At 42.1% G+C, this 144,179-nt stretch overlaps 2 protein-coding genes and 1 non-coding gene across 4 annotated transcripts; 2 read left to right on the top strand and 1 right to left on the bottom strand.

Moving 5' to 3' along the window:
- Positions 1–26,349: 26,349 nt before the first annotated feature.
- On the bottom strand, positions 26,350–29,945 carry LOC148790456 (uncharacterized). Its single transcript, XM_088892302.1, has 4 exons — positions 29,289–29,945; positions 27,155–27,268; positions 26,902–27,040; positions 26,350–26,813 (listed from the first exon to the last, which is right to left on the bottom strand). Exons 1-4 carry the CDS (start codon positions 29,943–29,945, stop codon positions 26,350–26,352), a joined length of 1,374 nt encoding a protein of 457 aa, XP_088748428.1.
- On the top strand, positions 29,461–29,567 carry LOC148790457 (small nucleolar RNA R71). Its single transcript, XR_016078958.1, has one exon. It is a non-coding gene; the product is annotated as a small nucleolar RNA R71 (small nucleolar RNA).
- Positions 29,946–38,298: 8,353 nt separating the features above from the next.
- Positions 38,299–131,198, top strand: CYP59 (cyclophilin 59). 2 transcript variants are annotated; one of them, XM_010275805.3, is made up of 15 exons: positions 38,299–38,437; positions 38,532–38,870; positions 44,312–44,416; positions 45,006–45,123; positions 62,496–62,546; positions 62,648–62,739; positions 62,895–62,994; positions 110,382–110,504; positions 110,602–110,679; positions 110,872–110,918; positions 111,031–111,086; positions 118,384–118,424; positions 120,207–120,312; positions 129,984–130,119; positions 130,210–131,198. In XM_010275805.3, the coding sequence occupies exons 2-15, from the start codon at positions 38,773–38,775 to the stop codon at positions 130,856–130,858; spliced, it is 1,800 nt and encodes a 599-aa protein (XP_010274107.1). In that variant the 5' UTR covers positions 38,299–38,437; positions 38,532–38,772; the 3' UTR covers positions 130,859–131,198. The 2 variants fall into 2 exon arrangements, with proteins under 2 accessions (XP_010274107.1, XP_010274108.1); XM_010275806.3 differs by having other exon boundaries at positions 38,316–38,437; positions 38,625–38,870.
- Positions 131,199–144,179: the final 12,981 nt, after the last annotated feature.

The following is a 144,179-nucleotide window of genomic DNA, read 5'->3' as shown; positions in this document are numbered from 1 at the left end:
TGATTGGACCTAAGTGCAAGTGGGAGCTGTTAGACAGTTTTGTATGCCCTTAGCTTCAATCAGAATGATGTATTTTATGAGTTTATTGTAAATGAATAAAAGTGCATATTTGATTCATGTTCCCTTGGTATGTTTCTGTGTAATACCCTTAAACTGGACACTTAATAAGACTCGTGTTAGTTTAGAATGTTCACAGCTAGTAGGTCGGTCTGGGGAGACCTATCCTGATAAGGCTGACACTGTGGTGCCACCAAGTGTCTTCGTATCAGGTATAATCCTCTCCTACTCCTTTTGGTTCAGATCTGGTTCAGTTTATGGTTCAAGAATGATCATTGAAAATATGATTTTCTAATTAGAGAATGCGATTCCCAGTTGAAGGAAGAGAAAAATTTTTGAAATTCGCCCCTTTATTTCGCAAGATTTGGGCATCCATACGATGGATCTCTCTCCCATTAGTGTTGAATCGGGTTCCAATCAAATCAGTTCCGAAGACTCCTTATGAGCTTTGGACCGGAAAGAAACCAAGTGTACGAAGACACTTAAAGATTTGGGGTTGTCCGACACACGTTAAAAGAACGAGTCCGGACAAATTGGAATCCAAGACCAGCCGTTGCCTATTTGTAGTCTACCCAAAAGGCTCTGTGGGTTACCTATTCTATGACCCAAGTGAGCAGAAGGTGTTTTGCAGTCGAAATGCACAATTCTTGGAAAATGATTGCATCCTGAACAATCATCGTCAGGAAATTGTTCTTGATGAAGAGAGCTCGGATGTAGTGGGAGGTGTCCCACAAGTTCCAGGCAGTGACCAACCTAGAAGATCTACCCGGGTATCCAGGCCACCAATTCGTTTTGGTTATGACCAGGATAGTTACCTGGTGGAAGCCTTGACTAGTGAGGAGGATCCCGTGACTTATGCGGAAGCTATGTTGGACAAAGACTCCCTTAAGTGGGTAGGTGCCATGAGAGTTGAGATGGACTCAATGGAGACCAATGGAGTCTGGACTCTAGTAGATCCGCCCCGGGGGTAAAAGCAATTGGTTGCAAATGGATCTATAAGAGGAAGAAAGGCCCCGATGGCAGGGTTGAGACCTACAAAGCTCGTCTGGTGGCGAAAGGGTATACTTAGAAAAAGGGCATTGATTATGAGGAAACATTTTTGCCTGTGGCCATGCTTAAATCCATTAGGATCCTGCTAGTTGTAGCAGCATACCATGACTACGAAATTTGGCAAATGGATGTCAAAACTGTGTTTCTGAATGAAGATCTTACTGAAGATATCTATATGCAGTAGCCACAAGGCTTCATAGCTGCGGGTCAGGAACACATGGTATGTAAACTAAATAGATCCATATATGGACTTAAGCAAGCTTCTAGGAATTGGAACATGCGATTTGACTCTACTGTCAAAACGTTTGACTTTGAGCAGAATCCGGATGAGCTTTGTGTTTACAAGAAGACCAGTAGGGACAAAGTTACATTCTACTCATTGAGAATGATGTAGGAATGTTGACTACGGTGAAAATATGGCTTTCACAGCAATTCTCCATGAAAGATCTTGGAGAAGCCTCCTATATACTGGGTCTTTGACTCTATAGAGATAGATCAAAGCGGAAAACAGGATTATCCCAATCTGCTTACATTGACAAAATTGTCAAGAGATACAACATGGAGAACTCCAAGAAGGGAAATGTTCCTTTCAGTCACGGAATCACTCTCACCAAGAAGATGTCTCCCAAGACCTCTGAGGAGATTGAGGGCATGAAGGACGTTCCCTATGCCTCGGCCGTAGGGAGCATCATGTATGCCATGTTGTGCACTCGTCCTGACATTGCTCAGGCAGTGAGTGTGGTAAACAGATTTCAGGCCAACCCAGGGCAAAAGCACTGGACTGCTGTGAAAAACATACTTAAGTACCTTCGAAGAACAAAAGAGTTTTGTTTGGTATTCGATGGTAGCTCACTACAGATCCAGGGGTATACTGATGCTGATTTCCAGTCGGATCCAGAGGATAGAAAGTCTACATCTGGGTATGTTTTCATGATAGGATCATGTGTTGTTTCCTGAATGTCAGCAAACAAGGGTCCTAAGTTGCAAAAATAGCAGTCCACAACCAAAGCCGAACACATTGTCGTAAGTGACACTGCCTTATGAATGAAGGTGTTCATTCCTGAATTTGGAATTCAGCACATCACCCATTCCACTATTGTGTGATAACACTGGACCTTCGGAAGGTTGATGTTAAGAGGTAGCATCAGCACAGAATGTGGCAGACCCATTGACTAAGCCACTGACACAGAAAGTGTTTTTGAGACACGTGGAAAGTCTGGGACTCCAGCTTGTACCAGATTTGACCTAAGTGCAACCGGGAGCTGTAAGACAATTGTATGCCCTTAGCTCCAATCAGAATTATGTGCATTATGAATTTATTGTAAATGATTAAAGTACATATTTGATTAGTGTTCCTGTGGTGTGTTTCTGTGTAATACCCTTAAACTGGACATTTATGAGACTCGTGTTAGTTTAGAATGTTCACAGTCGTTGGATAAGTCTGGGGAGATTTATCCTACCAAGGCTGACACTAGTGTGCTACCAAATGTTGGGGTGGCCTGTCTCAGCCGCCAAGGTGAGACCCAAGGCACATGCAGAGTAAGATTAATTGAATCTTTGAACCGGACCAGATTTTCAGTATTGCCTTGGACCTTGGAGATTGATGGGCAAAACTGGAAAGTTATACCTGACCCCTAGACTCGATTATGATACTGCACTAGGTGTCAGAATGTGAGGCACCCTAGGGTTAGGGTTAGGGATGTGGCATAGGATCGGCATGACATGGTAGGGGATCATCCAACAATGACCGGTGTCAAATGGTGGCCTGATCGGTGTTACGGTTCGGACCAACGGAGTAAAACATAGGTACTAGGGACAACTCCGTTTCGCTCTATCGACCAAGCCTATCAGCAATCAGGTGTCCCGTATGGGCCCGATGTGAACAATTGAGTTTCTAGATTTCCCCATCCCGGTTTGGTGGCCATCGCAACCCTCCTGAGGGCTACTTGCCACTCTGGGGGCAGGTTGATGAATTTGGCCATGAGGTGCCCTACGGTTAAGGTTAGGGATGTGGCATAGGAACGGCATGATGTGGTAAGGGATCATCCCACAATGACTGGTGTCAAATGGTGTTCCGGTCGAATTTACGGTTCGGACCGACAGAGAGAAACGAAGGTATTGGAGACAACTCCATTTCATGGCAATCTTGTATCCCGTATGGGCCCGATGTGAACGATTGAAATTCTGGTTTGCCCCATCCCGGTCTGGCGGCCATCACACCCCTCTTGGAGGATACCTTCCACTTAGGGGCAAGTTGATGAATCTGGCAATGTTAGCTGCCTTATGTTTAGGGTTAGGGTTACGGATATGGTATAGGACCGACATGACATGGTGGCGGATCATCCCACAACGACCGATGTCAAATGGCAGCCTGATCGAAGTTACGGTTTGGCTTGACAGAGCGAAACGAAGGAATTGGGGACAACTCCGTATTGCTGCATCGGCCAAGCCTGTCGGCAATCATGCATACCATTTAGGCTCGATGTGAACAATTGAACATTCAGTATTGCCCCGTCCTTGTCTGGCAACCATTGCACCCCTCCTGGGGCTACCTGCCACTTAGGGAGCAACTTGATGAATTTGGCCATGTGAGGCACCCTAGGGTTAGGGTTAGGGATGTGGCACAGGATGAGCATGACGAGGTACGAGATCACCGCAGAAAGACCTGTGTCAAATGGCGGCCCGATCGGAGTTACAATTCGGATTAACGAAGTGAAACGGATATATTGGGGACAACTCCGCTTCACTCCTTTGGCCAAGCCTGTCAGCAATAAAGCTACTCGTATGGGCCCGATGTGAGCAATTGAATATTCCGGATTGCCCCATCCGAGTTTGGCGGCCATTGCACCCCTTCTTGAGGTAACTTGCAACTTAGGAACAACTTGATAAATTTGGCCATGTGAAGCACCCTAGGGTTAGGGTTATGGATGTGTCATAGGACCGGCATGGTGTAGTAGGAGGAGCTAACTGTGATACTATCCCATTGTCCTTTAAGTAGTCCCTGAATTCATCAGAGAGATACTCGCCACCTCGATTTGATCGAAGGTCTTTAATTTCTCTCCCTAACTGTTTCTCGACCTCTTGTCTGAACTCTTTGAACTTTTCAAAGGATTCAGACTTGTGTCTCATTAGGTACACGTAACCATATCGTGAAAAATCATCTGTGAAGGTGATGAAATACACGTGTTGATTCCGTGTCCTAACACTCAGGGGACCACATACATCAGTATGTATTAGGTTAAGTGTGCTTGTACATCTTTCAGGCTTACCGTTAAATGGCCGTTTCGTCATCATGCCTTGTAGGCAAGGCTCACAGGTAGGAAGAACTTCTACAGTTAGAAAATCCAAAGGACCACCCTTTACCAACCTTGCGATTCGGTCAACACCGATGTGGCTAAGTCGGTAATGCCACAGACACGTGGGATTAACTGTATCACTGGCTCTCTTCTTGGGGATTTTAGCCGACGTAGTTTCGTTTATGTTAGTTTCTAGAGAAGGATATAGAACATAGAGACCGTACTCCAGTTCGCCGTATGCGATGAATCTGTTATTTCTTTTAATAGTAATCGTATTACTAAAGAAGACAGAATAACCATCTGCACACAGTTTTGATACAGAAATCAAATTTCTTCTTAAATTTTGTACATAAAGACAATCTTTCAGTACAATTGTTCCTGCTCTAAAAAGTAACTCCACGGTTCCAATGGCCGTGGCTACAACAGTTGCAGTAGTCCCAAAGTAGAGTGTGACTTCTCCTTCACTCAGCCTTTTGCTTACCTTGAACCCCTGCAGTGAGTTAGTTACACGCATGAGTTGAAGCCCCAGAGTCAATACACAAGGATGCAGAAGCTACCAATAAATTGGTTTCTATAACACAAGTTTCGAAATTACCTTTCTTGGATTCCAGGTAGGCAGGACAGTTCCTTTTCCAATGACCGGTCTTTTTGCAAAAATGACAGGCATCTGATGCCTTGTCCTTCCTCTGTTTCTTGGGTTTGGCAGCCTTCTTCTGGGGCTTTCTCTTTGCCTTCCTTTTCTTGCCCGATTTGCTAGTTTCAACAAGCATGGCAATGGGCTCATCCTTTTTAATCAATTCTTCGGCCCTCTGCAACATATTGCTGAGTTCCTGCAAGTTGACGTTCAACTTGTTCATGTTGTAGTTCATGATCAATGGATTAAAGGATGGAGGCAGAGAGTTGAGAATAGCATCGATCTGTGTTACCAAATCCAGCCCAGATCCAAGAGCCTCCAGTTCATTGATATAGCCCATCATCCGAAGACAATGGTCGGGAACTTGTTGTTCCTTGGACATCTGCACGGTCATGAACTGTTTCAAGTCCTTCGGCCAAGTAGAATGATTCTGCTCTTCATACATTGTCTTCAGACTGTCAAATACGTCCTTAGCAAGCCCGATCTGATCGAACTGCCTCTAAATTGGATTGTCTAAAGAGGCAATGATATAGCATTGGGCAAGGAAGTTTTTCTCCTCCCATTCTTGGTATTCTCTTCTACGGGCCTCGGAAGCCCAATTTCCCGGACGATCCGGGGCAGGATTCTTGGGTACCTTATCCAACTTTTCAGAGGTTAAGACCAACATAAGGTTCATGTACCAGTCGGCATAGTTTGGGCCCTTCAACTTGTTGTCATCAAGCAATTTTGCAAATGATCCGTTTGCCATTTTCTGATAAAAGAGCAAACATCAGTCCACAACCATATTTGATTCATGTTCATTTCATAGATATAGATTTTAATCTACATTCCATTTCCATTTATTCATCTCTGAGATTTCCCTACTTTCTCAGTGACGGAGACTATGGGTTGTCTCTGGAAATGTGGGAAATCACATAGGGTGCATGGAGCCAACTGTTTCAGCTGCATAACCCCACCACCTTTCTGTGAAGGATCATATCCACTCATCATATGAGTTTTCCCTTTGGCCTCTGTCAAACAAGGTTCAGAGCCGTTTTCAGGTAAACCTTTCTGTCCAGTGAGTGCTTACCCATCATATTCGTGAACGCCAAAATATCGTGAGAGAGTTCCCATTTTCTAGTGAAGCAAATCCCACATCGGTCTACGACGCCTCTATCATCTTATGAAACACTCAGACAAACCCAACAGCAAATGGATAGCCCATTTTCTAGTGCGTTTCCTCATTACTGAAGGACCCGTCCTCATGTTAATGATGGAAGGCCTTTAGAGAGTTCATCATATGAATCTCCCTATCACAAGCACTCATATTAGCTGGAGGGACTGTTAATTATGCCCTAATTTGATTTAGGTCAAACCAAAGTGGCTCCCACTGACTTTCATAAAGTCAGATTTCGGTGGGCCTAAATCGGCTAGGGTTCCGCACGTAACCTCTGAAACCCATCAGCCACCTTCCTTATATGGCGTGGGACCCAAGCATTGATCTACACATCAGCCACATGGGTTCGGCCCAGCCTTTGTTACAAGGCCTGGCCGAATACACTGTTATGGACAGAGCACCCCCTGAAACCCATCAAATGGGCTCTATGGACCCAACACTTACCCTAAGTGGTCCCTGGGCCAAGCCACCTTTTAACACCCAAGGACTCTGGGCAGATGCAAGATTAGCCCATTAGGCATTATCCTCAATGGTCTTACACTTAACCTCTCAGCCCATAATGATCATACACTGCCCGACAAGAGAGGACCTCTCCCTCGGCTACAAGGAACAATGTTGCACTCTCTACTTATATGGATCCCGGGAATTAAAACCTTTTTGCAAACATTTTACAAACCATAATATATATACTTTTATATCTCATATAAAATATACTTTGCAAAACAAATCTCAACGATTGAAATCAGTTGCCGGCAGTCTTGGTTTCCATCAGTGGGAGTGCATCCCCGATCATTACCTTTGTCCGACAAAGGGACTGATCCTGTCACTATGATCACCCACTCAGATGAATTCTCAGACTGTCCCAACATACCCAGGTTTTGACCCCCGCTAAGGATCTCACTGATTGGTACATCGAATACAGCCCAATCCGACACCTAGCGCAGTATCATAATCGAGTCTAGGGGTCGGGTGTAATTTTCCAGTTTTGCCCATCAATCTCCAAGGTCCAGGGCAATACTGGAAATCTGGTCCAGTTCAAATATTCAATCAATCCTACACTGTATGTGCCTAGGGTCTCACCCAGGTAGCTGAGACAGGCCACCCCAACCGACTTGGTGGCACCACAGTGTAAACCTTATCAGGATAAGTCTCCCCAGACTAACCCACTGGCTGTGAACATTCTAAACTAACACGAGTCTCATTAAGTGTCTAGTTTAAGGGTATTACACAGAAACATACCAAGGGAACATGAATCAAATATGCACTTTTATTCATTTACAATAAACTCATAAAGTACATCATACAAATTGAAGCTAAGGGCATACAAAACTGTCTAACACGTCCTACAATGACTGATGTCAAATGGCGGCCCGATCAGAGTTACAGTTCAGATTGACTAAGCGAAGAAGAGGTATTGGGGACAACTCCATTTTGCTCCGTCGGATAAGCCTGTCGGCAATTACGCATCCAATTTTCGCTCGATGTGAACAATTGAACATTCTAGATCAACTCGTCCTGGTCTGGTGATCATTGCACCCCTCTTGGGGGATACCTACCACTTAGGGGGCAACTTGATGAATTTGGCCTTATGAGGCACCCTATGGCCAAGATTACGGATGTGGCATAGGAATGGCATGATGTAGTAGGGGATCGTCCCACAATGACTGGGGTCAAATGACAACCCAATCGGAGTTACGGTTCGGATTGATGGAGCAAAACAAAGGTATTGGGGACAACTCCGTTTCGCTCGACCGGCCATTCCTATCAGAAATCAGGCGTCCCGTATGGCCCGATATGAACAATTGAATTTCCGGATTGCCCCATCCTAGTCTAGCGGCCATCACACCCCTCCTAGAGTCTACCTTCCTCTCAGGGGCAGGTTGATTAATCTTGCCATGTAAGGCGCCCTAGGGTTAGGATTAGGGTTAGGGATGTGGGCATAGGACCGACATGATGAGGTATGGGATCGTCCCACAATGACCGATGTCAAATGGCGGCTCGTTCGGAGTTACGATTCGTCCCGACGGAGAGAAATGGAGGTATTGGCGACAACTCTGTTTCACTCTGCCGGCCAAGCCTATCGGCAGTCATGCGTACCATTTAGGCTCAATGTGAACAATTGAACATTCCGGATTGCCCCATCCTGTTCTGGTAGCCATCGCACCCCTCCTGGGGGCTACCTGCCACTTAGGCGGCAACTTGATTAATTTGGCCATGTGAGGCACCCTAGGGTTAGGTTTAGGGATGTGGCATAGGACCGGTGTGACATGGTATGGGATCGTCCCACAATGACCAGTGTCAAATGGCGGCCCGATCAGAGTTACGGTTCGGGCCGGTAGAGTGAAATGGAGGTATTATGGGCAATTGCATTTCGCTCATTCAGCCAAGATTGCCGACAATCAGGCTACCCGTATGGGCCAATTGTGAACTTTCGATTATTTCGGATTGCCCCATCCCTTTCTAGCGGCCATCGCACCCCTCCTAGAGGCTTACTGCCACTCAGGGGGCAACTTGATAAATTTGGCCATGTGAGTCACCCTAGGATTAGGGTTAGGGATGTGGCATTGGACTTGTATGACATGGTAGGGTATCACCCCACAATGACCAGTATCAAATGGCGGCCAGATCAGAGTTACGGTTCGGACCGACTGAGTGAAACAATGGTATTGGGGACAACTTTGTTTCACTCTATCGACAATCAGGCATCTCGTATGGGCCCAATGTGAACAATTAAATAATTTGGATTGCTTTGTCCCGGTCTGGTGGCCATTGCTCCCCTCCTGAGGGCTACTAGCCACATAGGGGGCAAGTCGACAAATTTAGCCATGTGAGGCGCCCTAGGGTTTGGGTTAGGGATGTGGCATAGGACCAGCATGATGTGGTAGGGGATCATTCCACAATGACCAGTGCCAAATGGCGTTCCGATCGGAGTTACGGTTCAGACTGATGTAGCAAAATGGAGGTATTGTGGACAACTCCATTTTGCTTCATCGGGCAAGCTTGTTCGCAATCAGGCATTCCGTATGGCCCGATTTGAAGAATTGAACATTTTGGATTGCCCCAATCCAATCTGGCGGCCATCGCACCCCTCTTGGAGGCTACCTTCCACTAAGGGGTAAAGTTGTTGAATTTGGCCATGTAAGGCACCCTAGGGTTAGGGTTAGGGTTAGGGTTAGGGATGTGGCATAGGACTGACTTGACGAGTTAGGTATCGTCCCACAATGACCAATGTCAAAACAGAGGTATTGGGGTCAACTCCGTTTCACTCCTTTGGCCAAGCTTGTCGGCAATATGGCTACCCATATGGGCCCGATGTGAACAATTGAATATTCTAGATTGCCCCGTCCCAATCTGCAGACCATCGCACCCCTCCTAGAGGCAATTTGCCACTTAGGGGGCAACTTCATAAATTTGGCCATGAGAGGTGCCATAGGGTTAGGGTTGGGGATGTGGCAAAGGACCGTCATGACGTGGTAGGGGATCATCCCACAATGACCAGTGTCAAATGGTGGCCCAATCGGAGTTACGGTTCAGATCAATTGAGCGAAATGGAGGTATTGGGGACAACTCCATTTCGCTCCGTCGGCCAAACCTATCGGCAATCAGGCATCCTGTATGGCCCGATGTGAACGACTGAATATTCTGGATTGCTCTGTCTCGGTCTGGCAGTCATCGCATCCCTCCTGGGGCTACCTGCCACTCCGGGGGCAAGTTGATGAATTTGGCCATGTGAGGCGCCCTAGGGTTAGGGTTAGGGTTAGGGATGTGGCATAGGACCGGCATAGTGTGGTAGGGGGTCGTCCCACAATTAACGGTTTGAAATGGCAGCTCGATCAGAGTTACAGTTCAGACTGACGGAGCAAAATGGAGGTATTCACGACAACTCCATTTCGCTTCGTCAGCCAAGCTTGTTAGAAATTAGGCATCACGTAAGGGCCCGATGGGAACAATTAAACATTCTGGATTGTCCCGTCCCAGTCTAGTGGCATCGCACCCCTACTGGGGGCTACCTGTTACTCAAGGGCAAGTTGATGAATTTGGCCATGTGATGCACCCTAGGGTTAGGGTTAGGCATGTGGCATAAGACCAGCATGACGTGGTAGGTGATCGTCCCACAATGACCTGGTGTCAAATGGCGGCCCGATTGGAGTTATGGTTCGGCCTGACGAAGTGAAATAGAGGTATTTGGGACAAGTCCTTTCGCTCCATTGGCAAGCCTATCGGCAATCTTGCAACCCATTTGGACCTGATGTGAACAATTGAACATTCCAGATTGCCCCGTCCCGGTCTGGTGGCCATCACACCAACCCAAGGGGCTCACCACTGGCTACTTTGGTCTGCTCGATGCATCGGATCCCGTATAACAAGTGAGCTTTTTACCAAAAAGTTCACGTGGGCGCAAAATGCTATCATACTCAATTGTTATGTAGCAATAGAAGCCTACTAATGCTGCTTCGGCGATGCTTTTTAGCCATCTCTTCACACATTTATGTAGTCCCAATCTATTAGATAGCTCAACCAGAGTGGTATACAAGATGGTATACCTATCCAATGACTTCCGAATCTCTTGCGTTAGCATTTGGACATGGCGGCCAGCTTCTTTCTATCTCATCATCCTATCAACCTCTCTGAGCTCCTAAGCCTTCTTCTTCAAGAAAAGCTCTCTCACCTTAACTAGTGTCGGAGCACAACCTACAAAACTAGTGTCGTGAACAGCACCCTCCACCAGGCTTCTATTGCTACATAACAGTTGAGCATGATAGCATTTTGCGCCCACGTGAACTTTTTGGTAAAAAGCTCGCTTGTTATACGGGGTCTGACGCATCGAGCAGACCAACGTAGCCAGTGGTGAGGCCCTTCTTCTTCAAGAAAAGCTCTCTCACCTTAACTTTAAGAAGCAGAGGGATGAGAGTTACAAGGGTGATTGAAGTTGAAAAAAAAAAGCATAATAAGAAATGAAGAGAACAGTAGGAGAATATGATATTTTTTGGTCCAGCTGCTCTGCTATGAACTATAGAAAGAACCCAACACCCAAAACCGCTTTTATCCTCCTCTTCTACTGGGTTTCAGTGGCCTACATGGCGCAACAAGGCCGATTTTTTGTTTGGAGAACCAGGCTGGTGGAGGGTGGGGTTCACGACAATAGTTTTGTAGGTTGTGCTCCGACACTAGGTTTGGTTTTCTTGGAGGAAGGAGGTTGAGGAGGATTGGGAGGGGTCATGAGTCTTCTTATTGTTGTTGTCTCCATTTGCCACGGGAGTGTGTGTTTTTTAGGTACTTCTTTTAGTTTCATTGCATTTCTGGTGCTAGTATCCGGGCTTTTAAAGGTCAGTATCAGTGGTCCTTCGCATTCTTTTATTAGTGATTCTTGTTTATGGTGTCATGAGTTGTAGAGATCCCATGCTCTTCAACTCTGCTATCATACGCAAACACTAAAGATGGAAAAAAAATATATATCTTGCAAGAAAAAGGTAGATAAAAAGAATTTAACAAAAGAGGAAAAACAGAGGAAGCAAAAATTTTCAATTTTGGTCTTTGGAGGCTTTGGGATTCTAGGTATTTTAGATCTTGAGACCTGGCAAATGTGTTTCTTTTAACTTTGGTTTTTTACTTTCTTTTATCATTTTCAGGGTTTCATTTATTTCTGTTGCCTCATGGATTATCTAGGGGCAACGAGGTAAATTCACTCTCCAAGTTCCGAGGATAGGCTGAAGACTTCGAGGCCTCGGAAGAGGTAAGCGGAGGCCAAAGACCTTGGGTTGAGGCAAGGTATTCTTCCAAGGACAGTAGAAGCCGAGGACTATATGTTGTCATTCCGGTGGTGAGGTTCCTAGAGATCCGAGGTACTACAAAACAGGGAGTGTCAGAGGCCTCGGGTAGAGACCCGAGGCGGAGACTCCGACACTCAAGTCAATACGAGGTGTAAAGTAGGAGGGGGTGCAGATGAGGTCTTGGTGATAGTCCTCGGATGCTTTGGGTCTCCAAGAGTAAATGCTAAGGAAACAAGGTAGGTGCTGGAAGTAAACAAGGTAGGTGATAGTCCTCAGAATTCCAAGTTCTGACTCCCCATTAAGGGGGAGTTACCTCTTATTTATACTTGAGCGGACTGGAGGTAGGTGAAGATGAAGATGAGGGTCGAAAGAGGTCAGGCGGCAGGCCATGGCGAGTACATCTGACCGTTCTGCGGTTGGCTAAGTATGAAGGAAGTAGACCTTCCCCCCTACTGTGGCTGATGCTATCAGACATTAGTGGGTTGGGCCTCCCAACCCGTAATGGGCTGGTCCTAGCTAACCCACATCATTTGCCCCCCACTCCCGAGGCCGAGGCGAGGCCCAGGCTTCGGCTGGTAATGAGGGTAACAGTAGAGGTAAGGCTTCGGCTTCGATCATTGGGAGTAGTGGCCACTATGCCTTCGGATTCGTCAGCCAAGGGGTGTCCTATAGTGGCGTCGTTTTCACTATGTGCGTCGTCCCTCTTCAGTTCGGAAGCGTGTGTGGAGCGGATGCATTGGTTAGGGAGAGGTGTCCCGTATTACGCACGGTCCTGTCACGTTAGGGGGCTACGGTGCAGGGAACGGTCACTCCAGTAGGCGTGTGTTTGCCAGGTTTAGCGGTTCACTTGGTGGTTCGCGATGGGAGAGCCCTGTAGTTCGCTCAGTGGGCTGCCACGGGCGAGCCTCGCAGTCCACCCAGTGTCGCTTCATCTTCTGAAGGCATGCGCTAAAAGGTGCGGTAGAGCTGGTTCGTAGAAGCGGAGGGCTCCCGTGACCGTCGGATCCGTGTTGATCTGAATGATTGCTTGAGTGTCGTTTCGCCTTCCGAGGATGAGCATCGGGTACCGCATTGTAGTTGGATGGTGGAAGCGGAGATGTCTCAACCGTCGGATTTAGAGAGATCCAGCCACCCATTTTCCTTTAAATAGGGGCCCTGGTGGTGACTTTCCCCTTCATTTGAACTTAGATGCCCTTGCTATCGAGTGAACTCAGCTCCCCAACTCTCAATCTTCCAGGACTTTCCCAATTCCTCCACTCTTCAAGACATTTCTTCTTCACTTAGGTAATCGACTATGTTGTTTTAAAACTCCGGCCCTGAATGCCATGAACTCCCAAACTTCTTGGAAGGGAGCTCCCAGCAACCCCTTCCCCCCTATCTTCCCTAGGATCCTTAGCCATAGCCCCCCTTCGGTGGGAGGTGGTCGTATTGAGGGAAAGGTTAGCCTTAGTGGGTGCCGAGGGCAGCCACCGGAGCAATAACTCTCCCTATGTAAGAGCCGCATCGGTGTCGCCAAGGGAGCCCGAACGGTCTCCTCTCTCTAAGGAGGATGTCATGGAAGCTATTGCCTGAAGGGTGGCTGACGCTAGTGTTCCGTGTTCAGAGTTTGACTGCTCCTTGGACGTGGGCCAGGTCAAATCCCTGGCGAGGAGGTTCCACATACCCTGGTCTTATGACCCGAGGGTCCCTGATGTGGGTAGTCGGCCGTGGACCATCACTATCAACCAGCTCATACCCAACGCCCTTAGGACCATCACAACGATGATAGTGTGGGCTCGGCTCAGGGGTGTGGAGTTGACGTTAAGGATGTTCCGTGTCATGTTTCCACCGAGGAAGCACGCTTTCCAAGGCCAACATGTATTACTTCCACCCGAGGAGGGCAAAGCCTATGCATAACCCCTCGTCCGTCCACGGGTGGAAGGACAAATTCTTTTACGTCTTCTGTCCCGAGGGCTAGCGGTTCAGGTCTGACTGAGGGAGGCCTGCGTCATCATCGAGTGATGTCCCCCACTGATCTAAAACAAAGAGGTTGCAGTTGTAGCTCACCTGCTTGTGATGGGGACATTCCAGGCGAAGCCGTTGGTGGAGGAGGAGGTCCCCCTAGTCTTCGCTGGGATTAGCCCAGCCACCCTCGGTAGGAGAGGTTCTGCGGTTACTTTGTACGTCTTCCACATTTTTCACTTTAATGTACTAACTATTTTCTTTTGTTGTTTCATAGAAGTGCCCATGGACGCCAAGCAACGTTTGCTGGCAAAGGCCCGGTGATGAAGTTGCCCCAGCCCCAACAAAGGGGAGAAATTCGCAAGTCCCCGCTAAGGGGAAGCAGCCAGTGGTGGCACCCCAAGAAGTCACTAGTGGGTTGAAGAGGCCCTCGAAGGGGGCCAAAAAGATGATAGAGGCGCCGAAGAAGCCCACAGATGGGCCTGAGGCGGGTAAGAAGAGGCCCGTAGTAGACACATTGAGGGAGGAGCCACCGCGGAAGGTGGCCAATACAGACAGACAGGCCGAGGAGGTGGTACGAAGGTCTGCGCCCATCTGGGCCTTCATCAGCCCCTCCATCAGTACAGGGGCTCCCCAAGAGAGCTGAGGGGGCCAGAAAGATCTTCCGCCCACAATGGCAGCTCCGGGAAGGGGACTCCATTCAGGATGAGGGGGTCAGCCAAGAGTTGGTGAGCAGGGCCATCCTGTCAAGGGACCGCTACCGCTTACTGCAGAGCGATCCCAAGGCCATCTACGGCAAGGGCTTGTACCACTTGGCTGAGGTACGATACTTTTCGGCTTTACGTCTCCTTCTCTCCCTACCCTTTCGTTTGCTAACAAGTTTTGTAGCAGGCCTATTTCTTTTTGTCGGTTTGGGGGATCGAACGAGGCTGGCCATGTCTCGCATTGAAAAGGCGGAGAAGGAGAAGAATTCCGTCAAGGAGAAGCTCTAGAAGGAACAAAAGAAGTTATAGAAGGCAGCTGCCGCCACCAAGGACAAGTACTAGAAGTTCCAAAAGGCGTTCCTAGATGAGCAATCAGTTTGGCAGCGCCTTGAGATTCAGCTGAAAGAGGCGTGGCAAGGACTCTCCAAGGAGCAGATGGAGCAGGTCCGACTGGAGAGCATCGTTACTAAAGCGGAAAAATGGGCAGTCGAGGCCAAAAAGAAGGTTGTCGAAGCCATGGCCTCGGTAGAGCAATCAAAGAAAGCAGTAGCCGAGGCAGTGGAGGTGTACAAGAAGTCCTCCGATTACCTGGACGCACTAGCAGAGTATGCTTCGTCTTCCTGCCTCAACGGCATCGAAGATATGAAGAAGGCGCTCCTACTGGTGATGTCGGATTTTCACGTTGAGGGGTTGTAGGTGATCCCCGGCGCTCCTAGCGAGGCCTAGCCTGCCGATGACTCTGTTCCCCCTCCTGCCAATGGCGAGGCATAGGTGTAGATTCCCCCCTCTTTTTTATTCAGCTACTATAGTATTTTGTTGTTTGTTTTACTTTCTCCCTTTTTTTGTGAATGTATATATGCTTGGCCTACGAGGCCTTAACAAACTTTTTGTAAAGGCAATAGAAAACAAGAATTAAACAATGAATGAAGTCATTTTTTGTATTCACTGTGCTTTGTGTATGTTGTCTTTCTTCTCTCTCTTTTTTCTTCATTTTCTTCTTCCTTCTTCGAGAGGTCCCTGCCCCTCTGAACAATTAGGGCCATGGCACACAAAGCACACACAATTCACTCAAACTGTACACTTATTTGCACACTCGCTTCAAGTAATTGGTGGTTAGGGAGCTAGGGCGAGGCCACACGTCTGTAGTGAGGCTCACCCAGCTCCCGAATTCCTTAAGTGTCAACTTAGGCAAGGCCGATGGGACCTGTCACCATGGCCGAGGTCGTGGGCCGAGGCATGTCGCTGAGGTACTTGGGGAAACAAAGAACCGACGTGGAGCAGCACCATCGAGGTGCAGTTCACCTGACTTGTTTTCTCACCAAGTGTTTCCTCGGGGGAGGCTGAAGCGTCCCACCAACAAAGCCTAGGGCTGAGTCTCACTTTTTTCGTTGCGCTAAGTATAGGTAGCCGAGGGGGTCACCACACTCCGAGGTGACAAGGCGTGTAAAGGCCTCTTTCGCCCTAGCATGCCGAGGGGGCCACTGTCCACCGAGGAGGTGACAAGGCGTAAAAGGCCTCTCTCGCCCTGGCATGTATGCTCTTAGCGAGGTGCGTGTCCTAGGGTTGTCATTGTTTTCCGCAATGGCCCGTGCCGAGGGCTCATCCCTCGGAGGAGGGCTTCACGCATCGACAGGTCCCAAGGATACGGGTTTTTAGGATTTAGAACACATTCATTCAATCATCTAAGGTGAAGAGGAACTTTTTGCTTCATTAATTTCATCATTTAGCCATAGGTAACTACATTTATTGGAAATACATTCAGAGGTTCTCTGAGTTTCATGTCTGGGGGACGAGTCTTCTATCAAAATGTTCCAAGTGGAAAGTACCAGGGCCGAGGACTCGCTTGATCCGGTAGGGGCCTTCCCAGTTGGGCACAGCTTTCCTACTCCGGGTTCGGGGACCGTGACTTTTCTAAGGACGAGGTCCCCTTATCGAAAGCATCTTTCTTTTACTTTTGAGTTGTAGTAGCGGGCCACACGTTGTTGGTAGGCAGCTAACCTGACCTACGCCAACTCCCGGGCTTCCTCCAGCAGATCTAGGTTGGCTCTAAGAGATTCATTGTTTTCCGCTTTGCTATAGGCCTTGACTCGGAGCGTCGGTTGGCCGATCTTTGCATGTATTACTGCTTCAGTGCCGTAGGTCAGGCTGAAGGGAGTTTCTCCCGTTGCCATCCGAGGTGTGGTTCGGTATGTCCAGAGTACACTATTCAGTTCATCGGCCGATAAGCCTTTAGCTCAGTCTAGCCTTGTCTTTAGTCTGTCTAGGATGGTTCTATTGGTGACCTCGGGTAGGTCATTTGTTTGGGGGTAGCCCACTGAGGTGTACTGTTGTTCGATGCCGAGGGAGGCACACCATTCTCGGAATTTGGCATCATCAAACTGCTTCCCAGTGTCAGTGGCTAGAATGTGGGGGTGGCTGAAATGACAGATGATATTTTTCCATAAGAAGTTCTGGATTGCCCGAAACGTGGTAGTGGCTAAGGGCTCGTCTTCGACCCACTTCGTGAAGTAGTCCACTGCAAAGACGAGGTACTTCCTGCCCCCCGTCGCTTGTGGAATGGGCCAAGGAGGTCCACTCCCCACTTAGTGAAGGGCCAAGGGATACCGAGGGCAGAGAGAGTTGTCACGGGCTGATGGCATATGTTGGCGTGCCTTTCACATTGATCACATATTCGCACAAATTTAGCTACGTCTTTGTGAAGTGTTGGCCAAAAATATCCCTGTCTCAACGTCTTCTAGGCGAGGGCCCTACCGCCAAGGTGGTTTCCGCAGATGCCTTAATGAATTTCTTGGAGCACGTACTCCCCCTCTTCAGGGTGAAGGCATCGAAGGTAGGGTAGGGTGAAGGATATTTTATACAACTTTCCTTCGAGCAACATATAGTGGGCTACCTAACGTCAGAGTCGTCTAGCCTCGTTCCTGTCGTCGAGTAGCTATTCTATAAGAAGGAAGTTGATGATAAGGTCCATACATGATGTCTTGGCACCTATTGGTAGTACTTGAGTTTCTTCAATGGTCGGCCTAGATAGTTTCTCTACATGAACGGTACAGCCGAGGACCGAGCCAGAGGTACTCACCAACTTGGACAGGGCATCGACCCTCGCATTTTCCGCTTGTGGGACTTGCTAAGGTTAAAGTGTTGGAAGTTACGGGCTAGTTCTTGGACTTTGGCTACGTACTTAGACATGTTTTGTTCTCTGGCTTAGTAATTGTCGTTCACCTGGTTGACCACCAGTTGGGAGTCGTTGAAGGCTTGGACACATGACAAGCCGAGGTCCTTGACCACCAGTGAGGAGGGTGATGCATATGGATTATGTTGGTTCGGTTGTCTTCCAGCAAACAGATTACACTAGCAAGTGCATTAGCCGATCAAGTAATACAATGATGAGTAGAGTATCATTCCCACGAGGATTGATCCAACAACTACTAGTATTGAATCAGCCTTTTGTTATCTGATAAACCGAAATATTAAACAAATAAAAACCCTAAGCTATTCAATTGATGTGGAATTCAGTCATGGGTTGGCGAAACCCTAATGGTATGAGCAGCCTCTCTCGATCACAGCCCACTCTATCTATGGGTGACAATTCCTATATCTCTATCAAGAATTTAATAACCAAAGATGCATTAAGAACAAAGAATTCGAAGGGAATCAATTCAGGTATGAATGAATACCAAATGAACCATGCATATTATCTCTAAGATGCATTAGATCAATTTTCTTAATCAGTTGATCTGGTTACCTAAACTCTTTCTGAAGCAATTCAAATAATCTAAGAAATAAGAACAATTCGGCCAAGATTATTCTATCAATTGAAAACCCTAATCAGGAAATCCCAAGAATAAACCCAATCAATCGAATAACATAAAGGAATTAATTACAGATTTGAATCAACACCCAACATACGATTGGGCAGAACCCAATATTCAATGACAAAAATCCATTAAACCCTAACTGAATCTAGGTTACCAAATGCGCAGAACCAAAGAAGAAGACAACCTATGATCCTTGCATCAATCTTCGATCTCCTTGATGTGATTCTTCTTCAATTCGCATTCAGCAGCTTCCTTCCTCATCTAGCACTTCTCTTCTTCAATTTGCTTTCAGGGGTTCGAACCCTAATTTCTTCTTTTTCTTTTTTTTTATACTCTTCCCCTCATCCTCCTTTCTTTTCTCTAAAGGCAGCTACCTTTTCGAGCCTCCCTTAGGGTTGTGGTTGGGCTGCAGTTCTTAGTGGGCCGAACTGCAGTTGGGCTATTCTCTTTGATGGGCCGAAGTGATGTTCTCCCATAGAGGTTTTCGGCTGGGCTCTCTCCTTGGTGGGCCGAATTGCCCTCCTATTGATTTTCAGCTGGATCTTTCTTCTAGGTGGGCCGAAATATGATTTCTTCACCCTAGATTGTCCCAAACTCCTAGTTTCCTGAAATTCTGCTCGATTCGGGTAAAAATCATGAAAATCATCATCAAAACCATGTAAACAGCAATAAAAATGATGTGTAGCATTGCACGCATCAAACTCCCCCACATTTAAGCTTTTGCTTGTCCTCAAGCAAAGACATTACCCATAAACTGATCATTCCCCAGATTATTTCCATCTATCAAATGATTTTTAGGATGAGAATGCGTTAAGTGATCGGAAATACTGCATAAGCACTCCGATTCATCCCCATGATTAGCCACTCTTACCACATACATAAGAACAAAGGAAGGGAGAACATGAGATTCTTCATGCTCCAGCACTTAATTCCGTTCAATATGTATAGCAACTCCTTGACCGCCATAATTAACCATCACCTCGAGCTTGGTCTCAAATCTGTCAATGCATTAAATTGAATTTCCAACTATGTTTTTGTCCCCTTGAACCTCAGTCGTCACCGAATTCTTTTCTTTCTTCTTTTTTCTTTTTTTTTTTTAGTGTGAATGCATTTTATGCTCCATCTCACACGGGTCACAGCCTAGAGGCAGATGATAATACTCATATTCCAAGTTGCTAGTTTTACTATTCAGCTTGGAATAGCGGAGTTGGGACTGAACTCATATCATAAACCGCTAATTTTACTATTCAGTTCATGACAGCGGAGTCATTTGGACTTTGTCCCTTTTTCTTCTTCTCTTTTCTCTATTTTTTTCTTTTTTTTTAATCAATTGTTAGAGTTCATGCATTAGCAGTTTAGATGTGTATTAATGGCTCGAAAGATCATTAGGATTTCAACCAAGCACACTATACACATGAGTAGATTTGGTGTTGGTCATGATGAAAGTCCTATTCGACTTCTTCATCCTCATGTATTTTGATAAAATTAGATAATTCACAGGAGTAAATTCTAGCACTTACAATGATTTCCTTTAACTTCACTGTATTCCCTCTTGGAGTTCACCTTATAGACAGCAATAAATATCAGGGGAATTCCAGTTTATTCGGCCTATCGATGCAAGTAAGTATTGGGGGATTGAGGTGCAAAACTACAGCCTCCCCCACACTTATCATGAACATTGCCCTCAATGTTCATATAATTTGAAGATGAATTCAGCAATGAGAGCAGTGGGACTTCAAGCAATAAAAGGGGTTTAGAGAACTTCCCTGAAGAGCGTGCTAAATTTTGAATTGGCTCTTCCGTTTGGTCCTTCTAGCTGCTGAGAATCAAAAGAAACTAGGGGGAGAGAATGTGATACAGTAGGGGTGATCATCAATCTACAATATTCAAGTCCTAAAAAAAACTCAAATGATACTAAAAAAGAAAAACAGATAAACAACTAAAAATAAGAACTACTTATCAGCATTGGATTGCCTTCCAATAATAGCTTGTTTTCTGTCTGAAGCTCAACAGTCTAGTGGCATCAACGATCATCTAGGTATATACTTGATGGGGCAAGTAGTGTCCCATCCACTATATTTGGCTTTAGGTGCTGACCATTAACCTTGAATGTGCCTTGCGTCGGGTGTGTTACCTCTACAGCTCCATGAGGGAAAACTTGTGAGATGGTGAAGTGTCTAGGCCACCTCGATTTTAGCTTGCCTGGGAACAACTGGAGGCATGAATTATACAATAGCACTTGCTGTCCCACCAGAAAGTCACACCTCAACAAATTCTTATAATGCCATCATTTGGTTATTTCCTTATAAATCTTGGCATTCTCATAAGCTGCAAGTCGGAATTCATCCATCTCATTCAGCTGCATTCGTCTCTGTGCTCCTGCTGCCTGCAAATAAAAATTTAATAACTTTAGGGCCCAATATGCCTTATGCTCAAGTTCAATAGGTAAATGACATGATTTTCCAAAAACCAACCTATATGGGGACATGTCGATGGGTGTTTTGTATGCAGTCCTATATGCCCACAATGCATCATCTAACTTGATTGACCAGTCCTTCCTAGAAGAGTCTACCGTCTTCTCCAAAATTCTTTTGAGTTCCCTATTAGCTAACTCAACTTGGCCACTGGTTTGAGGGTGATATGGGGTAGCTAATTTATGCATGACACCTTATTTTCACATCAGCCGCTCAAATTGGGTGTTGTAGAAATGAGTTCCCCTATCACTAATTATGGCGCGAGGTGTGTCGAATCGAGTGAATAGATTTTTGAGGAAGTGTACTACCCTCCTAGAGTCATTTGTGGGTAAAGCGATGGCTTCCACCCATTTGTTCACATAGTCATCAGCAACTAGGATATATTTATTCCCAAAAGAATTTGGGAATGGCCCCATGAAGTCTATACCCCATACATCAAAAATTTCACAGATTAATATATTAGTAAGTGGCATTTCATTCTGTCGAGAGATATTACCTATCCTCTGGCACTGGTCACATGCAGACACATACCTGTGAGCATCCTTGAACAAGGTTGGCCAATAGAAACCAGATTACAATACCTTGGTTGTAGTGCGGTTGGCTCCGAAATGGCCTCCCGCTTCCCAATCATGGCAGTATCGAAGTACCGACTCCATCTCCTCCTCGGGGACACACCTCCTAATGATCTGATCTGCACAAAGTATATACAAAAAGGGATCCTCCCACAAATAGTGTTTCACATTAGAGAAGAATTTCGTCCTTTGTTGATATGAAAGGTTAGGGGGAAGGACATTGCCAGCAAGATAATTTGCAAAATCAGCATACCAAGGAGATGTATCTACCTGAATGGAATAGAGCTGCTCGTCCGAAAACTCATCTTGGAGGGTGCTGGTTATCTTCCCTTCCGAATATGCATTCTCTAACCGGGAAAGATGATCAGCAGCTAGGTTCTCGGTACCCTTCTTGTCACGGATCTCAACATCAAACTCTTGCAGCAACAGAATCCATCTTATCAGCCTTGGTTTGGCATCCTTCTTTGCGAGTAGGTGTCTTAATGCCGAGTGATCTTTATACACAACAAACTTGGACAAGAATAGATATGAAAGAAACTTATCAAAAGCAAAAATTACCGCTAGTAGTTCCTTTTCTGTTGTGGTGTAATTCTGTTGAGCTCCATTCAAAGTCCTGCTAGCATAATAAATCGGCTGAAAGTGTTTGTTCATTCTTTGTCCTAAAACAGCCCCCATTGCTGAATCACTCGCATCACACATCAACTCGAAAGGAAGAGTCCAATCCAATGCTATTATGAGTGGGCATTGATCAGCTTGTCCTTCAGGATGTTGAACGCTTGTAGGCATTCCTTTGTGAAATCGAAGGGCACATCTTTCTGAAGCAAATTGGACAACGGCTTAACTATCTTGGAGAAATCTTTGATGAACCTTCTATAGAATCCTGCATGTCCCAAGAAGCTTCTCACGGACCGGATGGATGTTGGTGGTGGCAACTTCTCAATTGTCTCCACCTTGGCTCTATCAACCTCAATCCCTCTCTATGAAACCTTATGTCCAAGCACAATGCCTTCTTACACCATGAAATGACATTTCTCCTAGTTCAGCACTAGATGAGTTTCCTTGCACCGCTTGAGTACCTTCTCCAAGTTATTTAAACATGACTCGAAGGAAGAGCCAAAGACTGAAAAATCGTCCATGAAGATCTCTATAAACTTCTCAACCATATCAAAAAATATAGCCATCATGCACCTCTGAAAAGTTGTTGGAGCATTACATAACCCAAATGGCATCCTCCTATAGGCAAAGGTACCAGATGTAACTGTTTCTGGTCATGTACCAATTTTTCTATTTTTTAGCTAAGTACCTCGTCATTTAACCTGCTCCTAGGTGACCTGTGACTCAGAGGAGGGTGATGCTCCCTGGTGGCGAACTGCCTGGGGGAGAGCTATGTCGAGCTCCCGGATGGCGAACTGCCTGGGGGAGAGCTATGTCGAGCTCCCGGATGGCGAACTGCCTGGGGGAGAGCTATGTCGAGCTCCCTGATGGCGAACTGCTTGGGGGAGAGCTATGTCGAGCTCCCTGGGCACGAACTGCCTAGGGGAGAGCTATGCCGAGCTCCCTGATGGCGAACTGCTTAGGGGAGAGCTATGCCGAGCTCCCTGATGGTGAACTGCCTGGGGGAGAGCTATGCCGAGCTCCCTGATGGCGAACTGCCTGGGGGAGAGCTATGCCAAGCTGCCTGGTGGCGAACGGCTTGGGGAAGAGCTATGTCGAGCTCCCTGATGGCGAACTGCCTAGGGGGGAGTTGTGTCGAGCTCCCTAGTGGTGAGCTACCTTGGTGGACTCGTCATTTGACCTGCTCCTAGGTGGCCTATGACTCAGAGAATGGTGGAGCTCCCTAGTATAGTGCAACCCGACTGCCCTCTGCATGAGGTGATCTTCTCCCCTTTGTAGAAGGCGGGAGCTGAGGGACCTACGAGAACTTCATCTTTTCCTCCTCTTTGTAGGTGACGGGAGCTGAGGGACCTGTGAGAACTGAATCAGGGGACTCGGGGATATTTACCCGATGGGGACTCTCCGATGCTTAAATTAGCACTCTGATTGTAGAGAGCTTGAAGATGATATTAGAGAAATGAGAGAGCTAGAGAGCAGGGATTACCTCCATTTTTCCCCCTTTGTCTTTGGGGGTCGGAGTCCTTATATAGCGGTGTCTAGTCAAATCAAGTGTAACCGCCTCTGTCAAGTCAGGCATAACCGCCTCTATCTCTCTGCCACAGCCGTTACTGCCAGAGCTGAGGTGGCGGGTGTAGGCAGCTGTTGCAGAGTACGGCTCTGCCAGGCAAGGGACACCTCTCAGGGCTGGCAGGCACGGCGATGCCTGGCGAGAGACGTGAGCGTAGGTCTCCGAATTGCTCTTCCCCGAGCTACCCTGTACTGAGCTACCCTGCAAGTAGCGAGCTGCCTATGGCGAGCTGCCTGTGGCGAGCTGTGGCAAGCTCTGCCGAGCTCTGCCGAGCTGTCTATAAGTGGTAAGTTGCCTGTGGCAAGCTCTACCGGGCTGCCCAGTTGTCAAGAGGCTGCACTTGGTTGGCATGAGGTGCTAGGTGTCACAATTTCACTAGAGGGCCAAATCCGCCCTCATCAGTACCGTAGGGACATGTAAAGGTGGTCTTCTCCTGATCTTCCGATGAAATCGGAATTTGATTGTAGCCCGAATACCAATCAAAGAAACAATTGTACTCACGTCTGGCTAACCTCTCTAGCATCTGATCGATGAAGGGTAGAGGGAAGTGGTCCTTGCGTGTGGCTTCATTTAATTTTCTGTAATCAATGCACACTCGCCACCCGGTAACGGTCCTAGTTGGTATGAGTTCATTCTTAGCGTTCGGTACCACAGTCATGCCACCTTTCTTCGGCACTACTTGCACGGGACTCACCCACGGTCAGATAGATAATGCCTACATCTAACAGCTTGACTACTTCGGCCTTCACTACATCCTTCATGTTTGGGTTCAAGCGTATCTGGGGCTGAACCGAGGGCTTGCTTCCATCTTCCATCAGAATTTTGTGAGTGCATATGGATGGGTTGATGCCCTTGATGTCAGCTATCTTCCAAGCCAGAGCTATCTTATGTTCTCTTAACACCCGTAACAGTTTTTCCTTCTGCAAAGGGGACAAGGCTGCTGATATGATCACTGGTAGGGCTAAAGGTGCTTCTAAGAAAGCAGACTCCAAATGCGGTGGAAGTTGCTTCAGCTCAAGAGTGGGCGGCTTTTCAATTGAAGGCTTGCTTTCTAGCATCGAAGGTCTGTCCAAGCTCTCCAACTTGATGAACCCCTTCCTTTGAAACTGCGGATTGGCATTCAGGTATGTGATGTGAGGCTCATTGTGACACTAGAAAGTGCACTAGCCGTTCAAGTAGTAAAGTAATGAGTGAAGTATCGTTCCCACGAGGATTTAGGAAACAACTACCAATACTAAATTGAGCATTTCTTATCTGATCAACAATAAATCAAAACTTTATTCAAAAAGTTAAAAATTCTAAATTAAAATCTATCTAAATTATTGGCCCAATTGCCTTCAATTCAAGTTAGAAGAGTAAGCAGTTAATGTCAATCTCAGAATTCAGAAATCAATCAAAGTGAACCATTCGAATAGATCATGATTGAGCCTTGGTTTGGTGAAACCCCAAGGTCATGAACAGCCTCTCTCAAGCGCATGTTCATCATATGCATGAGTGACGGTTCTTTTATCTCTAACAACAATCTAATGCCCATGCATGCATTTCTTCAAACACTTCTAAGGCATCAATTCAAATCTAAATTGATCACCAACTGAATTGTGCAAATTATCTCTAACCTTGCACTCAATTCAGTTCTTGAATAGTAGATCTGAATTCCTAGAATCTTTCTCAAGCATTCTAAGAATTCCAAGCTTTAGATCAATTCGGTCAATTTGAAATTTGCAGATCTGAATTCTCTTTCAAGCAATTCAGATCTTGCAATCTCAGATCTGAGAATTCAGATCTGAGTTTTGAAGGTTAGTTGGCCGAATTAATCTACAATAACACCTTATTCAAGAAACTTCAAGTACGATTCATAACCATTTGAATGAATAAAAAAGAATTAGATTGCTGAACTGAAATTTTACAAGCTGAAATACATCAAGGAAAATGGAAGGAGAAAGAAGAAAGAAAATATAATAAAGAAACTAAATTCAAATCAAAGGAGAATGAAACTACAATTGATTTATTACAAAAGATCTCTGAATCACAAACCCCCAATTTCGAACTCACCTTCCCTTCTTGCTTGCTTGACTTGAACTCCTTCAGCCCTTTTTCTTCTTCTTCCTTGTGCCTAGCCTTCTTCTCTTCTCTTCTCTCAAGGTGGCCGAACCTCTAAAAGTGGGAGAACCTTCCTCTCAACCAATTGAACACCTCTCCCCCCGCCTAGAGGCCTCCTTATATAGTTTTTCAAGGGGGTTCTTGCCCCTTCTTGAAACCTTTAGAATGGGGTGTATTACACCCCTTTCTTGAACTTTCTAGAGCTCTCTTAAAAGCCTCCTAAGGGTTGCTATTTGGGTTGCACTTAGGCTCTCTCTTAGAACATGATATCTATACTTTGAGTTGCTCTTTTGGGTTGAGAATGGGTCTTCTTTGCTGGGCCAAATTCTACTCTTAGTTAGGCTTTCTTTTCTTGGGTTTTCTCAAGAAATCCACTTGCTCTTCTTGGGCCGAAATGCTCTCTCTTGCTTCAATAACCGGGCTGGGCTGAATTTGGTCTTTTTGAACCTTCTTTCCTTGCCTTTTTCCTTCCTTTTATTGGATTAATTACCCCTGAAACTTATTCTTAGCATTAAGCTAAATTAAGGCAAAAATTAATAAAATTGGCATAAAATCCATGCTAAAGCCCTCAAAAATTATAGATAAATTGTAGGTTCATCAATATCCTGCCATGCTTTGAATCTCTTCATTTTCTTCCACTATGGCTTCTCCATCTTGTATGCATAGCTCAAAGGGATCAGCCAATCTGTTAACCTGAAAACAGTCACCAACAACATAATCAATGACATCAATCATATAGTAGGAATCATCACTAGAAGGTGCATGTTTCATAGCATCAAACATTTTAAAAATTACTTCCTCATCTTGAATCCTAAGGCTAAGTTGCCCTTGTTGGACATCTATCATTGCCTTTCCTATAGCTAGGAAAGGTTGCCCTAGGATAAGTGGGACATCAACGTCCTTTTGCATGTCTAAAACTATGAAAGCCACGGGAAAAATGAATTTGTCAACTTTAACAAATACATCTTCTATGATTCCCTTAGGATGCTTGATGGACCTATCAGCTAATTGCAGTGCAACTCTAGTGGGTTGGGGTTCACCCAACCCCAATTTCTTAAAAACTGAATATGGCATCAAATTTATACAAGCTCCTAAATCACATAATGCCTTTAATTTTCAAACTGTCTATAGTGCAAGGAATAGTGAAACTCCCTGGATCTTTCAGTTTCTGAGGCAGCTTATTGAGGAGGATTGCTGAGCAATCTTCATTTAGTGCAACTATAGCCACGTCTCCCAGTTTCCTTTTGTTTGCCAATATCTCCTTCAAGAACTGTGCATAGTGTGGCATCTAAGCTAAAGCATCTGCAAAATGAATGTTAATATGTAAACTCTTAAAAATTTCAAGAAACTTACCGAATTCCTTTTCCAATTTGTGTTGCTTTAGCCTATTCGGAAATGGTACTTGCGGTTGTTGACTTTTCTCTTTCTTTGAATCAGATTGCTCTTCCTCCTTTTCGGTTTCTAGGGTTGCGCTCACCTTGCCTTCTTCCTTTGCTTTCTTTTCCACCTCTTGCAGCTGATGAACATACAATTTGTCTATAATTTATGAGGTCTTTACAAGAATTCTTATGCCGGTTTTATTCAATTTTGCCCTAATTTAGCTTAATGCCAAAAAGATTTCAGGGGCAATCAATTCAAGAAAAAGAAGGCAAAAGATAAGAAAAGAATGCCAAAAATTACCAAATTCAGCCCAGCTCAGCCATGGAAGCAAGAGAGCATAATTCGGCCCAAGTAGTGCAAGTTAATTCCTTGGGAAAACCTAAGGAAAGAAGCCAAGCAAGGAGAAAATTTAGGCCCAACAAGTGGAGGCCCATTCTCAGCCCAAAGAATAGCCTAGATTGTAGCTAACATGTGCAAAGAATGAGCTTAATTGCAGCCCAAAAGAGCTACGGGCGGCAACCCTTAGAAGGTTCTTGAGAGAAAACTCTAGAAGGTTCAAAGGGGGTGTAATACACCCCATTCTAGAGACTTCAAGAAGGGGCAAAGCTCCCTTGAAAATCTATATAAAGAGGCCTCTAGAGGGGGGAGAGGTGTTCAATTGCTTGAGATCAAGGCTCTCCCATCCCTTGGGGTTCGAACACCTTGAAGAGAAGAAGAGAGAAGAAGATCTAGGTGCAAGAAGGAGAAGGAGAATGGCTGAAAGAGTTCAAGCTAGCAAGAAGAGAAGAAGGTGAGTTTGAATTTGGGGAATTTTGATTCAAAGATCTTATGTAATAATTCCTTTTATTTCCATCTTTCTTTGGTTCGAATTCAGCTTCTTTTGATGTAAATTTTTCTTGAATAGAGGGTGATTCTAGATCAAATTAGCCAATTTATCTTTCAAAACTCATATCTGAAATCTCAGATCTGAAATTTGTAAGATCTGAATTGCTTGAAAGATAATTTAGATCCTCAATTTTCAGGTTAGCAAATTTGATCTAATGCTTGGAATCCTTAGAGTACTTGATAAAGACTCTAGTAATTCAGATCTACTATTCAAGAACTAAATTGGATGCAAGGTTAGAGATAACTTGCACTCAATTGGTGATCAACTCAGATTTGAATTGATGCCTTAGATGTGTTTGAAGAAATGCATGCATGAATGATTAGATTCTTACTAGAGATAGAAGAACCATCACTCATGCATAGGATGAACATGCGCTTGAGAGAGGTTGTTCATGACCTTGGGGTTTTACCAAACCAAGGCTTAATCATGGCCTATTCGAATGACTCGAGTTGATTGATTGCTGAATCTTGAAATTGGGTTTTATTGCTCACTCTTCTAACTTGAATTGAAGGCATTTGAGCCAATGTTTTAGATAGATTTTAGCTTAGGATTTTAATTTTTGAATAAAGTTATACTGTGTTGTTAATCAGATAAGAATTGACCAAATTAGTATTAGTAATTGTTTCCTAAATTCTCGTGGGAATGATACTCTATTCACTACTTTACTACTTGAACGGATAGTGCACTTGCTAATGCCACAATGATCCGGTCAGCAGCTCCTTACCACTCCTTAAGGTAATGGCTTGCACCTGCTCTCTTGGATTTGCTTCGGTATTGCTGGGTAAAGTGCCTTGGACTCTAGAAGATATCATCTGTGCCAACTATCCCACTTGAGTTTCCAAGTTCTTGACCGATGCCTCTTGGTTCTGAAATCTCATTTTTGCACTTGCTATGAACTTGGTCATCAGCTCCTCTAGATTGGATTTCTTCTCTAGCTGATTGAAATTCTGGGGAAAGGGTTTCACCGCATTTTGATTTTTCCAAGAAAGATTGGGGTGATTCCTCCAACCGGGGTTAAATGCACGAGGGTACTGATTGCCTTGCTACCTTTGCAAATTACCAACAAAATCTACCTGCTCGGGGGACTGCACGAACTGATTTCCGACTTGACATTCAGTGATGATATGACCTCCACACACCATTCACAGACTACGGTTTGGACATGCATGGCTGCCAACTGCATTTCATCTATCTTCTTGCCGAGGGCACCGATTTGTGCAGACAGTGCTGTATAGGTGTCTACATTATGAAGTTCAAGCTATCTCCTAACTTGGGCTCTCTCGGAATGCCATTGGTAGTTGTTTGCAGCCATCTCCTCAAGGAGTGCATGGGAAACTTCAGGGGTCTTATTATTAATGGATCCCCCAGCTGCAACATCCATAATGGTCTTATTGGCTTCGGTCAACCCATTATAAAATGTCTGAACTTGCAGCCATATGGGAAGTCCATGATGTGGGACTTTCCTCAATAGTTCCTTGTAATGCTCCCATGACTCATACAAGGACTCCCCGTCCTGTTGAAAGAAGGTGGTGATATCATTCCTCATCTTTGTTGTCTTGGATGGAGGGAAATATTTGGATAAGAAGCAGCTGGCCATTTCATTCCAAGTAGCAATCGATCTAGCTGGTAGAGAGTTCAGCCAAGTCTTAGCCTTGTCCTTCAATGAGAGCGGAAACAATCTGCGCCTCACCGCATCATCACTAACTCCATTGTGCTTGAATGTGTCACATATTTCCAAGAAGTTGGCGATGTGAGTGTTCGGATCTTCATGAGCCAAACCGCAAAACTGAACTGTATTTTGTATCATCTGAATGATAGCTAGTTTGATTTCGAAATTATTAGCAGTTATTGCTGGTCTCACAATGCTCACGGCTGCCCCGATGAGGGTTGGTTTGGCATAATCCATCATGGTCCTTTGTTCGGCCATCTCTACACTTTTAGCTCTCCCTTGCTTAGAAGTTCTAAGGCAGCGACGGAGAGTTCTTTCAATCTCAGGATCGTAGGTGATGCTCTCCTTTCACTTTTATGTGTCATAAACTATACAAGTCAAAGTCATAAAGAGACTAATACACAAATATCATAAACATAATGTACAGAATTAAAATCAGATTAACATCAGTTGATAGTTCCTAATATTGTTGTGATAATCCCCAACAACGGTGCCAAAAACTTGATGCATATGGATTATACTAGCAAGTGCACTAGCCGATCAAGTAATACAATGATGAGTAGAGTATCGTTCCCACGAGGATTGATCCAACAACTACTAGTACTGAATCAACCTTTTGTTATCTGATAAACCGAAATATTAAACAAATAAAAACCCTAATTCCTAATTAGAAAACTACCCTAAACAGTTTCGGATCAAACCACCTTCAACAATGAGAAGAAAAGTTGTATGTAAACATTAGCAGAATCAGTTCAGCAATTAAACCATTAAGCTATTCAATTGATGTGGAATTCAGTCATGGGTTGGCGAAACCCTAATGGTATGAGCAGCCTCTCTCGAGCACAGCCCACTCTATCTATGGGTGATAATTCCTATATCTCTATCGAGAATTTAATCACCAAATATGCATTAAGAACAAAGAATTCGAAGGGCATCAATTCAGGATTGAATGAAGACCAAACGAACCATGCATATTATCTCTAAGATGCATTAGATCCATTTTCTTGATCAGTTGATCTGATTACTAAACTCTTTCTCAAGCAATTCAAGCAATCCAAGAAATAAGAACAATTCGGCAAGATTATTCTATCAATTGAAAACCCTAATCAAGAAATCCCAATAATGAATCTAATCAGTCGAATAACATAAAGGAATTAATTACAGATTTGAATCAACACCCAACATGGTTCGAATATTAGCAAGAAAGAAAGATTCAATGACAAAAATCCATTAAACCCTAGTTGAATCTAGGTTACCAAATGCGCAGAACCAAAGAAGAAGACAACCTATGATCCTTGCATCAATCTTCGATCTCCTTGATGTGATTCTTCTTCAATTCGCATTCAGCAGTTTCCTTCCTCCTCTAGCACTTCTCTTCTTCAATTTGCTTTCAGGGGTTCGAACCCTAATTTCTTCTTTTTCTTTTCTTTTATACTCTTCCCTTCAGCCTCCTTTCTCTTTTCTAAAGGCAGTCATCTTTTTGAACCTCTCTTAGGGCTGCGGTTGGGCTGCAGTTCTTAGTGGGCCGAACTACAGTTAGATTGTTCTCTTTGATGGGCCGAAGTGATGTTCTCCCATAGAGGGTTTTGGCTGGGCTCTCTCCTTGGTGGGCCGAAGTGCTCTCCTTTTGATTTTCAGCTGGGTCTTTTTTCTAGATGGGCCGAAGTATTCTTTCTTCACCCTAGATTGTCCCAAACTCTTAGTTTCCTGAAATTCTGCTCAATTAGGGTAAAAATCATGAAAATCATCTTGAAAACCATGTAAACAGCACTAAAAATGATGTGTAGCATGCACACACATCAGAGAAACTCATACTTGACTTCGTTGTTGGATGCCGAAAAGTCAAACGTCAGTGCATATTCGATGGTTGAGTCATCCGGGGTGAGAAGAATATGGCCAGCGCCACTTCCTTTGGTATTGGACGACTCATCCACAAAAAGCTTCCAGGCAGGAGGAGTGTCTCCGACGAGGCACCCATTTCTTGATTCATCTTCCGGGTCCCGAGGGAGAGCTCGGTTGAAGGTGCACTCCATCATGAAATTTGTGAGGGCTTGTGCTTTGATGGCGGGCCTCGGCAGGTATCATACGTCATATTCGGAAAGCTCTATGGCTGATTGGATTAGGCGTCCTGAGGTCTCAGGCTTGGTGAGGACAGCTCTGAGGGGCTGGTTTTTTAACACCATAATGGAGTGAGCTTGGAAGTAAGGCCTAAGCTTTCAGGCTGAAACCATGAGAGCAAAGGCCAGCTTCTTTACTTCGGGATATCTGGTTTCGGTGCCGCACAGTAATTTGTTGACATAGTATATTGGTTTCTATGCTCCGTCTTCTCTGATCAGGACCGAGCTAACCACTTCTTCCCCAGCTGACAGGTAAAGGTATAGAGTTTCTCCTGGTACCGGGCGGGCCAGGAGGGGAGGCGAGGTGAAGTACTCCTTGAGTTCGTTGAAAGATCTCTAACATTCTCCGGTCCACTAGAAGTCCTTCAATTTCTTGATGACTCGAAAGAAGGGAAGACAACTGTCAGCTGACTTTGACATAAAGCGGTTGAGTGCTGCCACACAGCCGGTGAGCTTCTGGGTTTCCTTCATCGACCGAGGAGGTGCCATGTCCAGTATGGCCTCAATAGCTCGTTGAGTGACGATGAAGCCTAAAAGCTTGCCCGAAGTGATGCCGAAGGCACACTTGTTGGGGTTCATCTTCATATTAAACCTCCGTAGTGTCAAAGGTCTCGACCAAGTCTGAGGTGTGGGCCTTGACTTTCAGGCTCTTCACCACCATATCATCTACATAGGCCTCAACATTCCTCCCCATCTGATCCCTGAACACTTTGTTCACAAGGCACTGGTAAGTAGCTCCTACGTTTTTAAGCCCGAAGGGCATCACCTTGTAGCAGTATGTTCCATGTCCAGTGATGAATGAGGCCCTCTCTTCATCTTTGGGGTGCATCTTTATCTGGTTGTAAGAAGGCATCCATAAAACTAAGCATTTCATATCCTGTAGTGACATCGACAAGGTGGTCTATCCTTGGTAAGGGAAAACTGTCCTTGGGACAGGCTCGGTTAAGGTTTGTGAAGTCAATTTAGATTCACCATTTCCCATTAGTTTTCTTAACCAAAACCACATTTGACAACCAGTTAGGATAGTATACCTCTTGGATGAATCTGGTGTCGAGTAGCTTGTCAACCTCCTCTCCTATGGCCTTCCATCGCTCCGGTGCAAAGTTCCTCTTCTTTTGCCAAACCAGCCTAGATCTCGAGTCCACGCTCAGCCTGTGAGTAATGACCAAACGATCAATTTCGGGAATGTCAATGGCGGACCATGAGATGACATTGGCGTTAGTTTTGAGGAAACTTACTAGTTCGGATAGGCTCTTTGGGAGAAGGTTGGACCCGACACGGATAGTCTTCTCGGGCTCATCCTCGTCCAGGGGAACTGAGACGAGGTCCTCTGCCAACTGGCCTTGGCTTGCTGGTTCTTCCTTGAGGTCAAGGCCCTCTAGTGGCAAGGCTTCATTGTTCTTACCTTTCAGCGCTGCAACGTAGCACTGGCGGGTGACATACTAATCCCCCCGAACGACTTCGATGTCGTGCTTGGTTGGGAATTTGAGGGCTAGGTGGTAGGAGGACATGGAAGCTCACAATATATGAAGTATCGGCCTCCCCATGATTGCATTGTAGGGGGAGCCAATCCTCACGACAAGGAACTCCGTCATCCTTGTCACATATTGAGGCTCGGTTCCTAACATGACTAGTAGGGTGATCTTTCCTTTCAACTTAACAATATTGCCGGAGAAGCCGACAAGTGGGACGTCGGTAGGCTGAAGGCACTCTGGCTCTATCTTTATCTTTGAAGGATGAGAGATCCATCATATGGATTTTCGAACCCTGCAGTAAGGTTGGGCGAAATTTCAAAAATTTCTCTCTCTCCTAAGTGGGAATTGCATTCCCTATTTTAGAAAACTGCATTTTCAATGGTCAATTTTGAAGCCAAACCAGACCAGATATGAAGCCAAAGGAAGGAGAGGGACATACCTAATACGGAGTAATGGTACACCCCCAATGTAGGTGTTCACGCTCAAGGAGAAATCCAAAGATTGCTTCCACCGAAGATGACAGGGGCGGCAAGAGCAAAAGACAGGAGCAGTCAAACTGCAGATTTTTCTCTCTGTGATTTGTGAACTGAGAACTCTTGTTCTGTTGTCTGGTGTCTAGAGGTTGGCCCTGCTCCTCTATTTATAGCCTTTAAAGAGAGGATCTCCTAATCTTATTAGGAGTTTCCTAATCAAAATCTTGTATTTGGATCTGGACTCTCTTTAAGAGATAACGATAATTCCTTATTTTATCTATAGATAGAGATCAACCTTCCTAATCAAATTAGGAGTTTCCTAATCCAAATCTTTTTTTGGATTTGGACTCTATGAGTGGATAAGGATAATCCATTATCCTATCTGTTGATCCAAATCTTAGATTCGCCTCTTTTTAATTAATCTTATTAAGCCAATTCGAATTGGGCTTTAGGCCCATTAAGTCCATGTGCTCACTTAACCTCCTAATTTATTGCCTAGTTGGCTTTCCTTGTATGGCATGGGTTCAGTCCAACATCTGTATCAAGGCCTGGCCGAATTCACTGTTAGAAATAGTGAACCCTTAGTTCATCACCATGGGCTCTTAATGAGCCCAACATTTACACTAAATGGTCATTGGGTCAAGCCACCTTATAAAAACCCAAGGACTGCGGGCAGATGCAAGATTAGCCCATCAGACATTACCCTCAATGGTCTTACACTTAACCTCTCAGCCCATAATGATCAAACACTACCCGACAAGAGAGGAAATCTCCCTCGGCTGCAAGGAACAGTGTTGCACTCTCTACTCACATGGATCCTGGGAATTAAAACCTTTTGCAAACATTTTGAAACCATAATATATATGTATATCTCTATATAAATATATTTTGCAAAACAAATTTCAATGGTTGAAATCGACTGTCGACAGTTTAGGTTTCCATCAGAGAGAGTGCATCCCCGATCATTCACTTTGTCTAACAAAAGGGCTGGTCCTTTCACTATGATCACCCACTCAGATGAATTCCCGGACTGTCCCAACATACCCAGGTTTTGACCCCCTTTAAGGATCTCACTGATTGGCATATCAAAGACAGCTCAATTCGACACCTAGTGCAGTATCACAATCGAGTCTAGGGGTCAGGTGTAGCATTCCAGTCTTGCCCATCTATCTCCAAGGTCTAGGGCAATACTGGAATTCTAGTATGGTTCAAGGTTTCAAGAAAACCCACACTACATGTACCTTAGGTCTCACCCTGGCAGCTGAGACAGGCCACCCCAACCAACTTGGTGGCATATCAGTGTCAGCCTTAGCAAGATAAATCTCCCAGATCTATCCAACGGCTGTGAAGATTCTAAACTAACACGAGTCTCATATGTGTCCAGTTTAAGGGTATTACACAGAAACACACCATAATAATATGAATCAAATATGTACTTTATTCATTTACAATAAATGTCATAATATACATCATTCTGATTGGAGCTAAGGGCATACACTGTCTAATAATGTTTTCAAAAGCTTCATAGAAGAGGATGTGTATCGAGGAGCCACTATCGACGAAAATCTTCTTAACTAGGAAGTTTGCCACTATAGCCTAAATTACCAACGCATCATCATGGGGGACCGTGATCCCATTTAGGTCCTCGTCTGTGAAGGAGAGGTCCTCGTGCTACTTTGGCCTCTTGGGGGCTGGCCCTCGGATGTTCAACTGCTTGGCGTGGGCCTTGCGGGCTGAGGCCAAGGCTCCCCCTAAGGCGAGCCCCTGACGATGACGTCGATGACTCTGGCGACTTGTTGGTGTTGGTGTTGTTGTTGTTGCTGTTGTGGGAGGATAAAGCACTGGCTTCGCCTCCGATGTACTGCTTCAGGTGTACACGGCGGATAAGGGACTCTATCTTGTTCTTTAACTCGTAACAGTCCTCGGTATCGTGGACCATGCCACAGTGAAACTTGCAGTACTTCTTAGGGTTCCCCCTCTTGGGGCTTCTCTTCATCTTTTCTGGCCACTTTACAAACTTCTCCTCGCCTATTTGCATCAGGATTTGGGTCCAGGTGAAGTTGAGTGGCGTATATTGGTTGTAGGCCATGGCTGAGGCTGACGACTTCCTGTTATCTATGCTGCCATCAGCACGGCGATCCTCGTTCTTCCTTTTCTTTCCAGAGGGCCCACCGTTATGTTCGATTTCCTTGTCCTGATGGTCCCTGGCAGAAGCCTCCTCGGCCACAATATACTTTTGGGCCTTTTTCAGGAATTCTAGCTTCGTCTTCGGTGTGGTCTTGACGACCGAACACTTGAGGGCAGAGCTAGCTCAGAGTCCGTTGATGGTGGCATGCATTGACACCATGGAGTCGAGGTCCCTGACCTCGAGCTCTTCTTTATTAAAGCGGTCGATGTAAGGCAGCAGGCTTTCGCCTGGCTTATGTTTGATGGACATGAGTGAGCCGACGCTCTTTTGGCATTGCCTGCTGAGAAACATATTCGCGAATTACTCCCAAGAACTAATCGACCTCGGGGGAGGCTGGAGAACCAGCACCGTGTTGCCCCTTGAAGGTGGCTTGGAAAGTGTTGCACGTCAAGGCATCGGAATACCCATAGAGTATCATGAGCGCTCAGAAACTTTCCAGGTGGTCATCCGGGTCTGAGGAGCCATTGTACATTTCCAAAGTAGGAGCCTTGAAGTGTGGGGGGAGAGGCTCCGAAATGATTTTCGGGATGAATGTGTCCATGCGGCCAGCGGAGTTGCTGTGACTGGTTGAGGCGTCGGCTTGGCTCCCCTTAACCTAGTGGAGCTCGCCCTTGACGGCCCCGATCTTCAGCTCACAACTTGACAAGCCTTGGGTCAGCATGGGCATGGGCCCCACTTCTATCTTCACGAACTCGATGGGTGTCAGCTCGGACTCCCGAGTACTCCGAGACTAGGTCGCGTGCTCCTCTACGGGCACGACAATCATTTAGTACATCCTGGAGATTCGAGATGGGAGGTGGAGTGGCATGGCATCAGCTCTCACCTTGGGAGCAAATTCCAAGGCGATCGAGATGCCCGCCATCATCCCGAGGGACCTCCCTTCGACAGTGGTGGTGTTACTCCGAAGGCTGGTGACTGTCTTTAGATTGAGCGGACACATTTTCCTTTTGGCTAGGAGGACAGATGTTCCTTTGTGGTGAATTGGGGGGATGGTTGTTGCTCGACTCCGATGGCTCGGCCAATGAATTGTTGCCCTAGCTGAGGACTGGTGGCTCGACATGCTTGTGTCGACCCTGATCCTCTGACACCCCAGCGGGGTGGTCGCCTCGAGAGGGACCTCCTGCTCGGGGGTAGACTTCTTCCATACGTTGAGTAAGGCGGTCTAAACGATCGAGGACCTTCTGAAATTGTTCATAGGTGACCAGGTTTTGATTATTCCTAGTACTTTGCACCATTGCTTTCAAGCTTAGGAGGGCTTGGAGTAAAAGTATGTTCTTTATCCTAAAAGGGGGGGGGGTCATCTTAGCAACGTTTCCCACAAATGGCGCCAATTGTTGTCGCATGGAGTAGTCGGGGGCAACGAGGTAAATTCACTCTCCAAGTTTCGAGGATAGGTTGAAGACTTCGAGGCCTCATAAGAGGTAAGCCGAGGCGAGGTATTCCTTCCGAGGACAGTAGAAGCCGGGGATTGTATGTCATCACTCCGGTGGCGAGGTTCCTGGAGATCCGAGGTACTGCAAAATAATGAGTGTCAAAGGCTTCGGGTGGAGACGAGGTCTTGGTGATAGTCCTCGGGTGCACCGGGTCTCCAAGAGTAAATGCTAAGGAAACAAGGTAGGTGCGGGAAGTAAATAAGGGAGCTGTGTTAGAATTCATGTTCCAACCCCCATTAAGGGGGAGCTACCTCTTATTTATACTTGAGCAGTCTAGAGGTAGGTGAAGATGAACGCACCAGATGAGGACCGTACAAAGTCAGGCGGCTGGCTGTGGCGGGTATGTTTGACCATCCTGCAATTGGCTCCGTATGACGGCAACAGGGCTTCCCCCCTAGTGTGGCTGACGCTATCACCCGTTAGTGGGCTAGGCCTCCCAGCCCATAATGGGCTGGGCCTGGCTAACCCACATTATTTTCCTTATCGCTGTAGCCTATTTTTCAATTCCTATTGATCTCCTTTACTTTGTAAGCTACTCCAACGTCCCATTCAAAAGGGTGTTGGTTCAGTTCATCGCCTTTATAGTCCTTTGTGGGATTCGTACCCAGAAAAAGAGATATTATTTTTTATTTTTTCTTTTTTATTTGTCGTAAATAAGCGTTTTTCTTATTTCTGTCATGGCTCAGTGAAATAATTGATAATTTTGAAAAGTGCATTCAAATTGCTCATTTTGAAAGCACAAGTTTTGGGATTCATTTGATAAAGAAAATTAAAATAAAATTTAAGGGGAATTTGTCTATTTTTCCATGATACTTAACAGTAACTTAACGTCAGCTATTTAGATTGTCACAAAACAAAATGAAAGTTCGGATGCATTTTAAAGTTCGAGTAAGGGCACTATCGAGAATTTTCCCTATATTTAATAATTAACCCTTGTTAGAATTGAGTTCGGGTTGACCCGACCTAAGTTCCACTCCAGTAAAACAACTCGGCTTCCGCGGTTAAGCGTGTCTGATTCTGAGACCGGAGGAGGGCAGTTCAGTTGCAGAGGCAAAGTCGATTAGGTCAGTCTTCTTTAAGTCTGTAGAAGGATTAAACAAACAAGGAGGCTTCTATTAAAATTTCCTTCTTATTCCAATGTTTTAAATGAACCAACAGCCGGCAATCGATTCGGTAGAGAGAGGAATTGCGGGTTGAGGCTTTTCCACTATTTCACGTGTTTGAGTGATTAATGGATCGTGATATTTACAGTGTTGCAGACTTGCAGCAACACTGAGACTAGCATAATCAACCTTAAAGGGAAAGGAGGAGTTCACGAGCTGTAAGCTTCAAGGTGTCCCTCCCATTTCCATATCGATTCTCGAATTTCGACCACTGCGTTAGAAAAACTGGTTGGAAAATGTCAGTTCTCATTGTGACGAGCTTGGGGGATATCGTTGTGGATCTGCACACGGACCGGTGCCCCTTAACCACCAAAAGCTTTTTGAAGCTCTGCAAGTAAATAGTCCTGTCCTCTTGCGCCTTTTCTTTTGTTTTTTTCTCTTTTGCGATTTCTCCATTTTGTCTAAACGTTGATATCTAGCTACTGCTATTTGAAACTTTTTTGAGAAAATAGTTGGGTCTGGTTCAATGTTGTTGCTGAGGAAAAAGCTAGATGTTGAGGATTTTTGTTATTTACTGTTGTTTTAAGTATGTCTTAAATTTGTCTTTTAATTTAGTATCCTGATATGTAGGTCGAAGCTCATTAAAGTTAGCTTCCAGTCTTCTAAATCATGGGATTTGTATGCATTGTGATATTTTTCTATGATGAGCTGTTCTTGGACCAGGGATCTTTTTTCTCTTCACTTTAAATAATCATAACATGGCTTATTAACAAGCTAATGGCTTATGTTTGTTTTGGGGAGGGTTGGGGCATTTGTTAAATCTATTGAAGCGTTTTTTTGGTTAAGCAATCTGTGCAAAGTATGCATTTAATAATAATTTGACACTTCGGTTGGATGAGAAGTATTTGGGGGTCGAGGAATAAGGATTGGGTTTTCACCCTTTCTGTTGGCACTTTGATAGTTTGGGAGCGAGTCAGGTAGAGTTTTTTGAGGAAAAGAGGGTATTTTTATGTTGACATTGAAATTTAGAGTAAAAAATGATGGTTTTGAATGGTGGCTGACTAATGTTTATGGCCCTACATCTTATAGAGAGAGAGAGGGAAGGATAGTAGGAGGAACTTTATGGTGTAAGTATACTATGTGAGGGTGCATGATGTCTAGCTGGGGATTTCAATATGATATGCTTTTGTTCTGAAAAGGATCGGGAACTTCCGAAGTTACTAGAAGTATGAAAAATTTCAATGATTTCATTTTGGATAGCTTGCTAAGGGATCTTCCCTTGCAAAATTCACAATGTACTTGGCCCAATATGCAAGCAGACATTATATGTTGTAAGCTGGATAGGTTCCTAGTCACATCAAATTGGGAGGGCATTTCAGGTAGAGCTGTCAAGTCGGGTTTGGTTCAGGAGCCAGGACAGGATGGAACCATTCTGAACCATGTGTAAGAGGGTGGTATTATATAATTGCTAAGGGATCTTCCCTTGCAAAATTCACAATGTACTTGGCCCAATATGCAAGCAGACATTATATGTTGTAAGCTGGATAGGTTCCTAGTCACATCAAATTGGGAGGGCATTTCAGGTAGAGCTGTCAAGTCGGGTTTGGTTCAGGAGCCAGGACAGGATGGAACCATTCTGAACCATAAGTGTAAGAGGGTGGTATTATATAAGTATGCAGATCCAGCTGGACCCAAGCCAGACCAAACCATTTTTAAAACCAAATTAGTCAGCCACTACAAGCTGTAATTTGCCTTCTTCTCCATATTAATAGGCTGTAATTTACTGTTTTTTGAGGCTGCACCTCGTGCTTCTCAATGTTGGGTTACCTGTACTGCTATATCTTTTGATTAATGAATTAACTTTTCATCTATAAAAAAAAAGTATTCTAGAAGGTTTCAACAAACTAAAGCATTCTAGAAAGTTGGTATAATCACATGTTTTAATAGGATAAAGGAACATTCCAGAATGAAAGGTAAAATTGGATAAGATGGGAATAGCTCTCTATCTCCATCTGATCTCATCTTTAACTGCTAACCTGTCAAAATTAGTTTTTGCTTGGATTCTTTTAGCCTTAGGTCCTCCGAAATGGGCCCAAGCTCTTCTGCTCTATCAATCTCATCAATCACACTTAGGCATGATTTTTTCTCAGTTTCTGCAGACAAACTATTCTCTAGTTTCCAAATTTTAACCTTTTCTTTGATTGCACTCTTTTTTTGCAAGGATGTATTAGTTGGAACCAATCACTTGAATATCCAACCAAACCGAATTCAACATTAGGGATAAAGCCATCTTCTTCAAACCATGCATCTTGAAAGGAACCTTGTTTCTTTCTTTCATTCCACAAACCAACTGAATAGGACTATGATCAGAAGCAGGTCTAGGAAGGGCCAGTTGTTTAAAAGCAGGGAAAAGCCCATCCTAATTAGAAGACAATAGGAACCTGTCCAGCCTTACCAGTGAAGGGGACTCCTGATTGTTTGTCCAAGGGAACTGAGCACCCACGAAAGGAAGGTCCAAAAGATCAAAATTGTTAATAAAGTCAGCATATATGCTCATCGCCCTAGTCCTTCGCCCTCTTGTGTTCTTTCCATATGTAGATATTGTCACATTAAAGTCTCCCCCTAAAGCCTAGGGACAGTCAAACGAACCACTAACCATTGCTAGTTCCTCCCAGAAAGCACTTCTCAGGCTAGCATCCATTGGACCATACACATTTGTAATTTGACACACTTACCCAACAGCCAAATCCAAAATCACAGAAATTGAGAACAATCTGATCCTGTGTAAAATAATTTTACACCATGTCAGGTCCCACATGTTCACCAAACCACCTGCACTGCAGACTATTGGTTTAGAAAGCCATTTGACTTGCCCTCCCCCTAGATACTTTGGATTGTAGCATCCTACATTATTTCCAACTTGGTTTCTTGCAATAAAATGATTTGGGATTTAGACCACTTTAGGACATCACACACCAAGATCATTCTCCTTCCTGACCCTAATCCCCTGACATTCCAAGAGAGAAATTTTAGCTCCATTTGACAAACCAAAGCAAAAAAACAGAACCAAAAACTTACCTCCTTAAGATCCCTCACTACTCCTAGCCTTATCATTTAATCCCTAAGTTAGTCTCATTTTTTCCCAACTTTTTTTGAAGATGCCCCTCTTTCTCGTTGCTAGCTTCGCTCTCTCTAGGAGGATTCTTTGTATGACCCCCTCCAGATAGTTGATTGTCTCCTCTTCCAGGCCTTCCATGACAACCCCAAAAATTTACCCAACCCCAGAAGCTTAGAGGTCACCCAAGAAGAGGAAGAACTGGGTTTTTTTCTTGACTTACCTCCATGGGCCACCACTGTTTTTTTTTTTTGATCAATAACTTTGAAACTTTTATTGATTAAAATACTTTAGGATACACCAATAAGTTACAAAAGAAATCAGCATAGTAAGCTGACCCAGTACAGAATTACAAATGTGCCCCAAACATATATGTTCTTTGAACCCCTTGCTTTGCTAAGCTATATGCCAAACTATTGGCAGATCTCCTTACCCATCCCACCTGAATTGACATGTTCCTTGACATCCATTTAAATCTTCTGAAATCATTTTTCAACTTCCATGTCACCCTTCCCCTTTCTGCAACCATTTTATCACAGTTTTTGAATCTCCCTCGATGATCAATCTATTGATCCCCAGCTCTTTAGCCTTCTCAACCCCATATACTGCAGCTAGAAACTCTGCCCGTGTAACATCACCTACCTCCACAGGACCAGAGTACAGGGCAATGATGGAACCATTTTCGTCTCTAATGGCCCCCCCCCCCCCCCCAATACCTGAAGGGCCTGGGTTATCCACACAACTCCCATCAAAGTTTAACTTCTTCCAACCATCTGTTGGAGGGGACCAAGTCTCAACAAACTGTCGTCTCATAGATGATGAAGCAGCAATAAGTCCCCAAACCCTGAAGAAATCTTCGGCCTTAAAGGCTGAAAACAGCTTCAAACTTTTTACCCAATGGGCCACCACTGTTGCCAACTTCCCTTTACTGTTCAAGGTGGAAGTAGATTAACTAGCAACTGTCACACTCCTAGTATTTTGCAACAAGTCACAACACATGAGAAGATAGAGAAAGGGGACGTAGGTAATGGTTATTGGAGCTTGGTTGTCGCCTGTCTGAATAACGAGTAGTTAAGAATGAAGGTATTCATGGGCAGATTGAGTTGACGATTTAAAAATGGCATGCCATTGGAGAAGTGAGTTGACGATTGAGAAGAAGAATTTTGTCTTAGAAGAAGGTAAAAGTCGAAATCAATCGATTTTAAAGCTCAGGGAAGAAGGGAGAGCTACTATCTTTCTATTAGGGGAAGCCATTCAGTGGCTGAAAGGTTTCACCGGTGGAGCTATTCTCACTATTAAGATCGAGGGGTGGAAAAGCTATTTGGATCTACCAAATAGAAGGTACCAGGTGACTCTAAAATGCAACTGAAAAGGGTGGTTTCTGGAGGTCATAGGATTCTTTGGAAGAAATAGACATCAGCGCATCTGTATCCCAGAAGGAAGAAGAGGTTGGGGTTGGAGATTGGTGTCACAGAAGCTTCAAAATTTTTTGGTCCGGAAGGCAGGTGCTTCGGCCATTCATAGATTCCCGGTCTTCAATGTAGGCGAACCTTCTGAGCTCTTATTCGAGAGTTCTTGGTGTGAAGGAGAGTCTGAGTGCAATGAGCTTGAGAAATTCCTGCAACACTTCTAGGTGGCTAATAAGCGAGAGGAAATGCAACAACAATTATCGGTAGTCAGCCTAGGAAAGTTTCATAGGTTAGTACTGGAAAAAGATAGCAGAGGATGGGAAAGAAGATTGATTCTAAAGGCTGAGAAGAAGGTTCCTGATTGGAAGCTAGTCGTGGAGGCTATTATGGAGAAGCTATGTGCACCCTCTGGAGTATCGGTCTTTCCTTTTGATGACAGAAGAGCTATTTTGGATGCAGGGTTGATAACAATTAATTTCAGGTTGGTGGAGACTGTTTTTGGGGTGGTGGAATTAGAAAACTCGATAACAATCCATTTTCTTCTTCTTCTTCTTGTTAGGAGGCTGTGTTCCCTTGAATAACACCTGTGTTAGGCAGAATCCTAACAAAATCAATTTTCAATGGGTGAAAAGGATTGCTAATTCCTTTGCTGATATGTTAGCAAAGTAGGGGGTGGGAAGGTATAATTTATTTTAGGCTGTATTGTAATTGTATTGTCTGTACTTAGGAGAGCTAAGAGAGTTTATCTCTCCCTTTTCCCCTTTGTACACTTTATTAATTTAATAAATCAGCTTCTGTTATTCATGAAAAAACAAAAGACTTCTGAAATCTGAACAGTTTGACGGTTTTTCTGATATTTGAAGCGTTTTTCTGCATTGGTGAACCTTTTATAATCATTTGGATCCTTGCATCTCTCATTGATCCTTTCTGACTCCTAGACTGCATTAATCTCAGTAGTCTGGTCTGCAACCACTTCTCTGCATTTTTTGTCAATATCCTTACAACTCCAACTGACCACCTTCCATCTTGTGCATCTTCAGCCCATAACTTAAGACCATCCTCTTCTAAATTCACTTTTTCTTTTTCCTGATCCTTCTCCAATTCTTTAAATGCCTTCCTAGCAAACTCTTCATCCCCAAGAAAAGCAATCCCAACATTTTAGTCACCTTCACTTCTTTGAGCTCTATGGGTTCTTTGGGCTTGGTGGGTCTTCCAGGCTTCTTTTTATTCTTCTTCTAGACTTGCATTATGTTGCTTCTGTATACATGCTCATGTTAACCATCATTGTCTTATTGGTTGTTTTACTTGCAGGATTAAGTACTTCAATGGTTGTCTGTTTCATACAGTTCAGAAGGATTTTACTGCACAAACTGGTGATCCGACAGGAAAGGGCACAGGTGGTGATTCCATATACAAGTAAGAAATTTCACATATGATGTTTCAATGGTAGAATTACATTTTTGATTGGATTGTTGTTATTATTCTTAAGTGGAAAACATGCAAACATATACATATAAAATTGGAGGCACCATTGGCCCGTTGCTTGGTGCAATAGTAAAATGTAAAATCTTGGACTTACAAGCATTAAAATGTGGATTAGGGCCTGAGAGTGGTCATTATGTGCAAAGAATGCTGGAGGTTGATATTGGTAATGACCCTTTTTTATGGAGAAATAGATTATAATATTTCATTATTACATAGCTGAAATTCTTGCATTCATAAGAGCCTGAGGTTGCCTACTAAAGGCCATAACCCAATGTTGGTCCTAGCTATCTGGGGTCTTGGAAAGGGTACACTGGGTATGGTCCTAACCTTTGACTTTAACCTTTGTTCTCATGCTTGCCAACCTGAAATTTTACCAATACACCAAGTAATGACCCCTTCGACATTGCCTACTAATGTTGGTATACAAAACCTGTCAAAAACTTGAAATGCAACAGATTTCTGATCAGGCTCACTTATGAGATTACATAAACATATTTATCCTGCATCATTTTTCTTTCAGGTTTCTTTATGGTGATCAAGCTCGCTTCTTTGGTGATGAGATCCATCAAGATTTAAAGCACTCTAAAACTGGGACTGTTGCTATGGCTAGTGCTGGAGAGAATCTTAATGCTTCCCAGGTATAATATTATCTTTCCTATCAAAAATAAAATATCTTTCCTCTCAAGATAGAATTGTGATAATTCCATACATGGAACATAGAGTTTCATCTTACCAATTAAATAATATATATATATATATATATATTATTTAATATAGCATTAAATTGTTTAATGTGATGGTTTTGGAAAAGGATGAGGTGGGAAATGAAGTTATTGCAGGTTCCCAAGAGAAGGAAAAGGAAGACTGTCGTTTGGATGAGGGAGAAGAAGGCTGTAGAGAGATACCCAAAGTAAAAGGAGCGGAACAAAAAGAAGCCAAAAGGAAGTTTGCCAAAGGAAAGGTCTATCTTAGAAAGGGGGTAGAAGATGATAAAAAAAAGAAAGAGAAGAATGATTGAGGTGGAAAGGCTAGCCTGTGGTGTGTCCTATGAGAAGATTGTAAATAGGAAAAGGGAGAAGAAAAGAGGAGAATAGGATTTGGGATTGAATTAGGGTCGGGGAAAAAAGAGTGAAATGAAAGTGCTTTGCCGGAATGTAAGAGGTTTAGGAAGTGCAAAGAAAAGGAGAATCATCAGGAATGTGATAAGAAAGGAGAGACCGGTTATAGTCATGTTACAGGAGACAAAGCTTTCGGACTTGGACAGAAGGTGGATAAGAAGTATCTGGAGTTGTAGGGGTCTAAGTTGGTCTTTTGCCCTGTCGTGGTGTGCCTTGTGTGGAATCCTTACAATGTGGAAGAATGAGGAGGTTGACTGTCAGGAGGAACTAACAGGTTAGTACTCAGTATCAATAAAAGCCAAGAGGATGAGTGATGGAAGGGAGTGGGTATTGACTAATGTGTATGGGCCGAATTCATATAGAGAGAGGAACTCATTCTGTGAAGAGCTAGCTGTAGTCAGAGGCATATGGGAGGGTCTGTGGTGTTTGGGTGGGAATTTCAATGTAATAAGATATACAAATGAGACAATCAACCGCAACCAACCCTTAACATCTAGCATGAAACACTTCAATTCCCTGATTGAGTCCCTAGAAATAAAAGAGCCTACCTTGTTACAAGCCACTTTCACTTGGTCAAATCTCCAAGAAAATCAAGTGTGCTCAAAACTGGATAGATTCCTGTTCTCCATTGATTGGGAAGAGCTGTGGGGCACTTTGACACTAAAAGCCCTACCTAGAGTGACTTCTGATCATTGCCCTTTAAGCCTTTACCAAGAAAATCTTATTGGTGGCCCCACACCTTTTAGATTTGAATACATGTGGCTAGAAGTTCCAAACTTTTTGCAAAGGGTAAAAGAATGGTGGTCAGAAGATGGGATTAGGGCTAGAAATAAAGTGGTGAGATTCTCTAAGAAACTGAAAAGATTGAAGGAAAAGGTCAAGGAGTGGAACAAAGTGGAATTTGGAAAACTTGTGGTCATAAATGAGGAATTGGCCAGGAAAATAGAGGAACTGGACCAAAAGGAGGCCAAGAAAGAGTGTGGGGTGGAGGATAGAATAGAAAGATGGAACTTAAAAGTGCAATTGGAAGAGATTCTAAGAAAAGAAGAGATTTCTTCGAGGCAAAAATCTAGATGCAAATGGCTTTTGGAAGGGGATGGAAATACCAGTTTTTTCCACTCTCTAGCAAACGGGAGAAGACGGAAAAACCAAATTTCCAGTGTAGAGGTGGATGGAAGAGTGATCACTGCAAAAGAGGAAATTGAAAGATGCTTTGTGGATCACTTTAAGTCAATCCTAGCATCCTTTGATGAAAATGTGGCAGAATTGGGAGATTTACAGTGGGACAGAGTGCCAGAATCCGAAGTTGACCTCCTAGAAAGAGCCTTCACTATTGAGGAGATACATGAAGCAATATTCTCGATGGATAGATCTAAAGCACCGGGGCTGGATGGATTTTCAATGGCTTTCTATTAGGATTGTTAGGAAATTTTGAATGATGAATTAATGGATGTATTTGTAGAGTTCTGTCAAGAAGGAAAATTATTGCTTGGAGCAAATGCAACTTTTGTTGCTTTAGTGCCAAAAAAGGAGTCAAAACCCCTAAGGACTACAGACCGATAAGTCTTGTGGGTAGCTTGTATAAAATCATTGCTAAAGTCCTGGCTGGTAGGTTGAAGACTGTATTGCCCTATATTATCTCTTAGAACCAAGGAGCTTTTGTAGAGGGGAGACAAATTGTGGATCAAATTTTAGTGGCAAATGAGTGTGTGGCAGCTAAGAGAAAACAAGGTGACAAAGGTTTGATTTGTAAATTGGACCTTGAAAAAGCTTATGATATGGTGGATTGGTCCTTCATGTTGAATTTAATGGAAAAGATGGGGCTAGGTGAAAGATGGAGGATGTGCATTAAAGAATGTATTAGCTTAGCACATTTTTCTATTCTGATGAATGGGGTAGAAAAGGATTTCTTCTAGGCTAAAAGAGGACTAAGACAGGGTGACCCCTTATCTCCATTCTTATTCACCTTTGTGGCTGAGGTTTTTAGTAGACAAATCACCAAAGCTAATCAAGAAAACCAGTTTAAAGGTTGGAGGATGGGTAGATCAGAAGTGATGGTGTCTCATTTGCAATTTGTTGATGACATAATGAAAGCTGTGATGAAGGCAGTTTAAGGAATCTGAAAAGATTGGTGGATGAATTTCAGCAGGCCTCCAAATTGAAAGTCAATTGGGGAAAAAGCTGTGTAGTCGGAATCAACATTGAAAGGAGGGATATCCAAGCCATGGCAAATCTGCTAGGTTGTGAAGTGAAAAATTGGCCTCTGGAATACTTAGGAATGCCCTTGGGTGGGAATCCGAAAGCTGAAAGTTTCTGGAAACCGGTGGTAGAGAGGTTCATGAAGAAGTTGGCAATGTGGAAGAGAAATTATATTTCCTTGGGGGGAAGAATCACCTTGATAAAATCAACCCTTGCAAACCTTCCCATTTATTTCCTTTCCACCTTTAAGATCCCGGCGAAAGTAGCTAGGAAATTGGAGAAGATTATGAGGGACTTTTTGTGGAAGCCAGGTGAAGAAAAGAAAGATCATTTAGTGAAATGGGAGCAAGTTTGTTACCCTAAGGACCAGGGTGGATTAGGAATAGGGAACCTAATAATGAGAAACAAGGCCCTCCTAGGAAAATGGCTATGGAGATTCCCTTGTGAGGAAGAAAGGTTGTGGCACAGGGTCATTAAAAGCTTACATGGTGATGCAGATAATGGCTGGGATGCAAAATTAGCCCCCAATGCAGCTCCATCCTCTCCTTGGAAGGCAATCTTTGAGGTATATCCAACTTTTCTTCAATTTATCAGGTTTGGTGTTGGTTGTGTCAACAAAGTTTTATTCTGGGAAGACCTTTGGGTTGGGTATGTGCCTCTTATGTTCAATTTCTTAGACCTCTACTCTTTATCAAACTATAAAAACAAACCTGTTGCTAGGTTTGGTGTGCTTTCAAAATCAGGGACTCTTGGGATTTTTTCTTTAGAAGAGGGTTGAGGGAAAATGAGTGTGAGTCTCTAGTGCTGTTGATTTCAACACTTGAGAGGGTCTACTTGGACCTGTAGCTGATTGTAGAGTGTGGTCTCCAACTTCTGATGGTTTATTTTCTTGTGCATCTTTCTTTGGTTTTTTTTTTTGATGAATAATAATAAGTTTATTGATTCAGAAGAAAATTAGAGTGAGTTCATACATCATCCCAACGAGAGGCGCGAGCTGCATCTCCTCCTTGAAACTTACAAGTAAACTAGGAAAGAAAAACAAGAATCACAACTGAGCCCAAAATTATTCTTCCCTATTTACCCCTTGCTTAGCTAACACATCTGACAAGGTATTTGCTGATCTCCCCACCCACTGTACAGTGACCAACATATTCCTTGTCAACCAACTAAATTTCTTCATTTCATTCTTGTATCGCCACATAGCCTCTTCAGAATTTTTCAACCAACCCACCACCACTTTGGAATCCCCCTCGATTATTAGGTGTTGTACCCCCAACTGGTTTGCAAATTGGACCCCTTGTACAACAGCTAAAAGTTCTGCCCTGATGAAATTCCCAATTCCCAAAGGACCTGAGTAGAGCAACAAAATCTCTCCCTTCTCATTTCTCAAAGCACCCCCCACTCCGGATGATCCTAGATTACCCATGCTGCTTCCATCAAAGTTCCACTTAATTGAGCCTTCGGGTGGAGGAGACCAGCTTGTAATTGATTTGGCCTTTAAAGATGAACACCTTGCTATTGCTGACCAATTTCTCCAAATGTCATTAAAGGAGAATTGATGAAAGATTTTCAAGGTCTTCAGCCAATGTATTGCCTTGTTTAATACACAGTCTTTCAAATCTTGGCTGTTCCTTTCCTAATCTTGAAAAATTCTGAGATTCCTTTCTTCCCAAAGAGTCCAAGTCAAGGCAGCACGAGCACATCTCCACATAATTCTCTCTATTTTTGTAGGCCAATAAAAGGTAGAATGGTTGAAGAGCATGTGAACTTCTGCTGGTAGACTCCAACTACCCCCAAACAACGAAAGTAGCCAAGCCCAAAGGTCTATAGAAAAGGGACAAGATACTAATAGATGGTAACAATCCTCACCGTGAGCTCTACAGAGGATACACCAATTAGGAGAAATACAGAGAAAAGGTCTTCTCTTTTGTAGGTTGTCTAAAGTGTTTACTTTCCCATGGAAAACTTCCCAACAAAAAGCCATAATTTTTGGGGGAACTGGCCTACACCAAATTTCTTTTGACGGAAAGGGTTGGTGAGTAGAAAGTTGAGAGATGGACTTGAAAAAAGAAGCACAAGTGAAGGTTCCATTGTGTCTAGGAGTCCAAACCCTCTTATCTGGCTTGGAGGGATCCAAACAAACCTGATTAAGACACCCAAGCAAAACAGAAAGAGACTCAATTTCAGCATCCCTAAGTCCTCTACGAAACCCAAAATCCCAAGTAGGATCTAAGGGTGTTCCCAAAGGTGAGACAAATTTTGAGACCACCTCTTTTTTGTACAAAGAAATAGAAAAAAGCGAAGGGAACAAATCCTTTAATAGTGAGTCTTTTACCCAAATATCCTCCCAAAAAAGGATAGAGTTGCCAGAACAAACATCATACCTGATAAAATTGAGGAATTGAGGAAGGGTGTTGTGAATAGCCTTCCAAGGTGCTGCTAGGTTAGCTTGCCTCGATACACCAGCATCCCATCCATTCTCTGACCTCCCATGAATGCTTCCCACCACCTCATGCCACAATCTCTCTCTTTCCAAAGGCCATCTCCACAACCATTTCCCTAACAGAGCTTGATTCTTTCTAGTTACCCTCCCAATTCCCAAACCCCCCTCTTCTTTACTTCTGCACATAATTTCCCAATTAACCAAGTGATCCTTTTTCTCTTGTCCCGGCTCCCATAAGAAGTCTCTCATCAACTTCTCCAGCTTCCTAGCTTCCCTAACTGGTATCCTAAAGACAGAAAAATAATAGGTAGGTAAGTTAGCCAAGGTAGCTCTTATTAGGGTAATTCTTCCTCCTAAAGAGATATAGTTCCTCTTCCATGAGACTAATCTCTTCTCAAACTTTTCTAACATTGGGGTCCAAAATCTACTCTCCCTAGGATTTGCCCCTAAAGGAAGCCCTAAATATGACATAGGCCAAGCAGAGGTGGAACACTCAAGACACTCCGCAATAGCCTCGACCTCCCCTACCTCCAAATTTATACCTGCTATGCAACTCTTTTCTAGATTTATTCTCAAATTAGACACTTTCAAATCCTTTTATTAGCTCCTTTAGGTTTGCTACCTTTTCACCAAGACCTCCTTCACAAAAAATCATTAGGTCATCTGCAAACTGAAGGTGGGTGACGGGGACTTGGTGTCTCCCTATTCTCCAACCCCAAATGGCATCTTCGCTGTCAGCCTTAGTAATGATCCTACTATCACATCAGCTACTAAGGTAAAAAGGAAGGGTGAAAGTGGATCCCCTTGCTTGACACCCCTGCAAGCTGGAAAAAAGTCCCTCACCGTACCATTTACCAGAATAGAGTAGTGACAAGTACTGATACACTCAAAGATCCAACTACACCACTTGTCCCCAAATCCACCATTTCGCATAACCTCTAATAGAAACTCCCAGTCCACCAAATCATAGGCCTTTTCAAGATCCAATTTACAAATGAATCCTTTCCTACTAGACCTTTTCATTTCCTCCACACACTCATTCGCAATTAAGATCTGATCTGTTATTTGTCGCCCTTGAATGAAAGCCCCCTGAGTTTCACTAATGATGGTAGGGAGGACTATTTTGATCCTCAATGAGAGCACTTTAGCCAGAATTTTATAGATGCTTGTCACTAGACTAATAGGCCTATAATCTTTTGGGTGGTTGGCATCATTCTTCTTAGGTATCAAGGCCAAAAAGGTGGCATTAATTCTAGGGCTTATAGTGTGATTGTCTGCAAATTCCTTAAAGACTTTAGCTAGATCCTCTTTCAACACCTCCCAACAGTCTTGATAAAAACCCATTGTAAAGCCATCTGGACCTGGAGCCTTGGATCTATCCATTAGGGAGACAACTTTCTTAATCTCTTCTTCCTCGAAATCCCTTTCTAGCTACCTTGCCACTTCTTCATCAATTCTTGGCCAATCCACCCTTTCCATGACTGTTCTCTCACTCAAAGGCCTTCTATAAATCGATTTGAAGTGGTCCACAAATTTTTCGGCTATGTCATCCTGGTTGGTAATCACCTCCTTTCCTATCTCTAGCTTGGTCACAAAATTCTTTTTTCGTCTCCCATTTGCCAAATTATGGAAGAATCTAGTGTTCCCATCGCCTTCCTTAATCCACTTGTGTCTAGATTTTTGTCTCCAACTGATTTCTTCCCTCAATAACACTTCTTCCAACTCCTTTTTTAATTGTCTTCTTAACACTCTGTCTTCCTCGGTCAGCCCATTGTGAGATTCCTTTACATCCAAATTCTCTATTCGAGAGATTAGGCCCAATTTTTGCTCCTCAATTCTACCAAACGGATCTCTATTCCACTCTTTTATTTTGGCTCTCATCCTTTTTAATTTCTTATGGAACTTGATCCCCTTCCATCTTACCCCCTCTCCTCCTCACCCCACCACTCCTTCACTTTTTTCACAAAATCTGGATGGGTAAGCCACATATTTTCGAATCTAAAAGGTTTGGGTCCTATAGGAAAAGACTCAGTTCCTATTTGGATAGGACAGTGATCAGAGGTGACCTGGGTAATGCCCTAGCAACCAAGTTTTCCAAACTATTCTCCCAGGCAAGGTTAAAAAGGAATCTATCCAACTTCGAGCACAAAGGGGTTTCCTGAAGGTTGGACCAAGTGTAACTGGCTTGCAACAGAGGTATTTCCTTCAGTTCACAATCTTCAATAAAACCATTAAATTTCCTCATGCTTGTTGAGATTACCTGTTGGGGATTACTGGTTTCATCAGAGAATCTAATGACGTTAAAATCCCCACCCAGGCACCAAGGACCATCCCATAGCCCCTTGATTGCATATAGTTCCTCCCACATCTCATTCCTCTCTCTATAGGAATTAGGGCCATAAACATTGGTTAAGACCCATACACACCCATTTTCTACATTCTTGCACTTAATGGAAACTGAGAATCTGCCTATCAATTCTTCCACTACTTCCACCGCATCCTCCCTCCACAGTTTTACAATCCCCTCCGAGGCTCTCCAAGAAGGAGACGAGCTCCAACCTAAACCTCTAGCTCTCCAAAAACTCCTCACCCATCTCCCATCTAATTCCATCAGTTTGGATTCTTGTAACAACACAATATCAGGTTTTTCCCTTCGGAGTAGGTCTTTGATTGCCCTTCTCTTCCTTGCACTCCCTAACCCTCTTACATTCCAGCTAATAGTTTTCATCGATACAAAATAGCAAAGGAACCCAATAAGAGGCCATATTCTCCTCATTTTAGGCCCTTCCTCCTTTCCCCTCTACCACTGAATTCTAAATCCCCCTCAATGTCTGAAATTAGCCTTTCCACTTCAGATCTTTTTTTCTTATTTGTTCCTCTTTTCCCCCCTTTCCCATTTTCTCCATCCTTTCCAGCCAATGTTTGAGAAAGAGTTTTACCCTTCTCACACTTATTTTGGCTACAACATCTTTCTACGAGTCCTTCCTTTTTATTTTCTTCCTCCATTATTGTACAGATCAACTCCCAAATTCTATCTACCTTCCCCTTACTACTTCCTTCCAACACCCTCTCTCCTCCTTCCACTATCACCCTCTCTCTTGCATCAGAAACTCCTGGATGGGAAGCTGGGATATCTGTTATAGGCATAGCAAACAAGTCAGTACCTAAAACAGAATTGACACCCATACCTGATAGAACGGGGGTAGGACTAGAATCACTGGAAATGACTTGCTGACAGGCGGCAAATGGTTTTAAAGCCTTTCCCCTTTTTGGACAAGGTTGTGAAGTAAACATGGTGAAAGAATCACTTCCTGACGACCTACCCACTTGGAAAACCTTTCTCTGTGTTTTCAACACTGGAATACCCGCATCCATCCTCACGGCCGATTCTTGTCCCTCTCCACCAACATCCTGTAATTCATTAGACTCAGGGTCAGCTCCCTCGACGAAGGGAGGAGTTTTCACAGCTTTAGAACCAATTTCTTCACCATTCCTAGTCTTCCCGCAACCTGCCTCTTCAGTCTCTTCCTCTAAAAACAACAACTCTGTATGCAAACTTTCTGTTTCAAGAAGATCATTGTTTCTTTTCGGAGACAAACTTCCCAGACTTGGTGTTTCGTCTCTATCAGAATCGTCATTGCTGTTTTGTTCACTTAACCAATCTTCAAGCCCTGTTCTGTTCTCATCACTAGGCTTCAGGTATCTCGGGTTGCGCCTATCTGGTGAGAGACGGTTCGCCAGGTTGGATGGGACCCACTGTAGAGAGCCTCGAGACTGCGAGTCTTGAAACTTTTTTGCGCCTGATCTGTTCGGTCGAGAGGAAGGGTTCGGGGTTGAAGAAGATAGACGCTTTATCTCGTCTATCAGCTCATCCCTCCTCCCAGTCACATGCTTACTTAACGTGTCCCTCGGCCCATCTGTCTTATAATGGGCCTTGGGCTCAAGACTATAGGAGCCCAACTTTAAGTCCTTTACTTGAGAAGCCTTCTCCAGCCCACCATAAAAGGGATCCACTCGATTGGGCCCTTCTTTTCGTCCCACATGACCACTTAAAGAGTCACGCCCCCCTGTTTTAATGGTTGAACCAGCAACCTTCCCTGTCTGAAATTGCTGGTTCAGCCTTCTCCCTTTCGACACTAGAAGTTTTTTGTCTTTTTCCCCTGACACCACCTGCGCAAAGGATCTGCCATTTTTCATAACCTCTTCTTGCTTTCTCCAGGTTTGACCTTCCAACTGCCCCAAAGCTTTTTGGCTTCCCAGAATTTGTTGGCCCTTTTTAGTGAAACATCCCTTCCCATTTGAATTACCCAATCTCACAAGTCCACGTAGTGCTTCTTCTTCCTCCTTCTCCCTTCCTACCAAATGAGCCTCCTTCCACAGCCCTGCTTCAATGGAGGAAGCTAACCACACAGAGACAAAGCTCCCCTCTGTTCGTACCTCTACCTTTCGTGGAATTTCTTCTGGCTTCACACCACTTAGCAGGATTGCTACTGAATAGAGATCGCCCCAGAAAGCACCTTTCAAGATTCCTCCACACAACACAGCTATAGACTCTGCTATTTCTTGTTTCCATAGATGGACTGGCAAGCCTATTACACGCACCACCACACCATCTTCAACAAAAAAATCCTTGGAGTTGGATGTTGGATTCCATTTGAAGACTGTGAATGATCCAAACTCAGCCTGAACATTGATAGCTAATATTTCCAAATCATTCTCTAATGGATCTAGGATGGCTTTACAGTTATTGAAGGGGGTTACTATGAAAACACTCTTCAACTTCAACCTGGTTGCCAGTAAGTCAGCTACCCTCCTCCAATCATTAACCTTTTCCTTGGCTTGTATCACAAACTTACTATCCCACTCCTCTCTCTCTAGACCTCCCACCATTCTGCAATGGCCTTTTGTTTTTGCCATGACCACTGGCCCTTGTTGTACCCTGCTGTTACTGAGATAAGCCTTCTCCTCCCTTATGGGGGCTTTTTTCTCATTTGCTACTCTTTGAGCTAAGAACTCTTTGAGCAACCCGTCAACTTCCCCCCAGCCTTGGTTCTGTTTTCCTGCTGGTAGACACACCAGTTGCCTTTGTCCCTTACCAAAAAATTCAGCCAAAGCTATTAAGAACCCCTTTCTATTCCTCTTACATTCAACAACATATCTTCTCCCTTCTAGTGTACTAAAATCCTGCCAGTTTATCTGCTTACCTTTTGAACAGGCTCCAGCTATGAACTTTCTTAGCCACGCGATCACTTTTAATCCTTCCAGCAATATTGTACCCTTTTTCGCTTCCCTTACCTTCAGGCTTACCTTCCCCTTGATTCTCATCTCTTTGAACAGGAGATTTTTTTGCTTCTATCTTCAAGGATCTCCTCCACTGACCTGCCTGCACGAACTCCATCCCCTCCATTTTCCCTCAGTTCCTCAGTTCAGGAACGACAAAGGTCTTCCCTGTTTGCCCCTGCTTGGCTTACCAAAGTTTGTCCTTTTCATCACCTTCTGACTTCCTATTCAAATTAGTTTTCTTTACCCCACTGATACCACCCTTAGCCACCAGAGCAACCTGTTCCCCTCTGGAGGATTTATAGCATTCCTCCTACTCTCTTCAGATTGCACAAGTGCATGAGCCTCATAGAGTTGTCCTTCAAAAATCCATGGACTGTCATAGTCTGAAGCATGTCCAACATGGACACTTCATCCATTCAGAGAGCCCATGCAAAATTGTCTCCCTACCAATTGGAGGTGGTTTGCTCATTCATATTAACCCTATGGGGGTGAACTTCCCAGTGAGAGAAATTTGGACTAAGCCGATCCCTCCAAAAGTACAAGCTTTTTGTTGGGAAGTGTTCCTGGGAAAGGTAAACACTTGTGATGTGCTACAGAAAAGGAGGCCAAACAATTGCCTCTCTCCTCATGTGTGTGTCCTTTGTTTGGGATGTGGTGAAACTCTAACCCACTTACTATTATCCTGCTCTTTTACTTCTGGTATTTGGAATGTTGTTGTTTGTTCTCTCTTTGGATGCAGATGGGCTCCCCCATAGGATGTGGTAAGTCTATTCAGCCCCTCTTTCCTGTGTCAATGGAAGAAAAGGGGAAAATGTATATGGAAGGCAGTGAGAGCAGCTACAATATGGACTATTTGGGAGGAAAGAAACCTAAGAATCTTTTCAGGAAAAAGAAAAACAGTGGAGGAAGTTATTGAAGCCATAAAAATCAGAACTGCACATTCGTAGTCACCGCTCTGTTCAGATCCTTCTACCTTTATGTGGCCAAGAAAAAGGGGAAGATTGATGTGGAGATGCACTAGGGCTGCTGTCTTATGGTCGATTTGGGAAGAAAGAAATCTCAGAATTTTTAAAGATGAAGAGAAAAGTGCTGAGATTGTGCTTGAATATGTGCTGATGAAAGTGGTGCTCTGGGTAAAAACGGTGAATTTGTTCTCTGAATTTGCTGTTGATGATCTACTCAGAAACTGGAGGATGATTGCAGGGGCCTCCTCATCCAAGAAGAAACTGGTGAAGCAGTGGGATCCTCAAACACCTGAATTCTTCAAGTTGAGTGTTGACGGGAGCAGTATTAAGCAATCCAGGCCCTTCCGGAATAGGAGGGATGCTAAGAAATAATAGGGGAGAAATATTGGGCCTGTTCTTGGGATCAATTGGGGAAGGAAACTCCACAAGAGCTGAGCTGGAGGCAATTCTGTATGGGTTACAAAAAGCAAGGGAGTTAAGAATTCAGAAATTAATAATTGAAGGGGACTCTAAAGTGATCCTAAGCTGGCTGAGAGGAGAGGAAAAGAGCCCTTGGTGGTTCAGAAATGAAATTAAAAAATTCAGAAGGCTGTCAAAAGATATGCAAACTCTAATCTGGTGGGTTCCAAGATCGGCAAACAGTTTAGCATATCAATTTGCAAAGCAAGGGGTTAGAAGAGATCAGATTTTCTGGGCTTGGTTGTAATACTAATAGGTTTTTTCTGGGGTTGTCTCTTTGGTACTCTCCATTTTTCAAATGGCAGCCGAGGCTGCTCTCCATTGTAAAAGAAGAAGAAGAAGAAGAAGAAGAAGAAGATAGCAATGTTTGTGTTGATTAAACCCTAACAAATAAGAAAATAATAAAAAGAAATTAGTTTATAAACACAAAAAATGAATATTTTTCTTTAATAATGTCTTTTTTATAATTATAATCTCAAAAAAAATAACATTATAAAAGTATTTATTACACAATATGCAAAATTGCTTGGCGACTAGGTGAGGCGAGCCTCCAAGGGCACCTTGTTGCCTAGGCGTCGCCTTGACAACTAAAGAGGCCAATGAAACCCAAGGGTTTGCTCGAAAAGAAGAAAAAGAAACCTACCTTAGAGAAGCCTTTAGGAGTTAAGGTGTACTCAAGGAAAGGAAAAGGTAAGGATAAAGGCAGGAAAAGGAAAATGAGTGAAGTGGAGAAGTTATTTAGTGAGATAGATTATGATAGGAAAGGGAACAAAAGGAGGGGTAGAAGAGTGGAAGGCTGTTAGCTAAGGTATTAAAGATAGGGCTCAAAGTTTGACAATGGTATGAAGATCTTAAGCTGGAAAGCGAGAGGCCTAGGTAGTGTGAAGAAGAGAAGGATGGTAAGAGAAGTTCTTAGAAAGGAGAAGTCGGATGTGTTGTTGTTGCAAGAGACAAAACTTCAGGCTGGGTCTTTGCACCATCTTGGGGAGCATCTAAAGGTATTGTCATGGTTTGGAAGAGCGAGGAGGTGGAGGAACTAATAGGGTAGTTCTCGATATCAATCAAATTCAGAGGTTTGACTGATGGTAAGATGTGGGCTTTGACAAATTCCATGGCCCAAATTCCTATAGAGATAGGATTCACTTATGGGAAGAACTAAGTGCAGTTAAGGGTTTGTGGGAGGGACCTTGGTGCTTGGGTGGTGATTTCAATGTAATATGATTTTTGACAGAGTCTAATAATCCAAGTTAGAGAATCACTACAAGCATGAGCAGGTTTAATGAGTTTGTAGACTCATTTGAATTGAAGGAGCTCCTACTACTACAAGCTGAATTTACTTGGTCGAATTTTCATGAATCCCTGATCTTCTTTAAGCTAGACATTTCTCTTTTTTGTGTATTGGGAAGTTTTGTGAGAGGACTTAACATCTCAAGCCTTGACAAGAATTACCTCGGATCATTGTCCTATTTGCTAGCTCAAGGAACTTTAATTGGTGGCCCCTCTCCATCATAGTTCATGGTCACCCAGGCGCCTAGTTAATCTGTAGATTTCTATACTTCGACCTAAACTATTTTATAAGTTTAGGAACTAGGAAGGGAGTAGGTTTGGCTGTTAAAAATAATAAGTGGCTGAGTTGCTGTAACTGCTCAAAAAAATGGGGCAGAGCCCCTGTTTTCTCAACCGCACTGCTGCAGAAATATATATACCTGATATCTGTAGCCCCTATTTTTTCGAAGAATCGCCCCTGTTTTTTTCGAAGAAAAAAAGAATTGAAGCTGGGAAGAAGAAGAAGGGAGGAGAATAGGGGCAAAGCCCCTGTTTTTTCGAAAAAAAAAGCATTGAATCTGGACTGGAGGAGTATAGGGGCGGAGCCCCTGTTTTTTAGAAAAAGAAAAGCACTGAAGCTGGATTTAGGTGCCTGCCTAAGTCTTTGGGTGGTCGCCTAGAATACAAAACTATAGGCATTTGGGCGAGGCAAAACTGGAAAACAGCCTAGTCGCCTAGGCGTTGCCTTGACAACTATGCTCTCCATTTAGATCCGAAAACATGTGGTTGGAAGGTCCCACCTTTGTGGAGAAGGTAAATTGTTGGTGGCAAGAAGTAGGTTGTAGAGGTTTGAAGAAAGGGGTTAGCTTCTTGAGGTGACTAAAGGGTTTAAAGGAGAAAATAAAAGCTTGGAACAAGGATCTTTTTGGCAAAGCGGAGGAGGTTAAGGAGAAAGTTACTTTAAGGATTGAGGAGTTGAATAAGAGTGGAGAGGAAAGAGAGGAAAGGTGGAGGTTGAAGCGTGATTTGGAAGAATTGCTTAGGAAGGAAGAGATATCTTGGAGGCAGAAACCCAGATGTAAGCGGCTCTTAGAAGGGAAGGCCATGAGGTAACCGGGGAGGAGGAAATCGTTAAGATTTTTGTAGAAACATTTTTAAGAGCATCTTTTTATGTCAAGGAGAGAGGAGTCTTGTTTTTCCAGACATTCAGTGGGAGAGAGTTCCAGAAGCTATAGTGACAACTTTGGACAATGTCTTTACCCTTGAAGAAATTAGAGAGGTTGTCTTTTCAATGGAAAGATCTAAAGCCCCAGGACCGGATGGATTTTCCTTAGCCTTTTATCAGGAGTGTTGGATCAAAGGGGATTTGTTGGAAGTCTTCAATGAGTTCTATTTGGAAGGGGAAATCTCTCAAGGAATCATTGTCCTAATCCCCAAGGAGGAGGCAAAAGCACCAAAAGATTTTAGACCAATAAGCCTAGTGGGAAGTCTTTATAAAATCATAGCAAAAGTTTAAGCAAAGAGGCTGAAGAAAGTCTTACCACTGGTAATCTCACAACATGAAGGAGCCTTTGTCAAAGGGAGACAGATTATAGACCATATTTTGGTGGCAAATGAATGTGTAGTAGAGAAGAGGAGGAGAGGGGAGGGTTGATGTGCAAATTGGATTTGGAGAAGGCCTATGATTTTGTGGATTGGTCTTTTCTCTTAGATATAATGGAGAAAGTTGGCTCGGGGGAGCAATGGAGGATGTGGATGAAGGGCTGGTTAAGTCAGTTCAATATTCAATATTAATTAATGGTGTGGCTAGAGATTATTTCCCGGCAAAAGAGGCCTGAGACAAGGGGACCCTCTATCTCCCTTCCTATTCACCCTAATTGTTGATGTTTTAAGTAGGATGATTTTGAAGGCTGATCGAAGTAATCTATTTAGAGGTTGGAGGGTAGGAAGACTGGAGGTGGCAGTCACATGCTTGCAATTTGCAGATGACATCATTTTATTTTGCAAGGGACACAATCAAGAGAATATGGGAAGCTACGAGAACTGATTAGTTCCTTTGAATTTGTCTCCAATTTGAAGATAACTAGGGAAAGAGTTGTATAATAGGGATAAATTTTGATGAAGTATGAGATAGATAGCTGAGATTTTGGGGTGTGAGGTTAAACACTGGTCGTTGGAGTATTTAAGGCTACCATTGGGAGGTAACCCAAAACTTGATGCCTTTTGAAAGCCAGTAGTAGAAAGGTTCACAAAGAAGCTGGTGCTTGTGGAAGAGGAACTACCTTTCTCTAGGTGGGAGAATAACACTGATTAGAGTTACCTTAGCCAACCTACTAGTCTACTTTCCACCTTTAGAATTCTAGCTAGGCTAGTAAGACAACTAGAGAAATTTATGAGGGATTTTCTTTGAGAGCCAGGGGATGAAAAAAGGGATCATCTAGTAAAGTGGGAACAAGTTAGCAAAACAAAGGAGAAAGGAGGTCTAGGGCTAGGGAATCTAATGTACAAGAACACTTCTCTGTAGGAAAGTGGCTTTGGAGTTTGGAGGTTTCCTTTGGAAGAAGACAAGTTGTGGCACAAAGTTATTGAAAGCATTCATAGGCTAATGAACAATGGCTGGGAGGCAAAGGTCGTTTCTCCCTTAAATTTGAGCTCTCCATGGAAAGCAATTCATGAAGTATACTCAACCTTTATTAATTTCATTAGGTTTGATGTAGATCCGGGTCTAGGGTACTCTTTTGGTAGACCTTTGGTTGGCTGAAACTCCTTTTTGTTCTCTCTTCCCTGATCTTTACTTAGTGTTTGATTACAAGTCACAACCTATCTCAAACTTTGTCACTTTTTCTCATTCTGGTTTGAGTTGGGACTTTGGTTTTAGAAGGGGGTTGAGGGATATTGAGTGCGGGACACTTGTACATTTTGTATAGGTGACATGCGTGTTATCATTCTTAGGTCCTAGAGGACGATGTGCCAACAATGAGTTGCTAACTTCCTTATGTTGAGAAGTGATAAAAAAGCTGCAATGACTTTGTCCAATATTCCACTCTCACCATATAGTCTCAATTAGCGCAGCCCTAGTGCATCTTCATAAAAATTTTCCCTTTTCTTAGATGGTGAAAAGGGTAGAAGAAGCCTTTGCCTAGTTGGTGGTGCATGATAGTATTCTCACTTATGATCACCTGAAGTCTAGGGGATTGCATCTGGTCAGGAGGAAGAAACAGTCCTTCACTTGTTCTTCTCATGTAGTGTAGCAAGCTTCATTTGGAAGTTCTCCTTTCTATTTGGAGTGAGTGTCTTCCAACCAATGTTTCCAGCAGAGATCTCCAAATGGCTAAAACTCCAGATGCAGCAAGAAAGCTAGGATTCTCTGGAGCTGTGTGCCTTTTGCAGTTTGTTGGTATCTGGAAGAAGAGAAACAGAAGGGTTTTTGAGAACAGGTCAAAAAGCATTGAATGTCTGGTAGCAGCAGTGAGAAATCTGATTTCAGACTGGGTCCTTAGACTTCCAGAATTTGATCAAGTATTCAAAGCTGATTTGTTGGAAAGATTCTGGAATACCCTTGATTTACAGCCTTGTAATGAAGACTCTTTTTCAGTTTGATTTCTAGTGTATATTTGGTGTGTCAACTTGACAACCAATGGTGTTGAGATGTAATTCCTTTTTTCAATTTAATGAAATTTCTTTTTGATCCTTCAAAAAAAAAGGCAACCCAAGTCTAATGGAAGATTTCAGCTGCACCCAAACATTGAGAACGAAAAATACCTAATACCACACAATTTAATAGAATTGGTAAATGAACTGTAGTTTCACAACTAGCTTTGCAAATATTGCACATTTGTGGAGAAAGATACCAATTAGCCCCCCCCACCAGATGCTTTGAAGTATTAATTTTCACATGAAAACCTCCCACAAATTGTCCTGATCTTTGGTGTGATTGGCTCTATAGCTAGGGCTCATCAATTTTCTTATCAATAAGAGCTGTTATGATTCTTGTTGAAAAAAAATTGTCATATTGGGTACATATCATTGGTTGATGCTGATACACTAGACATGTAAGGTATTTGTGTTTCATGGTTGGGGTGAGGTTATCTTCATGCTGTAATTTTCTTGTAAAACCACAGTTAAGTCAATCTTTTTTCATGAATTCCATCATTTGTGGTGGTTTTTTGGACACATCTATCTGTTAATTTTTCTCAGTTCTACCTGAACAAGTCTATGTGAGATTTTGCAAATCAGATCTACTCTACATTAACCATATATTTCTTGTTGAATTTCAGTTTTATTTCACATTGCGTGATGATCTTGACTATCTCGATGGTAAACACACTGTGAGTTTTGTTCCTATGATGTTTGCTTTATAGGCTTTGGATTCATATTTCTTCCTGATCAACAAAATATGGAAGGAAAACATTTATTTCCATTGGCATAGGTATTTGGAGAGGTTGCTGAAGGATTGGAAACCTTGACAAGGATAAATGAAGCATATGTGGATGAGAAGGGACGACCATATAAAAATATCCGGTCATTCTTTACAGATAGCTTATTTTGTTTCACTTGTATACTTCCATTCTTCTGATGCATCTATCCATGATTAGAGAAGATCATCATCATTGTTGTTGTTGTTACTGTTATTATTACAATCAACTTAATGACTCATGGTTCCTTTAATGTAATAGAATAAAACATACCTATATACTGGATGATCCTTTTGATGATCCTCCCCAACTAGCAGAGTTGATTCCTGAGGCTTCTCCAGAAGGAAAACCACGGGATGAGGTAATTTCTATTCCTAGCTTTTTTTTTTCATTGTGATCAATGGCCAAATTTTGAATGTGTTGCTTATTTTTTTTGATGAATGATAATAAATTTATTAATTCAGAAGCAGATTTATAGTGAGATCATACAATATCCCAGGGAGAGGCGCGAGTTGCAGCCCCTCCTTGAATCTTACAAGTAAACTAGGAAAGAAAAGCAAGAATCACAACTGAGCCCAAAACAATTCTTCCCTATTTATCCCTTGCTTAGCTAACACATCTGACAAAGTATTTGCTGATCTCCCCACCCACTGTACAGTGACCAACATATTCCTTGTTAACCAACTAAATTTCTTCATTTCATTCTTGTAACGCCACATAGCCTCTTCAGGATTTTTCAACCAACCCACCACCACTTTGGAATCCCCCTCGATTATTAGGTGTTGTACCCCCAACTGGTTTGCAAATTGGACCCCTTGTACAACAGCTAAAAGTTCTGCCCTGATGGAGTCCCCAATTCCCAAGGGACCTGAGTAGAGCAACAAAATCTCTCCCTTCTCATTTCTCAAAGCACCTCCATTTCGGATAATCTTGGATTACCCATGGTACTTCCATCAAAGTTCAACTTCAGTGAGCCTTCGGATGGAGGAGACCAGCTTGTAATTGATTTGTCATTTAGGGATGAACACACTCGCTACTACTGATCAATTTCTCCAAAGGTCATTAAAGGAGAATTGATGAAAGATTTCCAAGGTCTTCAACCAAGGTATTGTCCTATTTAACACATAGTCTTTCAATTCCTGACTGCTCCTTTCTTTTTCTTGAAAAATTCTAATATTCCTTTCATCCCTAAGTCCTCTACGAAACCCAAAATCCCAAGTACGATCTAAGGGTGTTCCCAAAGGTGAGACAAATTTTGAGACCACCTCTTTTTTGTACAAAGAAACATAAAATAGCAAAGGGAATGAATCCTTTAAAGGTGTGTCTCCTACCCAAATATCCTCCCAAAAATGAACAGTGTTGCCAGAACAAACTTCATACCTGATAAAATTGAGAAATTGAGGAAGGGTGTTGTGAATGGCCTTCCAAGGTGCTGCTAGGTTAGCTTGCCTTGATACACCAGCATCCCATCCATTCTCCGACCTCCCATGAATGCTTCCCACCACCTCATGCCACAATCTCTCTCTTTCCAATGGCCATCGCCACAACCATTTCCCTAATAGAGCTTGATTTTTTCTAGTTACCCTCCTAAGTCCCAAACCCCCCTCTTCTTTACTTCTGCACACAATTTCCCAATTAACCAAGTGATCTTTTTTTTCTTGTCCCGGCTCCCATAAGAAATCTCTCATTAACTTCTCCAGTTTCCTAGCTTCCCTAATTGGTATCCTAAATACAGACAAAAAATAGGTAGGTAAGTTAGCCAAGGTAGCTCTTATTAGGGTAATTCTCCCTCCTAAAGAGACATAGTTCCTCTTCCATGAGGCTAATCTCTTCTCAAACTTTTCTATCACTGGGGTCCAAAATCTACTCTCCCTAGGATTTGCCCCTAAAGGAAGCCCTAAATATGACATAGGCCAAGCAGAGGTGGAACACTCAAGACACTCTGCAATATCCTCGACCTCCCCTACCTCCAAATTTATACCCGCTATGCAACTCTTTTCCAAATTTATTCTCAAATTAGAAATACTTTCAAATCCTTTGATTAGCTCCTTTAGGTTTGCTACCTTTTCGCTAAAGCCTCCTTCACAAAAGATCATTAGGTCATCTGCAAACTGAAGGTGGGTGACGGGGACTTGGTGTCTCCTTATTCTCCAACCCCTAATGGCATCTTCACTGTCAGCCTTAGTAATGATCCTACTAATCACATCAGCTACTAAGGTAAAAAGGAAGGGTGAAAGTGGATCCCCTTGCCTGACACCCCTGCAAACTGGAAAAAAGCCCCTCACCGTACCATTTACCAGAATAGAGTAGTGACAAGTACTGATACTCCCAAAGATCCAACTACACCACTTGTCCCCAAATCTACCATTTCGCATAACCTCTAATAGAAACTCCCAGTCCACCAAATCATAGGCCTTTTCAAGATCCAATTTACAAATGAATCCTTTCCTACTAGACCTTTTCATTTCCTCCACACACTCATTCGCAATTAAGATCTGATCTGTTATTTGTCGCCCTTGAATGAAAGCCCCCTGAGTTTCACTAATGATAGAAGGGAGGACTGTTTTGATCCTCAACGAGAGCACTTTAGCCAGAATTTTATAGATGCTTGTCACCAGACTAATAGGCCTATAATCTTTTGGGTGGATGGCATCATTCTTCTTAGGTATCAAGGCCAAAAAGGTGGCATTAATTCTAGGGCTTATAATGTGATTGTCTGCAAATTCCTTAAGGACTTCAAATAAGTCCTCTTTCAACACCTCCCAACAGTCTTGATAAAAACCCATTGTAAAGCCATCTGGACCTGGAACCTTGGATCTATCCATTAGAAAGACATCTTTCTTAATCTCTTCTTCCTCGAAATCCCTTTCTAGCCACCTTGCCACTCCGTCATCAATTCTTGGCCATTCCACCTCTTCCATGACTGCTCTCTCATTCAAAGGTGTTCTATAAATCGATTTGAAGTGGTCCACAAATATTTTGGCTATATCATCCTGGTTGGTAATCACCTCCTCTCCTATCTCTAGCTTGGTCACAAGATTCTTTCTTCGTCTCCCATTTGCCAAATCATGGAAAAATCTAGTGTTCCCATCGCCTTCCTTAATCCACTTGTGTCGAGATTTTTGTCTCCAACTGATTTCTTCCCTCAGTAAGACCTCTTCCAAATCCTTTTTCAATTGTCTCCTTAACACTCTGTCCTCCTCGGTCAACCCATTTTGAGATCCCTTTACATCCAAGTTCTCTATTTGAGAGATTAGGCACAATTTTTGCTCCTCAATTCTACCAAAATGATCTCTATTCCACTCTTTTATTTTGGCTCTCAACCTTTTTAATTTCTTATGAAACTTGATCCCCTTCCATCTTACCCCCCTCTCCTCCTCACCCCACCATTCCTTCACTTTTTTCACAAAATATGGATGGGTAAGTCACATATTTTCGAATCTAAAAGGTTTGGGTCCTATAGTAAAAAACTCAGTTCCTATTTGGATAGGACAGTGATCGGAGGTGACCCTAGGTAACGCTCTAGCAAGCAAGTTTTCCAAACTATTCTCTCAGGCAAGGTTAAATAAGAACCTGTCCAACTTCGAACACAAAGGGGTTTTTTGAAGGTTGGACCAAGTGTAACTGGCTTGTAGTAGAGGTATTTCCTTCAATTCACATTCTTTAATAAAACCATTAAATTTCCTCATGCTTGTTGTAATTACTTGTTGGGGATTACTGGTTTCATCAGAGAATCTAATGACATTAAAATTCCCGCCCAGGCACCAAGGGCCATCCCATAGCCCCTTGATTGCATATAGTTCCTCCCACATCTCATTCCTCTCTCTATAGGAAATAGGGCCATAAACATTGGTTAAGACCCATACACACCCATCCTCTACATTCTTACACTTAATGGAAACTGAGAATCTGCCTATCAATTCTTCCACTACTTCCACCACATCCTCCCTCCACAGTGTTACGATCCCCCCCGAGGCTCCCCAAGAAGGAGACGAGCTCCAACCTAAACCTCTAGACCTCCAAAAACTCCTCACCCATCTCCCATCTAATTCCATCATTTTGGATTCTTGTAACAACACAATATCGGGTTTTTTCCATCGGAGTAGGTCTTTGATCACCCTTCTCTTTCTTGCACTCCCTAACCCTCTTACATTCCAGCTAATAATTTTCATCGAGACAAAATAGCAAAAAACCCATGAAAAGGCCATAATCTCCTCATTTTAGGCCCTTCCTCCTATCCCCTCTTCCACTAAATTCTAAATCTCCCTCAATGTCTAAGATTAGCCTTTCCACTTCAGATCTTTTTTTCTTCTTTGTTCCTTTTTTCTCCCCCTTCCAAATACAACAATCATCCTCTTTCTTTTCTCCATCCTTTCCAGCCAATGTCTGAGGAAGATTTTACCCTGCTCACACTTATTTTGGCTACAACAACTCTCTAAGAATCCTTCCTTTTTTTTTAGTTCCTCTATCATTGTACAGATCAACTCCCAAATTTCGTCTGCCTCCCCCTTACTACTTCCTTCCATCACCCTCTCTCTTCCTTCCACTATCACCCTCTCTCTTGCATCAGAACCTCTTGGATGGGAAGCTGGAATATCTGTTACCGGCATGGCACACAAGTCAGTACCTAAAAAAGAATTGACACCCATACCTGGTAGGACCGGGGTAGGGCTAAAATCACTGGAATTGAGTTGTTGACAGGCGACAAATGGTTTAAGGCATTTCCCATTTTTGGACAAAGTTGTGAAGTAGACATAGTGAAAGAATCACTTCCTGACGACCTACCCACTTGGAAATCCTTTCTGTGTGTTTTCGACACTGGAATACCCACATCCATCCTCACGGCCGAATCTTGCCCCTCTCCACCAACATTCTGTAATTCATTAGACTCGGGGTCAGCTCCCTCGACGAAGGGAAGAGGAGTTTTCACAGCTTTAGGACCATTTTCTTTGCCATTTCTAGTGTTCCCGCCACCTGCCTCTTCAATCTCTTTCTCTAAAAACAAGAACTCTGTATGCAAACTTTCTATTTCAAGTAAATCATTGTTGCTTTTCGGAGACAGACTTCCCAAACTTAAAGTTTCGTCTCTATCAGAATCGTCACTGCTGTTTTGTTCACTCAACCAATCTTCAAACCCTGTTTTGTTCAAATCACTAGGCTTCAGGTATCTCAGGTTGCACCTATCTGTTGAGAGACGGTTCGCCAGGTTGGATGGGACCCACTGTAGAGAGCCTCGAGACTGAGAGTCTTGAGATTTTGCGCCTGAACTATTCGACCGAAAGGAGGGATTCGGTGTAGAAGAAGATAGACGCTTAATCTCCTCTATCAGCTCATCCCTCCTCCCAGTCACGTTCTACTTAAAGGGTCCCTTGGCCCATTTGTCTTGTAACGGGCCTTGGGCTCAAAACTTGTAATATAAGAACCCAACTTTAAAGCCTTTACTTGAGTTGCCTTCTCCGACCCACCAAAAAAGGGATCCACTCGACTAGGCCCATTTTCTAAGTCTTTTCCTCCCACGTGACCTCTTAACAAATCACGCCTCTCTGTTTTAATGGTCGAACCAGCAACCCTCCCTGTTTGAGGTTGCTGGTTCAGCCCTCTCCCTTTAGACACTGGTATATTTTTGTCTATTTCCCCTGACACCACCTGCGCAAAAGATCTGCCATTTGTCATAGCCTTTTCTTGCTTTCTACAGGTTTGACCTTCCATCTGCCCCAAAGCTTTTTGGCTTCCCAGAATTTGTTGGCCCTTTTTAGTGAAACATTCCTTCCCATTTGAATTAACCAATTTCACAAGTCCACGTAATGCTTCTTCTTCCTCCTTCTCCCCTCCTACCATACAAGCCTCCTTCCACAGCCCTGCTTCAATGGAGGATGCTAGCCACACAGAGACAAAACTCCCCTCTGTTCGTACCTCTACCTTTCGTGGAATGTCTTCTGGCTTCACACCACTTAGTAGGATTGCTACTGAATAAAGATCACCCCAGAAAGCTCCTTTCAAGATTCCTCCACACAATACTGCTATAGACTCTGCTACTTCTTGTTAACACAGATGAAATGGCAAGCCTATTACATGCACCACCACACCATCTTCGACAAATAAATCCTTGGAGTTGGATGTTGGATTCCATTTAAAGACTGTGAATGATCCGAAATTTTGCTCACCATTACTGTGCTTTTGTATAATTTTCACCATGCCTTTCTTCCTTTCCTCATCCAAATGGACGAGAACTGTTTAAATTAAGAAAATGGAGCAATGACAAGTCAAAAATAAATCCAAAAACTGCCCAGAAGATATAGGATGAGAGAGTGCGAAGAAGAGAAGTAGAAGAACTAGGGCTGAACAGTCGAGGCTGCGAGGTTAATTTGACCTCTAACTTCTGCTCAATTTTATTCATTCGATAATGAATAAGGAAATTGCAACTTTACCCCTTATTAGAAATAGAAAGAAGTAGAAGACAAAGGAAGGTAAAAGACAAATATACCCTTATCTACTATAACTAATAAAGAAAAAAGGAAAATCCAACAGACCCCCTCAAGTTCGAGCATAAATATCATAAACATCCAACTTGCTACAAATGGAATTCATCTGTGCATGGTTTAAGCCTTTGGTGAAGAGGTTGTTTAGCTAATCTTCTGACTTCACATAAGGTGTAACCACTTCCTCACTTGTCAACTTTTCTCTGACAAAATGGTAGTCCACTTCTATGTGTTTGGTCTTCCCATAGAACACTGGATTAGATGGCGATTTGATTATCACAAAATAGCTTCATAAGAATAGACACATTAATTCCAATTTCTAGTAACAAACGTCTCAGCCACACCAACTCACATGTAGTATGAGCCATAGCTAATTCCAATTTCTTGTAACAAACGTCTCAGCCACACCAACTCACATGTAGTATGAGTGTATAGCTCTATACTCTGCTTTTGCGCTACTTCTAGCAACTACACTTTGCTTCTTTCTTTTCCAAGAAATCAGATTTCCCTCAAGAAAAATGTAGTTACTAGAAGCAAAGTGGACCCTGCCCAGTCTGCATCTGAATGCCCTTCTGGAGAAAACTCACAATCCTTCTTGTATAACAGACTCTGACCAGGAGCAGATTTCATGTACTGCAATACTCTTATAGTTTCTTCCCAATGACTAGTTATGGGGTTTTGCATGAATTGACTAAGTACTCCCACACTAAATCAGTGTCCAGTCTAGTAATACCGAGGTAAACAAGTTTTCCAACCAATCTCCTAGTCTCCCTGGTTCTTCCAAAGGATCCCCCTCACAATTAGAAATCTTAACATTTGGATCAATAGGAGTATCAAACTATCAACTAGTTTTTCTCCTAGTAATCTTGTCTCCTCTAGTAAGTATAGAGCATACTTGCATTGGGAAAGGGAGATTCCCAATTTTGATCTAGCAACTTCAACACCTAAGAAGTATTTCAATTGTGCCAAGTCCTTGGTCTAAAACTGTTGTTGCAAGAACTTTTTCAAGGTCCTTAATTCCCTCTTCATCATTGCCTGTAATGATTATATCATCAATGTAAATTGCCAAGATGATCTTCCTTGACGGTGTGTCTCTGCCAAACATTGAATAATCCACACTACGCTGTTTTAAAGCAAACTGTTTCACCACACTATTGAACCTACCAAACCACACCCGTGACAACTGTTTCAATCCATAGATTACCTTCATAAGCGGCTAAGCTGACACACTTTATCTACCTCACCTGAGCAACATACCTTGGAGGTTGCTCCATGTACACCTCCTCCTCAAGCTCACCATGAAGAAAATCATTTTTAACATCAAGTTGAGACAAGGCCCAATCAAAGTGGGCAGCTAAAGATATGATGACACAAACAGAGCCCATCTTGGCCATTGGGGAGGTCTTAGTATAATCCATTCCATATAGCTTATTATAACCCTTGGCAACCAGCCTAGCTTTATACCATTCCACACTACCATTAGAATGGTGTTTAATAGTGTATACCCATCTGTGCCCAACAACCTGCTTTTTGAGAGGTAATGAAACAAGGTCCCATGTGTGATTAGATTTTAAAGCATGAAAGATCCTCCATCACCTTCTTCTAGTCAGGGGAGACAATAGCTTCTTAGAGAGAATGGGGAATAGAGATAGAAGAAAGAAGGGAAACAAATTTCTTGTAGGCAGGAGATAAATGTACAAAAGAAACATAAAGAGATATAGGATGATTAGTGCATGTACGCTTACGTTTATGAAGCACAATGAGGAGATCAAGGTGAAATAGACCTGTTGACAGTGAAGGTGATGGTGGCAAAACAAGAGTTAAAGTAGGATAAACAATACCTCGAGGTCCTCTGCAATACATACTCTCAGGAGGGGACCTGATTTTAGTGTCAACACTGTGGTTAGTCATTGGAACAACAATTTCAGTTGGAGTAATTGGGAGAGGTACTGAAGGAGAAGTAGCAGAAGACTCGGTAGACGAAAAGAAGGGCAGGGTTTCAAAGAATGTCACATCAGGAAGTGCAAAAGACTTATGGAGTTGGGGGTGAAAACATTTATAACATTTTTGGGTATGAGAGTATCCCAGAAAAATACACTTTAAGGCTTTTAGATCTAGTTTATCCATTCCAAGACCCAAGTGTTGAACAAAGTACACACAACAAAACACATGAGGAGGAAGGGTGGGGTGGACGGGAAAAGAAAAGATAAGGGCGAAGCTCCACCAAGAAAAGATGACAATATATGATTAATGAAGAAATGGTTGGTTAGTCATGAGTGTGGGGTTCCATACCTACACTCAGGCTCTAGTGTGTGTGGTTTCATACCCACACCTAGTTGTTTCTAATTTCTTTTATTAGTAGTTTCTAGTTTCTTTTTAGTAGTTCTAATTTCTTTAGTTTCTAATTTCTGTTAAGTTGGGCTGGCTGGCCTTATTGTTTCTAATTTTTGTTTGTTTCCTATTCTTGTAAGGATCCTAAAAGCTATAAATAAAGGAGTGTATGGGGCAGTAGATCATTCACCACTGAACCCCTTCTTTCTTTTCTCCTCTCTTCACTCTTTTTCTCTTTCTCTCTTTCTCTCTTTTCTTCTCTTTAAACCTGTAATACAGTAAACGGTTCTTCTTCTTCTTTCAAGTTGGTATCAGAGCCTTAGCTAGTGTTTCTCATGTGGATTTAATTCAGCCGACCACATGAGAATTGTTTAGGGCTGAAAGTTCAAAAAGATCCTTGTTTCGGCTGATTCTTGGAGGTTGCAAGAAGGCTTTAGCAGCTGTCCTAAGATTGGAGAGAGCTTCTTGTAATCAGGAAGAATCAGGTAGGAATTGAGTGATCAAGATCGATTCTTGATCAAGATTGGAGGTGCCGATCAGTTTTTTTCTTGGTTCTTTGATCAAGATTCAAGGTGCTGACAGTAATCGATTGATCAAGTTTGAAGACTGAAGGTAGCAATCAGTTTTCTGGGCTTTTTTCTTTATAAAGTAAGTACCTTTTCTTGAGATTGATACTCAAAAGGACTTTGTTATTCATTTAGAGAGGTACAGATAGAAAATCTGAGGACTGATCAATCCCAGGACAGTAGTTGACTGTTATCTAACTGCAAAATCATTGTCCTAGGTCGGCTGTTATCAGCCTTGAAATACAGTTTTTTCTTGTCACATTAGTTTAAAGCCTCTTCTTAACTTAGAATGGAGTACAAGAACCAAGGGGAAGGTGCTTTTGGGACTGGTGGTTCAGGTAACATGACCGAAAACACCTTTCGGATTACAACTGTTAAGTTTGATAGATCAAACTACTTGGAATGGGCCCAATCAGCCATGATGGCTATTGGGGGTAGAGGAAAATTGAACTTCTTGCTAGGGGATGTGAAGGAACCTCCAAGGAGGACCCTACTTATGCTAGGTGGGTCTAAGAAAATTTTTTGATGATGACATGGCTGTGCAACTCTATGCAGCCACACATCAGCCGAAACTACTTGTGGGCCAAAACAACTAAGGAAATATGGGATGTTATGAAGGAAACTTATTCTCAGCCTCTTAATGTTGCTAGGGCTTATGAGCTAAAATGTGAGGTTAAAAATCTGAGGCAAGGAGAGAAGCGGGTCTCTGTTTACTTTTCAACCTTAAAATCCCTGTGGCATGAAATTGACCATCTTGAAACAATTGAGTGGGAGAGTCAGAAAGATGCACAAACATCATATAGACAGCAGGTTGAAACTAACGGAGTTTTTTAGTTCCTAGCTGGTTTGAACTCTAAATATGACATGGTGAGACAATAGTTGTTGACAAGAGATAGTGTGACTTTATCATCACAAGCCTATTCCCTAGTGCATGGTGAAGAAACTAGGAGAAAGGTTATGTTGTAGCAACAACCCTCTGAATCAGCCTTGGTAGCAGTTAGACTTAAATCTGGGGGGGATAAGGAGAAGAAGGAAGCTAAGAAGGACTTAGTATGTGAACACTGCAAGAAACCTAAACATACTAAGGACACCTGTTGGAAGTTGCACCCTCATCTAGTTCCAACAAAGCTCAGAAATAAGAAAGGGAATGCTAATATGGTTGTCAACACTGATAATACAATTTCATCAGGCACAAGAAGCACTCTTGTAGATACCCTAGCTGTAGTCCGAGTTGCTTTGACTCAGCTAGAAAATGAATTTAGTAATTCAGCTCATTCTACCTCAGCTCAACAACCTACTTCAGCCCTTGCTCATACAGGTAGAAGAGCTACTGCTTGTCATACTTCTGCCCCAGGTAATACTAGACCTTCCTGGGTAATAGATTCAGGTGTTTCAGATCATATGACCAGCATATCTACTCTATTTAGCACCTATTGTTTATCCTCTGGGAGAGTCAAAGTTTTTATTGCTGATGGCTCTCTTGTACCAATTTCTGGCAAGGGAGACATCAGATTATCAGATACCATCACCCTATCCTCAGCTTTGCATGTTCCAAACTTAGTGCTAACTTACTTTCAGTTAGTAGTATTACTAAAAATCAAAACTGTTCGGTAACTTTTTACCCTAATCAGTGTATTTTGCAGGATATGGAAACGAAGAAGGTGATTGGGATTGGCCATGAGATGAATGGAGTCTACCTGCTGGAACTTTCACAGGGGGAGCAAAGTGAAGCAGGGAAATTGTTTGTTTCTTGGTCTTGTAGTAAGATTATGCTTTGGCGCAACCGCTTAGGTCATTTATCTTTTGGGTGTTTAATGAGTTTTTTTCCAAACTTGTTTGAGTCAGTAGAAGTGTCTGGGTTTAAATGTGAAAGTTGTGAACTTGCAAAACATAGTAGATCATCTTATCCTATAAGTAATAAAAGAAGCAACCTTCCTTTTGAGGTTGTGCATACCGATGTTTGGGGGCCCTACCATACTCCCACCATGGGGGGTGGGTACAAAAATTTCTTATTATTTGTTGATGACTATACCCATTTTTCATGGGTCTATCTTATGCACTCTCGAGATGAGGTCCCCTCTCTGACCCAAGCTTTCCATCAGATGATCCTAATTCAATTTGAAACCAAGATCAAGATTCTTAGATCTGATAATGCCAAGGAATACTTTGCAAAACCCTTGGCATCCTATCTCCTTGATCATGGGATCATTCATCAGAGCACCTGTCCTCACACACCTTAGCAAAACGGGGTTGCTGAGAGAAAAAAACAGACATATTTTAGAGGTAGCCATAAGCATCATGCTCAACTCCAATGTTCCCATACGCTTTTGGGGAGATGCAATCTGTACAACCATATACCTCATTAACAGGGTTCCTTCAAGGGTCCTAAGCATGCAAACCCCGTTCAGTCTTCTATATCCAGATAAGGACTATTCCCCTCAAAACTTTTGGGTGTACTTGTTTTGTTCAAATTCTTGGACCTCCTCGCTCCAAGTTTGATCCCAAAGCCACTAAGTGTATTTTCCTTGTGTATGCACAAAATCAAAAGGGATATTGCTGTTATGAGCTAGTTTTAGCGAAGCGCTTTGTGTCCATGGATGTCACCTTCTTTGAGTATATGCCCTACTATCATAAGGCTTCTCCTTAGTGGAGAATAGTGAGGAAGGGATTTCAGTTTCAGCTCCAAGAGTTCCTTTACTTGTTCCGGTTACTGAGGGGGGGAGTTGCGAAGAAGGTTGTCAAAAATGTAGGGAGTTGAGAGTGTATCACAGAAAGTGGTGGAGGCAGGTTGATTCTTGTACTCAACAGCAATCCAAGCCAGTCCCAACATCTTCTATAGCTCCAGATCCAGACACTACTACTGCTCCCACTGTTGATCCCACTGTTACAGAGGTTCAACCTTCACCAACAGATGACCTTGATCTTCCAATTGCTATTCGTAAAGGGAAGCGCCGTTGCACCTCATCCATTGCCCATTACATCTCCAAGTTCCTTTCCTATAATTGTCTCTCGGAATCCTACAGATCTTACTTGGCATCTATTTCTTCTATTCCTATACCCAGAAAAGTGCAATAAGCTCTTTTGATACCTGAATGGAAGGAAGCAATGCAAGTAGAGATGGATGCTCTTGTTAAGAACAACACATGGGAACTAGTTAACCAACCTGAAGGGAAGAAACCTGTTGGATGCAGATGGGTGTTTACTGTGAAGTATAATGCTTATGATACTGTAGAGAGGTATAAGGCCAGATTGGTTGCAAAGGGATTCACACAAAATTATGGCATAGACTATACAAAAACCTTTGCACCTGTTGCAAAAATGAACACTATTAGTGTTCTTCTATCCATTGCTGCAAACTTCTCATGGCCACTATTTCAGCTGGATGTTAAGAATGCCGTCCACAATGGAGACTTGCAAGAGGAAGTATACATGAAGTTACCCCCTGGTTTTTATAGTACAGAAGTAGGAAAGAAAGTTTGCCATTTGAAGAAGGCCTTGTACGGGCTGAAACAATCCCCGAGAGCTTGGTTTGATAGGTTTAGACTGGCTTTGGACAAATTCGGATACATACAGGCTCAGTCAGATCACACCCTCTTCTTTAAGAAGACAGATCATTCCCCGACTCTACTTGCATTCTATGTAGATGACATTATGATAACAGGAAGTGACACTAGTGAAATTGAAACCCTCAAACAACACCTTCACAAGGAATTTGAAGTGAAAGACCTAGGAAAGTTACACTATTTCCTAGGAATTGAGGTAGCTCGATCTAAGCATGGCATTAAATCTCCCAAAGGAAGTATGTTTTGGACTTATTGTAAGAAACTGGCAAGTTAGGAGTGAAACCTGTTGATACTCCCATTGAGCCTAACCATAAGATAAGTGCAGAAAGTGGAGAACTCCTTAAGGACAGGGCTATGTACCTGTAAGTAAACCCTATTCGATTCTAGGTTGAAGTAGAGAAGAAGAAAGGAAAGAGAAAGAAGAAGAAGAAGAAGAGAAGAGGTCGACCAGACTAGAAGAGAGGAAAAATCACCTCTCTCTAGCTGACCCATTTGTATTTATTCCAAATAATAGAGTTACAAGAAAGACCATATTGTCCCTCATAAGAGATGGGACACATAACTTAAACTTAGATAAAATAGACCTTTCAATCTCAAACAGATAAACCAAAATGACCAAAATACCCCTGATTCGAGTATTCTAACACTCCCCCTCAAGCTGGAGAGTATGTCATATAGTCCCAGCTTGTTACAAATATAATCTACTTTGCCCTGAGACAATCCCTTTGTAAAGAGATCTGCCCACTGATTTCCTGAGCTCACATGAGATGTGGTTATCACTCCACTTATCACTTTCTCTCTTACGAAGTGACAATGAACCTCAATATGCTTAGTTCTCTCATGGAAGACTGTGTTGGAAGAGATGTGAACAGCAACTTGGTTATCACAAAATAGTTTCATGGGCTTATCAACTGAGAATCCCATCTCTTGTAGCAAGTTCTTCAACCATACTAGTTTACATGTGGTATGAGCCATAGCCCTGTATTCAACTTCTGCACTACTCCTTGCCACCACTGTTTGTTTCTTGCTCTTCCAAGTTACAAGATTGCCACCAAGGAAGGTACAATACCTTGTACTTGATCTCCTGTCTGATATAGAACTAGCCCAATCAGCATTTGTGTACCCTACTATCTCAAGGGTCCCTCCACTTCGGTATAGCAAACCACGACCTGGCCTTCAATCGTACATACCAACTAATGAAATCAACACCCAAACTGAACCAATCTTAGCCACAGGAGAAAATGTCTCCATATAGTCCACACCATACAACTGAGAATAGCCCTTGGCCACTAACCTGGCCTTCAATCGCTCCACACTGCCATCAGGAAGATACTTCACTGTGTAGACCCACTTACACCCAACAGCATGCTTACCGGGAGGAAGAGCAGTGAGTTCCCACGTGTGATTGTGTTGTAGAGCAGAGAGTTCCTCTTCCATGGCTTGCCACCACCCTGGGGAGGTAAGGGCTTCCTAGACAGTCTTGGGAATGGAAACATATGAGAGTAATGATATAAAGTTGCGATGAGAAGCAGAAAGGTAAGTAGTTGAAACATAGTTGGAAATAGGATGAGAAGTACAAGTACGTTTACCTTTCCGCAGAGCAATAGGAAGATCAAGATCTAAGGGAGAAGAAGTAGTAGTAGGAGCTGTCGACGAGGGCTGAATTGGAGGAGGGTCCGATGCACTTCTGCGGGTATACACTTGTGTGATTGGCGGCCTCTTAGTAGTAACTAGCATGGGATGTGAATCTGCAGCAGGAATAGGAGCCACGGGAAGGGGATCTGCAACAGGGACGGGAAGAGGAACTACGGAGGAAGGAGAAGAACCCACAACATCTGAGAAAAACGGGATTGATTCAAAGAAGGTGACATCAGAGCACACAAATGACTTATGGAATTTAGGGTTATAGCACTTATACCCTTTCTAAGTCCTCGAGTAGCCAAGGAAGATACACTTAGTGGCTCGTGCATCTAACTTGTCTAAACCATGCCCCAAGTGTTGAACAAAACAAACACAGCTAAAGACTCTTGGGCTGAGAGGAAATGGAGACAAGGTGGGAAAACATCATAGAGTCTCATTTAGTCCAAGAGTTGATAGTCGTGTCTCAAGTCCTTTTTCTTTAGTTCATTCTGATGTATGGGGTCCAATCAAAGTGATGTCATACAATGGCTATAAGTATTTTGTAATTTTTGTTGATGACTTTTCAAGGATGACATGGATTTATCTTATGAAAGACCGTAGTGAATTGTTCTCTATTTTTCAAAAATTTTATGCTGAAATACGTACTCAATTTGGTGTTCATATTAAAATTCTTCGCTCCGATAATGCCAAAGAGTACAACTCATCACCATTTCAGCAATACCTAGAGCACCATGGGATAATTCATCAAACTTCTTGTGCCTACACCCCACAACAGAACGGTGTAGCTGAACGGAAAAATCGACATCTCCTTGAAACTGCTCGGTCCTTGATAATCAAACAGAGAAGAGTTCGGCCAGACTAGAAGAGAGGAAAAATCACCTCTCCCTAGCCAATCCACTTGTATTTATTCCAAATAATAGAGTTACAAGAAACACCATATTGTCCCTTATAAGAGATGGGACACATAACTTAAACTTAGATAAAATAGACCTTTCACTCTCAAACAGATAAACCAAAATGACCAAAATACCCCTGGTTCGAGTATTCTAACAGTACCAAAGGGTGGTTGGTAAACTTTTTTATCTCTGTCTAATCTGACCAGATATTTCTTATGCTGTCAGTGTTGTCAATCAATACATGCATTCTCCTAGGATCACCCATCTCCTTGTAGTAGAAAGGATCATTGCGTACTTGAAGAGATGTCCAGGGAGAGGTATACTCTTCAAGAATAATGGTCATATGAAAATAGAAGTGTATACAGATGCAGATTGGGCTGGATGTGTTGATGATAGGAGGTCCACCTTTGGATATTGTGCATTTGTGGGGGGAAATCTTGTTTCCTGGAGAAGCAAGAAACAAAATGTTGTTGCTCGCTCTAGTGCAGAAGCGGAATACAGATCCATGGCGAATGGTGTTGCAGAAGTGTTATGGCTGAGATCCTTGCTTAATGAGATGTAGGTTCATTATGAGAAGCCTCTAATGCTGTATTGTGATAATCAAGCTGCAATTAATATTGCCCACAACCCAATGCAGCACGACAGGACTAAGCATATTGAGGTTGACAGACATTTTATCCGAGAGTGAGTCGCATCTCAAGAAGTATGCCTTCCTTACATTGCCTCAGACATGTGGTTAGCTGATCTCTTCACCAAACTAGTCACAAAAGGCAAATTGGAGACAGATCTACGCAAGTTGGGCATGACAAATATCTACTCCCAACTTGAGGGGGAGTGAAGAAATAGTTGGTTAGCCACAAGTGTGGGGTTCCATACCCACACTCAGGCTCTAGTGTGTGTGGTTTCATACCCACACCTAGTTGTTTCTAATTTCTTTTATTAGTAGTTTCTAATTTCTTTTTAGTAGTTCTAATTTCTTTAGTTTCTAATTTCTGTTAAGTTGGGCTCGCTGGCCTTATTGTTTCTAATTTTTGTTTATTTCCTATTCTTGTAAGGATCCTAAAATCTATAAATAAAGGAGTGTATGGGGCAGCAGATCATTCACCACCGAACCCCTTCTTTCTTTTCTCATCTCTTCAATCTTTTTCTCTCTCTCTCTCTCTCTTTTCTTCTCATCAAACCTGTAATACCGTAAAAAGTTCTTCTTCTTCTTCTTCTTTCAAGTATTAATTAAGAAACAAGATGTAAAGACTGCATCACTCCAATAAATTTTAGGAATAGACATCTGAAAGAAGAGAGCACAAGCCATATCTAGTAAATGTCTATTCTTCCATTCAGCAACACCGCTGTGTGTGCGGGAACAAGAAGACTGGCCTTCAAAATATTCTTTTGCATTAAATAGCAAATTTCTGGGGTGCTTACTGTTTTTTTTTTGGTTGTTACAAGGGTAGCCAAGGCAGCTCACTACTGTAAATTTTTCTTTCTATCTCAATAAAAGCTTTTTCTGTTTACTGATCAAAAAAATAAAAAAATCTTTTGCATTGTCTGAATGAAAAACTTTAATGGAATCACCAAATTGATTTCGAATTTCAGCATGAAAAGAATAGAAAATATGAGGCAATTCAGAATGAGTTTTCATTAAATAAATCTAGGTCATCCTTGAAAAATCAACAATTAACACTACAAAATATTTGAACCCATTATACGACTCGACTATATTAGGACCCCAAACATTAGAATGTGTTAACTCAAAAGGACTGGACACTCTAGCATCATCTCTTGGGACAAAGGACACACGATGATGCATACTAAATTGACACGACTCTCACTATAACTGAGAAATTTACTTAACAATTGGACCACCTTCTTGAGCAATGGAAGAATGTAATGCCACCACAATGGAGATGGGAAGAATGTAATGCAATCTGTGAGCCACTACTATCCGATACTAAAGTCGTCCAGCTTCATGCCCACCACCAATTTTCCTCCCTATCTTGAGGTTCTGAAACATACAATGAGAAGCGAAAATGGAAATGTAACAATTCAATGCCTTGGTTAGTTTACTTACATACGTAAAGCTAAAAGGAAACTTAGGGACATAAGGAATACCTGATTTGGCAAGGGGTCAAGAGATGACAGATGAAGCTTTTCGTACTCTCATGTGATAGATACTAACTCTTGTTTTTTTTTGATGAATAAAGATAGTTTTATTACTTCAAAAGATAATGGAGATCTCATACAACAGCCCGTGGAGAGGCACGAGCTGCAGCCTCTCTTAACTGATTACAAAGAAACTTAAAAGGAAAAGGGAAAGATGAACATTACAGCTGAGACAAAACAAAACTTCCCTATTTGTCCCTTGTTTAGCTAAGCCATCTGCTAAAGCATTTGCTGATCTCCCCTCAGAACCCTCCCATTCCAGAGTGCCCTGGATTGCCCTGACTACTTCCATCAAAATTCAGTTTCATTGAACCTTCAGGCGGTGGAGTCCATTTTGTAGATGCCGTAGTCTTCCTAGAAGAGCACCTTGCCACTGCTAACCAATTTCTCCATAAGTCTAAAAAGGAAAAGTGATGGAAAAGTTCCATAGTCTTTAGGCTTTATCACACACTCCTTCAAATCTTGGCTGCTCCTCTCCTTGTCTTGAAAGATTCTAGCATTCCTTTCTTCCCATATTGTCCATAGCAAGGATGCTCTAGCACATCTCCACATAATTCTCCCTCTTTCTTTGGTTCAGCTGAAGGTAGAAGGGTTGAAGATCATGCACACTTCTGTTGGCATGTTCCCCCTGCACCCAAACAACGAAAAAAGCCAATCCCACAATTCTGTAAAGAAAGGACAAGAAGTAGTAGGTGATAACATCCTCTTTGTGAGCTACACAGAGAGTACACCGGTTGGGTGAAATACAAAGGAAAGGTCTTCTCTTTTGTAGATTATCTAAAGTGTTCACTTTCCCATGGTACACTTCCCAACAAAAAAGCCATTATCTTTGGGGGAACTGGCCTACACCAAATTTCCTTTGAAGGGAAAACCTATTGAGAGGGAAACTGACAAAGGGACTTAAAAAAGAAGCACAAGAAAAAGTCCTTTTGGGCTGGGGAACCCAAATCCTATTGTCTGGCTTAGACAGTTCCAAACAGATTTGATTCAAAAGATAGATCAGATTAGATAAGGAATTAATTTCCTCATCCCTTAGCCCCCTACGAAAGCCAAAGTCCCAATTTGGAGCCAAAGGGGTACTCTCAATTGTGATAAAGTTTGAAATGACCTCATTTTTATACAAAGACATTGAGATAAGTGAAGGGAAAAGGTCCTTTAAAGGAATATTACCGACCCAATTTCCTGCCAAAACTGGACACTGTTCCTAGAGCAAACATCATACTTGACAAACCTGAGAAATTGAGGAAGAGCACTGTGAATGGCTTTCCAAGGTGTTGTAAAAGTAGCCTGCCTTGATACACCAACATCCCACCCATTCTTTTTTCTTTGATCAATAACCAGAATTTTATTAAATAAGATATAAAAGTGAATACAGCATCCAAGGGAAGGGGTAAACTTTCTTAACCCTCCCCAAGGTCAGAAAAGTACAAACTGGAAGGAAGTCCTTCACTACTCCATTCACCAATTTTGAGTAATGACAGGTACTAATACACCCAAGTATCCAGCTACACCACCCCTACCCAAACCCACACTTCCTCAACACCTCTAAAAGAAACTACTAATCCACCAAATCGTAGGCTTTCTCAAGATCCAATTTACAAACAAAGCCTTTTTTTCCAGACCTTTTCATCTCCTCCACACATTCATTGGCAATCAAGATTTGATCAGTTATTTGTGGCCCGTGAATAAAAGCCCCTTGGGCTTGACTAATACTAGAGGGGAGAATTTCTTTAATCCTTGGGGAGAGCACTTTAGCCAATACTTTGTAAATGCTCGTCACCAAACTAATCAACCTAAAATCTTTTAGGTGGCTAGCATAAGGCTTCTTTGGGATTAGAGCCAAAAAAGCCACATTAACCCCACGGCTTACTGTGTGCATTTCTTCAAATTCCTTAAAAAACATCACACAAATCATCTTTAATTATCTCCCAACAATCTTGATAGAAAGCCATTGTGAAGTCATCAGGGGCCGGAGCCTTATCTCTATTCATTAAAAACACTGCTTGTTTAATTTCTTCTTCCTCAAAATTCCTTTCTAACCACATAGCCCTTTCCTCGATCACCCTTGGCCAAAATCCACCCCTTCCATCACTAATCTCTCAATCAAGGGTTTTCTAAATATGGATTTGAATTGGTCCACGAACTTCCTGGCTATCTCATCCTGATTGGTAATCACCTCCTCTCCTATCTCTAGATTGGTCACAAAATTCTTCCTCCTCCTCCCATTTGCTAAATCATGAAAGAATCTAGTATTGCCGTTGCCTTCTTTAATCCACTTGTGCCTTGATTTCTGCCTCCAACTAATTTCCTCTCTCAAAAGCACCTCTTCTAGGTGCTTCTTCAGCTGTCTTCTCAATTCTCTTTCACCTTCATTCAAAATATTTTGAGATTCTTTTTCATTCAACTCTTCAATCCGAGAGAGTAATTTTGTTCCTCGATTTTCCCAAAATGATCCTTATTCCACTCTTTTATTTTGCATTTGAGTCTGCAATTTCTTATGGATTTTTATGCCCTTCCACTTTACTCCGCTTAACTCCTCATCCCATCATTGCTTCATTTTATTCACAAAATCCCGGTGTGTTAGCCACATGTTTTCAAATCCCATCATTGACAAATAACTCCACCCCTATTTTGATGGAACTGTGATTGGAAGTGACCCTAGGCAAGGCTCTAGAAACCAAATCTCCCCAATGATTCTCCTAGTCTAAGTTAAAAAGGAATCTATCCAATTTCGAGCAGAGGGGATTTTCACGTAGGTTGGACCAGGTGAATCTAGAGTTCAAAAGTGGCAGATGTATCATCACCAGTAGAATCCTCTCTGACAGATGCATGATTGGCCCATTATAGAGGGAGGGCCATTATAAATCATAACAATAAGCAACTGTACATCCCTCTCGTCCACATGAGATTAATACTAATATGTAGCTCCATACTGTTCCACAGCCAAGTCATGATCAGGGCATTCTCCTGTACTCACTCACCATATCCGGAAGTAGAAGTACTAGATCGCAGGTTTATCTTCTTCAATATACTTTGCTTCTCTTTTGCTAGTAAGAAAAACTTCAAAAACATAGCCCAGGGAATGTAATTCTCACCTTTCAACTTAACTGAAATCATTTCCATTGTCATAAAATCGTTTTGCAACACAACCATAGGCTTTCCACTTTCTGAGGATGTCATCGTCCCGAATACAGCAGGGATTAGTCTCAAAATCGATCCCAAAAAGCCACCAACAGAGTTCAGCCTCTACACTAAACCTAGGGGCACAAATCAAAAGACCCAGTGACACTTGTACATGTTCCACTCCACACCAAACAAGTTCTCATTCAACTGTGAACCACAATACTCATTGTCATCCTCCTCTTTGAACTGTCAAGTAGAGGAGATTTAAAACACCACCAAACTGACTTGCTTCAACTGGGTTTGAGGCATTTAAGCATCTCTATCTAAGGCCGGTCAGTCCACTTGAGTCCCTTTTTGAAGACCGATTAAGGGCAGGGAATAAGAGAAGAGAATTCTCTGTTCATAGCATCCAAGAACAAGTGCCTCCAGTTTTTTCTATTATGCCTTGATACCATGTTTTGATTAAGAAAACAGAGCAATAACAAGTTGAAAATAAATCCAATAACTGTCCAGAAGATCTTAGGATGAGAGAGTGAGATGAAGGCTGAACAGCTGAGACTGAGAGGTTAGTCCAACCTCTAACTGCTGCCCAATTTTATTCATTCAATAATAAATAAGCAAATTACAACTTCATCCCTTGTTAGAAATAGAAGTAGACAAGGCAAGGTAAATGAGAAATATACCCATCTACCATAACTAATAAAGTATAAAGGAAACTCTACCAAGAACAGAGGATGAGCTGGATGATGAATTACTACTCTAGGGGTCTTTTCCAGTCAAGCTTTCAGCTGATCCCTGCGGCATCTTTTCAAAATGTGGAGAGTTGTTGAATGGTGGGGATGGGCAGCTGGATGCATTTTTTTTCTTTTTATAGCATTTGGGATTGGGGGAACTTGATCAATTCAAAACTGATCAGGCTTTTAGGGAAGCAGAGGCTGAGGAGTGTCATATGTATTGGAGAATGCTGGGAGGGGTGATCTATTTATAACCCTGGAAGAAGAGCTTTAGGATTCAATGCATTTTCTTTTTAGATTGGTAGTGTTGTCCACATTCATGATTGTCGTCATCATTTTCATATAAGCCTTGTCCGAACTATATCGGGTCATCTACATGGGTCCTGTTTTGCCATTACATTCTGTCAACTTTATTGATTATGAAGTTAAATAAATGCTATTTACGAAGGTGATTACCCCTCAATTTAGGCTGGCCGCTGTCACCAACCCTTCCTTTTAGAGTCTACATTACAAGGTTATCCCCCAGAAAAGTTGTTCTCTGTTAACACCTTAACTTTGCCAAGGAGTCAGTCATTGTGTATGCTGATCTGCACAGCCAGATGAAAGTAACAAGGATTTTGCTTGTAAGTGTTTGGTTTCACTCATGGCGTGCTGGTGATGCCATGTTCCTTTCTGTCATTTTTTAGCCACCACACTACCACTTTTGAGTCTCTTTCTACTATTAAATTCCTCATTTTCAGCATCTTACCCATTCTTAAGCCTTGCAACACAGCCATCAATTCATTTCTTGTAGAGTAACCAGTGCATACAGTGCCTGAGAAGAGAGCTATTAATTTACTTGCAATGGTTTCTAAAAACTCGTATGCCTTAGTTGCCTGGGCTCCCTATACTACAGCCATTAAAGTTAAGCATGACTTGGTTCAAGGCTGATGGGATCCATTCGATGAAAATATTGGGTCTTGAGCTTTAATGAATGAGCTACAAACTGTGATCCGCAAATAATATCCTCCTTGGAAAAAGGTGCAAATATATCCAGTCTTGATCCAATGCACCACTTTAATCGATATGTTCTTAATGAGTACCTCTTTAGCTAATTCAATACATTCTTTAAGAGTCCATTGGTAGAACCAGTATTGTTGGAGTATTGACTAGCTGACTACTGGATACCTATTTAAGGGTGACATATTATGTTGAATACTTCAATTTGTTTTTTTGAATACTGTAATGTAAAATACTTCAATTTTTACTTTAAATTCCATATCTGATACTGTGTCCATCAGTGTCCTTGCCATATGTGGGTAACATTGCTAATGATTCTATCGCTAATTGATGTGGTGATTTTGGCAACTTAGCATCAACTTGGTGAATTGAGAAAGTTATGGTCAGCTTAGCATAAACTAGCAAAGCTACCTACCCCAAAGATGTACATTCGATTCCCTAGGAATCTCCCCCAGAACATTTGATGTCTATTTCCCCTTGCCTAGTTAAGGCATCAGCCAAGCTGTTTGCTCTCCTAGGCACCTATTTCCAAGCTGTTTATTGCTTATATGATTATGGTAAGATATTTTTTGGTAATAAAATGCCCGGAGGCAATTTATGCAAACATCAATATTGGAATATGTACACTTATTCTTACAGATGATTTTGGCAATATACTCCAGAATGGAAGTAAGCCAAATTCTGGATTCTTTACACTCAACAGACCATTTAGCAAGAAAGTGGGTATTGTAGTTGTTCTCCTTATGGGTAATATTTTGATTTTTCATTTAGGAGTTGTTGTTGATCAGCTTTTGAGTTAAAATAGGAGTATCTAAAGGTTGATCCAAGTCCTTATGTTGAGTTTATAAGTAGATTCATAGCAATTGGAAATTTTGATAGTTGATTGATGAATAAAAGCATAGTGTACTATGATTGTGGTAGCTTGTTTCAGGTATTTCTTCTCTTTGATATTCTTTACCTTTTTTTTCTTTCTTTATTAGTTTCCATGGATGCAGTTACTATTTCTTCTTGTTTTTTATCCTGATTCCTTATTTGCTGAAATCTTCTCAACAACACTCTCATATGGTCTAGGGAACTATATCATTATCACACTGTAAGATAGTAATACACTTTGACAGGTGCCAACTATGTATTATCTAATTATAGCAGAAAAGCTCTCCGGACTGCAGTAGCCTTTAGGCACAAGTGGTGAACTACTAATTAGTGAAAAAAATAGAAGTAGGAAAATATACCTCTACTATAACTGTCATCTCTGTTTGAATAATAGAAATAAGGTTGCGTTTTTCAAGTTTTAAAACGAAATAATAGAATGAAAAGCTAGAGCTGTTGCTACCATTATATAACCCCCCAAAATGAAATTCCTATCTGTATCTAGGCTCCAACTACTCTAACTCTTCTATTCAAACTTGAACTCTTTGAACTCTTTTCACTTAGACTCTTCTATAACTCCCTAAATACTTAACTAGATTGGCTCACACTTGAACTATAGACATTCTTCAGTTTGGTCATCATCATCATCATCAAAGCCTTATCCCAACCTTATGGGGTTGGCTACATGAATCCTGTTTTGCCATTTCATTATGTTTAAAGCCATATCCATTGTTAAATTATTGGCACTTAAAATCATTTTTACCATTTCTAGCCATGTTCTTTTTGGTCTACCCCTAGCCCTTCTAGCCCCTTCAACTTGCAACAAATCACTTGTTTTAGCCTCTTCATCATCACTCCTCAGGTTGGTAGCACACATAATGTGGGGTTTACTGGTCAATTCTTTGACTTTGACAAATGACAATGACTTGCAGAAACTGAAAATCAGCCAACTTCAAGTCTTGGGTTGGGGGACTTTTGCATATCCAATTAAGCTGAAATTTTACAGGTTAGTAACACTGTAAGTGTACTTCCCCAATTTTCAGCCAAATTGGATAAGGATTACACTGTAAGTGTACTTCCACCTACTTTTGGTTGGTCTGTGGAACCAACCAATTGACACCTTTTCTCCAACTTTCTTTTTTGATGGATACCTTTTCTCCATTTTTTTTGATAAATGAATAAGCATTTTATTAATCCAGTAAATAAGAGTTACAGGCAACCCAAGGAGAGGCACGAGATGTGACCTCTCGTTTAAGATTGATCACAGCATTACAAAATCAGATGAGCATAATTAGAAAGTAGCCCAAAATAAAGAATCCTGAGAAACCCTTTGTTTAGCAAGTGAATCATCCATCAAATTTGCTGATCTGCCTATCCATTGGATTCTAACTGTCATGTTTCTTGTTAGCCATTTGACTTTTTTGAGGAGATTTCTACAGCCCCAAATCATAGAGTCCGGATTCAGCAACCATCCCACCACCACCTAAGTGTCCTCTTCAATAAGCAAATGCTCTATCCCTAGCTGGTTTGCGAGCTGGATTCCTTGTACAGCAGCAAGCAATTCAGCCCTTGTGGAATCTACCATACCAACAGGACCTGAATATAAGGATATGATAATTCTATCTTTATTTCTCAAAACTCCTCCTATACCCAAGGGTACAGGGTTACCTCTGCTACTCCCATCAAAATTCAGCTTAAAAAACTCCTCCCCAGGTGGCATCCATTGTACCAAACATCAATTCTTCCTAGTATAAGTATTAGCCACTGCTAACCAATTCGTCCAAAGGTCATCAAAGGAATATCTATCAAGCAGGTTTAAAGTTTTCAGCCACTGAATTGCCCTTGTTAAAATACGGTCCTTAATGTCTGATAAGCTTCTTTCCTTTTCAGAAAAGATTCTAGTGTTTCTTTCTTCCCAAACAGTCCAGAAGAATGCTGTTCTGATACAGATGGCAGGTTCCACACAAAGGTAGATGGACTAAGCAACAAGCTAATATCAGATGGCAGGTTCCACCTGCACTCAAACATCCCAAAAATCCAATTCCATAAAGCTGCAGCAAAGGAACAAGAGATCAGAAGGTGGTAACAGTCCTCACTCTAAGCTTTACAAAGGACACACCAATTAGGGGATAAACACCAGTTTGGTCTCTTCCTTTGCAGGTTTTCAAAGGTATTAATCTTACCATAGTAGACTTCCTAACAAAATACAGCAATCTTTGGGGGGATGGGTCTAGTCTAGACTTCTTGAACCGGGAAAGCCTGGGGTGTAGGAGAAGAGCAAAGGGATTTGAAAAAAGAGGAGCAAGTAAAAAAGCCTTTTGGGTTAGGGGTCCAAATTCTTAAATAAGAATTGGGGGGATCCAAACAAATGGACTCAAGTGATGACAGTAGATCTAAGAAACAAGCGAATTCATCATCACTTAACCCTCTTTGAAAGCCAAAATCCCAGTTCAAGGCCAATGGAGAGGCCGAGGAAGAGGTAAACATGGAAATCGACTCTTTCTTGTAACGAGAAAGAGAGTAAAGAGATGGAAACAGGTCTTTAAGGGGTTGGTTTCCCACCCAAAGGTCTTCCCAAAACAGAACATTATTTCCAGAGTAGACATCATACCTGACCAGACTGAGAAAATGGGGAAGGATCCCATGTATAGCCTTCCACGGTGTTGTGAGAGTCGCCCATCGAGATACCCCAGCATCCCATCCATTCTCCAAACAGCCATGAATTCTAGTGACCACCTTGTGCTACAAACTCTCTCTCTCTCTCTCTCTCTCTCTCTCTCTCCAAAGGCCATCTCCATAACCACTTCCCTAACAGAGCTTCATTCTTAAGAACTAAGTTACCTAGTCCTAATCCCCCTTCTTCCTTACTTTTGCTAACTATCTCCCACCTAATCAAATGATCTTTCTTGACTTCCCCTGGCTCTCCCAAAAAATCCCTCATCACCTTTTCTAGCTTCTTAGCTTCCCTTGAGGGTATCTTGAATACTAAGAAAAAATAAATTGGCAGTCTAGCAAGTGTAGCCCTAATCAAGGTCGCTCTACCCCCCTAAAGAAATGTAATTCTTCTTCCAATTCGCCAACCTCTTTTCAAACTTTTCCACAATTGGATACCAAAATCAACTTTCTTTTGGGATAGCACCTAGAGGAAGTCCCAAGTAGGTTAAAGGCCAAGTGGACATGGAACACTCTAAGCAGCCTGCAATAGCCTCTGTCTCCTCATCCTCCTAGTTAATTCCCACCACACAACTTTTATCCAGGTTGATTGACAAGTTGGAAACAGACTCAAAGGATTTTATTAGATTTTTTAAGTTTCTCTCTCTCCCTAGATCTCTCCCCTCACAGAAAATGATAATATCATATGCAAACTGAAGGTGGGTCACCGAGACATTATTTCTACCTATCCTCCAACTGCTTATTAGCTCCTCCCTATCTACTTTAGAAATCATCCTGCTAAACACATTTGCCACAAGTGTGAATAAGAAAGGTGACAGTGGATCACCTTGTATTAGCCCTCTACATGCTGGGAAAAAATCCTTAGCCCTTCCATTAACTAGAACTGAAAAATGACTAGAGGTTTTACAACCATTCATCCAACTACACCACCTATCCCCAAATCGACATCTTTTTAACACTTCTAACAAAAAATTCCAGTCCACCAGGTCATAGGCCTTCTTAATATCCAACTTAAAAACGAACCCTTGATTGCCTGATCTCCTCATCTCCTCCACACATTCATTCGCTATGGGGATCTGATCTATTATTTGTCTACCCTGTACAAAAGCTCCTTAAGCTTGAGTAACGAGAGAGGGAAGAACCTTTTTGAATCTCAATGATAGCACTTTTGAGCTTGAGTAAAGAGCGTTGAAGCGGCATCCTTTCTTCCCACACCAGTTCCGGGGAAGTGCTAGGGTTCCCGACGGTCGGAGTCCGGTGTTAGGGAGGAAGAAGAAGACGAAGAGAGGGGGAATACAAACCGTCAGATTCATATTCAAATGGACGATAGAGATGGTGTCTCGAGAAGACCAAGAGTTGGGGAGATTCAAATTTTGGAATCTTCGCAGGAGAGGGGTGTGTTGGTGGTGGACCAATTAAAAAATCTCATTAAAGAATGCATTGGGGAAATACAAAGAGGGCAGGTGGTGGAGGACAGATTGGCTGCATCAGAGGAGAGAAGACAAGTGACTATTGAAGACCCCCCAGCCCTTTCGGTCAACTTGGAGCATACCCAAACCTGAAACCCGAGTCACTCACGCTCAGTCTCCCAACTGAAGCGGGCTAATGAAGAAATTTTTTTCAGGAAGTCCAAGAGCGAACCCAAACCTCACCAGAGGAACCAAAACGTCAATGACCAAATTTTTCTTGGGCCTCAGTGGCTTAGCCAATCCCCGAGAAGATCTGGGCTTCTCTCTTTGCTGGTTGAACAAAGATCTAGCCTTCGTGCCTTCTCGTCGGAGCACTCTGAGGAAAATGCTGTGTTAGATATTTCCCCTGGTCAACAGCGGCATCAATCATCTGGGACTGTAAGATTAAATCCTAGTCAACTACCTGTTTTACATGTGGAAGCGGAGCCATTGGAGGTGCAGTCGATTATGGTGATTGACTCTTCTCAGTTGATGAGAAATGTTGCCATTCAAGAAGGGGAGATGGTGACATCTACACTGAACACAATCCATAAAGATAATTTGCAAAATATTGAAAACATCCCATCCACAGGCTTTGATGGCAAAGATGCAGTTATAGCGACACAATGAGATAAGGTTGCTTTGGCGGGTTCATCCTCCTCTTGGGTTTCCTCAAAATTATTGGGGTTGGGGAAGTTTTTGGGAGTGTCACTTGACGGGCTGGAGGAAGAAACAACGAAATTTTTGGAAGGAATCGAACACAGAATTCTTATGGAAAGGGGAAAGTTAGCCGTGAAGAAGGGAGGTAATACTTCAAGAAAGAATAGAGAAATGATGAGACTGAACTGGGGCTTAAATGACAGGGTGGGAAGTTATGAAGGGGGGGGGGGTGAGAGTCAATAAGTAGTAAGGGAAGAGGGTCGGATTCCATCTGTGAATTAATTTTTATATGGATCTGAAGATTTTATCTTGGAATGTCAGAGGGTTGGGTACGGGAAGAAGGAGATTAGTTGTGTGTGAGGTTGTCAAAAAAGCAAAAACTCATTGTTATGCTTCAGGAGACAAAGCTGGAATGTTTGGACGCTGGAATTGTGAGGAGCATTTGGGGGGAGGGCCAGGTGAGATGGAGAGCGAAAGTGGCAAGGGGTAGTGCTGGGGGTTTGATCACTCTTTGGGATCCTACTGCGTGTAGGCTAATCTCGTGCAGGGTGGGTTCCTTTTCCATCTCTATGGTTATGGAATTAGCTAATTGTAACACTTTTCAAGTTACTAATGTGTACGGTCCTATTGAAGCAAATCTCAAAACCCTTTTTCTGGAAGAACTTGAAGCAGCAAGAGGTTCTTCTTCTCTTCTATGGGTTATTGGTGGGGATTTCAACATTACTCTGTCAGTTGAAGAGAAAAATACCAGGAGCAGGAGATCAAGGGGAATGGGTCTTTTTGCTGATTTTATTAACAATTTAGAGCTCATTGACCTTCCTCTAGTGGGAGGAAGTTTTACTTGGACCAACAATCAGGATAATCCAACACTTGTCAGGCTTGATAGATTCCTGGTATCTGAAAACTAGGACGATCTCTTTTCAGAATTCAAGCAAATAATTCTGCTGAGACCCATCTCAGACCACGCTCCAATTCAGCTGATTTGTGGAAGTAGGAACAAGTTAAAAAATCCTTTCAAATTTGAGAATGCATGGTTTGAAGAGACTGATTTCTCCTTTTGGTGTGAAGTGCAGGCTGAAGGGTCCAGCTCCTTTGTTTTAGCTCATAAGCTGAGGGCAGTTAAAGAAAAGCTGAAACTTTGGAAAGTGGAAAATAATCTGAATGCAGAAACAGAGAAGAAGGCTTGTCTAGGCCTTATTTCTAATATTGATAGAGCAGAGGAAGCTGGTCCAATTTCTGAAGAGCTAAAATTGAAAAGAATTCAAGCGAAGGCAGTTTTTGACAATCTGGCAGTCAAAGAAGAATTAAAATGGAGACAGAGAGCAAAATCAGAATGGCTGAAAGCGGGAGATAGGAATACTCACTATTTTCACAAGCTGGCAAATGCAAAAAACAGACTATCCACAATCAGCAAACTTAATTGGGATGATAAGGTGGGTACCAAGGATGCAGAGATCAAGGTAATAGCTACCTCTTTTTATAAAAATCTTTATAAGGAAAACTGCAAATACAGACCTTTCCCCATAGGCCTTCCTTTTAAAAGGCTAAGTGAAGATCAAAGAATTTCTCTTGAAAAACCTTTTTCTGAGGAGGAGATTAAGATGGCAATCAGCAGCTTGGACAATGAGAAATCCCCTGGACCGGATGGCTTTTCCAACTTGTTTTATGTTAAGTATTGGGATTTTGTGAAGCAAGATATACTAAATGCCTTTCAATCATTCCATTCTAATGCCTCTCTTCAAAAGAGCCTGAATAATGTCTTTATCACTCTCATTCCTAAGATCGAAGGGGCTGTACATGTTAAAGATTTCAGACCAATTAGCCTTCTGAATAGCTTTTACAAGATTTCAGACCAATTGACTCAGTCCTTATTGCAAATGAGTTGTTGGATTCAAGGAAGAGAGAGGGGAGTCCAGGTTTGGTTTATAAACTGGATATTGAAAAAGCCTACGATCATGTTAATTGGAATTGTTTAGATAAAGTTATGGAAAAGGTGAATTTTGGGCCAAAGTGGAGAAATTGGACGAAAGTTTGTGTTTTTTCCCCCAAATTTTCTATTCTGATTAATGGTCAATCTGTGGGCTTCTTTGAGAGCTCTAGAGGGTTAAGGCAGGGAGACCCCCTTTCTCTCCTTCTCTTTATTTGTATTGCAGAGATTCTTACTGTCTTTAGTCAGAAGGTAGCAACCTCTGGTCTGTGGGAAGGGTTTGCAATTTCCCGAGGGGGTGAAAAAGTGAACATCCTTCAGTTTGCGGATGATACCTTATGCTTTATTGATGCTTCTCTTGTTCAGCTGGATAATCTGCTTGGGATCCTTAGTTGGTTTGAAGTAGTCACAGGTTTGAAAGTCAAACATAATAAAAATCAAGTCATCCCAGTGGGTAAAGTCCCTAACCTCGAAGATTGTGCTAATGTTTGGCTAGTCAGGTGGATCAGCTTCCGGTAAAGTACCTGGGCCTTCTCTTTGTATTCTGTATTCCGGCAAGGGGTGAATAGGGAGTTTGTATTTTGGGCTAGTTTTTAATTTTTTCTCTCGGTATTCTCTTTGTATTCTGTATTTGGGGAGCTAATATATTTTATCTCCCCTCTTGTATACATACTCCCTCTTTTCTCTTAATTTAATGAAGCTGGTGTTATTGATAAAAAAAAGTACCTAGGCCTTCCATTGGGGGCTAAATGTTCCTATGTTTCCATATGGGATCCAGTAATTCTAATAGTTGAAAGATTGGAAAAGAAATTGTCATCTTGGAAGGCTAAGTATCTCTCTTTTGGTGGTAGATTGATCATTCTGAAAAGTACTCTCTCTAATCTCCCTACCTACTTTCTTTCCCTTTTCCCTATCCCTAATAAAGTGGCTAGGAAAATAGAGACTCTCCAAAAAAAACTTTTTATGGAGGAGTTGGGAGGAAGAAAGGAAAATCCATCTTGTGATTTGGAACCAAATCTGCCTTCCTAAGGAACAAGGGGGTCTAGGTCTGAGAAGAATCAAGGTGACAAATTCAGCTCTGCTGTGTAAATGGATCTGGAGATTTTCCACTAAAAGGAGAGCTTGGTGGAGAAGCCTAATTGCATCTAAATTTGGGGTTGAGTGGGGTAATTGGAAAACTAACCCCCCCCCCCCCCATCTAACTGGGGTTATTCCTTATGGAAAGGTATCATGAAAGTTGCTCCCTTGTTTGATGGGGGAATCAGCCTCAAAGTCGGAAAAAAGGGGATAGATTCAAATTTTGGAAAGATCATTGGTGTTTGAATCATTCCTTGGCTGATGAATTCCCTCTTATCTCCTAGTGTGCCTCCAACCAGGATGCCTCGGTTGCTGAAACTTACTCAGTTTTGGGCAATGATGTGGTTTGGGCTCCCCAGTTCAGAAGAGGTCTTTTTGATTGGGAAATTCAAGAAGCTTCAGATCTGTTGGAGACTTTACTGGCTCAAATCATTGACCACAATCAGGATGACCAGTGGATTTGGAATTGGTCCAAAGAAGGTGTTTTTTCAGTTAAATCAATGGCTAGTAGGCTTGGTAGTAGAGTGACAGTGGGAGATTTCCCTGCTAAACAGATTTGGAGCCCAACCTACCCTTCTAAAATTAATTTTCCAGTCTGGACAATGGCATTGGACAAATATCTGTCCAGAACCAATATTGAGAGAAGAGGTTTGCAGATTCTGGATAAGTCCTGTGCCCTTTGTGATGATCATATGGAAACTACGGATCATATATGCATTCATTGCCCTTTTGCTGCTCGGGTGTGGCATCACTTCTTGAAGGTGGTGCGGATTTGTTGGGTCATGCCTAAATCAGTTAAGGAGTCACTCTGTTGCTGGAAAATCAGTAAATTGAAGAAAAGAGGGAAATTTGTCTGGACCACTATTCCGGAAGCTGTGGTTTGGGCCATTTGGTCTGAGAGAGACAGAAGAATTTTTAATCAAAAAGTGAGAGGGGCCGAGGATATATATAGTTCATCTGGCTGTTGGTAACCTGCTCTCTTGGATCTCAGTCACTTCTGAATTCAGACACTCAAATGTAACTCATCTATTGAGAAATCAGTCAATCTGGTGCTTGTAATGGGGGTCCCTTAGGCCTGTCTGTTTGTGGGCAGGTTCTGTTTTGTACTTTTATGAGTTTGTTCTAATAAATTTCTTACCTTTTAAAAAAAAAAAAAATTTTTTTTTTGAGCAAGATGGATTCTCCTGGAAGTTGGACCACGTAAAGTTGGCTTGTAGTAGAGGGAATTCCTTTAAATCACAATTATTGATAAAGTCATTGAACCTCCTCATGCTAATTGTGATAGACTGTTGGGGATTGTTAGACTCATTTAGAAACCTTATTACATTGAAGTCTCCACCCAAACACTAAGGACCTTCCCATAACCCATTAATCTCATGAAGCTCTTCCCACAATTCATCTCTCTCTATAATTATTCGGCCCATACACATTGGTTAACACCCAAGTAAAACCATCCTCCACCATCCTAAACTTTAAAGAGATAGAAAAACTGTTAGACAGTTTTGTATGCCCTTAGCTTCAATCAAGAATGATGTACTTTATGAATTTATTGTAAATGAATAAAAGTATATATTTGATTCATGTTCCCTTGGTATGTTTCTGTGTAATACCCTTAAACTGGACACTTAATGAGACTTGTGTTAGTTTAGAATGTTCACAGCCAGTGGATCGGTCTGGGGAGACCTATTTTGACAAGGCTGACACTGTAGTGCCACCAAGTCGGTTGGGGTGGCCTGTCTCAGCTACCAGGGTGAGACCCTAGGCACATACAGTGTAGGATTAATAGAACCTTTGAACCGGACCAGATTTCCAGTATTGCCCTGGACCTTGGAGATAGATGGGCAAAACTGCAAAGTTACACCTAACCCCTAGACTCGATTATGATACTACACTAGATGTCGGATTGGGCTGTCTTTGATGTACCAATCAGTGAGATCCTTAGCAAGGGTCAAAACCTGGGTATGTTGGGACAATCCGGGAATTCATCTGAGTGGGTGATCATAGTGAAAGGATCAGCCCCTTTGTCGGACAAAGGTAATGATCGGGGATGCACTCTCTCTGATGGAAACCAAGACTGCCGGCAGCCGATTTCAGCCGTTGAGATTTGTTTTTGCAAAGTATATTTTATATGAGATATAAAAGTATATATTATGGTTTCTAAAATGTTTGCAAAAGGTTTTAATTCCCGGGATCCATATAAGAAGAGAGTGCAACACTGTTCCTTGCAGCTGAGGGAGAGGTCTTCTCTTGTCGGGCAGTGTATGATCATTATGGGCTGAGAGGTTAAGTGTAAGACCATTGAGGGTAATACCTGATGGGCTAATCTTGCATTTGCCCATAGTCCCTGGGTGTTACAAGGTGGCTTGGCCCAGGGACCACTTAGGGTAAGTATTGGGCCCATAGAGCCCATAAGATGGGTTTTCAGGGGGTGCACTGTCTTTAACAGTGTATTCGGCCAGGCCTTGTAACAAAGGCTGGGCCGAACCCATGTGGCTGATGTGTAGATCAATGTTTGGGTCCCATGCCTTACAAGGAAGCCCAACTGGGCAGCAATTTGGAAGGTTAAGTGAGTACATAAGCTTAATGGGCCTAAAGCCCATTTCGAATTGGGTTGTTTATTTAATTAATTATGGGGCGAATTCTGAGATAGATTAGCAGATAGGATAGGGTCTTAATCCTATCCACTTAGAGAGTCCAGATCTGAATGTGATTCAGATTTAGAATCCTCCTAATGAGATTAGGAGAAAGCTAATCTAATCTGCAGATAAGATAAGGGTTTATGGGCTGTTCGTACAAGAGGAGATCGAATTCTTGGTTTGCGCAGGGAACCTGCAAGATTTGCAGTTTCTTGATTTATTCATTACATTTGGTCTGTAAATAATTTTTTTATTTTTAGACTCAATGTATTAGGTATTCGATCTGATGTAATTATAATAGAAATTAGGTTTTCTATTTAATTTATTTTTGGGTCGAAGATGGCGGCGCAAGGAAGGAGATTTCGCAGATGGGACTTTCGCTACCTGCGATTTGCAGTTTATGAAACTGCATTCTGTGATCTAACCTCTGTTTTGCAGGATGGATTGTACGAACAGCCCTGGATTAACTGATTCTTGTTTTCTTTTATCAGTTCTTTAATTTCAGATTATTTTCTTGAATTAAAGATTTAATTAAAGATCAAACCCTAGACCCATTCGAACCAAGATTGGTTCAAATTGTTTGGACCGAATCTAGGGTTTATTCAAGGCTGAAAGTCAACCCTAATTTTCCCACAAATGGGCCTAAGTATTGATGTTTAATTAAATGGTTAATTCGGCCCACCCTGTAAGGCCCAATTTTAAACTGTGAAAACTGCCAAAAGCCCACTTTAAAGGAACAAGCTATATGGGCCGAACTGGGTAACCCTGATTCAGCCCATATACCTAGATGATGTTAACTGTTAATATTATGAATTAAAATGGGCTTCAAATGGGCTATTACAGATAATTAATTGATTGGATCAATTCCTCCCTGCATGTGATGTATGGATGTGTGATGTGCTACGTTCATGGACCATAAGTGCTTGGCCCATGCAGATTCGATAGTGGCTCTTGCGCATACCATGGCTGAATGCACATCATTGCCATGGTGTCCCTACTGGTCATTTGATGACCTCCCTCAATGGTGGGCCCCACACCTCCTGAAGAGGTTACGTGCGGAACCCTAGCCGATTCAGGCCCACAGAAATCTGGCTTTATGAAAGTCAGTGGGAGCCACTCTGGTTTGACCTAAAATAAACTAGGGCGTAATTCTTGTTCCCTCCAGTAAATATGAGTGCTTGTGATAGGGAGATTCATATGATGAACTCTCTAAAGGCCTTCCATCATTAGCATGAGGATGGGTCCTTCAATAATGAGGAAATGCACCAGAAAATGGGCTAACCATTTGCTGTTGGGCTTGTCTAAGTGTTTCATAAGATGATAGGGGCGTCATAGACCGATGTGGGAGGGGCTTCACTAGAAAATGGGAACTCTCTCACGGTACCTTGGCGTTCACGAATATGATGGGTAAGCACTCACTGGACAGAAAGGTTTACCTGAAAACGGCTCTGAACCTTGTCTGGCAGAGGCCAAAGGGAAAATTCATATGATGAGTGGATGTGATCCTTCACAGAAAGGTGGTGGGGTTTTGCAGCTGAAACAGTTGGCTCCATGCACCCTATGTGGTTTCCCACATTTCCAGAGACAAGTCGTTGTCTCCGTCCCTGAGCAGGAGGAAAAACTCAGAGATGAAAAAATGGGAATGGAACATAGATTAAAATCCATATATATGACTTGAACATGAATCAAATAAGGTTGTGGACTGATATTTGCTGTTTTATCAGAAAATGGCAAACAGACAAATTGCAAAGCTTATTGAGGACAACAAGCTTAAGGGCCCAAACTATGCCGACTGGTACCATAACCTAATGCTGGTTTTAACATCCGAAAAACTGGACAAGGTAGTCAAGTCTCCTGCCCCGGAACGTCCGGGTGATAGGGCTTCTGAAGCCCGTAGGAGAGAATTCCAAGAATGGGAGGATAAAAACTCCCTAGCCCGCTGCTATGTCGTTGCTTCTTTGGACAAAATATAGAGGCAGTTCGATCAGATCGAACTCGCTAAGGACATATTGGACAGTCTGAAAACAATGTATGAAGAGCAGAACCGTTCTACTCGGCAGAAGGTCTTGAAAATGTTCATGACCGCTCAGATGTCCAAGGGGCAGAAAGTTCACGACCATTGTCTTCGAATGATGGGTTACATTAACGAGCTGGAAGCCCTTGGATCCGGGCTAGATCTTGGAACTTAAGTAGATGCCATTCTGAACTCCTTGCCCTCTTCCTTCAATGGGTTCATATTAAACTACAATATGAACAAGCTGAATGTCAGCGTCCAAGAGCTGAGCAATATGTTGCAAAGGGCCGAGGACTTACTTAAGAAGGATGAGCCTGTGGTGATGCTTGTTGAAGCTAACAAAACGGGCAAGAAAAAGAGGAAGGCAAAGAAGCCTCAGTAGAAGACTACCAAGCCCAAGAAGCAGAAGAAGGACAGGACAGCAAATGCATGTCACTTCTGCAAACAAACCGGCCACTGGAAGAGGAACTGTCCTCAGTACCTGGAATCCAAGAAAGGTAATTTCGAATCTTGTGTCATAGAAACCAACTTATTGGTGACTTCTGCGTCCTGGTGTATTGACTCTGGAGCTTCAACTCATGCGTGTAACACACTGCAGGGGTTCAAGGTAAGCAGAAGGCTGAATGATGGAGAAATGATGCTCTACTTGGGGATTTCTGCAAGCGTTGCAGCAACGGCAATGGGCACCGTAGAATTAAAATTTAGAGAAGGAAATATTGTACTTAAAGATTGTCTTTTTGTGCAAAATCTAAGAAGAAATTTGATTTGTCTCAAAACTATGTGTGGATGGATATTCTATCTTTTTCAGTAATACGATTACTATCAAAAGAAACAATAAGTTCTTCGCATATGGGGAACTGGAGAACGGTCTCTATGTTCTACATCCTTCTCTAGAAACAAACATAGCCGAAACTACGTCGGCTGAAATCCCCAAGAAAAGAGCACGTGATACAATTGATCCCACGTGCCTGTGGCATTACCGACTTGGCCATATTGGTATTGACCGAATCACAAGACTGGTAAAGGATGGTCCTTTGGGTTTTCTAACAGTAGAAGATCTTCCCACTTGTGAGCCTTGCCTTCAGGGTAGGATGACAAAGAGGCCATTTAACGGTAAGCCTGAAAGATGTACAGGCACGCTTGACCTTATACATACTGATGTATGTGGTCCCCTGAGTGTTAGGACCCGTAACCAACACGTGTATTTCATTACATTCACCGATGATTTTTCACGATATGGTTACGTATACCCAATGAGACACAAGTCTGAATCTTTTGAAAAGTTCAAAGAGTTCAGGCAAGAGGTCGAGAAACAGTTAGGGAGAGAAATTAAGGCCCTTCGATCAGATCGAGGTGGCGAGTATCTCTCTGACAAATTCAGGGACTACTTAAAGGACAATGGGATGGTATCACAGTTGGCTCCTCCTGCTACACCACAACTTAAAGGTGTTTCAGAGAGGAGGAATAGGACCTTATTGGATATGGTCCAGTCACTTCTCACCCATTCAGAGTTACCCACATCCTTTTGGGGATACGCATTAGAAACCGCGTTATACGTGCTGAACCGGGTTCCAACCAAATCGGTTCCTAAGAAACCAAGTGTACGACACTTGAAGATTTGGGGTTGTCCGGCTCACGTTAAAAGAACGAATCCGGACAAATTGGAATCAAAGACCAACCGTTGCCTATTCGTAAGCTACCCAAAGGACTCAGTGGGCTACCTATTCTATGATCCAAGTGAGCAGAAGGTGTTCTGCAGTCGGAATGCACTATTCTTGGAAAATGACTACATCCTGGACAATCTGCGTCAGGAAATTATTCTTGATGAGGAGAGCTCAGATGCAGTGGGAGGTGTCCCACAAGTTCTAGGTAGTGACCAACCTAGAAGATCTATCGGGTGTCCAGGCCACCGGTCCGTTTTGGTTACGATCAGGATAGTTACCTGGTCGAAACCTTGACTAGTGAAGAGGATCCCGTAACATATACGGAAGCTATGTTGGACATAGACTCCCTTAAATGGGTAGATGCCATGAGAGCTGAGATGGACTCAATGGAGACCAATGGAGTCTGGACTCTAGTGGATCCACCCTCCGGGGTAAAAGCAATTGGTTGCAAATGGATTTACAAGAGGAAGAAGGGCCCCGATGGCAGGGTTGAGACTTACAAAGCTCGTCTGGTGGCAAAAGGATACACTCAGAAAGAAGGCATCGATTATGAGGAAACCTTTTTGCCTGTGGCTATGCTTAAATCCATTAGGATCCTGCTAGGTGTAGCAGATTACTATGACTATGAGATTTGGCAGATGGATGTCAAAACTGTGTTCCTGAATGGAGATCTTACTGAAGATATCTATATGCAGCAATCGCAAGGTTTTGTAGCTGCGGGTCAGGAACACATGGTCTGTAAGTTGAATAGTTCTATATATGGATTGAAGCAAGCTTCTAGAAGTTGGAACATCCGATTTGACTCTACGGTCAAAAAGTTTGATTTTGAGCAAAACCCGGATGAACCCTGTGTTTACAGAAAGACCAATCGTGACAAGGTTACGTTTCTGGTTCTGTATGTAGAAGACATTCTACTCATTGGGAATGATGTAGGAATGTTAACTACGATAAAAGTATGGCTATCACAGCAATTCTCCATGAAAGACCTTGGAGAAGCCTCCTATATACTGAGTTTTCGACTCTATTGAGATAGATCGAAGCGGATAATAGGATTATCCCAATCTGTTTATATTGACAAAATAGTCAAGAGATATAGCATGGAAAACTCCAAGAAAGGAAATGTTCCTTTCAGGCATGGAGTCAATCTCTCCAAGAAGATGTCTCCAAAGACCTCTGAGGAGATCGAGAGCATGAAAGACGTTCCCTATTTCTCAGTCGTAGGGAGCATCATGTATGCCATGCTATGCACTCGTCTTGACATCGCTCAGGCAGTGAGTGTAGTAAGCAGATTCCAGGCCAACCCAGGGCAGGAGCATTGGACTGCTGTGAAATGCATACTTAAGTACCTTCGAAAGACAAAAGAGTTGTCTGGTATTCGATGGTAGTTCACTACAGATCCAAGGGTTTACAGATGCGGATTTCCAGTCGGATCCGGATGATAGAAAGTCTACATCTGGATATGTTTTCACGATAGGATCGTGTGCTGTTTGTTGGAAAAGCAGCAAACAGGGGTCTACAGCAGACTCCACAACCGAGGCCGAATACATTGCCGCAAGTGAGGCTGCCAAAGAAGCCGTATGGATGAAGAAGTTCGTTCATGAGTTGGGAGTAGTTCCGTCCAGCACATCACCTATTCCATTGTTGTGTGACAACAATGGAGCCATTGCTCAGGTTAAGGAGCCACGAGCCCACTCGAAGTCGAAGCACATCGAGAGGAAGTACCACGTATTGCGGGAGATTGTTGGTAGAGGGGACATCCTGATTCAGAAGATAGCGTCAGCGGAAAATGTAGCAGACCCATTGACGAAGCCACTATCACAGAAAGTGTTTGAGAAACACGTGGAAAGCATGGGACTTTGGCTAGTATCTGATTGGACCTAAGTGCAAGTGGGAGCTGTTAGACAGTTTTGTATGCCCTTAGCTTCAATCAAGAATGATGTACTTTATGAATTTATTGTAAATGAATAAAAGTACATATTTGATTCATGTTCCCTTGGTATGTTTCTGTGTAATACCCTTAAACTGGACACTTAATGAGACTCGTGTTAGTTTAGAATGTTCACAGCCAGTGGATCGGTCTGGGGAGACCTATCCTGACAAGGCTGACACTGTAGTGCCACCAAGTCGGTTGGGGTGGCCTGTCTCAGCTACCAGGGTGAGACCCTAGGCACATACAGTGTAAGATTAATAGAACCTTTCAACTGGACCAGATTTCCAGTATTGCCCTGGACCTTGGAGATAGATTGGCAAAACTGGAAAGTTACACCTAACCCCTAGACTCGATTATGATACTACACTAGATGTTGGATTGGGCTGTCTTTGATGTACCAATCAGTGAGATTCTTAGCAAGGGTCAAAACCAGGGTATGTTGGGACAATCCGAGAATTCATCTGGGTGGGTGATCATAGTGAAAGGATCAGCCCCTTTGTCGGACAAAGGTAATGATCGGGGATGCACTCTCTCTGATGGAAACCAAGACTGCCGGTAGCCGATTTCAACCGTTGAGATTTGTTTTTGCAAAGTATATTTTATATGAGATATAAAAGTATATATTATGGTTTCTAAAATGTTTGCAAAAGGTTTTAATTCCCGGGATCCATATAAGAAGAGAGTGCAACACTGTTCCTTGCAACCGAGGGAGAGGTCATCTCTTGTCGGGCAGTGTATGATCATTATGGGCTGAGAGGTTAAGTGTAAGACCATTGAGGGTAATACCTGATGGGAATCTTGCATCTACCCACAGTCCCTGGGTGTTACAAGGTGGCTTGGCCCAGGGACCACTTAGGGTAAGTATTGGGCCCATAGATCCCATAAAATGGGTTTTCAGGGGGTGCACTGTCTTTAACAGTGTATTCGGCCAGGCCTTGTAACAAAGGCTGGGCCGAACCCATGTGGCTGATGTGTAGATCAATGTTTGGGTCCCACGCCTTACAAGGAAGCCCAACTGGGCAGCAATTTGGAAGGTTAAGTGAGTACATAAGCTTAATGGGCCTAAAGCCCTTTTCGAACTGGGTTGTTTATTTAATTAATTATGGAGCGAATTCTGAAATAGATTAGCAGATAGGATAGGGTCTTAATCCTATCCACTTAGAGAGTCCAGATCTGAATGTGATTCAGATTTAGAAACCTCCTAATGAGATTAGGAGAAAACTAATCTAATCTGCAGATAAGATAAGGGTTTATCCCTACCACCTTAAGAGAGATCTTATCCAAATATGATTTGGATAAGCAACTCCTAATTGGATTAGGAGTTGATCTTTTAGGTTAACAAAAGAAGGGGGCGGCAGCCTAAGAAATACAAACATCTGATTCTCTTCAGAGCTGAAAAAAAAAAATCATAGAAAGAGAGATTTCTGCTCCCTGCGAATTCTCTCCTGCCGCCTCCTTCTTGCCGCCGCCATTGCCTTTAGTTCGATCTCCAGTTCTTGGGAGAAATCAAGATCTGATCTTGATTCCAATCTTTTAGGAAAAGATTGGTTAGAGCTGTACTCACAAGCCATCCAGTTGATTCTTGCGAAGGGTCAAGTTCTTTTGGAAGAACATTGCTGATTCTGCTCCGTCCTGCACTGCGCCATCTTCAGTGGGAGCAGATTTTGCATCCTTCCTTGGGCGTGAACACCTCCATCGGGAGATATTGTTTCTCCGTATCAGGTATATCCTCCCTCCTACCCCTTTTGGTTCAGATCTGATTTGGTTCATGGTTCAAGATTGATCATTGAAAATATGTTTTCTGAAATAGGGAATTCGATTCCCTGCAAAGATGGGAGAAAAAATTTTTGAAATTCACCCTATCTATTCCGCAAGATTTGGGCGTCCATGTGATGGATATCCCATCCCTTCAAAAACTACCTATCAGCTCCTCTAATGATTCTATCACATCCTCTCTCCAAAGAGTAACTAAACCCCCAGAGGCTCCTCAAGAGGGAGTTGAGCACCAATTCACACCTCTTGCCCTCCACACACTTCTAACCCATCTTCTATCTAGATTTGTAAGTTTGGTTTCCTGTATCAACACAATGTTTGGCCTTCCCTCCTTAACAAATCCTTTATCAACCTTCTTTTCCTCGCACTTCCTAGACCTCTCACATTCCAGCTAATGATCTTCATCAACACCATTGTAGAGTAACACCCTCCAAACACCCTCTATCCTTCACCTAGGAGCCTTTCTCCTCTCTCTCTCTTCCACTGAATTCTAAATCCCCTTCAATGTCTAGAGTAGTCTTTCTACTTCTGATATTTTCTCTTTCTTCCTACTTTTATTAAGTGGTTCTTCTCCCGCACTCTTGACTTTTCCTTTCTTCTCACTACATGTGGTCCCTTTGACTTCTGACTTTGTTGGTGTTGCCTCCAATTGGTCTTCTTTCTGTTTATACTCTTCTAGTAAGACACAAAATTTGCTCCCAGATGCTCTCTAGTTCCTCTGCTTGTCTTGTTCTCAATAAAGAACTTCCTTCCTTTGTTTCAAATTCAACCCCTTCCACCTCCACTCCCTCACCTCCCGCTGTTCTATCCAATTGGGATGCCGTGGTACCTGCTTCAGGAATAGAACCCAAGTTAGTATCAAAATCTGAATGGACTACGACTTGTGTTGGGGTATCAGTAATAGAATTTTGGACAAGGACCATTCCCTCTGGCTGATTCAGTTGTGGACGTATACTTGGTTCAATCTACTCCTTGTCAATCCTTGTGACCAAAGAAACCTTTTCTGGGTTATCATGTGTGTGTGCCTCTTCATAAACCTGTAGAGATGATTCATGCTCCTCCAAACTGAACGTCTTTAAAATCTGATTTTCTGGAAAGGATTTGGTTGTCGGAGTAGTTGTACCCTGATCATCATCTATAGTTGTTGCTAGGTTTGCCTTACCCTTATGTCACACGACAACTGTTATAGTCCTTGATTGTTCACCCTCAACATCCACGCTCTTACATTCCTCGTTTCCAAAGCCTTCCGATGCAGAAGCTTCCTTTCCCAGGAAAAGAGTTGCTGGTGTTTAAACTCTTATCTTCCAACATATCCTTTGCAGCTTGTAGATTCATGCTTCCAATGCTGATAGTGTCTTCAGAGCCTGAATCTGAGTCGCCCTCAAATTCTAATGACAGAACCTCTTCAAGGTTCTCAGGATCTCTACGTCGAACAGACCTGGGGTTGCGGCGATCTTGGGATGGACAAGAGAGTGTAACGAGCAGGTCCTCTGCTTTGACATCTTCACAGCCTTGGAGGAGCTCAATGGGGACGATGCTAGACGAATGGCATTGTCTATCATTGGCCCAACCTCAGTCATGTGCGGCTTTAAGGAAACATGTGACTTCTTAACAAATGGGCCAGTTTTAGTAGGCCCAGTGATGGGCTTTTCTAAATGAGAAGGTCCAATTGACACATTAGGCCCGACCTCGAGCAAAAGCCTGGTCACGTGATTTTTTAAAGAGCAATCCCCTTTGGGTTGACTTTCAACCCTCTCAAAAGCCGGCTTAACTTCCTTGGTCAACCCTATTTTTTCTTTTGTGGTCGAATGGTTTAACTCATTCGAATTTTTGGCGCCAGACGCGAGCACTTGAGCAAAGGTCCTTTCGGCTGTTTGACCCTTACCTTGTACCTCACGTAATTGACCATCTTTTTTGCCCATATCTTTTGGATGGTTGAACTCGTGCTTGTTCATTTTAGTGAAACTTTCCATCTTCCTCCAATTCTCCAATCCTAGACTGCCAAGTAAAGGTTGTGCTTCCTCTGATTCATCTTCTTCCTGATCTAACCACAAAGAAGCTTCAATGGAGGAGACTAACCACATCTGTAAAGACAATCCCTCAACTTGAAGAGTAATCTTCCTAGGAATCTCCTCTGGTTTAACTCCATTCAACAACAAGGCAGCAGATCGCAAGTCTCCCCAAAATGAAGGGATGAGATATCCACCGTATGGATGCCCGAATCTTGCGGAATAGAATAGGCGAATTTCAAAAATTTCTCTCCATCCTACTGGGAATCGTATTCCCTATTTTAGAAAAATCATATTTTTCAAGGATCAATCTTGAACCATGAACTGAATCAGATCTGAACAAAAGCAGAGGGAGAGGGATATACTTGATACGGAGAAATAATATCTCCCAATGAAGGTGTTTACGCCCAAGGAAGGATCCAAAGACTGCTCCCACTAAAGATTGCGCAGTGCAGGATGGAGCAGAATCAGCAGTGTTCTTTCCAAGAACCTAATCCTTCGTAAGAATTAGCAGGATGGTACGTGAGCACAACTTTCTATCAGTCCCTTCACAAGGAATTGATATCAAGATCGAATTTTGATTTCTCCCACTGAACAGGAGATCGAACTAGCAGGTGAGGCGGCGGCAAGAAAGAATTTCGCAGGGTTGCTGAATTCTTCCTTCTGTGATTTCAGCTCTGAAGAGGATGTGAATGTGTGTCTTCTAAAGGCTGCCGCCCCTTCCTCCTTTTATAGCTTTAAAGGGATCAGCTCCTAATCCCATTAGGAGTTGCTGATCCAAATCATATTTGGATCAGACTTCCCTTTAAGTGATAAGGGTAAACCCTTATCTTATCTGCAGATTAGATTAGTTTTCTCCTAATCTCATTAGGAGGTTTCTAAATCTGAATCACATTCAGATCTGGACTCTCTAAGTGGATAGGATTAAGACCCTATCCTATTTGCTAATCTATCTCAGAATTCACCCCATAATTAATTAAATAAACAACCCAGTTCGAAATGGGCTTTAGGCCCATTAAGCTTATGTACTCACTTAACCTTCCAAATTGCTGCCCAGTTGGGCTTCCTTGTAAGGCGTGGGACCCAAACATTGATCTACACATCAGCCACATGGGTTCGGCCCAGCCTTTGTTACAAGGCCTGGCCGAATACACTGTTAAAGACAGTGCACCCCCTGAAAACCCATTTTATGGGATCTATGGGCCCAATACTTACCCTAAGTGGTCCCTGGGCCAAGCCACCTTGTAACACCCAGGGACTGTGGGCAGATGCAAGATTATCCCATCAGGTATTACCCTCAATGGTCTTACACTTAACCTCTCAGCCCATAATGATCATACACTGCCCGACAAGAGATGACTTCTCCCTCGGCCGCAAGGAACAGTGTTGCACTCTCTTCTTATATGGATCCCGGGAATTAAAACCTTTTGCAAACATTTTAGAAACCATAATATATACTTTTATATCTCATATAAAATATACTTTGCAAAAACAAATCTCAACGGTTGAAATCGGCTACCGGCAGTCTTGGTTTCCATCAGAGAGAGTGCATCCCCGATCATTACCTTTGTCCGACAAAGGGGCTGATCCTTTCACTATGATCACCCACCCAGATGAATTCTCGGATTGTCCCAACATACCTAGGTTTTGACCCTTGCTAAGGATCTCACTGATTGGTACATCAAAGACAGCCCAATCCAACATCTACTGTAGTATCATAATCGAGTCTAGGGGTTAGGTGTAACTTTCCAGTTTTGCCCATCTATCTCCAAGGTCCAGGGCAATACTGGAAATCTGGTCCAGTTGAAAGGTTCTATTAATCTTACACTGTATGTGCCTAGGGTCTCACCCTGGTAGCTGAGACAGGCCACCCCAACATTTGGCAGCACACCAGTGTCAGCCTTGGCAGGATAAATCTCCCCAGACTTATTCAATGGCTGTGAACATTCTAAACTAACACGAGTCTCATAAGTGTCCAGTTTAAGGGTATTACACAGAAACACACCACAGGAAAATGAATCAAATATGTACTTTATTCATTTACAATAAATTCATAATGTACATCATTCTGATTGGAGCTAAGGGCATACAACTGTCTTACACAAAACTCCTCCACAAGACAAGCTCCACATAATACAAAAATGGAAACTGCTACATCATGTTTCCAAAGATGGAAAGGCAACCCAATCAGCCTGACTATTACTCTATCTTCAACGGCAAAAGGTTTTGAGTTAGAAGAAGGAAACCATTTATACAGAGCAAAGAATCCCATGTCTTCTGGGATGCTTAAAGCCTCAACTTCCTCCAAGTTTTCAAGAGGATCCAATACTGCCTTCATACTGTCAAAAGGAGTTAAAATAAAAGTCTTCCTTAATCCCAACTCACAAACCAGGATATCAGCAAACATCCTCCAATCCTTAATCAGATTCTTAACTTCAATCACTAACATTTTAGTCCAGTGATCTTTACTGAAATTTACATTCAATAAAGGATTTCTGTTGCTGTTTGCCATGGCTATGAAGCTTTGGGTAAGACTCTCACCTTCCATTGCTGATGAGTTTCCAGCAAGGAATCCATTATCTTCTTCTGCAGTTTCCTTTTCTCCATCTGTAGATTTCTTCGACCTATGAATGCAGCCAAGATCATAATCACTCCTTGCCACCCTTGACTGTTTTTCCCAGCAGGAAAGCAGACCATTTCTCTCCTTTATCAAAGAACTCTGTTAGGGAGATGAACAGCCCTTTTGCATTCTGTTTACTTTCCACTACATATCTTCTACCTGACTTTGTGTGATTTTCCTTCCAACAGCACTGTTTTCCTTTTGTTGCTGCTTCATTCAAAAAATCCTCAAACTATTCGACCATCTCCTAGCCTTCCATCAGCACTGTAGCCTTTTTCGATTCCCTTATCTTCATGCTGTAACACCCTCTGATTCTTATTTCCTCGAAGATGAAGTCTTTGGCCTCCACTTTCATGGCCTTCCTCCATCTTGTAGCATCTTCAAATCTCTGAAATCTTTCCATCCCTTCTACCTTTTCTGCAATTTTTCCATTTTAAGATTTTCTGTGCACCTTCTCATAAGCATTTGTATCACTAAAGAAGAGCCAAGTGGTCAGATATGGGATTTTCTAAAATTTTCATGTACAGAACTAAGTATCTTACAGTCAGACATCTTGATTTTTCATTTTTAATCCTCCATTTTTGGGAGGGGGAGTTTTCTGGTGTTTCTGGGTTATAGGATTTTTGAGGTGTTGGGTGGTTTATTTTGTCTTTGGTTTTTGGTTTTATTTGCTTTTTTTTTTTTGGGTGGGAGATTGTCTTCATATTTTATGGTTTTGACTCTGCCACTGTTTGTTGTCTTTTTCTCTATTTTTTTTCTTCTTTGTACTTGTACTTGTCTGGTTTCCTTCAACAGTTAATGAAACTCATTACCTACCAATTCAAATCTAGTTAATGCAACTGCAAGTGCATCTTTATCCCATTAGTTGTTCTCTTCCTGGCCAAAGTTCAGAGGGAGTACAAAAGCAAGAATAATCTGGAATTGTATCCCATTTGCTGTGTATTGGTTTATTTGGAATGAGAAAAACAGGAGACTGTTTGAAGACAAATTCAAAAATATCAAAGTGCTGGTGGCCTCAGTGAGGCAGTTTATCTTGGATTGGGTACTGCTGCTCCCTGAGTTTGATCAGATTAATAGATCAGATTTGGGGGAGAATTTTTGTAATGTACTTGAAATCCAGATTTTAACCGTCACTAGCATGTATTTGTTTGGTCTTTAGATGCTGTGTTTGTTGTTGTTGAGGTGCCATCTTGTCACCTCCTTTTTGTAACCTTTTTCCTATTAATAAAATTTTATTTCATTACTCTTCAAAAAAAGGTGCATCTTTATCCTATGTCTAAACTGATACATGAACCTGCGAGGTTCAGATTTGAAAAGCTTGACCAGCTAACTAGAGAATCAATGACCCAGAAAGTCCAGGATTTATTGCTCTCTATATACTATGTAAAGTAGTTGGAAAGACGGCTATTTTTCAAGTAAACAGTTGTGAAATCCTCCATCTCCCTTTCTTAAAGGGGAGGTAGCGTCTCGTGCCTCTCCCTGAGTTGTATTTTTTTGGTTATGATTTAACGAATCTTATTATTCAACGATCAAAAAAAAGTAAAGAGTTGTGAAAGCAGGGATAAGTATTCTTTTTTTTTTGAGAAAAAGGTAAAGTATTTAATTCATTAGTATCTTCTCTCTCTCTCTCTCCCCTCTCTCTTTGAGGCTCTATTCACTTGTATCTTTAAATTAGAAGAAAAAAGTGTCAGAGTGGGACCTGACTTGGTCAGCTTTAGTTGACATGAGATGATTCAGTTCCCACATTGTCTGATCAGTAAGACATCTCGAGGACTGAATGGAACTTGTATGTACTATCATGTTACTCCATACTGGATAATACTGAATTGCTCCAATTTTCATATCAGCCATATAGTGTTGGAAGTTACTATGGATTATACTTGTATGTTAACAAATTTTTTCCTTCATTGTAAGATGACTTGTTGATGTTTCTTCTTCCACAACAATTTTACTAGATTGATGATGAGGTGCGGCTTGAAGATGATTGGATTCCTTTGGATGAACAATTGGGCCCGGCAGAGCTTGAAGAGGTTTTGCGTTTGAAGGAAGCACATTCTAGTGCAGTTGTTCTCGAGACTGTAAGTGTTGGATATATCTGTTTTGGCTCTGGTGTTTCCATGTCAATGTTTTTATTCATAGTACCAACTTGTTGGTTTTGATTTGTTTATCCCAAAGATTGGAGATATACCTGATGCTGAGATAAAGCCTCCAGATAATGTATTGTTCGTTTGCAAGCTCAATCCAGTTACTGAAGTGAGTGTTTCTTCTCTGTTGAATAGTTTAGTTGCTGTCTGATAACTTCTGAAGTAGGCACTGAATGTGGAATCTTGAAAGGGTTCTAATGCAGTGGTGTTATTAGTAAAACAATCACTCCAATGCCCCAACTCTATATCCCTTCCTTTGAAGATATATTTTGATCTTGTTTTCACACACCATTCAACGCAGGATGAGGATTTGCATACTATCTTTTCTCGTTTTGGAAATGTAGTATCGTAAGTTTCACTGCCTTAGAGCCATTTTTTCCTATCTCACCTGTATCTTAATCATTTTAAGTAATGTTCTCTTTTATCCCTTTCTCTTAACATCATACTTTTACTTTCTCAGGGCTGAGATAATTCGTGATTATAAAACTGGAGATAGTCTATGCTATGCTTTTATTGGTTAGTGAAATTTTCTGTTTTTCTACTTATAATTTCTCAACAATTCACGTGCATGTTGCAACCTAAAGATTTTCACCTCCTTGATTGACAGACACTTAGCGATTGCTACATTATTATTTCCATTGTCCTTTATTTGCAATTATGCTTCTGATATGCTGATTAATTGAAATAAAAGAGCCTTTTGATCCATCACTCTTTTAGTTTTCAACCATAAAAGAAATAACTTGACGAAATTTTATACATTCTTTTCCCAAAATGCAATTGACTTTTCGTTCAATATTGAGATGGCAATTTTGTGGGTACCCAGTCTGTCCCGTACCTTAATAGGACCCATTTATCAAAACCCAGTAGAGTTTGGGATTTTAGATTAAAACCCTGTTAGTGAAGGGGTATTTTAGTCCTTGTACACCTGTTGAGAGTGCTGATGTGTACTATTATGTTAGTTCGAGTGCCTCTTACTTAAATAAGGGCACTCTTGCCTTTTCCAGTCTCATTAATAATAAAATAACAGGTCTGGCCGAATCTAGGTTGACATCCTGAGTTTCGAACCAGACCTTTTCTCTTCTCCTTCTACTTTCTTCCTTCTTCTTCCTTCTTTTCTTCCTTCTCACTGTTTACCTTACAACTAACAAACCAAACAGATTTCTAGGGCAGGCTGAACTTTAACATGGTATTAGAGCGACATCAAACAAATCAGTCCTGTTAGAATTCTGTTTCTGCGCATTCGAACTAGGGTTTTCTTAGATTTCTCAGCCGTTGGTTGGAGACTGGGAAAAGGGCTGAAAAGGAGTGATCGCCCTCTTCCCTTGGAGGTTTCTATGCCTCCGGTGGTGTCGTTGGTGATCGGTTGCTGTGGTTTCTAAGCCCTCCCCTAATTAATGTAGGGCTGGTGTGTGTGGTGCAGTGGTGTTTCATCCCTTCGTGTGGTTGGCCTTCAGGCAATGAGGTAAGGAGTTTTTTTTTATGCATATTTTCTGTCATGGAACACATGAGAGGTGTGGTACAGATCGTATGATGGGTTTTCAGATCGCAGTATGCTAGGGTTTATGCTAGAGTTTATGCTGGTTTGTGTGTGATTTGAAGGGAAGTAGTGTCTACTTAATGGTGAAACTTCCGGTAGCTGTAGAGTAGAGTTTGTGGTGTTACAAATACAGCTTTCAGCCTTTGTCATAACTGAATCAGTGTGCAGATTTCGGTGAAGTATCTGTGTGTAGTGTGCAGTGTGTAGTTTTCAGTTTTAGTGATAAGAGAATTCGACAATGGCAGATAACAGTGATAGTAAACCTAGTGTGATGATATCTACTGACTATCTGAATGTCCAAATGACCTCCATTAAACTGAATGGAGAGAATTATGTCCCTTGGGCCAAGTCTGTAGAGGTCTTTCTGAAGGCGAAGAAGAAGGTAAAGCACATAAGAGAGGAGAAACCTCCCACTAGTTCTCAGGAGTATGAAGATTGGGAACAGGAAGATGCACAGATTATCACATGGTTGTGGAACAGTATGGAGCCCAGAATCAGTGTGAACTTCATGTTTTCTTGACACAGCCAAAGAGGTGTGGGATCATGCTAAGAAATTGTATTCTGGTCAGGATAATACAACTAGGGTATATCAACTGTATCAGGAATACTTCAATCTGCAACAGGGAAATCAGAGCCTTGAGGAGTACTATGCCAGTATGAGAAATATCCGTAATGAGCTAGATGTCTATCACCCTCTCACTTCTGTTGTCAAGGTTCAACAGCAACAGAGAGAGCAGCTTGATGTGACTAGGTTTCTGGTGGGGCTGAAGTCTGAGTATGAACCAGTACGAGCCCAGATACTAGGAGGATCTGCTCTTCCATCTCTAGAGGAGGTGTTTGCTCGTCTTCGAAGGACTTCCATTGGATCTATGGAAACCTCTAGTATCTCAGATAGATCAGAATTTGTAGTGTCGAGAGGACGAGGTGGCAGAAGTGGGGCTCAAGGAGCCCAGCCTGGCCGAGGTGGCAATAGTGGTCCAATGTATGGTCGGAGTGGTAGTGGTGGTCCTACACATATCCGTGGTGGTGGTCGTACTGGAGGCAGTGATTCAGGGGGAGCTCGTGGTAGAGGACGTGGCTCGGGTCCACGGAGGTGTGGTCATTGTGGTTTGGATGGACATACTATTAACTACTGCTATGATTTACACGGTCCACCTTCGACGTGGGCCAACCATGCCATGACTAGTGATACCAGTTCCAGCTTTAGACAGGAGAACCGACCAGCTGACCAGATGCCTTCTACTTCTCCAGATGGTCCAGGCAGGGAGATGGTGAGTGTTTCTCGTGATGAGTATGAAAGGTTTGTTCAATCCACGTCACAGCAGAACACAACTACCTTTGCACACTCAGGTATAGCTTGTTTGGCATCCACACCCAACCCCTGGATCATTGACTCTGGAGCCTCCGATCACATGACGGGAACTCCAGGTGTGTTTTCATCTCTCACTCATTGCCCAACATCACAATCTGTTACCCTTGCCAATGGCTCCACATCATCTATTCGTGGTGTTGGTAATGTTGACCTAGACCCTGTGTCCCTATCCTCTGTTTTATATGTACCTAAACTTCCATTTAATCTTATGTTTGTTAGTAAGCTGACCAAGTCCCTTAATTGCTCCATTACATTTTACCCCTCTATGTGTGTTTTTTCAGGATCTCAAGACGGGGATGAAGATTGGTGGAGGGCATGAAACCGGTGGACTGTATTATCTTGATGGTGGTGGAAGAACGTCAACGGCCCTTCAGTCATCTATTTCTCCTCTCCAGTGGCATTGTAGATTTGGTCATCCCTCGCTGAAAGTGCTGAAGTCCTTGGTCCCTTCATTGAGTCAACTTTCTGTTCTAGATTGTGAGTCATGTCAATTTGGGAAACACCATCGTGTTCCCTTTAGTTCTAGGGTTGATAACCGTGTGTCGAGTCCTTTTTATTTAATTCATTCAGATGTTTGGGGTCCCTATAAAGTGACGTCATATAATGGACACAGATATTTTGTTATTTTTGTTGATGACTTTTCAAGAATGACGTGGCTCTATTTGATGAAAGAAAGAAGTGAACTATTTTCCATCTTCCAGAAATTTTATGCTGAGATCCGCAATCAATTTGGCGTTCACATCAAAATTTTCCGTTCTGATAATGGCCGTGAATACTTGTCTTCATCTTTTCAAGAATACTTGGACCAACATGGCATTATACACCAAACTTCATGTATTTACACCCCACAATAAAATGGGGTTGCTGAGAGAAAGAACCGACATCTTGTAGAAACGGCCCGCTCACTCATGCATTACATGAATGTTCCCAAACCCTTTTGGAGTGATGCAATGCTCACCTCTTGTTTCTTAATTAATCGGATGCCCACGTCTATTCTTGATGGTCGTTCTCCTTTTAGTGTCTTGTTTCCCAACATGTTTCCGTTTTTGCTTCCTCCTCGGGTATTTGGGTGTGTCTGCTTCGTCCATAATCTGGGTCCTGGGACTGACAAGTTAGATGCACGATCCCTTAAGTGTATCTTTCTTGGCTACTCCCGGACTCAGAAAGGGTACAAGTGTTACCATCCCAGTTCTCGTCGTTCTTTGGTATGTGCTGATGTTACTTTCTTTGAGTCTACTCCGTTCTTCATGGGGTCCGGTGATGCTGCGTCTTCCACATCACCTCCTCCTCTTCCCCTTCCTGTGGCTGATCCTCCTCCTCTGGTTCCAGTCGTGCCTACATCTTTGCCTCCGGTGCCACCGTCTGTTGACCGCCCACCTATCCGTCACGTGTATACACATCGCCCACGTGTACCGGCTGTGCCTCCTCCAGCTTCATCACCATTGACAGATCCGACTTCAGATCCGACACCAGCCTTCGACTTTGATCTCCCTATTGCCTTACGGAAAGGTAAACACACCTGCACCCTTCATCCTATTTCCAATTTTGTTTCCCTTACTCACCTCTCCACCTCTCATCGCCAGTTCATCTCCTTGTTATCTTCAGTGGTTGTGCCTAAGGATGTCCAGGAAGCCCTTACCTCTCTAGAGTGGTGCCGTGCTATGGAAGAAGAGCTCTCTGCACTCCATCATAATCACACTTGGGATCTCACCGCTCTTCCTCCTGGGAAGCAGCTGTTGGTTGTAAGTGGGTGTATACCGTTAAGTACTTGCCAGATGGTCGTGTTGAGCGCCTGAAGGCGCGTCTGGTTGTGAAAGGGTACTCCCAAACCTATGGCATTGACTACACAGAGACATTCTCCTCGGTTGCTAAGATAGGGTCAGTTCGTGTTGTCATCTCCCTTGCAGCTATGTATGATTGGCCTCTATATCAGCTCGATATCAAAAATGCTTTTTTGCATGGTGATTTGCTCGAGGAGGTCTACATGGAGCAACCACCAGGGTTTGTTTCTCAGGGGGAGGATGGTAAGGTATGCAGACTTAAGAAGGCTATATATGGACTTAAACAGACCCCTCGAGCATGGTTTGGTAGGTTCAGTGAGGTGGTCAAGAAGTTTGGTATGAAACAGTGCCAAGTTGATCACTCTGTCTTCAGTCATGACTCTCCGGCAGGAAAAATACTATTGGTGGTGTATGTAGATGATATCGTTGTGACTAGGAATGATAAAATGGGCATTGACAGATTGAAGGCATTCCTACAGGAACACTTTCAGACAAAGGACCTTTGCAAATTGAAATATTTTTTGGGCATAGAGGTAGCAAGATCTAAGCATGGCATTAATTTGTGTCAGAGGAAATATGTGCTGGATTTACTGGAAGAAACAGGTTAGTTGGGTACTAAACCGACTGAGACACCTATGGAAACCAATACGAGGTTGAGCAGTGATATAGGTGAAGTTTTTGAAGACCCTGGCAGATACCGACGTCTTGTAGGCAAACTAAACTACCTAACCATTACTCGGCCAGATATCTCATTTGCGGTTAGTGTGGTGAGTCAATTCATGCAGAAACCTTTGGTCCCACATTGGAATGCAGTGCTAAGGATTGTGAGGTACTTGAAAAGAGCCCCTGGTCGTGGGTTACTATACAAAAGTGGTGGAAAGCTGGAAGTAGAAGGTTACACCGATGCTGATTGGGCAGGTTCCATGTCTGATAGACGGTCTACCACAGGCTATTGTACCTTCTTGGGGGGTAACCTGGTAACGTGGAAAAGTAAGAAGCAAACAATTGTGGCAAGAAGCAGTGCAGAAGCAGAATATAGGGCCATGGCACATACTGCTTGTGAATTAGTGTGGCTAAGGAATCTTCTACAGGAGATAGGATATGACATCGGTGCTCCAATGAAGCTCTACTGTGACAATCAGGCAGCGGTTCATATCTCTTCCAATCCAGTGTTTCATGAAAGAACCAAGCACATCGAAGTTGACTGTCATTTTGTGAGAGAGAAAGTGCTGAATGGAGTGATAGAGACTGCATATGTTAATACAGGAAATCAGTGGGCAGATCTGTTTACAGAAAGTTTGAGTCGGGGGAGAGTGGACTACATATGTAACAAGCTGGGATTATCAGCTTGAGGAGGAGTGTTAGTGAAGGGGTATTTTAGTCCTTGTACACCTGTTGAGAGTGCTGATGTGTACTATTATGTTAGTTCGAGTGCCTCTTACTTAAATAAGGGCACTCTTGTCTTTTCCAGTCTCATTAATAATATAATAACAGGGGAGTGTTAGGTTGACATCCTGAGTTTCGAACCAGACCTTTTCTCTTCTCCTTCTACTTTCTTCCTTCTTCTTCCTTCTTTTCTTCCTTCTCACTGTTTACTTTACAACTAACAAACCAAACAGATTTCTAGGGCAGGCTGAACTTTAACAAACCCTATAGGGTTTGGGATGGGCTTGGGTTTTGTACTTGGAGTACTTAATACCTGAACCCAATTATAAATAACACAGGCACCCACTCCCATTACCTGATTATAAACCCGTGTGTATATTATTAAGTACGGGAAAATCTATGATGCTGGGAAGACATGATATTGGAAGAGCTTTGACCAATCAAATGTCCCTGTGACTTTTAATAAAAAGCATCTGATTCGTTACCACTTTTATTATACCAGTTGATTGGTTATAAGTTCTAGTGTCATAGTCAAACCCTAATAGATGTATCCTAAATGTTTTATAGGAATAACATATATAGTAAAAAGGGTTGAGAGAGGATTCAAATCCTTCCCCTTGTGTCCCATTATAGGTGTCTTGACCACTAGCCTACCACACCATTTTTTGCTTAGGAGGGACATCACATTTCACTTGTGTGATGACAGGTTTGAGATGGGATGGGTTTGGGAAATTGGGGGGGAGAATTAAATGGGTTTGGGTCAAGGGTGCTTAGGTGGGTTTGGGAATGGGAGGGTAATTTTCACAGATATCCTACAACCCTACCCGTTGCCATCCCTAGATGGACCAAAGAAATGCTTCAGACATCTTTTCTTCCCTACTTCAGTTTTCATTCCTTGTATGGCTCCTTAGTACTTGGTTATCTGATATTTCTTGAGACTGTTTACCTAATAAATTTTGTATGATTTCATAATCAGGCTAGTTCTGGGGGAAAGGGTTTTACTTTTTCTCCTCAGCAACTACTTGAACTTTTGTTTTGCTCTGTTGAAACAGAATTTTAGCTTATCCTTGAGAAACGGAACTTTTTAATGGTCTTGATTATTAAATTCTAATGATTAAATCCCTTTCTAAACATGGAACCATTTTTTTATACCCATTTGTATCCTATTCCATCCAATTAATAAAACAGTTGGGCCAGTTAATTTAAAGGCTCATGAGTCTTTTCCTTAAATTAATGGGAGGACCACTTATTTGTGTCAGTTTAAAATCCCATATGGTCCTATTTTGTTTCATTGAAAAATCTCTGCATTAAATAACTCAGATCAAGAGACATAACAGACAGATCAGGTCATATATGAAATTTATTCATCAAGCGTTCTCAAATATCAATGGTGCCATGCTGCTACGCTAGTACGTTGCCACCAATCTGTATGACCAAGGTTCTACAGATGTGTCTATGTTGTCAACAGGCTTTAGAAGTGTAGGTATGGCATTCAACTTCTAGGGTAATCTTTGGAATTGAAATAGAGGAGGATGACAAGGTAACAGCAGCATGAGATTCCAGTTTTGGATCCACCCAAATAGGGGCATACAGGTGGTGAGCCATAGCTATACAGATGGATGTCAACAAAAACTCTAGTTCTTAATATAACTTGCACATTCATATGCTTATTTTAAGATGTACGTATGTAATTGTCAAATTTTGTTGATTGAATGTCTTTGCTTCTTGTTGTGACAGAATTTGAAACCAAGGAGGCATGTGTACAAGCATACTTTAAGGTATACTAGATGATTGGTATCCTTTGTTTCTTTTGGAATCTACATATTTTGCAACTTCTGAAGGTCTTTTCTCTTTTGTCTGCCAATGGCTCTCATAAAATTTTAAGAGTTGGAACTAATTTGACAAAATAATTATCTAATATTATAAAATGATGAACCTGGGTATTTTTGTGAATATGGGGTTCCTTTTTTTGTAAAATGATGAGCCTGGGTATTATCTATTATAGTAAAATAATTATCTAATATTGTTTCTTGCTTTTCCAAGAGACTAAGTTCCTTCCTGTAAAAGCATAGTATCTTTTTTTAGAATGCTCATCATCTAAACATCCAGTGCGATCAGCATTTGTAAAACCCTCAACCCTCATATGCCAATTGTCGGCAAACAAAATGCCTCTTATAGGGTATTTCCTAAGATAAAAATTAACACCCTTTCTGCTTCTGCCAAATGAGTGCTTCATGGTACATGCATATATTGGCCAATTACAATTCACTGCAAGGAGATGCTTGGTTTGGTCATGCATAAATATAACAACTTACGAACCAATCTTTGATATCCAACTTTGTCCTTCAATAGCTCTCCACTAGCAGAACTCAGCCTATGATTCTGGTTGATATGTTTGTTGGCTTACTCCCTGATTTAACTACTTCCTTGAGCAAGTCAAGTACATTCTTTGAGAAATAAAGGTTCCATTCTTCAATTGGCAACCTCAATATCTAAGAAACACCATAGGTCTCCCATGTCCTTTATCTCAAACTCCCCGTTTAGGGACAACTTCAAGTGACAACTGACAACTTAGGTGGATTATTTCCTGTGACTACTATATCATCAACAGAAACAATAAACACTATCATTAAATCACCTCACGTTTGATGAACAATGTTTGGGACCTAGAATACCCAAAATCTCCACAAAGCTTCCCTGAATCTGTCAAACCAAGCTCTAGATAATTGTTTTAACGCATAGAGAGATTTCTTCAATTTACAAATCTTTCTTCTATCATCTGTCATAAAAGCTTCATGGTAACTCTATGTAAACTTTCTCCTAAGGATCTCCATTGAGAAATGCATTTTTAACATCAAACCTAAATAAGCCATGATAAGATGTGGCAATAGATTATAGGGTTTTAATTGAATTTATCATGGCCTTGTATTTCTCAATGGTGCCATTTGTTTTGTATTTCTCAGTGAAAATCCATTTACGTTATAGGTTCCTTGCCATCTGGAAGATCTTTAATGTCCAATTTCTGATTTTTTTAATAATGCATGCATCTCTAACTGCATAAACTCTTTCCACTCAGGTTTAGCAAGTGTTTCCTGTATAGATTTGGGAATAGAAACAGAAGAAATAGAAGAAAAAAAAGTTGGGGCGTTCACCATAGGGACTCCAAATGGTCCTAGAACCTAACCACCACCCATGATTTGCAGTATAAAGCCTAGAAAAAGCTGACACCACCAGAAGCACCTAGAAACAACCTCTGAGGAATTCTCTGATTTGATATTCTGGAGTCTACTCCAAGAATCTTACAAAACTTGAATAATGAAACAAAACCAGTATACTGGATAGCACCTTACAAAACTTGAATAACAGAAAATATAAGATCTCAAAGGATTCCTTTAAACACATTTTTTATCAAAAAGAACAGTGAGTTGGATTTCTTATTGCTATTGCAAATTCCATCTGATAACTAAATTGGTTTTCTTTGATGTATCTATATGTGTAAAAAATTTTATTGTTTAGGGAGCAAGATCATTTTATTTTACCTTACTAAGGCATGTTAGCAGATGGATAATGCTTTAATTGATGATCGGAGGATACATGTGGACTTCAGCCAAAGTGTTGCTAAATTGTGGTCCCAGTACAGACGAAGAGATAATCAAGCTGGTAAAGGTAAAGATCAGGCATTGTTGTTGCTGTTTTCTTATTCTTGCTTGTTTTGAAGAGCATCTGAAAGGGATGAAGGGTTTTGCAGGACAGTTTATAATTGAAATAGATTTAAATCTGTCCTTCAAATTTGATATAAAACTGATAAAAAATAGAAAAAAGTGAGAGAAAAGAGAACTACAGCAGAATAGAAGATGTAGAAGAAGAGAAAGGAGAAGAGAGTTCGATGGTTTCCTCTCTCCCTTCACTAATCTTTTATTAAACTTAATTAACTAGGCTAATTACAAGTTTACCCTTTAAGGGGGTGCCCAGCTAAGCAAGAACTTAAAAGAAATTAAAAAAGAGGTTAGCAGGCCCATTAACACATAAAACAGATAGAACACTACTTGAACATAAAACAAATATTAGGGCCCATTCGGCCCAGTCTCTCTACATTCCCCTCAAGTTGAGTATAGATGTCAATCATGCCCAACTTGCTTATATGGTGTGTTAGCTTTCCTTTTGGAACACCTTTGGTCTAGACATTAGCCAACTGTTCTTCTAAAGCAATAAATGGCAAGCAAACTTCCCCTGAAGTAACTCTCTCCCGTATGAAATGTCTATCAACCTCTATGTGGTTAGTTTTGTCATGCTGAATAGGATTATGTGCAATGTTGATAGCTGCCTGGTTGTCACAATAGAGCATCATTGGCCTTTTATAGTCAACACCCAACTCTCCCAAAAGTGATCTCAACTACAATAATTCAGACACACCATGTGCCATTGCCCTATACTCTGCTTCAATTGAGGATTTGGCAACTACAAACTGTTTCTTACTCCATGAGACAATGTTCCTTGCCACCAAAGCACAATATCCTGAGGTGGATCTCCATCAATACATCCGGCCCAATCAGCATCAGTGTATGCCTCTAGCTTTATGTGTTCATGCTTGGAAAACAAAATACATTTCCCTGGAGTGCCTTTCAAGTAGCACAAAACTTTCTGCAACTACTAAATGTGTATCTCTGGGAGAATGCATAAATTGACTAATAACACTCATTGCATAGGAAATATCTGGCCGAGCCATGTAGAGATATAACAACTTCCTGAGCAGTCTTCGGAACACTCCCCTATCAGACAATAATTCACCATCAGTAGCAGAAAGCTTATGGTTTAGGTCTATAGGGTTGGAAGCTAGTTTAGCACCAAGTTTACCAGTCTCTGCAAGGAGATCAAGAACATACTTGTGTTGAGAAATGAAGATACCATCCTTAGATCTAGCAACTTCAATTCCCAAGAAATATCTGAGATCCCCCAAATCTTTTATCTCAAATTCAATGTTAAGAAATATTTTGAGCCTAATCACTTCTTGAGTGTCATTACCCGTAACCACAATGTCATCAACATAAACAATCAGAAAAGTCACCAAAGAGTTACTTCTCTTCACAAACAAAGTGTGCTCAGATTGAGTCTATGTGTAACCAAAAGAAACAAGGGCAACTCTGAATCTCTCAAACCAGGCTCTAGGGGACTGTTTGAGACCATAAAGAGACTTATTCAATTTGCACACCTTCCCTTGCATTTCCTTTCCATACACCCTTGGAGGTAAAGACATGTAGGCCTCTTCATGTAGGTCTCCATTTAAGAAGGCATTTTTAACATCAGACTGGTGAAGGGGCCAATCAAAAGTAGCAGCTAGAGACAACAAAACTTGGACTAAAGTCATTTTAGCCACAGGTGCAAAAGTTTCAAGGTAATCAATACCATACATCTGAGTGTAGCCTTTAGCAACCAATCGAGCCTTAAACCTTTCAATAGTGTCATCAGAATGATACTTGATAGTGAATACCCATTTACAACCCATTAGATCCTTTCCTTCAGGCAAGTCCACAATATCCTAGGTATGGTTCTTATGCAAATTATCTAGCCCAATCATCATAGCATCCCTTCATTCAGGTTTGGACAAGGCTTCTGATATAGATTTGGGAACCACATGGGTAGAAACAGGGACAAGAAAAGAATAATAGGTAAGGGATATAAGGCTGTAGGACAAATGTTTAGAGATACAATGTGTTGTATACTTTCGCTTGCCTTTGCAAAGGGCAATAAGAAGGTCAAGGTTTGGGAAGGTAGTAGGTGGGTCAAAGGAAGGCTGACTTGTTACCTCAGTAGTGATGAGAGGTGTAAGAGGCTCTGATGGAGTGGAAACAAGTTGCTCATGTCTGAACCTTTGTCTTTGGTACCACCTTTGGAGAATAGGATGTGAGGGAAATATAGGAGGATGAGTTGGGGGAGGAGGGGGAGCAGGAACATGTGAGGTAGACACGGTGGAAGGAGAGGCAACAAAAGAAGATGACTCAATAAAAGACTAAAATGGAATTGGAAGAGGAACAGATGGAGACATAGCAAACGGTTCCTCAAAATGCTCCCCCTCAGAAGGAATACCAAAGAAAGGAATGGACTTAGCAAATGTGACATCCCCAGAGACAAAGCGGGTGCCATGAACCAGAACAAAACAACAATATCCCTTCCGTGTGGAGGCATATCCTAGAAAACACACTTATGTGCCTTAGGCTCAAATTTGTGTCTCTGATGATTATGAACATGTACATAGCAAGTGCACTCAAAAACACGGGGAGGAAGAGAAAAGAAATCCTCATCCGGTAAGAGAAGGCTAAACGGGGTTTAGAAACTCAGAATCTGGGAAGGCATATAGTTAATCAAAAAAGTGGCAGTAAGGATATCATGCCCCCAAAATTTAATAGGAACATGAGATGCAAAAAGGAGGCATCTAGCAACCTCAACCACATGGAAGTTCTTCCTTTCCGCCACTCCATTCTGTTGTGGAGTGTAGAAGTAAGAACTATGATGAATAACTCCAAAGGTCTCAAAGTAGGATGAAAGGTTCTCAAAAGTCAAAATATTCCTTAGCATTATCAAATTGGAATATTTTGATCTGGGTGTTAAACTGGCTAAGGATAAGTTCATGAAATTTTTGCACAATAGTTGGTACTTTATCCCGAGATCTCGGGATAAATCCAAGTATAACGAGAATAATCATCAATAAAGAGGATAAAATACTTGTAACACCCCATAGTAGGCAAATGATATGGCCCCTACATGTCAGAGTGCACAATATGAAAAGGAGAAATAGATCTTTTATTGCTTACTGAATAAGAATGTCTACAATGCTTTGCAAGTTCACAAGACTCATAATGAAGCCTGGATAAAGGCACTCCCTTAAACATATTAGGAAACAAATGACCCTGTAGAGAACACTGATGTGGGCCCCACAGCAGTGGTTCCCACTGTGTTCGTAGGACAGCATGTGTAGTTATTTGTTTCAGTTATAGTAGAGTCAGTTTGGGTCAGTTTGTTAATTCAATTGTTATTTATTTCAGTTTTTATTTACTTTATTTATCATGTAAGTCCTTTCCATTATGTACTGAACATAACCTATAAATAATAAGAGAGTGGCGGCGGCAGATTAGTTAGAATCTGTCCCTCCTTTCAACCCCTTGTGTTCTCCTATTTCTCTTCTATTCCTTCTCCTTTCTCTCACTTTTCTTCTGTTTTTGTAAACCTAAAACCTACTAGGATTCAAGACTGATTACAGTCTTGATCTTCTACTTGGTATCATAGCCTATCTAGGGCTTCTCATGTGTGTCTAGTCTAGCCGACCACATGAGGACTAGCTAGGGCTGGAAGCTTATGAAGAAGTATTCGGCGGCTGAATCTTGGAGATTACCAGGAGAGGTTCGCAGCAGTTGAGGAATTGCCGCGGCTTGCAGAGAGTTGGTAATCAGGAAGAAGCAGCGAAGGTTAGGGTTCAGATAACCCTGGAAGGTAGTGAGAGTGGGGCTGTTTTGAGTTTCTTTCCTCAGGGGGAGAGCAGTGAGAGTGGAAGTGGGGCTGGTGGAAGTGGGGCCGTTTTGAGTGGGGCTGTTCCTTTACCTATTTCACTAGGTAATGAAGGTTGTAGTGGTGAGGGTGGTCAGAGGGAGCAGGAGTTGAGAGTCTATCACAGGCGATTCAAGCAGGTTGATCCTAGTCATTGGCAGTCCCGGCCAGCTTCAGTTCCTTCTGCGGCTCCAGATCCAGAGCCTACTGAGACACCTCCCACTGTTGCCACTTCCCCTCTTGTGGATGACCTTGATCTCCCTATTGCCATTCGCAAAGGGAAACGACATTGCACCACTTCTACAGCTCACAGCATCTCACAGTTCTTATCCTATGATCGTTTATCTCCATCTTACTGGTCCTATCTCACTTCCATTGCCGATGTCTCTATTCCAAGAACAGTGCAAGAAGCCTTATCAGTTCCAGAATGGAAAGATGCAATGCAAGTCGAAATGGATGCCCTGTTGAAGAATAATGCTTGGGCACTGGTTTACCCACCAAAAGGAAAGAAACCGGTGGGATGCAGATGGGTGTTCACTGTGAAGCATAATGCTGATGGCTCTATTGAAAGGTACAAAGCCCGGCTGGTCGCAAAGGGGTTCACTCAGACTTATGGTATAGACTACTTGGAGACCTTTGCCCTAGTAGCCAAGATGACCACCATCCGAGTTCTATTATCCCTTGCAGCAAATCATTCTTGGTCCTTGTTCCAGATGGATGTTAAAAATTCCTTTCTGAATGGAGACTTACAGGAAGAGGTCTACATGTAGTTGCCTCCTGGATTCTATGATACAGAGACAGGTAAGAAGGTTTGCCGACTGAACAAGGCATTGTATGGTTTGAAGCAGTCACCTAAAGCCTGGTTTGATAGGTTCAGATTAGCCCTTGGAAAGTTTGGTTATGTATAGGCCCAGTCAGATCATACACTATTCATCAAGAGGGTGGAGTCCTCTCTGACACTACTTGCAGTATATGTTGATGATATTGTGGTGATAGGAAATGACAGCCATGAGATTGAGTCCCTCAAACAGCTCCTTCATCAAGAGTTTGAGGTGAAAGATCTTGGTGCACTACGGTACTTTTTGGGTATTGAGGTTGCTAGATCCAAGCAGGGGATTTTTATCTCTCAGAGAAAATATGTTCTAGATCTGTTAGCGGAAACTGGAAAGTTGGGTGTTAAGCCTGCTGATACACCCATTGAACAAAATCACAAGATTAGTGCAGAGGGCGGGGAGCCTCTTGAAGACAAGTTATGTTCCAATGGTTGGTTGGAAAGCTCCTATATCTCTGCCTCACTCGGCCAGATATCAGTTATGCAGTTAGTGTTGTTAGCCAGTACATGCACTCCCCTAGAACTTCTCATCTTCTTGCGACAGAGAGAATATTAGCATACTTGAAGAGATGCCCGGGTAGAGGTATACTACTCAAGAACAATAATCACATGAGGGTGGAGGTCTATACAGATGCCGATTGGGCTAGGAGTGTTGATGACAGAAGGTCTACCTCTAGATATTGTGCCCTTGTGGGAGGTAACCTTGTCTCTTGGAGGAATAAGAAGCAGAGTGTTGTTTCCCGCTCCAGTGCTGAAGCGGAATACAAGTCAATGGCTAACGGAGTGGCTGAAATCTTATGGCTGAGGTCACTACTTGAAGAGTTGGGTATTGACTATGAAAAGCCCTTAATGCTGTATTGTGATAATCAGGCAGCTATTAATATAGCCCACAACCCAGTGCAGCATGACAGAACTAAACATATCGAAGTTGATTGACATTTTGTGCGAGAGAGGATCACATCACAAGAAGTGTGTCTTCCGTATATCACATCTAATATGCAGCTCGCGGATATCCTCACCAAGGCTGTACCAAGGAAGAAGTTAGAGACAGACCTATCCAAGTTGGGAATGATAGATATCTACTCCCAACTTGAGGGGGAGTGTAGAGAACACTGATGTGGGCCCCACAGCAGTGGTCCCCACTGTGTTTGTAGGACAGCATGTGTAGTTATTTGTTTCAGTTATAGTAGTGTCAGTTTGGGTCAGTTTGTTAATTCAGTTATTTATTTCAGTTTTTATTTACTTTATTTATCATGTAAGTACTAAGGGCAGATCTGTCCTTTCCGTTTTGTACTGAACATAACCTATAAATAATAAGAGAGTGGCGGCGGCAGATCAGTTAGAATCTGTCCCTCCTTTCAACCCCTTGTGTTCTCCTGTTTCTCTTCTATTCCTTCTCCTTTCTATCACTTTTCTTCTGTTTTTGTAAACCTAAAACCTATTAGGATTCAAGACTGATTACAGTCTTGATCTTCTACTGACCCAAAGTAGTAAAAGGTAAATGACCAAACTGTAAATGACAAGTCTTTGACAGAGTTGGGCATGACCCAATCAGCCCCAGCAGCTTTGAGGCAATGATCCCAAATCTTGGCAGAAACGTGGCAGTGGATACTGAGGTGGTCAACTGTCTCAGGTACAAGTCCACAGCCCAAACTAGAAAGTTTGCCTTGGAAGGGCTGGTCGAGTTCCACACTTGTTTTCTTGGAAAGCCAGTAGCATCTGTCTTGCTAAGCTTGGAAGCCATAGACTTGAATGTAAAAAGGCCGTCCACACTCCACTTCCAGCTCACATCCATATTTGCTGAAATGCTTTGCCTCTGTAAAAGTTGCATGAGCTCCAAAAATTGTTCCAACTCCCGGTCAAAAAGATTTCTCCTAAAGAGAGGGCTCCATGAGATGGAACCACCACTCATGGCATAAGAATCAACAACTGAAATATCTGGATTAGCAGCACACTGATAGAGAAGGGGGAAAGCCACTGCAAGAGGAGTGTCCAGACACTAGGGACCTTTCAAGAATTTCTGCCTGTCTCCTCTTCCAATCTTGAAACCCAGACCAGCTGAGAAAGCAGGAAGGGATTTCAAAAATCCTTTCCAAAGAGAGCAACCCCAATTCTGCAGTGGGTCCAAGGATCTCCAGTTACCCTAGTCCACCCCAAATTTTGCTGCAATTAGATTCCTCCACCTAGACCTGTTCATGGGCTGGGCCAGGCCGGGCTGGGCTGGGCTTTGCTTATGTATCAACAGAATACATTCAGGCCTGAGCCCGAGCCCGAGCCTGGCCAAAAATTTGAAAACAGATTATTTTTCTTTTTTATTCAATAAAAAAATGTGTTTTATTTACGTTAAAAGCCCTCAAAACTCACTGTTACTTGAAAAAAGAGAAGAGAAACAAAGAAAAAATATTGCTTATATATTTTTTTATTAAATAAAATATGTTTTTATTATATAATATATATTATCAAGTCGGTCTTGGGCTTGTGCCGGGATTTTTTGACAAAGCCTGAGCCTGAGCCTGCAGGCCTAAAATAATGTCCAAGCCCGACTTAGAACGAGCCGGGCCTGCCCATCGGGCTACCCAACCCATGAACAGGTCTACCTCCACCATGCATTCCTTTCAGCTCCAACCCTCCATAACCATTTGCTCAGGATGCTTAGGAGGGCAGTATTGAAAACTGTTAATTTCCTTAAACCCAAGCTTCCTTCCTCTAAAAGCAAGCAAATCTGCTCCCACTTAACAAGGTGATTTTTCCTTTCATCTTCCCAACCCGTCCAGAGGAAATTTCTCTGAAGGGACTCCAATTTCTTTGCCGCCTTGGAGGGGATGGGGAAGAGAGAAAAAAAGGTAGGGAGATTTGAGAGGGTACTCTTCAAGAGTGTCACTCTACCTCCTGAGGAGAGGTATTTTGCCTTCAAGAGGCTAACTTCCTTTCCATTCACTCAATTGCAGGATCCCAGACAGAAATAGAGCTACACTTTGCTCCAAGAGGGAGCTCCAGATATTTCCCTGGAAGGTGATTCACTTGACAAGCCAACACTTCAGCCAAAGCTTCCAAGTTGTCAACCTGGCCCACAGGAAAAACTATAGTCTTCCCCAGATTTACTTTAAGAACTGAAACAACTTCATACCAGCATAGGACACCAAGCATTAGGCAGCATCTATAAAACATAAGAGGCAGCCAGCTTACTGAATTGAGAGAACACTTCCATGAGGAAAATGAATAACAAAGGGAAGAGAGGGTCCCCTTGTCTAATACCTCTGGAGCTTTCAAAGAAGCCCGCCACTTGCCTATTAATTAAGACAGAAAACTTTGGAGTGGTAACAGATACCTTTACCCAATTCCTCCATTTTTTACCAAAATTCATTTTTGCCAGCACAAAATCTAGACGTATCCAGTTGATGATCATAGGCTTTCTCAATGTCCAATTTGCAAATCAGCCCAGGTTTAATCAGCTCATTTGCATTGAGAACACTGTCCAACATTTGTCGTCTTGGAACGAATGCACACTGATTTTCAGAAATTACACTGGATTAAAAGGCTTGTTATCTGTGTGCCTCCTAACATTCCATAGATACAGACATGAAAATCAGAAACTGTCGTGTATGTTATGTTGGCTTTATAGATTTTCTAACTTCTTATAATCATAGAATGATAGAAATGATAAAGAAGTTTATGTTACTTTTCTAGAGAAAAGTAAGTCATCATGTCTATTAGCTGTCCATTTATGTCAAATAAGCAAAGAGAAAAAGGAAAATGTTTCCTACAATTGGCCCTCAAGAATCGGATCCAACATTTTCCAACATGTACACCATCTATGGTTCAGTAATGGTGGAACAGGATTTGTGCGGTGCATTCCATGTAGTTGGACAAGGCTTAGATGAGTTGAGTTCAGTACAGTACATCCATGGGCTAGTATCTTGTACTTGTTAATTATCTATGATGTTTTCTGTTTTTGAAGACTAGGAAAGTTTAGGTGATGTGGACATTAAGAAAGTATCTTGAGGGAAAAACACATGACACAGTAGGCTCCAGCAGCTATTTTTAGGGGAAGACAAGGCTTAGTTGGGAGAAAGACGTAGTTGAGTTGAGCTCAGTACACTACATCCTTGGGCGAGGATCTTGAATAAATCTCTGCACAGATCATTAAGTCAAGCATATTTCCCGATTCTTCATATATCAGGTTGAAAGACCCCCCCCCCCCCCTCTTAATATCACCTTTGACATTGGTATCCTATTCTTCACTGAACACCAAAATACACCTTTTGTCTTCATTTTAGTGGAATTTAAGATTCCTAAAGTGCATGCCTTTTACTGCTTCTAATCCAGTGAGGATATTAGAGGCATTACAGTATACCGGGATATCCATCACTGACTGCCACAGGTGATGCCATTAGTTTATAACAGTTTAGAAACAAACTCTCAATTACTAAGTGTAGGGCCAACTCCCCCATAATTATGATATCCACTACATATGCAAAACTGCAGTAGACAGTAGTACCTTTTTGAACATTTGTAATAAATGAATCTGAGATTGATAAGACTCCGCAAAGAAAGGAACATATTTTCAATAGAGTCATTTAATCCCAAATAACTGCACCACTTCATCCTTAATTTTATTTGTCCTCTAGTTCTGGTTATGTTTATTCCGATTTCAAAATTAGCTTGCCTTCATTACCTTTTATATGGCAAGAAAGACCCCACGTATGGGGATTGCCATTACTTCCAAAATGTGATCACTTCATATTTGGGATCTGCTGCTTTGGTGGATTTAGAGGATTTTGGATCCTCATTTTTGTTTCTAGATGAGACCAAATTATCTTATCCACCACTTTATAATATACTGTTCTTTTGTTTTCTTTTTCTTTTTGTAAGGATGTTCTATGATGCTTAATAAATATTTTCTTTATCATTTAAGAGTAGTTTTGTTTTTGTATTTTTTTTTTTTTTTTTTTTTGTGTGTGTGTAGGAAGTGGTTGCTTCAAATGTGGTGCTCCTGATCACATAGCCAGGGACTGCACTGGGGGCCCTGGTACCAAAATGTTGCCTCCTAAGTATATCTTAAAAGACGAGAACATTCAACGAGGTGGGAAAGACAACTCAAGGTGTGTACAATATCTCCCGCATACCATGTGCTGACTTATGCATATATTTATCCATCTGTATGTGTCTTCATCCTTGAACATTTGCTGTAGATATGACATGGTATTCGATGGAGACGTGCCAGAAAGTCCAGAACGAGTCAAGAAACACCGTGAGCATGAATCAGAACAGCATGAAAAGAAGCTGATGGACAAGCCGAGAGACCGAAAACACAGGGACAATGAGGAAAGAGATTATGCTAGAGATGGAAATAGAAATAGGCACAGTGAGAGACCTAAAGGATATAGAGATGATGAGAGTAATCGAGAAAGTACAGCAAGACACAGTGGAAGCAGAAGAGATGAGGAATATCGTGGAGATAGATCAGATAGAGAGAAGATTGTAGAACGGTATAAAGATAAAGAGAACTACAAGAGGCATGACAGCCGGGGAGATAGCAGAGATGAGCGTGATAGTAGAAAGAGAAATACAGAAAGGGATGAGAGGGATGAGCGAGATAATAAAAAGAGGAGTGCAGATAGAGATAGCCATAGGGATAGGAGGTATGAGAGAGATTATAGAAGTGTAGATACGGGTGGCCGTGAAGATAGGAGGGACGAGAGAGATTATAAGAGAAGTGCAGATAGGGATGGCCATGGAGGCAGGAAGGAAGAAAGAGACTACAGGAAGAGAAGTTCAAATTCTGATCGTGATCAAGACCGTTACTCAGACCGAAGGCGTCAGGATGACAAAAGGAGATAATTTCCAGCTGGTACTGTATACAATTTAGATAACAAGGAGTTTAAGACTGACCGATACTTTTTCATGCATGGCTTTCTGAAGGGATTTATATTCCCAATTTTCTTTTTTATTCCATAATTATTTTATCTTAGAGGTCCTCCGAATTTGCGCATATAAATTGATTTACTTAAGACGACCTTTCATCATGAATGGAAGTTCCTTTTGTAGTAGTAAAGTGGACTTGTACCATGATCGTCAGCACTCAGTTACTTGGCCGGTTTCTATTTCAATGATGCTACGACTTCGAAGCTTGGATGTAATTTTGTAATATAGAGTTGAATTCGTGTTGTTCAAGATTTAATTCCACCTTTTTCCAGGCACTCCGGAACAAGGTTCAAAATATCGATACGCCGGTAGGGGCGTATCGGGTAATATCGATATGGTTTTTTTTTTACTTTTTCTTATTTTTTTTTAAAAAACCGGTTTAGGGGGGCAGTTTAGGGCTCCTCCACCTTTTGAACTGGTCAGAACTCTGATACATCCATTGTAGGGGCATATTGGGGAGGTCCCGGAACGATACGTATCGGTCGATACGTGTTGATACTTGGAACCTTGCTCTGGAATCCGTGGAGCATGTGTTCCTACACTGATCCAGAAGCCGCAGTTTGGCTTGCGGTGAAGCCTGGCTCATTAATTGAAGTATGGTGAACCGCTTCACGAGGGAGTGGATCCTCTCATAGGCAAACCGAAGACCCAAAAAAATCAATTCGACAAGCATTAAGGGATGATACTATGGCTGTCGTCTGTTGGCAGTTCTGGTATTTGAGACCATTGTCCATGCGACATTTTAGCAATAAATTATTGCTAGTTGACGAAAAAGTGCCATAATAAACAATCCAGTTAATTGATTTGGTTTTTTGAATTTATAATATATTATCAATAAATAAATATAAAAATATATATATAAATTCTAGGGATATATGTGTAATATATTAATTACTGGTTTTTTCATATTGGTTAACCAAAGCTAAACGGGTACCTTCGATTTTTCCAAAACATTTAAGGTGGCCCATGCAAGTTCAAAGCTGGTCATAATCGACATTGGTCTAAGCCCAATTTGGTTAGAGGATGCTACAAATTTCAAGAGGGACTGGAGGGTATTGTTTTAAACTGATCTTTTTATGTTTCTTTCTTCTTTGTCAAGTTGGTTCAGCTTACCAAAGAAAATAAGGTAAGATTTAAACCTCCCCTGAGATTTATGCCAAATAATAATACCTCCCCTCTATTTTTAAAATGCACTAAAATCTCCCCTGTGAAACGAATTAGCTGTTATTTCTAACGAGAAGTCAAAAAGTGTAACATACCCTTGCAGTCTAATCAAATTGCACAAGAGACTCCTTGATTATCTTCGACCTTGGAACATTAGTGACTGCCAGTCTGCCACCACTCACATCACTGCTCCAACTAGAACCAATGGAACTCCAGTGCAAGAATAATAAAATTCTGGCCTCACAAGGAAGGAACTCTAAGGTCTCTACATGAACAAAAAAAAAATCTGGCAAACATGGCCAACAGTATCCATATATAAATGACGCTCAAGGACCCCAATAATGTAAGATACTTCTTGGAGTAAACCAACTTACATTTCTTTTAAGTAGCATCTTTCAGTTATTGTCTCTTTGTTGGTTTGTTTTTTTTTTCTCTAATTCCTCATGGTTTATGATCAATTAAAGGAATTGAAGATGTTAGAGAACAGACAATTCTGTCTGAAAAAACCCATAATCTGTAGGAGAGAATCAAGAAGACAACTGGATCTCTCTAAAGCTTTCTGTAGAACCTCAACTTACCAGAAACCTGTTAAAGACTAGACCATTCTAATTGAGAATGAACCCCCGAAGAAAGCATAGAATAAATCTTTCAATGGACATCGGCCTTCATCCCTATAGAAAATTACATGTTCAAACCATCTATACTATTAACTTTATAAGGAGAAATTTCATCTGCTACAACTACAAAAGGAAGCTGGGAATGAATGTCGCTTCTCACAAGTCCATAAATGATAAATGTACTACTACCAGATTCTCAGTTACAGAAGAAGACTTGTGGATATACCATTGGGTTCACTCTCAATGTCAATCCACTCTGAAATTCGATGTTTATGCATCCCATTAGCTGGTCAAAGAGTTTGGGTCTACAGTCTACTGACCACAACACATTGCTGGTCACTCACCCAGTTGCACATTGGAACATTGGTTGTGTTGTTCTCCACCTGTAATTTAATACAAAGTGGCGGAGGAAAAATGCAGTCCTTGAATTTGTTGCATGTTTGGCCTGAAGTCTCCCATCTCCCAGGTTGGAATGCTTTCGTGAAGAGATAGGTCTAAATTAATGTACTGCACTGAAAACTTGTGAGATTTTCCAGCCCAACGAAACTAAATAATTAATCTTTAAACATAACATTGTTGAAAGCTTTTTAGTGGACAAATTTGACTATATTCCTGCACCTGAAAGCTTCATAAATAACATTCTGAGTCAATTCCATTGTCTTATAATCTTTTCAGTCGAAATACTCATCTCCTTACTTGATGCTTCTTATGTTTCAGTGCTCTAACTTTAATTGTTTCAACACAATTGGGGAATGAGCTAGAAACTTCACTACCATGGCCATCAACAGAGTATTTTCATAGCCTATAGTGAATCCAAAACAAAACTCATTCTCTCATCCTCCTCAGAAAGAGTTTTCATTGACAAAGTACCTTAAGGAAATCATCCTTTTTGTTATTGGAATAATTTCCATAATTTCTTTTCTTTCCTATATAGTGGCTTGAATAGCTCTTGCATATGACGTTCCAGGATGTAGGGTGGAAACCTCATAAAAGTGAGGAAAACTTCAAGGATTTTTGCTGTTTGTGGGGCTCATTTGGGAGGACTTGCTTTATTCTTGGGTTTCCCTCCTCATGTAGAGGTGGGACCCACTCATCTGTTGGGGTTTCTTGCCCAACTGATGTTCTCTAATTAGTGAGAATGAGACAAATTGCCTTGTCTTGGTTCATGTTAGTGGATAGTAGGATCCACTCTCCACTATCCTTTGGTTTCCTCTACAACCTTCACTTTGTCTTAGTGAGAAGTCTTCTAGACACTCATGTTTGTATCCTTTTTGAGAAGGAAAAGAGAAGAAGAGAGTGGGAAAAGAAATTCCTCTTTTACAAGAGGTGAAGAAGAGATTCAAGTTTCTTTGTACATGAACAAGAATACATTCAATCAATCGTTGTGGTTGTTGTTTTACACTTATTCTTTAGGTTATTTGGTGGGTTTTCTTAGCTCTTCGACAATGATTTTAAAGAGAGCATGGGCAGTTTTGTTTGATGAGATCTTTCTCATGTTTTGTTGATTGAAACACATCTTATTTGGTGATTGTTTCTGTGTATCCAAGAGAGGTTCTTATGTCTTGAAGTTGTTATTCTCTAGTTGGAACAAGAGAATTTGTAACTCCATTATATTTGTTGGTAGTGGAAGATTTCTGGGTTAGTGCCATATAGTTTTTCCTCTTCACATTAGAGAGGTTTTCCACATTAAAAATTCTGGTGTGCTATTTCTCTTGTGGTGTTTAATTATTTTTCTCATTAGACATTACTTGTTATTTCTCTTTTGTCATTTATATTACTAATTTGCACACTGTTAACAAGGGATTTTAATCCCAACAAAGTGGCATCAGAGTTTTGGTTGAAGTAATTTGGGTGTGTAAAAAGCCAAGCCGGAAGGGATGTCCATTGAGGAACAGAAGAAAATTGACAAAAAAGTTGTAGGTGTCATTAGACAATGGATTTAAGATAGTGTTTTTCACCATGCTTCTACAGCAAATTCAGCACACTCTTTAGAAAATGTTAGAAAATTTGTATGAAAGAAAAACAACGGAAAACAAAGATTTCTTGATTAGAAATCTTATAAACATGAAGTTCAAGGAAGGTACATCAATTATAGAGCATTTGAATGAAATGCAAAGCATTGTGAATCAACTTTCCTCTACGAAAAAGGTGTTGGTTAATGAATTGCAAGTCTTGTTGTTACTTAGTTCTTTGTCGGATAGTTGGGAGACATTGGTGGTGTCTCTAAGTGACTCCACACCCGATGGGGTTTTCACAATGAGTCAAGTAACAATAAGTTTATTTAATGAAGAAACTAGAAGAAAGACATCCGGTTCAGCCCAAGGTGAAGCACTTGTTACATAAAATCGGGGGAGAAGCAATGGTACGTAGATATCTACAACACCGTGATAGATCCAAGGGAAGGTCTAAGTTAAGAAAGGGGATTACATGCTACTATTGCAAGAAGTTGGGACATGTGAAGAAAGATTGCAAAAAACTCAAGAACAAAAAGAAAAGGGTGAAGAAAAAGAATAAAAGAAAAACCACTGTAATTGCTTCCAATGGAGAATTAATTATTCTCTTGGGTTGTGAAGAATCTTGCATTAGTCTCACATGTCATGATATGGATAGGGTAATTGATACCGGTGCCTCATACCATGCTACCTTAAAGAAAGATTTTTTCACTTCATATAAATCCAATGATTTTAGTGTGGTAAAGATGGAAAATAATGGTACACTAAAAATTGTAGGGATAGGTTATTTATATGTGAAGACAAATCTGGTTGTAAATTGATTCTCAAGGAAGTGAGACATGTTCCAAACTTTCGACTTACCTAATTTTAGCAAGAAAATTAGATGAAGAAGGGTATTCCAGTCACTTTGGTAATGGGTGTTGAACACTTACCAAATGCTTTCTTGTGGTGGCAAGAGGAAGAAGGTATTGTGCTCTCTACAAGATTCAAGCACATGTTTACAAGGTGAGGTAAGCTTAGTTGAGGAGGCGTTTATAGATTTATGGCACACAGGGCTAGGCCACATGAGTGAAAAAGGCTTACACATTCTCATAAAGAAGCAACTCCTCCACGGTGTGACAGGTACACCTTTAATTCAATGTGTTCATTGTTTAGTTGGAAAACAACATAATTTTTCATTTCAAAAACACAAATCTTTCAAAAGAAAATCTGATGTGTTAGAATTAATTCATTCCAATGTATGTGGTCCTATGAAAGTCAAAACTGTTGGTAGTGCCTTTTATTTTGTTACTTTCATAGAAATGCATGTAGAAAAGTAATGTAGTAAACACAAAGATGGTGTCTTCAAAATATTCAAACAATTTCATGCCAAGGTTGAAAGGAAGACGAGAAAATCTCTCAAATGTATTTGTATGGATAATGGTAGTGAATACATTGGTCTATTTGTGGACTATTATATAAGTCATGGCATTAAGCATGAACAATCCATTCCCAAGACACCATAACTAAATGTTTGATGCTGAAAGGATGAACCACACAATTGTTGAAAGGATTAGATGTATGTTGCCATATGCAAAATTATCAAGAAGTTTTTGGGGAAAAACAATGCACACTAGATTTTATTTAATTAATTTATCCCCATTAACCCCCCGCCCCCTTGAATAGAGTTGTGCCTAAAAAGAGTGTGGATAGGAAAAGATGCTTCACATAAATACTTAAGAGTGTTTGGATGTAAGGCATTTGTGTATGTTTCAAAAGAAGATAGATCCAAGCTTGATGATAATCCAAGAAAAGCATTTTCTTGGGATATGTAGATGAGAAGTTTGGTTACAAGTGATGGGATCATATTAAGAGGAGAGTTGTTAGAAGTTGAGATGTGGATTTTCTTGAAGACTATACCATTTAAAACATTGACAAGTTTGAGTAACCACAACCTTGTACAAGTGATCTAATTAAGTTAGATCCAATTCCTCATCAAGTTGTGAATGATAATGCAAGTGAAGAAAATGAAAATCAAGAAGATGAACATAATGACAATCACACATAGCATGATGAGCAGGGGGAGTAACCCCCTCAAGATCCACCAACCATTTCACTAGTAAGAATGTCCACTAGAGAAAGACAACCATCAAGGCTAGTAAATACAAAGGTGAAATAGTGCTATCTAGTAAGTACAAAGGTGATTGGTTGAAAGCCATGCAAGAAGAGATGAATTCCTTACATGAGAATCACACATGATTTGGTGAAGTTGCCTAAAGAAAAGAAAGCACTCAAGAACAAGTAGGTGTTTAAGTTGAAGGCTAAAGACAAGAATCCACAACTAAGATACAAGGCAAGGCTAGTTGTGAAAGGTCTTGGGTAAGAAAAAAAGGGTGTTGATTTTGATGAGATTTTTTTCCTATTGTGAAACATAAGTAGGTGTTGTGTTGGAATTGGTTTAAAGTTTGGACTTGGAAGTTGAGCAACTGGATATGAAAACAACTTTTCTCCATGGAAATTTGGTGGAAGAAATTTACATGGAGCAACTAGAGGATTCAAAGTAAAAGGGAAAGAGCACATGGTGTGTAAGCTCAAGAAAAGTTTGTATAGGCTGAAAAAGGCTCTAAGGCAATGGTAGAAGAAGTTTGATTCATTTATGATTGATCATGGGTATACAAGAACAACTTCAGACCATTGTATGCTTGTTAAGAAATTTTCAAATGATGATTTTATTATCCTTTTGCTTTATGTTGATGATATATTACTTGTTAGTCATAATGCTAACAAAATTGACAAGTTGAAGAAGGAATTGAGCATATCCTTCGCTATGAAAGACTTAGGACTAGCAAAGAAAATCTTAGGCATGGAGATCTCTCATGACAAAAAAGCCAAAAAGTTGTGATTGTCACAACTTAGATACATTGAAAAGGTACTTGAAAGCTTCAACATGGAAAAGGAAAAACCAATTGGGTCTCCTCTTGTAGGCCATTTTAAATTGAGTTCATAACAAAATCCTACAAATAAGAAGGAAAAATAATAAAGTTCTTTATACTTCAACAATTGGTAGCTTGATGTATGCTATAGTTTGTACAAGGCCAAACATTACACATGCTATTAGTGTTGTTAGTAAGTTCTTTGCCAATCTTGGCAAAGAGCATTGGCAGTAGTAAAATGGATTTTCAGGTATCTCCGAAGTTTTTCCAAAATGTGTTTGAGTTTTGGAGATGGTAAGCCTATTTTAGAAAGTTTTATAGATGTAGACATGGCAGGGGATGTTGATCCTAGAAAATCCACATTAGGTTATCTATTTACCTTTGTAGGGGGAGGTATTTTATGACAATCTAAATTGCAAAAATGTGTTGCATTATCTACCACAAAAGCTAAATACATTGCAGTGACTGAAGTTTGCAAGGAAATGTTGTAGATGAAGAGATTCTTACAAGATCTTGGTTTGAAACAAGATTAATATGTTGTTCATTGTGACAGTCAAAGTGCCATCCACTTAAACAATAATTGCAGCTTTCATTCTAAGTCCAAATACATTGATGTAAGATATCATTGGATTAGAGATGTGTTGGAGCAAAAGTTAGTGCAACTAAAAAAGATTCATACCAATAAAAATGGTTCGGATATGATGAGTAAAACATTACCAAGTGAAAAGCATGAGCTTTGTAGAAGCATTGCAGTCGGGAGGGGGAGATTTATTGGGTTTCCCTCCTCATGTAGAGGTGGAACCCACTCATGTGTTGGGGTCTCTTATCCAATACGTAAGTTGAGAAAGCTGGAAAGAAAGACAAAATAAAGTTGACTCTTGATGTTCTCTCATTAATGAGAATGAGACAAATTGTCTTATCTCGGTTCATGTTAGCGGATGGTGGGACCCACTCTCCACTATCCTTTGGCTTTCTCTACAATCTTCACTTTATCTTGGTGAAAATAGTCCCTTAGCATTCTTGGTATCCGCTTTGAGAAGGAAAAGAGAAGAAGAGTGGGAAAGGAAATTCTTCTTTTACAAGAGATAAATAAGAGATTTAAACTTCTTGGTACATGAACAATAGCACATTCAATCAATTGTTGTGGCTGTTATTTTACACTTATTCATCAAGTTAGTTAGTGGGTTTTCTTGCCTCTTCAACAATGATTTTGAAGAGGGCTTGGGCAACTTCTTTTGGTGAGATCTTTCTCATGTTTTGTTGATTGAAATACATTTTGTTTGATGTTTGTTTCTATGTACCCAAAAGAGGTTCTTGGAACTAGAGAAGTTGTAACTCCATTATATTTGTTGATAGAAGAATATTTCTGGGTTGGAGCCCGGTGGTTTTTCTCTTCACATTGAGAGGCAATAGGCATTCCGCATTAAAAATTCTAGTGTGCTATTTCTCTTGTGGTGTTTGATTATTTTTATCATTGGACATTACTTGTTATTTCTCCTTTGTCATTTACATTACTAATTTGCACATTGTTAACAAGGGATTTTAATCCCAACATTTATTACATTGGATATGAACTTTTATATTTTGTTCATAAAAGATGTTTAGTTGTTTGCCTTTCCATGAACCCAATATGTGAATTGACATACTTAGGCTTTGATTTCATTGTATTGACAATTATCAGATCTACATTTCCCAACCACTTGTACGTGTCACTTGTTGCTACAAGCATGGAGGATTTTCCAAGAACTCCATGTATGGGGTTTTTGTAATTACAATCAAACCAAGCCAAATTGAGCTTTTCATGACCTAAGCTTGAATAACTCATGAAAAGCTCAGTTTGTGTCAAATCCTACCGGTAATCAAGGAAATTTGATGAAACAAACGCTAATAGGAAAATTTGAATTTGGATAATTGGCTTAAACATAGGAATTAATCAAGGTGTTGATGCTTAATTATAGGTGTTAATAAGAGAGATTAAGACTTGTAAGCTTCATTAAATAATAGAGTTCATGAAAGAGAAAGAGAGTAATTATAGGTGTTATAAATAGAAATCAATGAGAGAAATTGTTTAGACACCCTATTAAAAAATTGCAATACATTGACCAATACTCTATAACTTCTTGAGAGCATGCTCTGAAGCAGAGCTTGTTCTAGTTAAAATTCTATCTCATGCACTAGAAAGTTTACAAAGTCATCAAATCATTAGAACGTCTTCAAGGGAGAATGGGGAGAAATCAAAAGAAAAGAAGATGAGAGGGCAAAAGCTAAAGAAGGAGCAAATCAACTAAGGTCTTGTTACCGAACAAACCAGTAAATGTGGTAGGTGTATTGGAATAAAATAGAAATATGTGGTGGATAGAGGCACTCTTGAAATTGAAAGAGAAAATAATGATGTGTTCTAGATTTCCTTGTCTAGAGAGAAGGATATGATGAATGTTCTATTTCTAAGAGGCGAACCCTTATCTATAAAACACTTCCTTTGCTATTGGCATGTGGATGAGGATTTTGGATGTGTCAATGGTTTACAAAACAAAGGGAACCAAAGAAAATTCTTGCAAAGGAGACTAGGGAGATAACAAAGGGCCATAGGTTAGAGTTTGAATAGATGTTCACAAACTTTTGGCCAAAGACTCTTATAGAATTTTGGAGAATGGCAAAGAGGAATGGTTTTTGTTCCAAAATGAAAACCTTCCTCTTTTCCACTATAAGTGCAGTTTTCTCTACCATGGAGAAAAGATCTACAAAAAGAGTAAGGCCAACATAGACACAACATGGATAACCTTATGTAGAAAATGACTAGCCAAGACTTAAGTGAAACGCAAAGCCTTATTAATTATCGACCTTGGGTGAAAGTCAATATTGGAGTTGAGGAAGAAAAATTTATGAATGTTCAACAGAAAAATATTTGAAACAAATCTAGAGACAAAAAGGATACGAGGGATGAGAATGGAAACCTACAAGTTCAATATAAAAGGATAAAATATGATGCTAGAACACCTACTTGACCATAAACCATGGAAAGGGTGAACGAAGCATGGATGAATAAAGATGGAAATAATATGAGGGTTTTAGTTAGTAGGAAGTGTAAAAGTTCAAGTCAAGGTCTAAGGAAATTGAACAAAGAGAGGCCAAGCCCCCTCTCAATTGAGAGAGCATAAATGGGTTCAAACTATGATAGTGGTAGGTTAGGGAGCTTTGAATTGAGCTTGATACCTTGCTTAAAGGGAGGAAATCCTTTGGGCCCAAAAACTCAGGATCAACGGGCTCTCTCATGGAGGTAGAAACACAAGATTCTTTTTCACAATGTCACAATTAGAATGAGAGCTATGAATAGAATTCTGAAATTAAAAGATCACAATGGTGATTGGAAGGAGGGCCAAGAGCAAATTAGGTAGATTTTGAAAAACCACTCTTAGGACATTTTCTCTACTTTAAATCTTGTGGGGCTAGAAGAAGATTTTAACATTATATACATACTTATATCCAGTGAAGACAATGAGGACTTACAAAGAGATATCTCAGAGGAGGAAGTCAAAAAGGATCTGTTGGTGCTCGGAATGGCCACCCCTGGATTCCGAAGGCTAGCCGAAGGCTTTGAGGACTCGGAGAGGTCGTTGCTGAGGCCAAGGTGTGTAGGTCGAGGCGGGGTGGACCCCGATAACAGTAGAAGCCGAGGGTAGATGGCCGAAGTGCTGCAAGGCAAAAACCCTTTAAAGGCCCCAGGTGAGAACCCGAGGCAGAGTCTCTAACGGTCAAGTTAGTACAGGGTATGAAGGGAGAGTACCAAGACAGGATCCTGGTGGATAGTTCTAGATTAAAGTTATGATAGCAGTTATTGCAATAGCTATTATGACTTTAGTTGTAGGTCTTGAGTTTTTTGTAACCCCCTTTACTTGGAGAGGGGTACCCCTATTTATACTTGAGCTGCCTGGAAGTAGGTGGAGATGAACACCTGAGATGGGAGCCGTACGAAGGCCTGCAGCGGGTTTGGCAGGGTCATGTGAGCTCATTGCGATTGGCTCCGTACGATGGGGGTAGGGTAACCCTGTTGTAGCGGATCTCGTTCCTTGATCTGACGCTCGTGAGCTGGGCCTCCTAGCCTCAAATGGGCTGGGTTGGGTCACCCCACATCACTTGCCCCCTACTCCCGAGGTTGAAGAGGAAAATTCGGCTTCGGCTGATGGGAGTAATAATGGTGAGTGCCAGTGGGCTCGGCAGTCGAGGTGTACCCTGTGGTGGCATCCTCTTTCGTTTCTCTGTCTGGTTCATCTTTATGAGTTGGGCCGAAGTTGCGAGTGGTTTATGGCACTGCTACTTCGGACAAGTGATTCGGGAGGCGCACTCAATGTGGATGTTCTGGTGCCGTCATTTGGGCTGAGAACAAGGGGGGCCGAAGGTTGTTTAGGCCAAAGACTTGTGAAGCCAAAGGCTGTTTTAGGCCGAAAACCTGTGAAGCCCGAGGACCCATGCACGAGACGGCTTTCCGGTCTGACCGGTGCACGCATTCACGCGGTTGGGTCACATAGGCCGGTGGTCCACAATGGGCGGACACGTTGTTTCGCCTTCCGAGGGTGAGCGTTTAGGGATGCGGCACAGCTAGATCACAAGTGCAGGCATTTCGTGTCTGTTGGATCAAGGACGATATGAGCTGTCGCTAGCGCGTCGTTTCGTCCTCCGAGGTTGAGCATCACGTGGCGCGCCATGATTGGGTAGTGGAGGTGGTGGCTTCTTATCCATTGGATCTTGAGAAATCTAGGTCGTTCGTTCCTCTTTAAATAGGGCCCTTAGGGGCAGCATTCTTGTCATTTGCCTCGGTTCTAGGGGGTGGAGCTTACGCTAAGGCTCTTCCGAGCGCTGTTTGTGCCAAGGAGGCATTCTTCCGAAAACAGCATGTACTACCTCCAAACCCGTAAGACCAAGCCGATAGACAACCCTTCTTCCGTGCATAACTAGAAGGGAAAATTTTTCTTTCTGTCCTGCCCCGAGGGTTGGTCCTTCATGTCTGGGTGGGAAGAGGTTAGCTAGGCTGCAGAGAAGAGTGTCCTCGTGCTCACGAGTGAGGAGAACAATGATCTCGCATAGTTGTTTGACTTGGGGATAGTCCGAGCCCAGCCCTTGGTGGAGGAGGAGGTCCCACTAGTTTTTGCGGGGCTCAGCCCTACTCCCCTCGGTAAGAAAGACCCTGCAATCCTTTAGCACGTCCTTTTTCCCCAACCTTTTTCTTCTCTCTTCTCTTCTTTATTTTTTTTGCTGCCTTACTGATGGCTTTGTTTGCAGAGGTGCTAATGGATGCCCGCAAGGCTGTTTTGGAACGTGCTCGTGCCATGCAGAAGGAATGGGCCAAGATGCCTTAGAGGCCTTCTGATGGGTAGAAGGTGAAGGTCTCTACCCCTACAAAGGGGGGGTCATCCCATCATGTCCCTGCCAAGGGGACGAAAGAACAAGTCCCTACCAAAGGGACTTCTTCAACAGTTTCCCCGAAGGGAGCCACTCCGTAGATCCCCACAAAGGGGAAGGGGCCCGTCGAGGAGGGCCAGCCGGGGCACAAGGAGCAAGCACCGCAGCAACCAGTCGAGGTTCCGAGAGGACCTGTTGACAAGGTTGAGGCAGGGAGGAAGAGGCCAGCCGAGGGGTCCGTGGGGGGTCAACCACAATAGAAGGTGGCCCGCACTAGGAGCTCTGCTGGTGACACCTCGAGGGGGTCCCACATGGAGCGGATGGGGCCATTTTCTGCTCCCACTCCATTGGAGGAGCTCGCCCAGCGGTCTGATCAAATCTTCCGCCCTCAGTGGGAGGTCCGCGAGGGGGACTCAATTCGTAACGTGGGAGTTGGCCCAACACTAGTAAGCGGGTCCCTGTTGTCTCAGGACCGCTTCTAGATGTTGGGGATGGCCCTTGACAAGCTGTACGACCAAGGGTTGTAGAGTCTTGCCGAGGTAACAGTCTGTTCCTCTTTGCTTTTCTTTTTTTCTTTTGTTCTTTTTGCTGGGTATTGACTGTTTTCTTGTTGTAGGTCTGCCTTCATTTTGTTGGTCTAGGGGATCGGCTGAAGTTGACCCTGGCCAATATGGATAAGCTGGAGGTTGAGAAAGACAAGCTTCAGTAGACTGCCGCCAACGCTATGGAGAAGCACCGCGAGATGCAGCGGTTCTTCGCTGACGAACAAAAGTTCCGCAAGGAGGCTGAGGAGAACCTGAAGAAGACATAGGATCTTCTTGCCAAGGAGCAGATTGAGAGGGCTTAGGTCAAGAGCCTCGTCTTTGAGGCTGAGCAGTGTCTCCGTCAAGCTGAGGAGGGCATCTCTGAGGTGAACAAGCGGGCAGCCGAGGCAGAGCGGAGGGACGAGGAGGCAGCTAAGAGGGCTGCCAAGGCCGAGCAAAAGGCGGCTGGTGCCAAAAAGAGGGCCCAGGAAGCAGAGAAGTGAGCTAATGAGTTGGCCGATGTCGCTTCCGGGGCTTATTTGGACGGGATCGAGGACACCAAGAAGGCACTCTTGGCGGTGCTTTCGGACTTCGATGTTGAATCTCTGAAGGTGATTCCCGATACTCCCGAAGAGGATGCCGACTCTGCACTTCCTCCTCCAACTAGTGGC

Source organism: Nelumbo nucifera, chromosome 7 (genome assembly GCF_055504915.1).
Source record: "Nelumbo nucifera cultivar China Antique chromosome 7, China Antique-T2T, whole genome shotgun sequence".
NCBI classification, from domain to species: domain Eukaryota; kingdom Viridiplantae; phylum Streptophyta; class Magnoliopsida; order Proteales; family Nelumbonaceae; genus Nelumbo; species Nelumbo nucifera.
Note: the sequence above shows the minus strand (reverse complement) of the source record. Positions and strands in the feature narration are given on the sequence as shown.

Coding starts and splice junctions, on each gene's coding strand:
- LOC148790456 (XM_088892302.1), bottom strand. CDS start 29,945: ATGGCCGAACAAAGGACCATGATGGATTATGCCAAACCAACCCTCATC. Junction 27,269..29,288: donor GGCATTCCGAGAGAGCCCAA/GTTAGGAGATAG, acceptor TATGTTCATCAG/CTGCAAGAGGTGGAAAAGAA. Junction 27,041..27,154: donor AGAAAAGTCAACAACCGCAA/GTACCATTTCCG, acceptor GCTTTAGCTTAG/ATGCCACACTATGCACAGTT.
- CYP59 (XM_010275805.3), top strand. CDS start 38,773: ATGTCAGTTCTCATTGTGACGAGCTTGGGGGATATCGTTGTGGATCTG. Junction 38,871..44,311: donor AGCTTTTTGAAGCTCTGCAA/GTAAATAGTCCT, acceptor TTTTACTTGCAG/GATTAAGTACTTCAATGGTT. Junction 118,425..120,206: donor GTGTACAAGCATACTTTAAG/GTATACTAGATG, acceptor GCATGTTAGCAG/ATGGATAATGCTTTAATTGA.